Source organism: Nycticebus coucang, chromosome 13 (genome assembly GCF_027406575.1).
Source record: "Nycticebus coucang isolate mNycCou1 chromosome 13, mNycCou1.pri, whole genome shotgun sequence".
NCBI classification, from domain to species: Eukaryota; Metazoa; Chordata; class Mammalia; order Primates; family Lorisidae; genus Nycticebus; species Nycticebus coucang.
Window position 1 is genome coordinate 17,075,001 of NC_069792.1, and position 138,903 is coordinate 17,213,903.

The following is a 138,903-nucleotide window of genomic DNA, read 5'->3' on the forward strand; positions in this document are numbered from 1 at the left end:
TCCTTGAGCCACAGGCACCGCTCTCTTTTTCTTTTTTTCTTTCTTTCTTTTTTTGTTTTTTGAGACAGAGTCTCACTATGTTGCCCTCAGTATAATGCTGTGGCATCACAGCTCACAGCAACCTCAAACTCTTGGGCTTAAGCAGTTCTCTTGCCTCAGCCTCCCGACTACCTGGGACTGTAGGCACCTACCATAATGCCCAGCTATCTTTTTGTTCCAGTTGTCATTGTTGCTTAGCTGGCCCTGAGCCAGGTTTGAACCTACCAGCCTAGGTGCCACAACGCCCGGCTATTTTGTTGTTGTTGTCATAGTTGTCATTGTTGTTTAGCAGGCCCAGGCTGGGTTTGAACCTGCCAACCCCAGTGCATGAGGCTGTCGCTGTAAACACTGAGCTATGGGCACCGAGCCAAGATGGGGTTTCTTAGCTAAGAACCACAAAAGTTGTTCCCCAAATTTTGGATTTTATGTACCTGTAAGAGAAGTGACTGCTTTGGGGTTTGGCGTATTTTCCCAAATAAGAGCTATCCTCATTGTTGTTCTTTTTTTTTTGTAGAGACAGAGTCTCACTGTACCGCCCTCGGTAGAGTGCCGTGGTGTCACACGGCTCACAGCAACCTCTAACTCTTGGGCTTATGCGATTCTCTTGCCTCAGCCTCCCGAGCAGCTAGAACTACAGGCGCCCGCCACAATGCCCGGCTATTTTTTTGTTGTTGTTGCAGTTTGGCCGGGGCTGGGTTTGAACTCGCCAACCTCGGCATATGAGGCCGGCGCCCCACTCACTGAGCCACAGGCACCACCCCATATCCTCATTGTTTTGAAAGAAATATTATTAAACATACCCCAAATAAGAATAAGTGACCATTCTGGAAGTCAATTAAGTTTTGTTTTACTTAAAAACTTATACCCACCCACTTTCCTCGAATAAGAGCATATCCTTACCCAAAATATAGACAGTGAAATTAGAAAAAAAGGATACTAGAAAAATATGTTTGTATTTAGCTATTAAAAATAACATGGAGAGGCTCGGTGCCCATAGCACAGTGGTTACGGCACCAGCCACGTACACCGAAGCTGGCAGGTTCGAACCCAGCCCAGGCCTGCTAAACAACAATGACAACTGCAACAAAAAATAGCCAGGCATTGTGGTAGGCGCCTGTAGTCCCAGCTACTCGGGAGGTTGAGGCAAGAGAATCTCTTAAGCCCAAGAGTTTGAGGTTGCTGTGAGCTGTGACGCCACAGCACTCTACCCAGGGCGACATAGTGAGACTCTGCCATTTGCCCAAGCATGGATGGACCTGGACATTATACTAAGTGAAAGCAGCTGGACACAGAAAGAAAAATATTGCATGATCTCACTTATATGTGGGGTCTTAAAAAGTCGAATATATGGAGGTACAGAACAAAACAGTTGTTATCTGGCACGAAGGAGGGATGGAAAGAGAGAGGAAATGGGGAAATGTGGATACATAGGATGAAAAAGTCTAGAAATCTAATGTACAACGTGAGGTCCAAAGTTAATAAAATTATATCGTATTAGAGATTTTTTTTTTTTTTTTTGTAGAGACAGAGTCTCACTTTATGGCCCTCGGTAGAGTGCCGTGGCCTCACACAGCTCACAGCAACCTCCAACTCCTGGGCTTAAGCGATTCTCTTGCCTCAGCCTCCCGAGTAGCTGGGACTACAGGCACCCGCCACAACGCCCGGCTATTTTTTTGTTGCAGTTTGGCCGGGGCCGGGTTTGAACCCACCACCCTCGGTATATGGGGCCGGCGCCCTACTCACTGAGCCACAGGCGCCGCCCTTGTATTAGAGATTTTTGTTAAATAAATTATTAGTTGCTCTTGTCACACGTAAAACAGTAACTATATGAGATGATGGATATGTTAATTTGCTTTAATATAGCAACCATTTTACTACCTATATGTATCCTATGGCTCGGCATCTGTGGCTCAAACAGCTAAGGCACCAGCCACATACACCTGAGCTGGCAGGTTCGAATCAAGCCCAGGCCGCCAAACAACAAGGATGGCTGCAACCAAATAATAGCTGGGTGTTGTGGCCGGTGCCTGCAGTCCCAGCTACTTGGGAGGCTGAGGCAGGAGAATCGCTTGAACCCAGGAATTGGAGATTGCTGTGAGCTGTGATGCCACGGCACTCTACCCAAGGCAACAGCTTGAGGCTCTGTCTCAAAAAAATAAAAAAATTAAAGATGCCGTATATGTATCCTATAACATCTCATTGTAAACATCTCATTATCAAATATACATGATAAAATTTATTTTAAAAACTAAAAACATTTCTAATTTTTCACCCAGATCAAAAGATTGCTTTTATCTCAAACCAAATTCTAGAATTCAGGCAATGAAATATGTATAATGGTATTACAATGGTCTGATGAATTCCAGTCACTCTATGTTCCCGTCATGCCCATGTCCCACCTTTCTTGGTATTATGGCCCAAGGAAATAATTTCCTCTGTCACTCTTTCTCCACCCACAAACTTGAGAAAACACCTTTAAAACCATATCCTACGGGTTCAAGACCAGCCCAAGCAAGAGCTAAAAAATAGCTGGGCGTTGTGGTGGGCACTTGTACTCCCAGCTACTCGGGAGGCTGAGTTAAAAGAATCGCTTGAGTCCAAGAGTTTGAGGTTGCTGTGAGCTGTGACACCACAGCACTCTACCAGAGACAACAAAGTTAGATTCTGTCTCAAAAATAAATAAAATAAAACCACATTTAAAAAGTTATAGTGACAGAAACAGATTAAGGGAACCAAATCACAAAAGATGCCACCACTAGATCTAAAGTGCTCGGAAACGAGAGTTAATTTAGATGTTATCACATCTATTCCCTAAACTCATTTAGGACTCCCGAGTGCCATCATATAATTTCTCTTCTAGAAAGTGAACAGTAAACCAAATACAAAAGCATAAATTACCTCTTTGAATGGGTTTACCTTTTGGATGGGTTAAATGCATCAGTTTACCAACCATCAGCTACTGCCCTCTCCACGTCTTGGGAGAAGACAGAGAAGAATCTGATGTGGTCTCAAAGAAGTGAGTCAGACACAAAAAGCAGCCTCCAAGGACGAGGAAAGTGGGGCCGGGCACACAAGCACAGAAACAGGCCATGTTAGAACATAACAAGAGATGGCTATTTGCTAGCTAGGAAGAAAGCCCTCACCAGAAACCAAATTTGCCAGCATCTCGATCTTGGATTTCCCAGTCCCTAGAACTGTGAGTAACAAATATGTGTTGGTTAAGCCACCTAGTGCATAGTTTTGATGGTCCTAATATTGTCCTTTGTGGAAATTTTTTTCTGGCCCAGTATCCAATCTTCCCCCAAACTCTTATAGCCCTCTATGTGCCTTCCTTTGGTCCACAGGAGAAATTGCCATGTGTTTTTGTAAACTTTTCACATGTGAGTGTCCACCTTCCCAGAGATTTAACCAATGTGTCTTGCACATCTGTGATTGCCACACGGAGTCCACACAGGCTGTTGCACACGGGAAGTACCTGGGAGTATTTGTTGACTGATGGAATGGGAGTAAGTTGTAAGCACTAGCTGCACTGTGGCTTGGGGCCAACACTAAGTGAACCATTCCTTGTGTCCCATCTTGACTGTTCTTCAGTAGGAATAATATATACTCATTTTCACACCTAAGTTCTATTTTTTAAAGTAATTCTTTGGGTTTGGCGCCTATAGCTCAGCAGCTAGGGCGCCAGCCCACGTAACACTGGAGCTGGTGGGTTCGAATCCAGTCTGGGCCTGCCAAACGACAATGAGAACTGCAACCAAAAAATAGCCGGGCATTGTGGCGGGCGCCTGTAGTCCCAGCTACTTGGGAGGCTGAGGCAAGAGAATCGCTTAAGCCCAAGGGCTTGAGGTTGCTGTGAGCTGTGATGTCACAGCACTCTACCAAGGGTGATATAGTGAGACTCTGTCTCAAAATAAAATAAAATAAAAGTAACTTCTTTAATCATGCTCAAAGACATATAGGCTTCCAAATTCCTTCAGGATAAAAGTTCAACTTCTTAACTGTGACTTTAAAAGCCTTTTAGGTTCTGGTCTCAACATTCATTTTAACCATATTGTTTCATCAAACCAAAGTGAACCACTTGTCATTCCGTAGATATGTCCCTAATATTCCATCCTCTAATTCTTCCATCTCCACTGATCAAAATTACCCTATAACATTGGAGCCCAATACTGGGGTAGGGTAAAAATTCAATTGTTCTTGCCTATGTGCCTGTACAGATTTACTCCACACCAGCTACATACCAAGCACTGTACTACATGCTTGAACTACAGTAGTGAATGAGACAGATTTGGTTCCCTGCCCTCTTAATCATCCTTGCCTCTGCTAATTGGGCAGTCTCTTCTGAGAATTTGAGGGCAAGTTTCTATTTATGATGTCTTGTTTTGCTGATGTAATAACACAATAGTTGGTCATTTGGTCAACAAGAATGTCTCCCTTTTGCAGACAATTCCATAGTTGATAGGCATGTACACACTCATTAGCTTATTTCTTTTCTCTTTTTTGAGACAGTCTCACTATGTTGCCCTCAGTACAGTGCTTGGGCTTAAGCAATTCTCATGCCTCAGGCCCTCAAGCAACTTGGACTACAGGCACCCACCACAACACCTGAGTATTTTTTTTGCAGTTGTCATTGTTGGTTTTTTTTGTTTTTTTTTTTTGTAGAGACAGAGTCTCACTTTATGGCCCTCGGTAGAGTGCCGTGGCCTCACACAGCTCACAGCAACCTCCAACTCCTGGGCTTAAGTGATTCTCTTGCCTCAGCCTCCCGAGTAGCTGGGACTACAGGCGCCCGCCACAACACCCGGCTATTTTTTGGTTGCAGTTTGGCTGGGGCCGGGTTTGAATCCGCCACCCTCGGTATATGGGGCCCGGCACCTTACGGACTGAGCCACAGGTGCCGCCCATCATTGTTGTTTAGCTGGCGCAGAGCCAGGTTCAAACCCACCAGCCTCGGTGTATGTGGCCGGCACCATAACCGCCATGCTACGGGTGCCATCATTAGCTCATATCATCTTAATTCAGAGGTTAGGAAACAGAGATACAACACACCTTTTCCCGATTGATCATAGAGGAGACTAAAGTTTAAAAAGGTTAGGGTGACCAACTTAGGCTACTGTCTGATCTAAGATGATGATCTTGGCCTTCATTCTGATTGCTCATTCAATTTTACCACCTCCTTTAGATACAGATGAAAGTAGATGTGGAGGAGAAATAAGTAATATTAGCTCTACTTTATAAAAGAAAAAACATACTTAAGCACAGTGGATGTCAGGGGGTTACTGCAAAATAAATGCCAGGTAGCAGTATTCAGAAATAAAATTCTATCTTATAATAATTCTTCCACTGAGATAATATAAATCAGATATCAATACCTTGAGAGAAAATAAACTATTTGTCAAAATCGATTTGAATTTACAAGTTCAATTGTTGGTAACTTGGCCTTGCTTTATATACATTTAAAAGTTGAACAACCAATATTAAAAGTGTTAAACCAGTAAAAATTTTAAATGCAAGTCATTCTTCTGTATTTCTAGTGTTATCTTACACTATTGAAGTTCCTCAGCCTTTCAGAATATTCAGGGGGAGAAAGAAAAAAAATAACTAATCTACAAATTCCAACCAATGGCTCTTAGCTTAAAAGTGCTTCCTTTGAGTCTTATATCAGATATAAAGTTCTACATTATTACAGTTATACTTTTAATAGTCTGCCTTTATCTTTTTCACTTGATGTCCTATTGATACTTTGCTGTGTTTTTCTGCATAATCTGAAAATAAATAAGTCCAGGAATCAGAAGAACCAAATTCAAAACCAAGCTCTATAACTCACCCCCCTATAGACAAAGGCAGATGCTTTTACAGCTTTGAGGGCCCCTCTTTAAGAACATAAAATTAGGAACAGAAATATTTCTTCAGAATAAAAAAAAGGGAAATCACAACACATTCCTGGAGATGTGGAGATCTCAATCTTTTCTTCTGAGATCTCTTTAGGCAAATTACCAGAAATGCTGATACAGAAATGCTTTCTGATTGCAATCTGGTTTCCTCTCCCACATCCCACACCGTGTGACTCTCTGCGCTCACAGGGGCCCAAGCAAGCTTCAATTACCGTACATTAAATCCACATCTGCCAGTGTGATCTTGGACACATCAAATAACTTCTCTGGTCTTCAGTTTGCTCATCTAGAGCATGGAATCATTATATCCCCCAGTGGAAGCTTCCATGAAGACCTAACTAAGCAAAAACGTGGTCTGGAAAGCATGGAGCACCACCCAGGCTGGTTGCTATTCCCCTAATGCCAATAATCAGGAGGAGGAAGCTGTGTAAGGCCTCTCTTTAGAGACCAGTTCCTTTATGTTATATCATTGTCATTTTTCTTTTTTCTTTTTTTTTTTTTTGAGACAGTCTCACTTTGTCACCCTTGGTAGAGTGCCATGGCGTCACAGCTCACAGCAACCTCTAACTCTTGGGCTTAAGCAATTCTCTTGCCTCAGCCTCCTAAGTAGGTGGGATTATAGGCAGCTCCCACAATGCCTGGTTATTTTTTGTTGCAGTTGTCATTGTTGGTTAGCTGGCCCAGGCCAGGTTCAAACCTGCCAGCTTCAGTGTATGTGGCTGGCACCACATACCACTGTGCTACGGGCCTCAAGCCTCATTGCCATTTTTCAACAACCTATGTCTTCCTTTCTCATGTCAATTTTAACGGATCTTGCGACTAGTAAATTTTGTTCATTTTTGTAAATCCTTCTTTAGCAATTCATTGCTAAAATAGGAATTAGGTAAAGCAACACCTTATCTGGACCTTTCCCTGGATTATCTCTTCTGAAAAAAAAAAGACCATTAAAATCTGATTTTGGGGGGAATGCACCAAAACAACTAGAAATGAGGTTAGAGGACTCAAGAGATTCAACGGCTCTGGCCTGTGAGCAGACGGGCCATTCATGACATTATAGTTTCTAATTCAGAGCAGTCTCCAGTTAATTTCCTGCCCAAGCTGGTCTGCTATGGAACAAAAGCCTGGCAAAGCATGTGTTTCATGCCCCACTGGAGGTGCACACTGCTTGGGGCTGGCCTCTCTGGTGGCCTGCAGTCATAAGAGGGACTTACCTCTCTTGATGATCTGGCTTTTACAAATCCCTATAGGGAAACTCAGCCCAGCTTAGGCAACACATAAACAGTTCCCTTCATACCATAGGATGCAGCCACAGCTCTTTCATCTTACAAGTAACCCACAAAGGTTTCTATTAACTATTTAATATTTCCTCTTAACTGCTGCCTCACCAAGAGAGGCTCCCTTTCCAAAAGGAACTTGTCCAAAATGCTATGAAAACCCTGAAAGTGATTGCTGCAAGTTGTCCCTGAGTCATTTATTTATTCCACAGTTTTATAATATAGATTTCTTGAGGGATCATTGCATGGGGTTGCATTTTACATGATATTCTACTGGCTCTGCAAAATAACACACCACCTTGGAAAAGGTGCTCGATACCCCAACCGGCAGAAGATGCCAAGTTGCTCCTTCCATTTTATAACAATTTTAGTCTTGACTGTACACCTACCCGTGTGAAGGAAATGCTGCTGCAATTACAACTGCTTCATCCTCAGCCCAGACATACCTCACTTTATAAAAAATAATGGAGGGAGGAGTGGAGAACTGCAACCTGGGCAGAAAGAGATGAACCAAGAAATGGTGGCTTGGTACCATCTCGTAAGTGGACATGGGGCTACAGGACAGGAAAATGGCCCTATACAAACTTGCAGTACTGGACAGCAGCAACAATTTACCACATAACTAATTCTAAAGAGTGAGTGGTGAAGAATAGCTATTGCTTCATAAGATTTCTCTGTCTAAATTTTATTTTTTGGCTGGTTGCAGTGGCTTATGCCTGTAATCCTAGCACTCTGGGAGGCCGAGGCAGGCGGATCTCCTGAGCTCACAAGTTGGACACCAGCCTGAGCTAGAGTGAGACCGTGTCTCTAAAAGTAGCCAGACACACTCTAAAAGTAGCGCCTGTAGTCCCAGCTACTCAGAAGGCTGAGGCAAGAGAATCGCTGAGGCCCAAGAGTTTGAGTTTGCTGTGAGCTGTGGATGCCACCACATTCTACCAAGGGCAACAAAGTGAGACTCTGTCTCAAAAAAAAAAAAAAAAAAAAAGATGGAATTAATGACAGCCACAGGTGAGGGGCAGGTAAATAAAACACATGGGAATCCGAAAGAGGTAAGGTAACCTCCAGTTAAGGGCAGGCTTTATTCCATGGACCACCATTCTTGGTGATATCCCACACTTTCATGCCCCTACCCTCCAACATCCATTTGGCAAGTGGATACACTGTCTATCTGCTGCGGCACTGGGCCATCCTCGCTCTGCTGGAGGACGCCAAGGGCAGGACAGGTGTGCATCACCGCGCACTTATGCAGGGGCTCTGCCTGTGGCGGTCCACCCAAAGGAAGGGGCAAGTGGGGACTGAATCCACACAAAAGTGTCACTGTGGACCTAGCAGAGGGCCTGAGCTCATGCCTGCCAGCCTGAAATGAGTCTTCAGTGCTGCTTGGCAGATCTGTGTTTCTCTAGTCAAACTCTTCCTCATTCTTCTTGAATCTTCAAAAATTCTTCATTCTCCCGAGATCTCTGACCGTGTCTCCCATACTGACAGTACCTCCTTCTCCTCTCAGATGCTTCTGCCTCTTATTCCACAAAGACACTGAATCAAGGAACTGCCTGTGCTTACAGGGGTGTTCTCACCGAAGGGCAGGGCCCCCTTCCTGGGGCAGACTCTTCCAGCCACAGGGCCAGACCTATTCTCCTCCAACTTGAACTGCCCCATGAAATTTCCAAGGGCTTCGTTGAAACTACGCCACAGCCGGGCTTCTCCCTCTGCCAATCCCGCTTCCTTTCCTTCCTCAGGTGTTGGTCACCAGAGCATTCCCAGTGCACTTCCTGCACACTAATCTCCATCTAAGTCGGCCTCCCCAGGCTTCAAGAGCCTCTTCTGCACTTCCCCTCTCCTCCATCAAATCTCAGTTCAGCAGCCCAGGCCTTTGCGCCCTTGCATATGGGTGCCGGATCCCTCCACAGGGCCTTTAGCTGCCGCCCCCTAGCCCTTTTCTATTTACCTCGTGCCTATCCAGCTGTGAGTGCTCATGTCAAATGCAGTTTTCTCCTGAGGAAAACAGATGTTTTATTTGTCACAGCCTTTCTTTGTGTGTGTGTGTGTGTGTGTGTGTGTGAGACAGTCTCAAGCTGTGACCCTGGGTAGTCCTGTAGCTTCACAGCTCACAGCAGCCTCAGACTCTTGCCTCATCCTCCCAAGTAGCTGGGACTACAGGCGCCTGCCACAATGCCCAGCTATTTCTGTTTGTTTGTTTCAGTTTTCTTTGTTGTTTTAGCTGGCCTGGGCCGGGTTCGAACCCACCAGTCCTGGTGTATGTGGCTGGCGCCCTACCGACTGAGCTACAGGCACCGCCTGTCACAGCCTTTCATGGAACCATATTTCTTCCCTTAATAGCACTTGGTTTATATCGATCTCCCCTCCCAGAATTTAAGCATGCCATCAGAGCTGCACGATTTGCTCAGCATCACACCCTCGGTGCTTTGCATAGTTCCAGGTGCTGTGCTAAATGCCGGACATGTAGTGGTGAGCAAAACAAAGCTCCTGCCCTTGAAGAGCTTACAATCCACACAGAGAGATGCCGTAAGGGAGTTGAACTCGTAGATCTCCATTTTACTAGTGAAGAAATGAAGCTAGTGACTTGGACAAGGCCCACAGGCAGTAGGGAAAAAAACTGAGATTAGGCTTGGCACCTGTGGCTCAAGTGACTAAGGCGCCAGCCACATACACCTTAGCTGGCGGGTTCGAATCCAGCCCCGGCCCACCAAACAGCAATGACAAGTGCAACCAAAAAATAGCCAGTTGTTGTGGCAGGCGCCTGTAGTCCCAGCTACTGGGGAGGCGGAGGCAGGAGAATCGCTTGAGCCCCAGGAGTTGGAGGTTGCTGTGAGCTGTGATGTAACTGCACTCTACCCAGGGAGACAGCTTGAGGCTCTATCTCAAAACAACAACAACAAAAAAAAAAAAAACTGAGATTAAGCTGAAACTCCAAAGACTCAGGAAAAAAGCAAGGTAAAAGGGAAGAGAGGAAGGAAGGGAAAAGAGAAGGAAAGAGGGTAAGAAGGGCAGGAGGGAAGGATTACAATGACTATGCCTTACTAAGTTCTACTGTGGCCTGAGACAGGTAGTATTTGTTCTGAATTACAGAATATTTTATGAATCCCCAGTGATTTACAACTGTACTACCCAGTACAGTAGCCACCCACCACATGTGACTATTGAGCCCTTGAAATGTGGCTGGTCTGAATTGAGACGTGCTGTTAAGTGCAAAATGCACATCTAGATTCAAAGACTTAGAATGCAAAAAAAAAAAAAAAAAGATTGTGAAATATTTCATAGATAATATATAGTGATTACATTAAAATTATAATATTTTGGATATATTAGTGTCAATAAAATATATTACATTTAAAAAGTATAGTGGAAGCCTCTTATCTGATACTATTTGCACTCATTAACTGAGCAAAAGTGTTCAATAAACTGGAGAGAGGCCTAAGTAAATTAAGTGAATGTTGGTTGAGAGAATGTCCACTCTAAATAAAAAAGATGTTAACAGATTGTGTTACAAAGAAATGCAGTTGATATGGCAAAAAGTCATTAGTGGACTACATTAGATACATGACAATTTGGTGACAAGTGATTTGGTGAATATGGGTATTCAGTGGGAATGAAAGCAAGAACTCTGAGGTGGAGGGAAGGGGCTGGGTGCCTCTGAGATGCGAAATTGTGAAGATTTACAGAGAACTGAGACTTTTCAGTTTGGCTAAAGAGTTGATGCAGTGGAGTAGAGTGAGGTCTTAAAATGTCCTGTGGCTCAGTGAGTAGGGCATGGGCCCCATATACCGAGGGTGGCAGGTTCAAACCCAGCCCCGGCCGAACTACAACAAAAAAATAGGCGGGCGTTGTGACGGGCGCCTGTTGTCCCAGCTGCTTGGGAGGCAAGAGCTGGAGGTTGCTGTGAGTCCTGTGACGTCATGGCACTCTACTGAGGGTGGCAAAGTGAGACTTTGTCTGTACAAAAAAAAAAAATGTGGTATACATAGCTCACAGAAATAATCATTTATTTCATGTATAAGTTTAGCATAAACTTTACTTTACCAGGAAAAAATGGGCCCAACACAAGCTGGAGAACAATGAAAAGAAGTTCTGAGTGCTAGCTCTGGGAACTCTTACAAGTAAGCATATAAATGAAATAGTCTAAGGAATAATTCATTATATTTTGCTCTGACCTAGCATTTTTATTTTCCTATTATCCAATCTAGGTCTTTTTAAAAACTTATTATCAGGCTTGGTGCCTGTAGCTCAGCGGCTAGGGCGCCAGCCACGTACACCAGAGCTGGCAGGTTCAAATTCAACCCCAGCCCACCAAACAACAGTGACAACTACAACCAAAAAAATAGCCAGGCGTTGTGGCAGGAGCCTGTAGTCCCAGCTACTTGGGAGGCTGAGGCAAAAGAATCGCTTAAGCCTAAGAGTTGGAGGTTGCTGTGAGCTGTGACACCACAGCCCTCTACCGAGGGCAACAAAGTGAGACTCTGTCTCAAAAAAAATAATAATAAAATAAAATAAATCTTATTATCACATAACGTACATACATACAGAGAAGTGTACATCTATTTAATAGTAAGCTTGAATTTTTACAAACTGTGAACACATCTACGACATCAGTACCCAGAAAAGCAGAGAACTGCAGCACCTTCCAACCCTGCTGCTCATGGCGACCAGGACACCGACTTCTAACAGCTTCCTGTTGGCCTTGTGTTTTTGTATTTTTATATAAATGGAATCATATCCTAAGTAATCTTTTGTGCCCTATGCTTAATTGTAAATCTCAGATGATTTGAATCCTAGCTCAGCATTTTATTATGTGTTTGGACAAACCTCTTAACCAAAACCTGTTTTCATGTCCATAAAAGTGGATTTTTGACAATATTTGCCTCATTGGGTTGTTGTGAGGATTAAATTAGGTAAAATATGTAAAGCATCCAGCAGTGTCTGGTACTTGGCTGCAGCTGCTACATTGTATTAAACTTTTTTAAAATTTCTTTTTCTTTTTTTCTTTTTATTGTTTGGGATTCATTGAGGGTACAAAGAATTAGGTTACACTGATGGAGTAGTGTTCAGCTCTTAGTCTGTGAACTCCCTGGATGCTACAAGACTCCAATGAACCACCTACCCAACAAATTCTGCATATTAGAGAGGAAAAAAATCTATGCTGTCTGGGCAGAGTCCAACTGTTTCTGTATTCACAAATGAACATCTACATGTAATAGAGAAACTGGCTATTTGATCTATCTCACTTTTAGCCAAAGATGACATTTCTGTTACCTCCATACTCATCTCTCCTAGAATATCATCTTCCCTAAGGGAAGGGTCAGGTACTGTTCACCACAGTATCCCCAGTACCTAGCACAGACCATAATAAGCACTCAGTTAAGTTGAATAAATAAATAACTACTAAGTGTGTTAGGGCTTAGGAAATTGTCAGAATCTGCTCAAGCCTTTGAGCCAGGGTTGGCAAAATTACAGTAATTAAATCAGAGTACAGGGCGGCACCTGTGGCTCCAGGAGTAGGACGCCAGCCCCATATACCGGAGGTGGTGGGTTCAAACCTGGCAGCAGCAAAAAACTGCAAAAAAATAATAATAAATAAATCAGAGTACAGTGAATCTCCCTCTTTCTCCATGCTGGCCAGGAAAATCAAATCAAACCTAACATATTCTATACCTGGAACTTGAGTAAACACACCAGGTCTTAAAACTTCAAAAATAAGGGCTGTACATGATACTACTTTTAATACTAAGTTTGCTCTAAACTCAACAGCTTTTAATGTACTTTTACCAAAATACTAAAAGATGTGCTCTTCTAGCACATCAGTCAAGTTTTCTCAAAGTATACTTTATCTTGATTTTCTACTGATGTATTTCACATATTCTTGACTACATCTGTACTCATTAAAACAAGCCAGGCACAGTGGCTCATGTCTGTAATCCTAGCACTCTGGGAGGCTGAAGTGGATGGATTGCTTGAGCTCAGGAGTTCAAGACCAACCTAAGCAAGAGTGAGAACCCCCATCTCCTAAAAAAAATAAAATAAAAAATAAAAAGAAGAAGAAGAAAGAAAAAGAAAAGAAAAAAAAGCCAAGGAAAAGTGTACATTCCAAATGAACTTCACTTGATTTAGCTCACCTTCTACTATTTAATTAAAAATAACAAATTTTCATTTCTCAGAGCAGGAAGCACCCCTTCAAATACTATTATGTTTTATATTACAAACTAATGGTCTGATTCACTGGCAAGCAGGAAATTATAAAATGGGGTTATAAAATGAGCTAAAAGATTTTTTTTTCTTTTTTTTTTTAATTTTTTTATTTAATCATAATTGTATACAATGATATGATTATGGGGCATCATACACTCACTAAAAGAGTTTAAGAAAGTAATGCAGTTCCTTGGCTATGAAGCAAAACTAGTTTCATGTAGATAACTAAGAAATCAAAACTATAATCTGTGGTGTAAAATAAATATAGGGAATATTCCCTGACAGTCATTATTAAAATTCAATAATGAAAAAAGGACCAAGAATAGAACATTAAGTATTTAAGAGTTCAATTCCTGATAAAACACAAACCAAAGGGAAATAAGCAATGCCAAGTCAGCTTGTACACAGATGCTTTATTTTGGATGTTAATATATGTCAACAATATATGTAAGATTCTTGTACAATGGAAAGCTTTTCCACATATCAAAAAACTCAATTTAGTTAGGATAATTGTATTAACATGAAAACCTTACAATAAAATGTAGTTACCATATATGTGTAGTCAGTTTCCATGCAAGTATGGCTGCTACATGTATGTCTGGCATTTTTATAACATACTGAAAGAAATTCAAATGAACAAAATAATATAAAGGTGACTTAAGATGCCTGACATGTTTAAGATTAAAAATCTTGCAAAAAGCAATAAAGCAGTTAACTGGAGGGTTCAACCAATACCAACCCAAATATGTACTATGTCAAATAAGCCCAGGCTTATCCATAATATAATACTATCTGGGATAATTTAATGCTCAAGAAAAATTATGCTTTAAAAAATATAGCTCTTCCAAGATATTATACTTTGGTGATTGCAGATTATGTGCATCAAAACTAGCTAAGAGCTATATTTAAAAAAAAACAAAAACAAAAGACCATTATGTGCTATGAGTTTAGGGAACTGAAATGATCCAGTATGATTTTGTACAATCATTGGTTTCACAAAGTGAAATTTCTGTGAGAAGCTCATTAATTAGAAAGCAATCAACATACTCAACAAACATGCTAAGATGCTATTTGTTATCAACAAGGCATAATCTTACTACCATACGGTTTCTTCACTTCTCACTACATACAATACGCAAACTAGCAAGTGGACTTAAATAGCTTAAAACCCTTTTAGGTCTACTGTTCAAGAGCGAGGCATTAAAATACTTAGTATTTCCATCCCTATTATCATAAAAACAGATCAGAAAATCTTAAGCTGGTTTGTTTTTTAAGGCATGGTATTTTGGCATTTGTAAGACTTTGCCTGGTAATGGTTGATTCCATTAAGTTAACTAGAGAACTTGCCATCATTTGCTTTTTATCTTTTCACACAGTGCAAGTGGTGGTCGCTCTTTCCTTCTCTCATAGCAGCAAGCCGATTCTGCTATTTTCTATAGCAGCATACTTCAGGGTGGAGAGGGAGAGAGTGTATCAATCATAAATAATTCAAACTACAGTGTACAATTCTATTTACCTGTCAGTGTTTAAGTTGACAGTACACCATTATATGACTCAAAAAAAAATAACAAAATTTCTACCACAAAAGCAAATAAAGACATTCTTTCAAGAAGAAATAAAGTAAGTGCAAACACCTAAAACAGGCAACTGAAGCAACTGTTGTAACCTGTAGAGAAACACAAAACATTTATAAAAGGACAAAATATTTTTATAAATAGAAGATAATGTTCTGAAACATTGAGTAAATATAACAAACTTCTAAGTGCAGACTGGTTTTAGGGACCAAGGTACCATATTATTTTTTTAAACAAAATGCAAATATTTCAAACACATATACAAATCACCAGATTAATTTATATGACCCCTCAGTATAATTTAAAAAGAAAATATTAAATTATTATTTAGTACGTTTTTAGAACTACTTTATAACCAACATGATTTAAAGGGCATAGTGCAATATTTAGGTAGATGTGATATACAGTATATAGATATATTTTTTACAGCTATAACTTACTACTGTTTCGTGCTTAAAGGTCAAAATTGTTCTTTACTATGTTAACTGTAACAACAGGAAACAACACTGGCTTCTAGACACCCTGAATATATATAAATATCTACATTTAAGCTTTAAAAATGAAAATAAATTATAAAACCATACTTCTTTCCAATTTACAAAGATTTCCTGCTCCTACATACTGTACAATACATTCAACAAAATTCTCAGCTGTTCTGAGATTCATTAAGAAAATACTGACTATTTACTAATATGGAAAAAAAGCATTTTACAATTCTTTTAGTACTATGCTCAAATAAATACATTTAATACTGTAGTTAATTTTACTGTTTCTGAAAAAACGCAAAAAACTAGTAGTGCAACGTTCTATCCTTCCTCTCAATTCTTTTCTACTGTGTTTCTTTGTAAATGGTAGCCTAAGTAAATCAGCACATGGGCAAAGTACTTCATAAAACCATGTGTGCTTCCCATACATAGACTAATTTCAGAAATCATATGTACATATACACCTAACTATAACCAAACTGCAGCATCAAGAGAGTAGCAAAATACATCTTATGAAAAAAAGTGAGAATTTACTTTAAGAATATCTATGAATATTCTATTATTTTCCCATCTTGTTCTTTAAAAACAATTTTTAAAAATCTTATCTCTTAAAAAGTAAACTATGAAAATGCCTACCCCTTACTAAAGTGACTTATTAGCTGTTTGCCTGTTCAATATGAAAAAAAAGATGCTCTATTCAAAAGGCTGTATTAAAACTTTTAAAAAATTAATTGAGAAAAATTTCACTGCAACGTAATTTAGCACAGAATACAGTAAGGGAGAGGGGTATTTCATCAGTTTTAATAACAATTATAGTATTAGAGCTCTTGAAGTACTGCTTGTAGCTGTGTAAGTACTCAGGTATCTTCTTGCTTGTTCAGTCATGATAAGTTGGTCTTCTGTCTTCCCATAAACCACTGTTTCCCATTCACAATTTGACTAGGAAGGAAATATTAATAGCAATATAAAAATTACTAAAATATCTATACTAATTCACAACTAGACTTTTAAAAGTCAATAATTATAATTGATTGGATATTTTATAAGTAATTATAAAAATATTTTGATAATGGCATTGTATTTCTTTTAATAACAGTGTTATATTTTAAAATACTTCCTATTTTCATTACATCTTTAAAAAGTCAATTATTTTAGCTATCTATATTGCTCACAGACTTATGGAACAGGTTAAAAGTTCTGTTTCCAGGCTATGTTAACCCGTTTGATGAAAATATTTCAAATTGTATATAAAACCAGCACATTGTACCCCACAATTGCATTAATGTACACAGCTATGATTTAATTAAAAAAAAAGTTCTGTTTCCAATAATACCCTCCCCCCAAATCAAATGAGTCTTAACATGGAAAGAAATTTTAGTCTTTATTAATAATTTCAAAATTTAGCATAAGGATTAGAGAGAAAATGTAATGTCAAAAAATGAACTAAAAATGCTTTGTCTTACAAATTAGGAAATATATTCATAACACAAATTCAGGTTTGTTTGCTTGATTTTTTCTTCCCTTATGATAAAATTAATATGTTATAGGTATGGTCTGTTACATCATAACAGTCCCCAAAATTACGTTAATTAAACACTGGGAACTCAATCCATTCTAAATGGATTAAGAGAATGTGCTACATGCTTTTAGTGGCCTCAAGACACATGTGAGGTGGCCATATGTGATTGCCAAAGATGTTTTCAAGACATGCTTAACTAGTGCTGTAGTCATTGTGGTATACAGATTAAAAACTTCCTGCTGGATGAACTCTCAAATTCTCTAGGGTAACTCTTAAGATAACAAAGTAAAAAATTTTCCAACCTTCATTTGTAGTACATACTAGCCACAAAGCAACAGAAAAAAAGGATTTTTTTCTAAAATTTCTAAGCAAAAAAGTTCACTGGAAACTGTTATAACAGGGCGGCACCTGTGGCTCAGTGAGTAGGGCATTGGCCCCATATACCAAGGGTGGTGGGTTCGAACCCGGCCCTGGCCAAACTGCAACAAAAAATAACCGGGTGTTGTGGCAGGTGCCTGTAGTCCCAGCTACTTGGGAGCCTGTGGCAAGAGAATCTCATAAGCCCAAGAACTGGTGGTTGCTGTGAGCTGTGATGCCACAGCACTCTACCAACAGCGACAAAATAAGACTCTGTCTCCCCCCAAAAAGGAAAGAAACTGTTATAACAACAAAACCATGCTGAAACTGCTTCCAACCACTTACCCTTTCTCAGGATAACAATTAGGGCTATATATATTTGTTATAGGAAAATAAGTGCCAGAAGTGATCTATCATTAGTTTTAAAAAGACAAGAGCGCTTAAGAAAGCACCAGAAGAGTCTTTGGCTGTAGCTCTAATTGTTTAGTTTATACGTATCCTAAGGAATGAGTATCTCAAACTCAAATCTAATTTGAGTGACAAAATAATGGTGAATGTTTAGTCACTATTATAGTCAATTTCCAATTTAAAAGAAAAAGCAAAATTTGTGATCAGTAAGTCCAAGTGATCATTGATTAAACAACAACAAAAATCACTAAAAAAAAAGTCCATACCTGAAGATTCTTTTCCAATTTGACAACTTTGGAAGTGTTAGGATTTGGTTTCTTAATAAGTGTGTATGTTTTGTTGGTTGGATTTATATCTTGTATTTCAGGAGTCAAGTTGCACCTATTGTCATGTATTTCCAATAATGGTATCATTAATAAAGATGTTGTAAATATATTTTCTGACTAAGAGAGAAAAAACAAAGAGGAAAATAAAATAACTAGTTCAAAAATGAAGACAAATAGAGGGACTACTGAGTAAGTGGTAATGGAAGCCCTGTTCATTTCCCTCCAAGAAAGTGTTTGGTTCCAAAAAATTTCTAAATATTTTGGAAATGAACCAAAGATAAATTTTGGAATTTATAGTTTTGAGAACTACCATTTTTTGACATCATGCAGAAGACAACTAACTCCTCTTGTAACAAAACAAATATGAAAAATGAAGTACATAAAATATTCCCTACAGTTAATAGTTTCTCTCTGAATTAGACTGATACTAAAAAAGAAAAAACAAAAAGCTCTTCATGAATCTCTAAGAACTTGCTATACACATTGAATAAGAAACAAGAACACTAGGACTTAAAAAAAAACATTAAAAAAAATAATTCTTTACAAACCTGCATTTCTGAAATGTCTTCAGTCAATAGTTGAGTGCCTGGTTCTTCTTTTTCCCAGTTATCTAAGACAAGTGATTTTCTGACTTTCTTCACAGAAGTACTATGCTAGAATGAGTAATTAACATATAAGCTTTATGGCAAAGTTACTTGGACATAGTAAGACTTTTCTTAACAATAATATTAAAAGATTACCTCTTGTTTGCAGCTTTTGTAAGCAGGTTCATCTTCCTCTTTGAGGAATATGTCTGTTCCAGTTTCTTCTTTTAAAACTTCCCGAATATCTTCTTCCAAGAAGGCAAGTGGCTGGGACTAAATTGTTTTTAAAAGCGTTTTTTAATGTCATTTATAGAACTTTCTTTTTTCTCCCAATATATATAAAACCTATCTTTTATACTTCTTCATTATTGGTACAATCTTCTAGTCATTATAGATAAATAAATAATCAGTTTTATGGTAAAAATAATATCATGTATTTGTAAGTATTAAATGAAGTATAGCAATTTCATCATTCTAGGCCACTAAACAAAAATAATTCCTTTTGGGGGAAGAAATTTTGTAGCTCTTGCTTCAATCAGAATCTTCAGAATTAAACAGAAAAGAGAGACTACTTCTCAAATATTTTTTATATAACAATTGGAGAAATAGGAAATGTAGAACAACTTGGAAATACATTAGCTCTCCTTATTCTACTTTCATTGTACTTATTACATGTAGTGTTATGACTAGTTACTATGATTGTCTTACCACTAAGATTGTGAGCTACTTGGAAACAGTAATCAGGTCTTTTTTATCTTTGTATGACTAACTCTAAGCATGAAGCTGAGACACAGTATCCAAGAAGGAACTGAGTGAGAGTACAGGTGTGTGTCAGAGTATGGGGGGGTGGGGTGTATTCTATGTGTGTCCTGAAGCTAGGAGGGCAGGTTACAAAAAAACAGAAACTTGAGTGTAAGCTGAGCAACAAAATAGTCTCAAAATATTATTTGCTTATCTAGTTTACTATCAAATATTCAGGGAAAAATTGAAAATTATATCTAATTTATACCTATCATAATCAAGATCTACTTATTAAAAATGTAATCAAACCTCTACTAAATAATATAACAAACTAGCAGCGCTTAATGACTGATAGCTTATATTACTAGCCATCAGAGTTAGGGAGAATAGCATCCTTACATAAATGAGATTTCTCAGTACTTACAAAATCTTTCTTTTCTTTTTTTTTGAGACAGAGTCTCACTATGTCGCCCTTGGCAGAGTGCCATGGTGTCACAGCTCACAGCAACCTCAAACTCTTGGGCTTAAGTGATTCTCTTGCCTCAACCTCCCAAGTAGCTGGGACTACACGTACCCGCCACAATACCTGGCTATTTTTTTGTTGCAGTTGTCATTGTTGTTTAGCTGGCCCTGGCTGGGTTTGAACCCACCAGCCTCAGTGCATGTGGCCAGCACCATAACCATGTGCTATGGGTGCTAAGCCGGTACTTGCAAAATCTTTTAAAACAAAAATAAAATTAAAAAAATAAAATAAAATTTTAAAAGTGCTCTCATTTATAACTTGATACATACAGAAACTGTGTTAGTATTTTTGTATATTTCTTTAAGAGCTCTTGTTTTAAGGATTACACTTCACCAAGAACATAGATTAGGTGTTCTTAAAAAAAAATCTAGGGCAGCGCCTATGGCTCAGTGGGTAGGCTGCCAGCCCCATATACAGAGGGTGGCAGGTTTGAGTCCAGCCCCGGACAAACTGCAATAAAAAAATAGTGGGGCGCTGTGGCGGGTGTCTGTAGTCCCAGCTACTTGGGAGGCTGAGGCAAGAGAATCACCCAGCCCAAGAGCTGGAGGTTGCTATGAGTTGTAATGTCACAGCACTCTACCGAGGGCAATAAAATGAGACTCTGTCTCTAGAAAAAAAGAAAGATTCGGTGCCTAGAGCTCAGCAGCTAGGGTGCCAGCCACATACACCAGAGCTGGCGGGTTCAAACTCAGCCCAGGCCTGCCAAACAACAATGACAACTACAACCAAAAAATAGCCAGGCATTGTGACAGGTGCCTATAGTCCCAGCTACTTGGGAGGCTGAGGCAAGAGAATTGCTTAAGCCCAAGAGTTTGAGGTTGCTGGGAGCTGTGACTCCACAGCACTCTACCAAGGGTGACATAGTGAGACTTGGTCTCAAAAAAAAAAAAGAAATCTGAAATTTTTCTCCTTTAAGAATATTAAGGTCCTAGAGTAGCAGCTAAGAAATAGATGAATTCATTCACTACTAAAGTCTAGTCTCCTAATTGTCCTGATGTGACAAAAGCAAGGAACTGCCACATTTAACACTTTTCAGATATGAGTTCCAAAATTAATAGAAATTTACATTTAAAGAATTTCCTTAGAGTTTTTAGCCTTTTGAGTAGTTTCAGTAAACATTAGAAGAATCAAAGTTTATTAAAAAGGCAACAGATGTTCAAGATGCACCCAATCAAAATCCTAAAGCCAACCTCTAAGAAGTACTTTTGACTCATAGTAACATACATTAGAAAGGTAAGTTACTTGCACATAGTAGGTGCTCAGTAAATAACTGGAGGAGGAGCAGTATAAGTGAAAAGTCAGTTTATTGCAAAGAAATGTATGAGCCTATCGATGTTCTTTAATTGCTAAATCATTATCTTCCTTTTATCTTAAATTGCTAATGACAGCAATCTGTTTCAGCAATGGTAAAATTCTACCCAAAGAACTGTGAGTGCTGCTGGTATTAAATTAAAAATGCCAGAAGGCTGGTAAAACAAACTGACAGGGATTTTAGGTAGTTTGAAACCTAATCTCTCATATACTATTACTCAAATGATGATTTTTATTCAACCTATATGTTTACCAAATAACCCTGACTCACTGTAGTATTTTTTTATTTATTTATTTACTTACTTACTTCTTGAGACAGAGTCTCACTCTGTTGACCAGGCTAGAGTGTCATGGTGTCAGCCCAGCTCACAGTAACTCAAACTCCTGGGCTTAAGTGATACTTCTGTCACAGCCTTCTGAGTAGCTGGGACTACAGGTGCCCACCCACAACACTTGCCTAATTTTTTCTATTTTTAGTAGAGATGAGGTCTTGCTCTTGCTCAGGCTGGTCTCAAACTCCTGAGCTCAAGGATTCCACCCACCTCAGCCTCCTAGTGTTAGGATTACAAGTGTGAGCCACCACACCCAGCCTCACTGTAGAATTTTTAAATGCCTTCAAATCATTGTTTTCCTGTCTAACCCTTAATTAGTCTACATCCCCCTATGCATAAGGTAGGAACAATACCTGACATGTTCATATTACATTCTCAAAGCCTAGTACAGTATCTGGCACCTATTAGGCACTCAATCAATATTTGCTGAAATAATGATGAATTTTCTAAATGAACAGCAAAATACTGAAACATTAGTTAAATCAACTAGGCAGTTCTATACAATGAAATATTATGCAAACATTAAAAATTATGGGACAGATATATATATTTACTAACTTGATTAAATTTGAAAAAAAGTTACCAAATAGTACATAAAGTGGGATCTCATTTTTGTTATATGTACATGTATAAAAAGTATAGAAAACTCTAAAGAAAATATGATTGTTCGTAGCAGTATATACAGCTAAGTGACAAAAAAACTTGATCATCCTTACAAACCTTCTAAAGTGATATTTTTTTAAAAAAGGAAAAGATTAGAAGGTTAAGTGACATGCCTTTTGGGAGAAAATTAAATCCAGTAAACTAGAATTTATTGATGAATTTGCATAAAAAAATGACTAAAAATAGAAGGATATAACTAAAGTACCCTGGAAGTGAACAGTATTTTAAACTTGTTAAAAAATCTGTATCTGCCTACAATACCCATGGCTTTTCCAAGGTATTTCAAAGGTGACAATACACGTGAAAGCACAGATAACTGGAACACTTCCCAGCTCTATTCATTCCTGAACTACTACTGCTACGGTAACAACAGCAGCAACCAAACATGTCCGGCTTAAAACTCAGGACAAGCGCCTTTATTTCTACTATCTCTTTTACCTTCACAATAACAATTTATTCTGCTGCAGGAAACCACTAATAAAACTACCAGAATGCAGATTTTAGCATTAAGGAAAGGGTTCTACTAATACCTGATTTGCTTTTTCTATATGATATAAGGAAAGTGAAGAATTCACAACAAGGCCGGGAGCAGTGGCTCACACCTATAATCCTAGCACTCGGGAGGCTAAGGCAGGTGGATAGCTTGAGCTCATGAGTTTGAGACCAGCCTGAGCAAAAAAGCACAACCCCACCTCTACTAAATTAGAAAAACTGGCTCGGTGCCTGTAGCTCAAGCGGCTAAGGTACCAGCCACGTACACCAGAGCTGGCGGGTTCAAATCCAGCCTGGGCTTGCCAAACAACAATGACAACTACAACCAAAAAATAGCTGGATGTTGTGCTGGGTGCCTGTAGTCCCAGCTACTTGGGAGGCCAAGGCAAGAGAACCATTTAAGCCCAGGAGCTGGAGGTTGCTGTGAGCTGTGATGCCACAGCACTCTACCCAGGGAACTGCTTAAGACTCAGTCTCAAAAAAAAAAAAAAAAAAGAATTCAAAACAAGCCAAACAAAGGTTTATTTACAAGTCCAGGAAAAAGATTAACACAAACTGAAACTTATAAATCAAAAGATAAAACTCTGTACCAGTTTCAGTAAACATCCTTTTTTTTTAAATGTTAAAAACTAAAATGATAGGGCAGCACCTGTGGCTCAGTGGGTAGGGCGCTGGCCCCATATACCGCGGGTGGCGGGTTCAAACCCAGCCCCGGCCAAACTGCAACAAAAAAATAGCCAGGCGTTGTGGCCGGCACTTGTAGTCCCACCTACTCAGGAGGCTGAGGCAAGAGAATCGCCTAAGCCCAAGAGCTGAAGGTTGCTGTGAGCTGTATGATACCATGGCACTCTACCAAGGGTGATAAAGTGAGACTCTGTCTCTACAAAAATTAAAAACTCTAAAATGATAAAAATCACAATTTATGTTTTATTAAAATTAGGAAATTTCTTTAAAATAAAAGGAATATACATACCACAATTTTAAGAGGTCCGTATTTTTTCTCCTGAGCAGCAAGTGCATTCTTAAAAGGAGTAGGAGTTCTCGGTGTTGTGCCCAAGATAGATCTTCTAATGGTAGGTGTTCTAAACCTATCCAATCATTTAGATATTTGTATTAAATCACAATTTGATTTCATACATATTAAGGAAGGCAAAGCCATGACGTATGCATATAAATTTTCTTGCATATACACATGCTTTATTTAAACATTCTAGGGCTATTTTAAAGTATGTCTGATGATACTAATTCTTATTCTAATCAATCATCTTAAAATAAAAAAAGAGTAATGTAGAAAAAAAGTATTGAAAGTATTGTTTTGCCAGAAAGTAGAAGGGAAGAGGAGAGAGAGGGGAGGGGAGGGGGAATATGGGAGGAGGGAGGGTATTTGCGGGACCTCACCTAATGTGCATGATGCAATGGTACATTTCAAAACTATTAAGAAATGAGTATAATTGTGATGGATGTGTTACTTCAATGTAAACATTTCACATTGTGTACTGAAGCACTACCCTGAACCCCATAAATGTATCAATGTACAAAGCTATGAGTTAATAAAAAATAATTTAAAAATAAATAAAAAGTAGAAAAACTAAAAAAAAAAAAAGTATTGTTTTGCTTGAAATCAAAGTTTGACACTGTATTTAGCTGTTTTTCACTGTTCTAGAGATAAAAACATAAAGCTATGATTTCTTAAAAAAATTCTACGTCCTATAAGAATCCCTATGTTGGGATTATGATGCATGTTATTTATATGAACAAAAAGTTAATCTACTCTTAACATTGTGCTTCCCATTTTCTCTAGTACAATTATTTATACCTACTTACCCTACATTTTCCTTTTGATCTTTGGGAGTTGTTTCCTTGTGAAGAGGAGTTGTAATGAGAACTTTCTGCCCACAAATAGGGGTAGATGTATATGAAGGATTTTCTATATTAAGTTGTTCATTTCCAGGACAAGTATTGAAAAACTAAAAAGGAAAGAGAGTTTAAAGACAATTTCTAGTACATAAAAATCCTTACACAAATATTAAACTGAGAAAATTTCAAATTACTTTCTCATTCTTCTTAGGAGACTATCAACAATATTATATTTATACTACACTTCATGGAAATTAAACTCCACGAAGGTAAGAATTTTTATCTGTTTTGTTTATTGCTGTTTCCCCAGCTCTTAGACAGTGTTTAGCATATATAGGCCCATTCAAGAAATAGTTGTTTAACGAATATTCAAAAGTTACAAAATATAAGACAAAAATTTTTATAAATAGTACATTATCAAATAGGGATCTATAGAAATGACAAATAGCTGCTGTGTTAAATGTAACAGCTTTGTAAAACAGTGTAGCTGAAAATAATAAGGGTTTTAGCTGTTATTGATAAATGATCTTAAGTAGCCTTGCCTATGAAAATACTTTGAATCCAGCATATATACCAGAATTTAGCACTCTCACATATACATTTAAACACATTTTCTGTTTTTATGCATTATCAAAGCAACCAACTGCTAGGAAGGATATTAAAGATCTAATATAATCTACCTCATCAACATTGGGAAAATGAATAAACACAACACTATTACCTGTGAAGGAGAAAATGGTAGTGTTTTCACTGGTGTATGTTTTAGTGCTGTATTACCACCATCGTTGAATAAGCCATCACCAAGTTCGCTGCCTAGGGACTGACCCACTCTCATTTTTCTCTTCTTTCTGAGGATGGTTGGTGGAGTGCTAAACTTGGCCACATTTGGGGATGTCAAAGGAGCAGCCTCATTGTCTCCATTATTACAACTGTTTTTTTTCCCTTCAAGTACAAGACTGACATTAAATTGACATTCCATGGCTCCTTCGTTGTGTTGAATTCTCATTAGTTTAACTGGGGTGGACTTGATAGGAGAAGCAGCAGCGTCAGAAAGATCAAAACTGGTAACATCACTCCAAGCTACGGGATCCTGCAAAAATTAAATTCTTAACTAAAGTTAATGCTATAACCTAGTTAAATCTGATCTTGAACAGAGGATGATATTTTTCACAGAATTAATTAACTACTAATTATCAGCATAAACAGGCTTTCTTTGGACATTTTTTTTTTTTTAAGCAAGACTGTTTGAGAGGAACAAACCATTTTCCTACAATGACAACTTGGAACATTCCAAAATATTTAATAGTTCATCTAATTCAGCAGTTAAAGCTTGCTGTCAAAGTATTTTAAATAAAAGAAATAAATTATTTTAGGGCGGCGCCTGTGGCTCAGTCGGTAGGGCACCGGCCCCTATACCGAAGGTGGCGGGTTCAAACCCGGCCCCGGCTGAACTGCAACCAAAAAATAGCCGGGCGTTGTGGCGGGTGCCTGTAGTCCCAGCTACTTGGGAGGCTGAGGCAAGAGAATCGCTTAAGCCCAGGAGTTGGAGGTTGCTGTGAGCTGTGTGATGCCATGGCACTCTACCGAGGGCCATAAAGCGAGACTCTGTCTCCACAAAAAAAAAAAAAAAAAAAAGAAAGAAATTATTTTATTAAGTTATTATTAAAAAGTACAATTTATCATAAAACTTCAAATTCTTTTTTTTTTTTTTTGTAGAGACAGAGTCTCACTTTACCACCTTTAGTAGAGTGCCATGATGTCACAGGACTCACAGCAACCTCTAGCTCCTGGGCTTCCACGATTCTCCTGCCTCAGCCTCCCAAGCAGCTGGGATTACAGGCGCCTGCCACAACGCCCGGCTATTTTTTGGTTGCAGTTCAGCCGGGACTGAGTTTGAACCCGCCACCCTCGGTATACAGGGCCGGCGCCCTACTCACTGAGCCACAGGCGCCACCCAAAAAACTTCAAATTCTATTCCCTGTCAGAAAAATACTATCAAATTCTACATAATCATTTGGCAATATTTATGGAACATGCTAAAAATGGTGACATGCTTTAATCTAGAAATTCAATATAACCTAAGGATATAATCATGATTTTGCACAAAGCTTTATATAATATGTTCTATTATGTTATTTATAATACTGAAAAACTAGACACCATCTAAATGTCCAGTAATAATAGAGCATTGGGTAAATAAATCCTCTGACATTCATTTGATGGAATACTATATACTATATAAAGCCACTAAAATTCAAGTTTAAAAAACAATTTAAAAAACAGACATGCTCATGATATAAATGGAAGACCAAAATAAATGCAAGTAGATAATACCTACAGTAGAACCTCTATGAATTGACCACCCAAGGGACTATAACTAACTGGTTAACATAAAAGACAGTCAACATAAAGAACTAGGCCTCTTGCACTGATACATACACAGACTGGCGCATGTCCAATCTACGAAAATTGGGTCAACTTAAGGAGGTGGTCAATGTAGGGAGGTGGTTGACTGTGGAGGTTCTACTGTATATACTATACATGTACGTATATGTATGTTTTATATGTATAGAATAATACATAGTAATGTACATCAAATTATTGACTCTGGGATTAGGACACATTTTCATTTTCCTCTTTACAGTTTTCTCTAGTTTCTAACTTTCTTTAATGCACTCATACAACTTGTATAATAAAAACTGAATTAATTTTTTAATTTAAAAAAATTCTATACAAGGAACATATTTGAGAAAAATTTTAACTTTTTTTTTTTTTTGCCAGAAACCACTATAAAATATCAGAACAAATTAAATGTGGTATACAAAGTAACGTGTAACATAAAATTGGTCAATGCCCATTACTGAGTTTCTGAGCATGAAACCGTGTAACCAAAACTAAGCTTTTGGTAATCTCACAATTTAAACTTACAGATTCAATAAGTTCTAACGTCTCTGCAAATTCTGGAATGGTCTGCAGAGAGGACAGCACAGCATTTGCCTCCACAGCCAGGAACTTCGTGGGTGAATTCTGCTGAGCAGACACAGGCTGATTTTCATCCATATTGTAAAACTCACTAGCATGTTCATCGAGGCTATTTAGAGTATTAGACATGCTATCATCCACAAGGAAACTACCAGACCAGCTAGAAAAACTTCCAGGCTGCTAAAAGTATAAAAGAAATTTGAATATTATTTGTCATTCACAATGTAGACATAAATTTAGATTTCAAGCTAAAGTTTTTCTAGAACACACTTCATATCATTTCAGCTAAAAATATAGTAACATTATTTTTTTTCAAAATCGGTATAAATTTTTTCATTAAATTTCATACCCTGAATATATTTCCTTTTTTCTAATTCAAAATTTTTACCTATAAAATCATCGTGAGACAAAACAAGCATTTATATACAACCTAAAGTCTGAACTCCTAGAATCTGGCTTCTCTCTTCAATTCAAACATCATCTCCTAACACTTTCACTCACAATCCCTCCTCCCAGGGAATACCTGGCTATAGTAAATGCAATTCCCTGATGAATTATACTCTTTTACCCTGGAATGTCTTTTGCACATATTTTGCACCTTTTATCTGAATGCTCCCTAATCTACTGACCAAGGAAAATCCTATTCTTCATATAAGACACAGTTCAAATATTGAAAAGTACTTCGTCTGTTCCATTTACAATACAGACCTAATTCATCTATCTTGCTAATATATAATCAACTATCTTTTGAAACTGAAGTCAATGAAGACTTCTTCCAGTAACCCTTCCTTGACTATGTTAATCTAAAATGGGTACCTCTCCTATATATTCCCATAAACTTTGTGGCTTACAAATTGTTAAAAGCCAAACCCAAAGAAAGAATTATAAAAACAGCAAGAGAAAAATGTTAAGTCACACATAAAGGAATGCCTATTGCATTAACAGCAGAACCTCACAAACCAAGAGAATAAAGAGGTATGTACAAAGTGCTAAAAGAAAAAAGATTGCCAAGAGTAATATACCCAGCAAAGCTATTCTCTGGAAATGAGGGAGAAATAAAGGCTTTTCCAGGCAAGCAGAAATTGAGGGAATTCATCACTACTAGACAAGGCTATACAAGAAATGTTCAAGGGTGTCCTATATTGGAAGCAAAAAGATGGTAATCACTATCACGAAAACATGCAAAAGTGGCTCGGCACCCATAGCTCAGTGGTTAGGGCACCAGTCACATACACCAGGGCTGGCAGTTTCCCACCCAGTCCGGGCCTGCTAAACAACAATGACAACCACAACCAAAAAATAGCCAGGGGTTGTGGTGGGCGACTGTAGTCCCAGCTACTTGGGAGGCTGAGGCAAGAGAATCACTTAAGCCCAAGAGTTTGAGGTTGCTATGAGCTGTGATACCAGGGCGCTCTACCCAGGGCAACAGCTTGAGACTCTGTCTCAAAAAAAAAAGAAAGAAAGAAAGAAAAGAAATTAAGAAGGAAATTTTAAAACTTCCTTCAAACAAATGAAAACAGAAACAACATACCAAAACGACAGGATATAGCAAAAGCAGTAGCAAGGGGGAAGTTTTAGCAATAAATACCCACATGGAAAAAGTTTAAAAATTTCAAATAAACAACCTAATGATGCATCTCAAAGATTAGATAAGCAAGAATGAACCAAAATTAGTAGAAGGAAAGGAGGTGGGAGGATTCCTTGAACTCAAAGAGTTTGAGACGAGCCTCAGCAGGAGAAAGACCCCATCTCTTTAAAAAGAAAGAAAAGGGAAGAGGAGAGAAAACTAGTAGAAGGAAAAAAATTATAAAGATCAAAGAAGAAATAAATGAAATTGAGACTTAAAAAAATATAAATGATGGCTCAGTGCCCGTAGCACAGTGATTAAGGCTACATACACTGAGGCTGGTGGGTTCGAAACTGGCCCAGGCCTGCTAAACAACAACCGCAATAAAAAATAGCCAGGCTTTGTGGCAGGCGCCTGTAGTCCCAGCTACTTGGGAGACTGAGGCAAGAGAATCGCTTAAGCCCAAGAGTTGGAGGTTGCTGTGAGCTGTGATGCCACAGCACTCTACCCAGGGCGACATGGTGAGACTCTGTCAAAAATAAAATAAATATATATAAAAGATCAACAAAAAATATTTTTTTAAAAAGATAAAATTTATTAACCAAGAGCAAGACTAACCAATACAAAAAGAGAAAAAACCCAAATAAATAAGATCAGAAATGAAAAAGAAAGAAGACATTACAACTGATACTACAGCAATACAAAGAATAATTAGAGACAATTACAAACAACTAGATACCAACAAATTACAAAACCTAGAGGAAAAGGATAAATTCTTGGACATATACAACCTAAAAAAGCTGAAACAAGAAGAAATAGAAAACCTGTACAGACCAATTACAAATATTAAAATTGAATTTATAATAAAAAGTCTCCAACCAAAAAAAAGCCCTGGATCCAATGGCTTTACAGCAGAATTGGATCTAAGCATTTCTTTAAAAACTAATACCAATTCTTTTCAAATTGTTCCAGAAAACTGAAGAGAAAATTCTTCCAAACTGACTCTAGAAGCTCAGTACTATCCTAATACAAACCAGACAACAACAAAAAAGAACAGATCAATATCACTGATGAAAAGGGACTCCTCAACAAAATACTAACAAACAGAATCTAATAGCACATTAAAAAGATAATTCATGATGATCAAGTAGAATTCATACCAGGGATGCAAGGATGGTCCAAAATACACAAATCAATAAATATGATACATCATATCAACAGAATGAAGAATAAAAACTATACGATCATCTCAATAGACACAGAAAAAGCATTTGATAAAATTCAACATCCTTCATGATTAAAAACTCTCAACAAGGGAGATGCCTGTGGCTTAAAGGAGTAGGGCACCAGCCCATATGCCAGAGGTGGCGGGTTCAAACCCAGCCCCAGCCAAAAACTGCAAAAAAAAAAAAAACTCTCAACAAATTAGATATAAAAGGAACATACCTCAACACAGTAAAGGCTATATATAGCAAACACACAGCCAACAACTTACTGAAAAAGTTGAAAGCTTTTCCTTTAAGATCTGGAACAAGACAAAGATGCCCATTTTCACCACTTTTATTCAACATAGTACTGTAAGTCCTAGCCAGAGCAATTAGGCAACAGAAAAAAAAAACAAAAGGCATCCAAATTGGAAAGGAAAAGTCAATTGTCCCTGTAAGCAGACACAATGATCTTATGTATAGAAAGCCCTATAAGCTCCATCAAAAAACTCTTGAAATTGATAAACACATTCAGTAAAGTGGTAGGATACAAAATCAACAAACTAGCAGAGCAATAAATCAAGAAAATAATCTTATTTACAATAGCAAAAAATAAAATAAAATAAAATAAAAACACCTAGAAATAAATTTAACCAAGAAGGTGAAAGATCTCTACAAGGAAAACTAAAAAACACTGATGGAAGAAACTGAAAAGAATACACAAAAAAATGGAAAGACATTTCATGGATTGAAAGAATTAATATTGTGAAAATGATGATAATACCAAAAATGAACTATACATTCAATACAAACCCTATCAAAATACCAATGGCATTTTCCACAAAAATAGAAAAAATAATCCTAAAATTTGTATGGAACCATAAAACAACCCTAAATAGTCAAAACAATTCTGAGTAAAATAACAAAAAATCAAAAACAAAAAGAAACACTGGGGGCATCACACTACTAGGCTTCAAAATATCTACAAAGCTAGTAACCAAAACAGCATGATACTGGCATAAAAACAAACATTTAGACCAATAGAACAGAATAGAGAACCCAGGCTAAGCGCCTGTGGCTCAAGCAGCTAGGGTGCCAGCCACATACACCTGAGCTGGCAGGTTCAAATCCAGCCAGGGCCCGCCAAAAACAATGACGGCTGCAACGAAAAAATAGCCTGGCACTATGGCGGGCGCCTGTAGTCCCAGCTACTTGGGAGGCAGAGGCAGGAGACTCGCTTGAGCCCAGGAGTTGGAGGTTGTTGTGAGCTGTGATGCCATGGCACTCTACCCAGGGCAACAGCTTGAGACTCTGTCTCAAAAAAAAACAATAGAGAACCCAGAAATAAATCCATTATTTACAGTCAATTAATTTTTGACAAAGGCACCATGAACATTTCATTAGAGAAGAGACAGTCTCTGCTATAAATGGTGCTGGGAAAACTGGATATCCAGATACAGAAAAATGAAACTAGACCCCTCTCTGTCACCATATTCAAAAAAATCAACTAAAAATGGATTAAAAACTTAAATTTAATATTGGAAACCAAGAAACTACTAAAAGAAAAACATAGGGAAAACAAGTCAAGAAACTGGTCAGGGCACTAATGTACACAGCTATGATTTAACAATAAAAAAAAAGAAAAGAAACTGGTCAGGGTAGATTTTATAAAGAAAACCTTATAGACACAGGCAACAAAAGGAAAAACAGGCAAATGGGATTATATCAAACTAAAAAGCTTCTGCACAATAAAGGAAAGTCAACAGAGTAAATAGACAACCTACAGAATAGGAGAAAATATATACAAACTACTCATCCAACAAGGGATTACAGGAAAACAATCCAGTTTACAAACGGGTAAATAAACTAGACAGACATCTTCTGAAAGAAGACATACGAATGGCCAACAGGTATATGAAAAATTCCCAACATCACTGGCTCAGCACCTGTGGTTCAGCGGCTAGGGCACCAGCCCCATACACCGGAGCTGGCAGGTTTAGCCCAGGCCTGCCAAACAACAAGGACAACTACAACCAAAAAATAGCCAGGCGTTGTGGTGGGTGCCTGTAGTCCCAGCTACTTGGGAGGCTGAGGCAAGAGAATCACTTAAGCCCAGGAGTTTGAGTTTGCTGTGAGCTGTGATGCCACCACACTCTACCCAGGGCAACAGCTTGAGACTCTGTCTCAAAAAAAAAAAAAAAAAAATTCTCAACTCACTAATCATCAGGGAAATGCAAATAAAATTCACATTGAGATATCATCTTACCCCTGTTAGAAAAACAAGAAGAGGGCTGAGAGCTGAGAAGACTTCGTGACTTGGATCTGAGGCATCATGGACAGATAAAAAGAAAATTACATTTCAGGGCCTGTTAAGGCCACAGTTCCACTTGATGGTCCAAAACGCGTTCCAGTGACCCAGCAGTTTTCCGGTCAGAATCTGTTACCTGCAAGTAGTGGTCAGGCTCAGCAGGTCCTGTGCCCTTCAAATTACTCCCAGCGCATTCCTTCTCAAGCACAAAAGCTTATCTCCAGCCACAAACCAGTTCAGAATCATATGCAGAAGCAATTACAGGCAACCAGTGTACCTCATCCTGTCTCTAAGCCACTGAATGACACCCAGAAGAGCAAACAGCCCCAGCCAGCAGCACCTGGAAATAAACCTGAAGAAGAAGTGACATCAAAACAGAAAAATGAAGAATCAAAAAAAAGGCAATGGGCTTTGGAAGATTTTGAAATTGCTTGCCTGCTGGGTAAAGGAAAGTTTGGTAATGTTTATTTGGCAAGAGAAAAACAAAGCAAGTTTATCCTGGCTCTTACAGTGCTGTTTAAAGCTCAGCTGGAAAAAGCAGGAGTGGAGCATCAGCTCAGAAGAGAAATGGAAATACAGTCCCATCTTTGGCATCCTAATATTCTCAGACTGTATGGTTATTTCCATGATGCCACCAGAGTTTACCTAATTCTAGAATATGCGCCACTTGGAACAGTCTATAGAGAACTCCAGAAACTTTCAAAGTTTGATGAGCAGAGAACTGCTACTTATATCACAGAACTGGCAAATGCCCTGTCTTACTGCCATTCAAAGAGAGTTATTCACAGAGACATTAAGCCAGAGAACCTGCTGCTGGGATCATCTGGAGAGTTTAAGATTGCAGATTTTGGCTGGTCGGTTCATGCTCTGTCCTCCAGGAGAACCACTCTCTGTGGTACCCTGGACTACCTGCCCCCTGAGATGATTGAAGGTCAGGTACATGATGAGAAGGTAGATCTCTGGAGCCTGGGAGTTCTTTTCTATTAATTTTTAGTTGGGAAGCCTCCTTTTGAGGCAAACACTTATCAAGAGACCTACAAAAGAACATCACAGATTGAATTCATGTTTCCTGAGTTAGTAACAGAGGGAGCCGGAGACCTTATTTCAAGACTGTTGAAGCATAATCCAAGTCAGAGGCTGACTCTCACAGAAGTACTTGAACAATCCTGGATCAAAGCAAATTCATCAAAACTATCAAGTAGCCAAAACAAAGAATCAAATAGCAAATAGTCTTAGGAATCATGTAGGGGGAGAAATCCTTGAGCCAGGGCTGCTGTACAATGTCAGGAACATGCTACTGAAATCTATTTTTACTATTGACGGCCTCCTTCAATCTACAGCACTACATGAAATGTTTCTTACTGAGCAGGCAAGGCTTCTGCCTCTCTATTCAGAAAGCTCCATGTTAGTAAACATGACACCGAAGTGAATGTAGCCACGAGAATAATGCTACTTTACTGGTTCATGGCCTGGAGGCAAAGTTCAACTGCAACCTGCGCCAGTCCTGGTGTCCTTGTAGGAGATGCGCTGATTCTGGTTGTTTGGGAAGTGACCATTTGTCCTGACTGGATCAGTTAAGGAGCTGTGCAATAATCTTCCAAGTACCTGGAGTGAGTGTGTTATTTATTGGGTGTCCAAGCTCAGTAAAGCTGTTGGAATTAATGTGATCCTTTTAAATGTTAAAAGTTTTATATAGATTCGTGTCTTCTCCCACGTCCCTTCAGAGTGGCCCCTGTGTCAGGCCTGGTTGGGTTTCAAGTCCTCTTTATCCACTGATCTCCCATGAGATGTTTTAAAATAGGAACACGTGCTACCTCCACTGCAGGACTTGGCTTGGAATAAACAAGACCCATGTGTCTAAGAGCCGTTAAGGGGTTATTTTTTATTATATTGGAGTTCATGGCATGTGTGTAAACTATATATGCAAATAAATAAATATATATATATTTAGAGCACATTAAAAAAGACAAAAAATAAAAAATGCTGGTGAGGATATAGAGACAAGCGAACTTTTATATATTGTTGGAGAGAATGTAAATTAGTACAGCCACTTATGGAAAATAGTAGAGAGGTTCCTCAAAAAACTAATTATAGAATTATCAAATGATCCAGTAATCCCACTAAGGGGTACACATACAAAGGAAAGGAAATAAGCACGTTGAAGAGTTATCTGCACCCCCTTGTTTATTGCAGTACTATTCACAATAGCCAAGATATAGAATCAATCAAAGTATACATCAACAGATAAAAAGGTAACGAGCTATATATACACACAGTGGAATACTATTTAGTCACAAAAAGAATTCTGTCATTCATGGCAACATGAAAGAGCTTGAAGGACATATTAAGTGAAATTAGTCAAGCAGAGAAAGATACATACTGCATACTCTCACTTACATGTGAAAGCTAAAAAAGTTGATCTTACGGAAGTAGAGCACAGAAGAGTGGTTATTAGAGGTGGGAAAGTAGGTAGAGAAGGGGGAAATAGTCAAAAGTTGGCTAATGGATATATAAGTATAGGTAGACAGGACAGGTAAGTTCTAGTGCTCTGTATCACTGTAGAGTGACTATAATTTACAATTTATTGTATATTTTCTTTTTTTTTTTTTTTTTTTGTAGAGACAGAGTCTCACTTTATGGCCCTCGGTAGAGTGCCGTGGCCTCACACAGCTCACAGCAACCTCCAACTCCTGGGCTTAAGCGATTCTCTTGCCTCAGCCTCCCGAGTAGCTGGGACTACAGGCGCCCGCCACAACGCCCGGCTATTAATTTATTGTATATTTTCAAATAGCTATAAGAGCAGACTTCATATGTTTCCAGCATGAAGAAATAATGTTTGAGGTTTGAGCAGGATAATATGCTGATTATCCTGACTTGATCATTAAACATTATATACATATATTGAAATATCACACTGTACCCCATAAATATGTATAATTATTGTGTCAAGTAAATATAATAACAAAAGAAAAAAATCTCTATGACTCATTTTATCATGCTTTATCCTATTTCTTGTCTAGGTCCCCATCACAGAGTAAACCCTTTGAAGTCAGAGACGTATATAATTTTTCTTTATCTCTAGAGATCTATGCTGGGAAATTTACTTATCTTATAAGCTTAGTTTCCTATTATAAGATAAATTAAGAAAAGAGGCCTTCAAGACTCATGAATGAGAAACAACATGTAAAGTGTGTAGTACTATCCAGGACATTTCAGAACTTATTGAGATGATGAAAATATTCCCTATCTGCAGCTGCTTGAATGGAAAACACTAGCCATATAAGCAAATGAAATATGACGATGTGCAAATGAGGAACTGAATTTTAAATTTTATTTAAAATGCTATTTAAAATTAAATGTGGCTAGCAGCTGCCACATCGTAGAGGCACATTGCCCAATCTACCAATAAATGGTAACTATCATTATTAAAAATTATCAGAATGTGCTAGAGATTCACAATAACAAAATATTAAGTTCCAAGTTAAATAACATGAAAAAACATTGTTGCAAAGCAAGTTTCACCTGTTTTAAAGTTTCCCAATAATAAAGAAATTAAAGCAGTCTTATTTCATTAACATCCACCTTCAGAATTAATCACTTTCAAGAGATAGCTTCCAAATCATATATGCCTTTCAATTGCATTTGCAGGTGGAAAAAAGATCCCAAAGACAAAGAGGGAGGTAATTTGATCCAATGGAAAAACCACACAGTTGCAATTATACAAACCTAAATCTGAATCTCTAAGGACCTACTTCACAGAGGTAAAGTGAGGATTACCAAGAACAGATATTATAAGGATATAACATAATGGACACTCATAAAATGGCACTATTATAACATAATTGTTTAAAAAAAACTTTATGTGTATAAAGTCTTTTATCAGCAATTTCTTTCTAGAAATCAGAATATTCTTTTTTTTTATTTTGTTGCTTATTTTTTATTTCTTTACTTTTTTTGTTGTTGTTGTTGAGACAGGGTCCCACCCTATGCCCCTGAGCAGAGTGCAGTGGGCGTGGTAGCTCTCCCCGCTGGGATTACAGGCACTCGCTGCGGCGCCCGGCTGGGTTTTTCCATTTTTTTCATGAGTCGGGGTCTCACTGTCGCTCAGGCTAGTCTCAAACTCCTGAGCTCAAGCGATTCTCCCTCCTCAGCCTCCCACAGTGCTGGGATTACAGGCGTGAGCCACCGCGCCCGGCAGAAATCAGAATATTCTTATTGAACCAGATCTTTAATTTTTTTTTTGAGACAGAGCCTCAACCTGTCACCCTGGGTAGAGTGCCATAGCATCACAGCTCACAGCAACCTCCAACTCCTGGGCTCAAGCAATTCTCCTGTCTCCACCTTCCTAGTAGCTGGGACTACAGGTGACTGCCATAATGCCTGGCTATTTTTTTTTTTTTTTTTTTTTTTGGTTGCAGCTGTCATAGTTGTTTGGTGGGCCGGGCTAGATTCAAACCCGCCAGCTCAGGTGTATGTTGGCTGGCGCCTTAGCCGCTTAAGCCACAGGCACCTGCCACAATGCCCAGCTACTTTTTGGTTGTAGTTGTCATTATTGTTTGGCAGGCCTGGGCTGGATTTGAACCTGCTAGCTCTGGTGTACATGGCTGGCACCCTAGCTGCTGAGCTCTAGGCACCGAGCCTCAACCAGATCTTTATTGAGAGTGTAGGTTAGATAGCAAGTTCTAAGAAGAAATCAGTAATTTTCTCCCTTTTAATGCAAAATGGTAATTTTTTAACTAGTTATATTTTTCCAGTTAAATCTAAAAATAAGATTACTGTCAAAAAATCCAAAATGGTTTAAACATCTACAAATGTTGACTCTCTGCAGATTCTTAACAAAACCAAAATAACTTTAAAATAAGAACATATCAGGTCTTCCTTTTCCCCAGGCTTTTTGCAGTTTTAAAACAGAGGTTGCATTTCCTACAATATATGTCTTACCTATTACAATTAACAAATTCATTTTTATTAATACCTTCTTAAGTATAAAGATATCGCTAACTGTCTTAGGTTTTAAAAAATCTGAGGGTATTCTACCTTAATAATTTCTGTCTGAGTTCCCAGTTACTCTCAAAGTATTATCCTTTCATTCAGCCCCAAACCAAGAAAAACCCTTTTATAAACATAAAAAGGATCAAGGCATTATTTTAAACTTTGAAAATTGTCATTTAAGGGAAAAGTCAAGAGAAGGGAAGAATAGGGAGAGATTTGTTAAAGGATACAAAATTATAGCTAGATAGGAGCAATTAAGTTCTAGTGCTCTACACCACTATAGAATGACTATAGTTAACAATAACATATATTTTCAAATAGCTAGATGGAGGATACTGAATGTTTCCAACACAAAAAAATAATGTTTCAGATTATGGATATGCTAATCATCCTGAGTCTGATTAATATATAGTATATGTATTGATACATCACTATGTACCCCATGAATATGTATAATTATTTGTCAATAAAATTTAAAACCTAAGAAAGTTGTCATATATCGTTGTTCTTTTTTTTTTTTTTGTAGAGACAGAGTTTCACTTTATTGCCCTCGGTAGAGTGTCGTGGCATCACACAGCTCACAGCAACCTCCAACTCCTGGGCTTAGGCAATTCTCCTGCCTCAGCCTCCCGAGTAGCTGGGACTACAGGCGCCCGCCACAACGCCCGGCTATTTTTTTGTTGCAGTTTGGCCGGGGCTGGGTTTGAACCCGCCACCCTCGGCATATGGGGCCGGCGCCCTGCTCACTGAGCCACAGGCGCCGCCCATTGTTTTTCCTTTTAATCCATTTAGCATAGCCTGCTTAATTCCACTAGAATAATTACCATTTACTGTAATTTAATTAATATTCCTGGTTATTCTCATAAACCAAATTTCAGACAAGAGTTTTAAGACCTGGTAACCAAAACCCAACAACCACATAAAATTTCTTCTTTTTGAAGAGTTCTTTAAAGAGTATAAAATGTAAATGTTTCCTTTTCACACATTTTTAATGTTATTACTTTCTCCAATGCAATGAATTTACATTCTAAATATAGGAAAAAATTTTCAAATAAAAGTAATTTTAAAGCTCATAAATCTCTCGACATCTATTAAATTCCTTATTTGTCAAGCTTTCTTTTTCCAACTAAAGCCACAATTACATGGAATGTCTACAATAAAACCAAAGACTAATCTAAATCACACATAATTTTCACAAATGTGTATACTGAAGATTTTACCTTAGTTTGCTTGACATTTACTACTCAAGAAGCATTATAACAAAGAACATTGTAAAATATGCTTAAAGAGATGCATATCAAAATCAGACATCAAAGTTGCAAATTAAAAGCATTATTTTTACTCCATATTAAATCTGAGGTCATACTGAATATGCTTTCTAGCTGATGCAAATTGTAAGAGCATACATATGAAGGAGTCTAACAATAAAACCTAAACACTTGAACTTATTTCTTACAGATGGAATGCGCTTTCTTCTAACTTCATTTTCAGCTGACATAAGAAGTAACTCAAGTTCCTTTATTTTCTTTTCCTTATCAGGATCTTCATCAACAAAGGGTTGCTAAAATAAGTTAAATAAAAGAGAAAAACAAGCTACTTACATAATTGTTTTATTATTTTAGTGTTCTAATTTTTATCTTCTTCTATGTAACATGAAATATATTTTCTATAATAAAGCTTAAGGTAACTAAACCCTAAACACTCAATATCACAATCTCTCTAGTAACTAAAGAAGTGATGGTCAATATGTTCAAGTTAGCAGAAAAGATTTAGGAAAATTTAAATGCAGAAAAAAACATGTTGTATCATCTTTATCAGTTGGGAATATTTTAGATTATTAAATGTTAAATATATTCTATCTAATTTAGCAAAAACATTTGCATTCCTAACTTGAATGCTTTAAGTTGGCATAATGAAAGAATCACCATACCAATGTTGTCAATTATCTTACATTTGTACAGAGTATATTTTTCAAACCCACTCATAAACATTCTCCTTTAATGTTACAATGTTCAAAGTAAATAGGACAGATAAGTATTGTTTTTATCCTAGAGTAACAGATGAAGAAACAGACACTATTGGCTTTTAAAAATATGCTTGAACACATTGCCTTTGTTTTTTGTTAAAAAGTTACCTGAATAAAAGCAGAAGTTGTCTGAACATGTTCTACACAATTGCCTTCAGGTGACACATACTGATAGCCAGGGATCTAAAAAGCAAATAAACTATTACTATCATACACAATACTATAAAAAATGTTTAAAATCTGAGGCAAATACTAAAATTTTTTCACAAAGTATCAACATTAAAAACTTAGTATCTGTATAATGTTCAAAATTCATAACTACAATAGTTTCTTATCTAATAACTACATCCCTGTTCTTAGAGTCTACAGATTATTCACAACTTAGGAAAGGTCTTTAACTTCTCCTAGATGAAATATGAGAATTACTTAACCCAGCATCCAATCAGTCTATTTTCTACATTATCCAAATACTTCTTTGAATCGGTTATTAGGTTGCTTTGTGTCCTAGAAAAGATGAAGTGTTTGTCAGAGGAAGGGACTAATCCATATGAAGCACTCACAAGGACAGAGTAAAGCAAGTTTTTCAAAGTTCATACCTACTCTTACCACCATCCCATGCCAATCTCCAAGTAGAAAGGTAAGAAAACAGGGTAGCGCCTGTGGCTCAAAGGAGTAGGACACCGGCCCCATATGTCGGAGGTGGCAGGTTCAAACCCAGCCCCGGCCAAAAAAAAAAAAAAGAAGAAAGGTAAAACAGAGGCTTCTTGAATGACTTGTCTTGGAAAAATAATCAAAATCACTTATATACTTTTTTTTTTTGAGATAGAGTCTCACTATGTCACCCTTGGTAGAGTGCTTTGGCGTCATAGCTCACAGCAACCTCCAACTCTTGGGCTTAAGCGATTCTCCTGCCTCAGCCTCCCAAGTAGCTGGGACTACAGGCACCCACCACAATGCCCGACTATTTTTTGGTTGTAGTTGTCATTGTTGTTTGGCAGGCCTGGGCTGGATTTTAACCTGCCAGCTCCAATGTATATGGCTGGAGCCCTAGCCGCTGAGCTATAGGCGCTGAGCCCACTTACATACTTTTAATAGATACTCTGACAGTAGTCTAAGTATCATCCTGCTTCTTTTCTAAAACATTAGAAATAAGACTTTTGAAGTTGCATATGAATTTTGTAAGCAGTAGTGGGAAGAAATATGAGAAAAGGCATTTTTTAAAACCTTAAAATTGAATAAATGTAAGAATGACATTGTCTAATTTTCATAATGGCCTACCTAAATCACTCTCTAATGCAGAATCATTATACATAATTTCTAATACAAAATTTAACTTTTATAATACTCTATTAGTATCATTTATTGATCAAATTGATAATTCCAAGGAATTAGAAACTTATCTTCCTCAAAATTTTTTTCGGCCAGAGTCTCACTTTGTCACCCTCAGTAGAGTGCCATGGCGTCGTCACAGCTCACAGCAACCTCAAACTCTTGGGCTTAAGCGATTCTCTTGCCTACAGGCGCCACAATGCCCGGATAATTTTTGGTTATAGTTGCCATTGTTGTTTGGCAGGCCCAGGCTGGGTTCAAACCCGCCAGCTTCGTTGTATGTGGCTGGCACCCTAGCCACTGACCTACAGGCGCTGAGCCTCTCAAATTTTTCATAAAAAACTTGTAACAGCATTTCAAACTATTTTTTCAAGTCACACTTTATAATAAAATTAAGTTAATAAGAAAATTTTAGAAATATTTATATATTCCATAATGGCCTACCTAAATCACTCTCTAATGCAGAATCGTTATACATAATTTCTAATACAAAAATTAACTTTTATAATACTCTAATATGAATATATATTTCTAAAATTAGTAAGGGAAATAATTCTTAAAACATAAGAAATATAAAAAACACCATAAGAAATATCTTTATCCTTCTAACATATTTTGATTGTGACTGTAAAACTCTCTTTTGACCCCAAGTAATGTTTACAATTATCTTTCTATGAGTTAAAAAAATAAATTTAAATGATAACCTTTCTAAGATAGAAGAATGTTTCAGTTTATGCTGCTGAAATCTAGGACTCTAAGGAAAAATGTAAAGAAACAGACAATAAAAACCTTAAGATACTATCAGCAGATAATTATACTATTCTTACGTGTTTTCCTGTTAGTTAAATGTCACTACTTTCTGTAGTTCTTTTAAAATTATGCCTAGAAAACTTAATAATGTCAAAAATCAAATCTGAGGTATAATCAGAACAAATTTTAACACCTTGCCCAATTTTATCTTTCGATGGTTATTAATTCCTGGTTTAATCTTTATATTTTATATGACAAGAAGCAAGAACTTCTCATTGTGAAAATGGCATATAAGACGGACACAGAATGTAAAACAAACCTTATGAAGACTCCTAAACTAATACCTTCAAGGTAGAAAAATGTACTATAAGGAACAACATAGAGCTTGCCCCATTTTGAACTTGGATAATATCTACTTTAATGAATCTGTCTACTCTAGACAAAGACTAACATCATTCAACTAATAAGGGGTGAAAGCCAAGTTGAAAGCCATCAAAGACCAATTACAACACTAACAGAAAGATGGCTTGAATTTTTTTTTATTTTCTCCTTTAAACTATTTTCTACATACCCGCCTGTTAGAGATAAGCAAAAAAAATTTAAATGGAAACTATATGTTAAAGCATAGATAAAGATAAATATTAGCTTTGAATCATAAATGAAGATTCAAAGAATTAGAGTATTAGGAAATGTTCATACTAAGTTTTTTTTGTTTGTTTTTATTTTTTAACAAAGCGTCTCACTTTACTGCAGAGTACAATGGTGTCATCATAGCCCACCACAACCTCAAACTCCTGGGCTCAAACCATCCTCCTGCATCAGCCTCCCAAATAGCTGGACCTACAGACATGTGGCCATCATGCCCATCTAATTTCTTCCATTTTTAGTGGAGATGGGTTCTCACTTTTGCTCAGGCATGACCTCAAGCAATCCTCCTGCCTTGGCCTCCCAGAATGCAGGCATAAGCCACTGCACCAGGCCCATACTAAGTTTCTTAATTAAAAGGAAATATTTTAATCAGTTTGTTTCCAAAATATTTATATAAATTGTAGCATCTTTTTCAGTTTGAAAAATTAAATGTCTATTTCCCCCTTAATATGTATATATTTTACTTTTCCTATTATTAAGAAACCGAACACCTTTACATATAGCAATTAAGAAATTTTTTAAAATAATAAAAGTATTAAAAATATGTGCCTGAACAGGTATGTAAAACTGATTCTGGGTTTGCAAATGGTCCATAGTCGCACAAGGTTTGTGTTGAAGTTTAGATGAAGCTCGTTCTGATTTTATTCCATCTTGTAAATAGCCCTCCTGTTCCACTTTTCTTCGCATAGTAGAATTCCAATGATTTTTGATAGAATTATCAGTCCTAAGAAATGAAAGTGTACAATTTTGTTTTAAAAAAAGGATTCCACAAATTTTAACACTGTATAACTTGTACAAGGTGCTTTAAACGATTGGCAAAATTAGATACTTTTTGAAAAATTCAAAAGGCAAACTGTATGTCTTCAAAGAACTGGAGATATTTCAGTAAATTAGATAAAGAAGGTCCCTGCTCTTAAAGAGCTTACATTCTCATTGCAAGTCTAGCAGTGGGGAAGAAAGGAAGAATATTTAAAAAAAAGAAAGAAAGAAAGAAAAGAAAAGAAAAATATTAGTGCAATGCAGAATAAGAAAAGTGGGTAACCAGAGTAATTTTGGTTAGGTGTTCCAGGAAGGCCTTATGAGGTCAAAGTGAAGCTAAGAGCTATATGAAAAGAAGAACTAACCATACAAGAACAGGAAAAACAAAAGCATTTCAGAAAAAGGGTATAACAAAGGCCAAGACCTTATTTAAGCTAGGAACAAACATGGCCATGAAAAAGCAAACTACAAATTACAGTATTCTTTTTCACTTCTTAGAATAAAATATTTATAGAAGGAGTTTATGGGCGGCACCTGTGGCTCAGTCGGTAAAGCACTGGCCCCATATACCGAGGGTGGCGGGTTCTAGCCCGGCCCCGGCCAAACTGCAACCAAAAAAATAGCTGGGCGTTGTGGTGGGCGCCTGTAGTCCCAGCTACTTGGGAGGCTGAGGCAAGAGAATCGCTTAAGCCCAGGAGTTGGAGGTTGCTGTGAGCTGTGTGAGGCCACAGCATTCTACCGAGGGCCATAAAGTGAGACTCTGTCTCTACCAAAAAAAAAAAAAAAGAAGGAGTTTATTGGCTCCCTTTTTATCTAAGGTTACCTTTATAAAAATATAAATCTTCACTATATAGCTACTTGAAGTGTAACTGCATCCTTCATAAAATATATATACATTTACTGAAAACCTACTTTACATTAAGGTACTAAGCTAAGTTCTATGAAAAACAAAAAGATGAATAGATATTAAAAATACCAAAAATCTCTAGACCAGGCTTAGTAAGTCAGATAAAGAACATAACACACCATGTCTTCAATTCCTTATCTATAAAACAAAGACAGAAATGTTTGCTCTTCATTTTTTCCAAAGTATAGGAAGATTATCTAAGAAAATATGTAAAATCAGTTTATTAACTATAAAGTACTATACAGATTGAGATCCTGGCAATAAAAAACAAATGTATATCTTCTAAGTAAGGCATAAATTTCTCCCAAGTTGTTGGTCTACACTAAAGATTATTAGAAAACAAATCAGTGCAATATAGAACATACTTAAGCACTGTGGTCCTCAACCCCTAGACTGCACACCAGTACTGGTCAGCAGCCTGTTAGGAGCCAGGTACAGAGCCCGGTCCCTCTGCCTCTACTTCCCCATGGTAGGAAAAATTGTCTTCCAAGAAATAGGAAACTGCCCACACAGCAGGGGATGAGCAGCAGGTAATCCAGCAAAGAAGCTTCATCAGCATTTACAGCAGCACCCCATCACTCTCATGAGCGTCCCCTCCCCAATCCTTAGAAAAAGTGTATTCCATGAAACTGGTTCCTGCTACAAAAAAGACTGGGGAACACTGCTTAAGTATAGCACTGTGTCTGAGGGAAATAGTGCATTTTAGCCAAATGGATAAATATACTACTCCCGTGGTTTGAATCACTTCATAATTAAGAATTTAATTTTCCCTAATATACTTTCACAGCAGTTTATTTCAGTCAGCATGTTTGTTATTCTCTGGTTTTATACACAGAATCTGATACAAAAGAAATCTGAGATTAGATTCCATTCCAACAGAGTTTGTACAAAGAGGGTCTACCTGACTGCCACTGATACATAAACATGATTTTAGGAGTGTATTACATGTTTACATAATCTAAAGGTCTATTATTTTATTGCACAAACTATTGCTATAAAATAGCTATAAAATTTCATTAAGAAGTAATCATATCGCTACAGAATTTATTACAAATGGTTCCAAATGGTTGCTTGTATTATGTAAACTTTAATTGTAAATAAAAGTTATGGGATACTTGCGAATATGTTTACTAGTAAAGTAATAAAGACCATGTTTAAGTACAGAAAAATGTATATACATTTATATAAGCACCTTCCTGGAAGTAGTTTGGCAATTTCTGCCCAACGATTTCCCAACCGCTTATGTGCTTCATAGATGATTCTGTCCTCTTCCTCTGTCCATGAAGATTTCTTTACCTCAGGGTTCAGATGATTATGCCATCTTTCTCTACACTGCTTGCCTATTCTTCCTTTTAAATGTTTTGCAATTAAAGACCATCTTTTTGGTCCATATTTCTGTACTAATTCAATAACCTAAAAAACAGAAAAACAAAGTTCAAAAAGGCATTACTTTGAAAGAATTTTAAAACATTACTAAAGAATACCATTTTAAATAAATACATCAAATCTAAGCCACAATTAAAATTTATTAAAAACAATTTTAGTAATAAATACTCCTTCAGCATTTTCCAACTTCAAAAACTGATTCCAGGTTCAGCGCCCATAGCTCAGTGAGTAGGGCGCCAGCCACATACACTGAAGCTGGAGGGTTTGGCCAGCTAAACAATGACAACTGCAACAAAATAGCGGGGCGTTGTGGCAGGCTCTGTGCCTATAGCTCAGTGAGTAGCGCGCCAGCAATATACACTGAGGCTGATAGGTTTGAGCCTGGCCCAGGCCAGCTAAACAACAATGACAACTGCAACAAAAAAATAGCAGGCACCTGTCGTCCCAGCTACTTGGGAGGCCAAGGCAAGAGAATTGTTTAAGCCCAAGAGTTTGAGGTTGCCGTGAGCTATGATGCTACAGCACTCTACCAAGGACAACATAATGAGACTCTGTCTCAAAAAAAATAAAAATTTGATTCCAAACTTATTTAAAATCCACAGGGCTAATTGAAGGGACATGAAATTAAACTGCTTTCATACTAATTTGAAATAACAGTAAAAATATTGAGACTTGTGCATTTTCTACTCTTATATCTTTAAAAAAGAAAAAAGCTTCAGCAGAAAGCCAAAAAATAAAAAAAATCAATTTGTAAAGAGATAGGATCTATTAAGTTACTGGCTTTCATTTCTTCCTTTCTCAAACTGAAAAGATATAGATCATACATTTACTTTTTCCCCCAGATTAAAATTTTTTTTTACTGTCCCTAAAATCGCAAGTTATTCCCAGCCCACTCTACCTCATTGCCCTATGTCAAATATCACCTAGTAAACATTTATATTGATAGAATATTTAAATTTAATATATTGATATTTTTACTATATGCATCTATTAACTTTTTACAAAATTAAATTTCAGGTTTAATTAAATGTACTTTTAAATTTAAATGTACTTTTAAAATGTCATTTTAAAACTTATCATTAGCCATCAATTAAATCAGAACAGTACTGAGCCTACTGAAGAATCCTGTTTTTATTTTGCTTCAAACAAGAGAAATGATACTCTAATTGCCCAAGTACCTTAACAAATTTTATGTCTCTTTAAGGCACGAACTAAAGAGCAATTTTCAGTGTAATGCAGAAATTCTTCTATTTATCTCCAACTTCTATAGCACAAAGAACAACATTTTTTTTTAAATCACAAACTCTTTGGAAAAATGATGCTCTGATATCTAATTCTGGGGATCATTATAGGTCAAGAGGAAAAGTTAAGAATGACTTCCTTTCATATCAAGTTATTAGTATGTAAAAATAAATTAAAATCTATTCTTAAAATGTTAATTCAATTTTTGACAGGAAACTACACCCTGAAACTAAGCTCTTAACAAGGTTACCTAAGCTTACAGTAAGTAGTTTTTCTTCTGCAAATCAAATTCTCAGAAAGAGAGAGCTCTATATTATACTTGGTTTGACTCAACTCAGAAAAAAATCACATTTCAAGATATTCAACATTCACTTCTTAGGCAAGCAAGCTCCAGAGAATAAATGTGAAGTGATTTAAATACATACTATTTAAATGTGTGTCAAAACAACATATTAGGCAGAAAGAACACTAATCCACCTACAAAATGAACATAAAAAACATGAACAAGTTACCCTCTGATCTTCTTCTTTAGTCCAAGGACCCTTTATCAATTCTGGATTTAAAACTTTTTGCCATCGATGCTGGCACTGAAAATCAGAACGATTCTGAAAGAATTTAAATGATTTTGTTATTGAACAACTGCCTTCCTGAAAGCACATCAGCCCAGACTAATGTCTTACACCCTCAGGAACAAAATCTTTAAGAATAATTTACTCAAATAACATTCTTTAAACATGTAATATTTATTTTATATGGCTATGTCCCAATTCTGTTTATTTAATTAGTCAGCAAAGTTCAGACTACAAATAAAAACAATATACAGTAGAACCTCCATAACTGACCACCTCCTTAAATTGACCTAATTTTCATAGACCAGACATGCACCACGTGAATATATCAGTACAGTAAGCCTTGGTCTTTACATTGACCACCTCCCTATACTGACTAGTTTGTTAGAGTCCCTTGGGTGGTTCTACTATATTTGAAATTAGTAGAGTCTCTACACTATGAGAAATTATATTTCTACTATATTTGAAATTAGTAAGTCTCTACACTATCTCTACACTATGCCTTATAACACAGCAAGAAACAAAGACATAACACAGATACTGACAGAAAGAAAAGGACCTAAGGGCTTGGCACCTGTAACTCAAGCAGCTAAGGTGCCAGTCACATACACCGGACCTGGTGGGTTGGAACCCAGCCTGGGTCCGCCAAACAACAATGATAACTACAACCAAAAAATAGCCGGGCGTTGTGGTGGGCACCTGTAGTCCCAGCTACTTGGGAGGCTGAGGCAAGAGAATCGCTTAAGCCCAAGAGTTTGAGGTTACTGTGAGCAGTGACACCACATCACTCTACTGAGGGTGACATAGTGAGACTCTGTCTCAAAAGAAAGAAAGAAAAAGGTCCTAGGAATGAAGACTAAAAAGCCGTAGATAGAAACAGATACAAAACGGATAATAAGAACTCAAACAGCATAACAGTCTGGATTCATACAGGACAACAGCACATAACTTTATATAGTTTAAAAAAACTCTAGAGGTATCATTAGACTACCACACAGTATTAAAGGGATGTTTATAAATGATAACCCCCCAAGTTATCAAGAAAATGTTGGGTGGTGCCTATGGCTCAGTGGGTAGGCACTGGCCCCATATACCAAGGGTGGCAGGTTTGAACCCAGCCCCGCCCAGCTAAAACAGCAGTTGACAACTGCAACAAAAAAATAGCTGGGCATTGGCTTGGCGCCTGTGGCTCAAGTGGCTAAGGCGCCAGCCACATACACCTAAGCTGGCAGGTTCGAATCCAGCCCGGGCCTGCCAAACGACAATGACAGCTGCAACCAAAAAATAGCCAGGCGTTGTGGCAGGTGCCTGTAGTCCCAGCTACTTGGGAGGTGGCAGCAGGAGAATCACTTGAGCCCAGGTGTTGGAGGTTACTGTGAGCTGTGATGCCACTGCACTCTACCTAGGGCGACAGCTTGAGGCTCTGTCTCAAAAAAAAAAAAAAAAATAGCTAGGCTATTAACTTGTGGCAGGCAACTATAGTCCCTACTTGGGAGGAAGAGGTGAGAGAATCACCTAAGCCCAAGAGTTGGAGGTTACTGTGAGCTGTGATGCCACCGCACTCTACTGAGAGTGACAAAGTGAGACTCTGTCTCAAAGAAAAAAAAGAAAGAAAAGAAAATGTTAAATATCTACATAGAAAATGTATATTTCATTTCAATTACGCTGGTTAAATGTTGACACTTGAAAGGAAAATAATTTTACTAGAATAGAAAAATTTTATGTACAACCATTTCAAGCACCAAAAATGATTTCTAAATGAAGCCTTATTCTCATCAGTTCATGCCCTAGCAACTCCTACATCTTACAAGATCAGTAATACCTAAGACTTCATTAGTGATTCACAGTTCATATGCAAGATTACAGTTAATCTAGAAGCATATAAAAGAACAGATACAAACACTTTCTCTACCAATGGCTCTCTTATCCAATTAACTTCAAATTATCTTAATTAAAATTCAGCTTCTTCATTTATGGCTGTATACATAAATGCTGATCCATAAATGCTGATCCATTTAGGACCATTACTTTCTTCAAAGTATGCTTATAGAATTTCTCTGTTAAAGCTAATATAAATAACTTCTGGCCAGGGGCAGTGGCTCTTATCTATAATTCCAACACACTAAGGGAGGCTGAGGTGGGAGGATCATTTGCAGCCTGGAGATAGAAATCAGCCTGAGCAATGTAGCCAGATGCCATCTGGCCAATTTTTTAAATTGTTGGTTTGGTGCCCGTAGCACAGTAGTTACCGTGCCAGCTAGCACTGAGGCTGGCGGGTTTGAACCTAGACTGGGTCAGCTAAGCAACAATGACAACTGCAACCGAAAAAAATAGCCAGGCATTATGGAGGGCGCCTGTAGTCCCAGCTACTAGGGAGGCTGAGGCATGAGAATCTCTTAAGTCCAAGAGTTTGAGGTTGCTGCGAGCTGTGACACCATCGCACTCTACCCAGGATGACACAGTGAGACTCTTTCTCAAAAAAAAAAGTTTGTTGGGCGGCACCTGTGGCTCAGTGAGCAGGGCGCCGGCCCCATATACTGAGAGTGGCGGGTTCAAGCCCAGCCCCGGCCAAACTGCAACAAAAAAATAGCTGGGCGTTGTGGCGGGCGCCTGTAGTCCCAGCTACTCGGGAGGCTGAGGCAAGAGAATCGCCTAGGCCCAGGAGTTGGAGGTTGCTGTGAGCTGTGTGATGCCACGGCACTCTACCAAGGGCAATAAAGTGAAACTCTGTCTCTACCAAAAAAAAAAGTTTGTTTTATTAACACATACACATAGCCCCAGCTCCTTGAAAAGCTGAGGCAGGATTTGCTTGAGCCCAGGAGATCAAGGCTGTAGTGAGCTCTGATCATGATAGTGTACTTCAGACTGGGTGACAGAGCAATAGAGTAATAGAGATCTTATCTCTATTAAAAAACAGCAACAACAACAACAAAAAAAAAACAAATAGGCTGGTTGCAGGGTCTCACGCCTGTAATCCCAACACTCTGGGAGGCCAAGGTGGGCAGATTGCCTAGGGTCAGGAGTTCCACACCAGCCAAAGCTACAGCAAGACTCTGTCTCTAAAAATAGCCGGATGTTATGGTGGGTGCCTATATACCCAGCTACTAGGGATGCTGAGGCAACAGGATCACTTGAGCCCACATCATTGCTGTGACCTAAGATGCCAGGGCTCTCTACCGGGGGTGACAAAGTGAGACTCCTGTGTCCAAACAAAGGTTCGGCGCCTGTAGCTCAGCAACTAGGGTGCCAGACACATACAACAAAGTTGGTGGGTTCAAATCCAGCCCAGGCCTGCCAAACAACAATGACAACTACAACCCAAAAATAGCAAGGCATTGTGGCGCCTGTAGTCCCAGCTACTTGGGAGGCTGAGGCAAGAGAATCACTTGGGCCCAGGAGTTTGAGGTTACTGTGAGCTGTGACACCATAGCACTCTACTGAGGGAAACATAGGGAGACTCTGTCTCAAAAAACAAAAACAGGGTGGCGCCTGTGGCTCAGTGAGCAGGGCGCCGGCCCCATATACCGATGGTGGCGGGTTCAAACCCAACCCCAGGGGCGGTGCCTGTGGCTCAAAGGAGTAGGGCGCCAGCCCCATATGCCGGAGGTGGCGGGTTCAAACCCAGCCCCGGCCAAAAACTGCAAAAAAAAAAAAAACAAACCCAACCCCAGCCAAACTGCAACAACAAAAAAAAATAGCCGGGAGTTGTGGCAGGCGCCTATAGTCCCAGCTACTGGGGAGGCTGAGGCAAGAGAATCGCCTAAACCCAGGAGTTGGAGGTTGCTGTGAGCTGTGATGTTATAGTCTCTCTACCGAGGGTGATAAAGTGAGACTCTGTCTCTTAAAACAAAACAAAATACTTTTCTAATTGAGTTTCCATTTGTTGAACACCTCCTAGATATCAGAAACTGTGCCAAACAGTCTATATGGTATTTTTAATTTTCACAACTATACTAAAGAAACAATTACTATTTATTTTTATTTATTTTATTTTATTGAGACAGAGTCTCACTATGTTTCCCTCGGTAGAGTGCCATGGTGTCACAGCTCACAGCAACCTCAAAATCCTGGGCCCAAGAAATTCTCCTGCCTCAGCCTCCCCAGTAGTTGGGACTACAGGCACTCACCACAACGCCCAGACATTTTTTTGGTTGTAGTTGTCATTGTTGTTTGGCAGGACCGGGCTGTGTTCAAACCTGCCAGCTCTGGTGTATATGGCTGGCGCCCTAGCCTCTGAGCTATAGGCATTGAGCCACAATTACTATTTATTTATCTAAATATTATGGATAAGGAAGCTAAAGATCAAAGAAGTAATTTTTCTAAGCTAATAGAGCTGACATTTGAACACAATCCACACTAACTGCAAAAGTTTCATTCTATTATTTGATCTCAATTTTCAGGTTAAATTGAGATGTATTTATGATAATATAAAAATCACACAGGTAATATGGTTTTTTGAAACCTAACATAATCAACATTGAAATTCAAATATGAATATTTTGATTAACCATCCACAGTGTATTAAGGAACAAATAAGAATTATGTGAAATATGTGAAAATACTCTGTAAATTTTTAAAGTACATACTTATGTACAGCATATGAATAGTAGTATGGTGAACAATAAGTATAATTTCTTTAAAAAATTAGTAACAATTTACTGTGCTCGCTTCGGCAGCACATATACTAAAAAATTAGTAACATTTTACAATGTAAACATTAGATGACAAACTTTTTTCAGTAAAGCTTTTTCAGATTTTATTGGTTGCTATCAAAATGATTCAATACATTTAACTTCTCTCAAAATGTTTTAACATTTATCAGAAAATATTTATAGGGCCCTACCCAAACTAGTATCATTTTTGTTTTAGGTTAATAATCCTTTATGGACCATATTACTAGAAAATTGGACTTTCTAAGCCAACCAATTACATAAGCAACCAATATATGTAGACCAGAAAAACAGAGAAGTTTTTAGGACAGAAACATAATTTCATATATGTAGACACAGTCTTTTAAAAATAGCAAATTTAACCTAATGGCCTATGTCAGCCATGTTAGAAATATAATTTAATGTTTCACTTACTTGAAGATGACTAGCAATTAGAGTCCAATCATCAGTTCCATGTTGTTCAACCAACTTCTTTAATTTATCATCCTATTAAAACGGGTATGAAAATTAGAAATATTTCCCTCATCCTTTTCCTTTACCTCTAATATAAATAACTCTCCAATGCTGTCAATAATATCTGAAAACCATTTTTAGAAGTACTAAAGCCACTATAATATAATTTAGTACACCATTTAGGATACTGTTTCTATCAGCTTTAACGTAAAACCCATTACTCATGTCTCTAGATGAAGATAAAGAATGTGCAGGGTGGTGCCTGTGGCTCAGTCGGTAAGGCGCCGGCCCCATATACCGAGGGTGGCGGGTTCAAACCCGGCCCCGGCTGAACTGCAACCAAAAAATAGCTGGGCGTTGTGGTGGGCGCCTGTAGTTCCAGCTACTCAGGAGGCTGAGGCAAGAGAATCACTTAAGCCCAGGAGTTGGAGGTTGCTGTGAGCTGTGTGATGTCATGGCACTCTAGAGGGCCATAAAGTGAGACTCTGTCTCTACAAAAAAAAAAAAGAAGGGGAAAAAGTCCCCTGTGACAAAAAGAAAAAAAGAATGTGCAAACTAGTTGATGGATAATCTTTCGCACATTTTGTTTTTAAATATTTTTCATAACTGTAATAATATTAATCAAGAAATACAAGTATTAAATTAGTAAACTTTGTCAGATAACTACCTCGTCTCTTGTCCATTTCACTCTGTTCCATAGTTTCTTCAGTCCTTTTTGTTGTGGTACTTCATAATCATGATCAGCATACTGAAGGTCATCATCCTCATCCTCACTACAAAAAAAATTTGTGTAATCAAGAATTATATTTAAATCTATAAATTCAGTCATTAAGCCTGTATATGCAGGTATGACTAAAGAAGTCACTCAGACTAAGAGACAAGTATAAAAATGAAGAGTCATTCAATGGGGAAGATCTATATTTCTTACTGACATTAGAGAAATGAGGCTGGTTATGCCAGGGGTGCCAAATTATAACATTATATGTCATGTTAAGGAGTTTGACCTTTATTCTTTATTTGACCTTTATCCTCAAAAAGGACTTTACCTAAGAAAGCAAAAGACAAATATGTGTGTTTTAGAAAAATCATTGGGAAGAGCATGGTGAAATGGAAAAAAGAAAACAATTTAGTAATCTTCACAATTAACTCAATTAAGAAATTGTTAAGGTTTAACAAATGGTAATGTCAAAATACAAACCACGGCCAGTTTAAAGACACAATGGAAGAAGTGATCCATTAACAATACTAACCACCAAAAAAAGTTAAAATATCTAGATATAATTTTGACATACAAAATAAAAGTACAGCAAATGACAAGACACTATTGTGAGATATGGAAGTCTTTTTTTTTTTTTTTTTAAGACTGGATGTTGCTCTGTCACCCTGGCTGGAGTGCAATGGCACAATCATAACTCACTGTAACCCTGAACTCCTGTGGTCAGTCCAGTCTCAAACTTGTGGCAATTCTCCTCTGTAGCCTCCCAAAGTGCTGGGATTATAGGCCTGACCCACCATGCTCAGCAGAAGTCTTGAACAAATGGAAGAACATTCAAGCCACATTCTTAGATAAGAAAACTATTATAGAGATGTCTATTTTTCCTAAATTCATAGATTTAGATTAAATGAATAAAAATACTAGTTTATTTTGAGACAGACTGGGCAAGCTGATCCTATAGTTCATACAAAAATAAATAAGGAAGCAGGAATAGACCAGGTGAGGTGGGTGTCTGAAATTCCCATACTTTGGGAGGCCAAGGTGGGAAAATCACTTGAGCCCAGGGTACGTAATCAGTCTGGGCAATATAGCAAGACCCCATCACTTAAAAAAAAAAAAAATAGCTGGCAATAGTGATGTGAGCCAGCAGTTCCAGCTGCTCAGGAGACTGATGTAGGAGGATTCCTTTGTCTGGGAGTTAGAGGCTATAGTGAGCTATGATTGCACCACTGCACTCCAGTCTGGGTGAAAAGAGAAAAAAAAAAGAAGAAGAAGAAGAAGGGTGGCGACTGTGGCTCAAGGAGTAGGGCGCCGGTCCCATATGCCGGAGGTGGCGGGTTCAAACCCAGCCCTGGCCAAAAAAAAATCACAAAAAAAAAAAAAAAAGAAGAAGAAATAATAGCCAGAAAAATTCTAAAATATAATAAAGGAGTATTACCATAACCCAATAACAAAATATACTGGCTAGGCTTGGTGCCCGTAGCACAGTGGTTACAGCGCCAGCCACATACACAGAGGCTGGTGGTGGGTTTTAACCCGGCCCAGGCCAGCTAAACAACAATGACAACTGTAACAACAACAAAAAAAATAGCCAGGCATTATGGCAAGCACCTATAGTCCCAGCTACTTGGGAGGCTGTGGCAAGAGAATTGCTTGAACCCAAGAGTTTGAGGTTGCTGTGAGCTGTGACTCCAGGGCACTCTACCAACTCTACCAAGGGTGACATAGTGAGACTCTGTCTCAAAAAAAAAAAAAAAAAAATATATATATATATATATACACACACATATATACTGGCTAGAAACAATAAACACAACACAATGGTATTAGCACATGAACAGACATACAAATAAATAGAACAGAATGTTCAGAAAAAAAACAAAATGCATATGGAATTTGGTAAATTACAATGGTAACATTTCATCAGCGGGATATCTAGACTGTTTTTTTTGAGACAGAGCCTCAAGCTGTCGCCCTGGGTAGAGTGCAGTGGCATCACAGCTCACGGCAACCTCCAACTCCTGGGCATAAGCAATTCTCTTGCCTGCCTCTCCCAAGTAGCTGGGACTACAGGCGCCTGCCACAACGCCCTGCAATTTTTTTTTTTTTATTAAATCATAGCTGTGTACAATAGTGCAATCATGAGGTACAATGTGCTGGTTTTACATACAGCTTGAAATATTTGCATCCAACTAGTTAACATAGCTTTCATGGCATTTTCTTAATTATTGTGCTCAGACTTTCATATTCTACATTTAGTAAATTTCACGTGTACCCTTCTAAGATGCACGGTAGGTGTATTTTTTTTTTGGTTGCAGCCATCATTGTTGTTCGGCGGGCCCCACTGCGAACCCGCCAGCTCAGGTATATGTGGCTGGCACCTTAGCAGCTTGAGACACAGGCACCAAGCTGATATCTAGACTTTTTAATAAATGGTGTTAAGACAATGAGTAGACATTTAAAGGAATTAAGCTGGAGTCCTACTTTATAATAAAATCAATTTGGATGAAACACAGATCTACATTTTAAAAAATGAAACTATAATAGAACCATGAGAAAATGGAATTCTACTTTTCATGTATTTCAGAAGAGAGGTAAATGTGACAAAAATCCCAAAGCTAGGCTGGTGCAGTGGCTCATGCCTATAATTCTAGCACTCTGGGAGGCACAGGTGGTTCACCTAAGCTCAGGAGTTCAAGACCAGCCTGAGCAAAAGTAAGACCCTTCTACTAAAAATAGAAAAATTAGCCAGGCATTGTGGTAGATGCCTTAGTCCCAGCTACATGGGAGGTGAGCCCAAGAGTTTTGAGGTTGCTGTGAGCTATGATAACATAGCCCTCTATCCAGGGCAGCTGAAGGAGTCTCTGTCTCAAAAAATAAATAAAAAAAAAATCCAGAAGCCATAAAAGAATAGACTAATCAAGGTAAGTACATAAAACTAAGAGGTATTTTAAAAATAGGAATATAGGGTGGCGCCTGTGGCTCAGTGAGTAGGTCGCCAGCCCCATATACCGAGGGTGGCGGGTTCAAACCCAGCCCCAGCTGAACTGCAACCAAAAAATAGCTGGGCGTTGTGGCAGGCGCCTGTAATCCCAGTTGCTCGGGAGGCTGAGGCAGGAGAATCACAGAAGCCCAAGAGCTAGAGGTTGCTGTGAGTCCTGTGACATCATGGCACTCTACTGAAGGTGGTAAAGTGAGACTCTGTCTCTACAAAAAAAAAAAAATAGGAATATAAAGATTTTGCAACTGATGGATGAAGGACGTGAAGGTAGAAGAATCTAGGATGACTCCAAAATTTCTGGCTTTCGGAGCATAATTAAAGCTCTTCACTAAGAAAATTCATAGAAGGACAGACAGAACTTTGGGAGGGAAAGGAGAATGAGGAAGCAGTTTGGCACCAGCTTTTTCCAAGGTACTTGAGAAATAATACAGGTAGATATGTCTAGAACAGCATTGCCTAGTAGAAAGATAATGCAAGACACATACGCAATTTTCTTGTAGCCACACTTTTTAAAAAAGAGAAACAGGTGATGGGCGGCACCTGTGGCTCAACGGGTAGGGCGCCGGTCCCATATGCCGGAGGTGGCGGGTTCAAGCCCAGCCCCGGCCAAAAAAAAAAAAAAGAGAAACAGGTGAAATTTGCTTTAATAGTAAATATTATTTAACGCAATATATCAAAAATATAATCATTTTAACAAGTAATCGATATAAAAAATTATGAGTGAAATATTTTACATTCTTTTTTCTTACCAAAATCTTCAAAATCTGGTGTGTATTTTCTAGTTACAGTACATCACAATTCAGACTAGCCACATTTCAAGAGCTCAATAGCTACATGTGGCTAGTGGCTATTATATTGGGTAAGGCCATAGGATGTTCAACCTATGATACAGAAGGCAACTGGGCACATGGATCTTATGCTCAGATACAAAGGTCTAGGGTAGAGACACACTTCTTTGGCAAATGGCAGCATATAAAGAATAGTTGAAGCTATGAAATGACTCAAGAAAAATTAATGAGCTAGGGTGTGGCCAGAGGCAGAACCTGAGGTTTGATGGAATGAAAATAGAGAAAACAAGTTTAAAGAATGAAGCCCCAGAAAAGAGGCAGGCCTATATGATAAATGTAACTAGAGGATTTTGAGTAACTAGAGGACTGAATAAAGCCAAAGTCATAGCATCTGAAAATAAAACACAGTAACATTTATTTAAACCTTTCTCAGTACCAGGCATTGTGATAGTGAAATTTCTTTTTTTTTTTTTTTAATGTGGTTTTTGGCCAGGGCTGGGTTTGAACCCGCCACCTCCGGCATATGGGACCGACGCCCTACTCCTTGAGCCACAGGCGCCACCCGTGATAGTGAATTTCTATCTTGAAACCTCGCAACAATTATCATTATTCCCATTTCACAGAATAGGAAACTTTGACTTAGGAAATTTACTTTTGCCCACAATCACACCAAACATAGGAGGGCTGACTTCTTAAGTCCACTACTTAACCACTGCGCTCCAACATACTGTAAAAATATGGAGAAAATACCAGGAAGATGGAAGATACCAAAGACAAACCTCAAAATACATTCTGAATTCAGAACAAGGTTCTAGTTTTAACATCACCACTCACTTTGTTACCTTGAACATACTAACCTCTCAGGGCTTCGAGTTAACTTGTTTGTACAATGAAGAAACATCACCCACCTTATGGTACTGCTTTAAGAAGAAAATTAAATGGGAAAATATATGTAACACTTCACACAGCATTTGACACAGAAAGACGGCTCAATATTAGTAAGTATAGGCTGATCACCTAATTGGACTCAAAATTATTTGTGCCTTACTAGAATCAATTCTTTCCCCAAAGTTTATTCTAATTTCAAACAGCAAATGTTTAAATATTTGTCCAATCTATCATATATAGTTATGCACATGTAAGTAGTTCCTACTATATATGTATAAATTCTATCTTACAAAATTTAATAATGAAGGCCTACCTTTAATATATACTGTCTACAAATCAGTTTCCCCCGACTTTTCATTTCCATAGGACCAAATTCTTCATATCTAACCAAGGAATATGCCAAGATATCCTATTCCCCTGTCTATAATCTGCATCTTTAGTTCAATGCATTTTGACATTCTCATGTTCTCTCTTCCTAAAGCCAATGTTAATTTGTAACAATAATCTACCAGTCTTACTTCCATATACGATTATTTTGTTAAAATATGACAAAACAAAAACACAGATTTAATTAAAGAAAATATCTGTTATTAGCAGCCATCTTTAGCTATTAGATATATCACCTGATCAGCCAAGATTAATTTGTTAAACTGGAGATGCTTCAGGCTTCAGACTTTATTAATTTCTTTAAAGGCTACTAAATCAGATAAGATACTATACTATAGCTTTCTGTCCTGTTTGTATGTTCTCAGAGCATACCCTTCCTCCTTAATGTTTATCATACTTGCCAACCTTCCCAGCCAAAGAGTAAGCTCAGGAGTGCAGACCACATCAGGTTTGCCTTTCAGGATCAAGCACAGTACTTGCTACTCAAATATTTGTAAAATTAATGAACAACCTTCCTTACCCTTCTACCTCCCCTAAGTGCCCTATAATCCAAAATTATCTCACTCCTTTCCAGCCCAATCAAATCTTCCATCTTTCCCTCAATACAGATGATCTGAAAATGGATATGAGAAAGAAAACTTTGTAACAAATGAAAATTAACCTGTAGTAGGAAGTAAAGGGCATTCCCATCTGTCAAAAAAGGACTTTCAGGCTGGGCACAGTAGCTCACACCTTCTTGGAGGTAAGGCAGGTGGATTGCTTGAGCTCAGGAGTTGAAGACCAGCCTGAGCAGAGAGAAACTCAGTCTCTAAAAATAGCTGGGTGCTTGCTTCAGCAGCCCATGTACTAAAATTGGACTGATACAGAGAAGATTAGCATGGCCCATGCACCAGGATGACACGCAAATTCGTGAAGCGGTCCATATTTTTTTGGCTCATCGCCTGTGGCTCAACCAATTCACCATTGGTTCAAATCCAGCCCAGGCCAGCCAAACAATGATGGCTGCAACCAAAAAATAGCCGGGCGTTGTGGCAGGCACCTGTAGTCCCAGCTACTTGGGAGGCGGAGGCAGAATTACTTAAGCCCAGGAGTTGGAGGTTGCTGTGAGCTGTGATGTCATAGCACTCTACCCAGGGCGACGAGCGCCTGTAATCCCAGCGGCTTCCGGAGGCTGAGGGGTGCCCGCAGCCCAAGTCTGAGGTTGCAGTGAGCTACCACACCCACTGCACTCTGCTCAGGGGCATAGGGTGGGACCCTGTCTCAACAACAACAACAAAATAATAATAATAATAATAAAATTAAAAATAAAAATAGCTGGGTGTTGTGGCCGATGCCTGTAGTCTCAGCTACTCAAGAGGCTGAGGCAAGAGGATCACTAGAGCCCATGAGTTTGAGGTTGCTATGAGCTATGACTCCATAGCACTCTACTGAGGGTGACAAAATGACAAAGTGAGACTCTGTCTCAAAAAAATAAAAAAAAATAAATAAATAAAGGACTTTCAAAATCCAAATGCACCTCCAAGTGGTGGATTTTTAAGAAGCAGAACCTGCTGGAATGAACATTTTAAAATATTCAGTACAGAAGAGATTCTTTGTGGGTATCTAATATAATTGTTTAACCTTTCCTAGAAATGCCTCCAGCAACATTACTGCTTCCTGCCACCCCAAATGGCCCTCGTGCATGCTTTTCACAGGTTCTTCCCCCACCACACTCAAATCCCAGCAGCTTCCATTAACAGTATATTTAAAACTGCTTTATTTAGAAGTCAAAACAATTTTTACCTTGGGAATTTGCCCACATAAATCTTGAGTATTCATAAAAAAACTACATTCCATCTAATCCGTACAAAACCCCCTTAAGGTTATCAAACATTTTAAGTTAAGGATATAGTTCCAAAAACATTAGTAGCCAAGGAGTAATTTTCAAAAAAAACTTGTTCAACTGTAAAATTCTGACCCTTACTTTTTAACCAAATACTTTGTGAGAAATTTGTTTCTACATGAGGTTTCATTCTCTGTTTTGCATTCACCATGGTCATCAGTTTCAGACACTGAATTATACAGCCCATTCAATGTACACTGGGTTTTTTTGAAGGAGTGAGTGTGAGGGGGCCTTAATTAGAATTCTTAGAAACATCTCTCTACCACTGGGACTTTCCTAGAGTCTACCTACATCTTTGTTTTGCCATCAAGTTATTTCTACATATATTTAAATGATTATTGAAAGAATGCTATAACTTTCAAATATGTATGACAGAAAAATTGATCCTAGAAATGTATCAATATCACTATCTACAACAGGAAGATGCCTGAGAATACCTACAATTTGCTTAAAAAAAAAGGGAAAAGATAAAACCCCACAAGTCTCCTCCCCATTATTCTACTTTTGCCATTTAACATTGAAAAAAAAAAATCCCATCACTCAATAATGTTTAGACACCATCAAAATGGATCTGCTTAATTTTTCTACTTTTTATATCATCTTTTAGAATCTCTATATTCTAGCAATCAATGCGGGAATATACGATAATTTAATAAAATCAGCTTCTTACTGTGTGGTTAAATAAATAATCTTTAGCTTAGTGAGATTAACCTACAAGACAGTGAAAAAAGTTGAAATTATTTCTCCAGTCACAAAGTGAAAAAAGAAGAGGAATTTGGTCTTTGACACTCCAGTTCAGGATTTCCTTTCCAAAATGATTCTGCCAATTTCTTTTTTAAGTCAAAGAAAATATTTATTCTACATACGATAAATACTTAATACATAACCAAACTAATATATTCTAATGGAAACAGTTTTGTAGATTATGAATGAACAAAGTGATTAGAGTGATTATGACAGCAAAAGGAAGTACCAGGGGGAAAAAAAAAAGGTCTGTAATTCATTAGGCCAGCAAAATGGTTAAGGTTAACTTTATATTGGGATATAAGCTAACAGGATGTGATAGTCATAACTTTGCCTATAAAATAGACAAACTATTCACACTTGATATTTATATAAAACATTCAGTAAAACTTCAACTTTAAAGGACATTTACACCACCTAAAAACAGTAAAATGAGGCTATCTAAAGAAGAATTTGAAAATGTTTTAAAGTTTATTTTTATTTGAAAAGGAACTACTAGTTTGAAATTAGAAAAGTATCAGTAGCCGTTTAAAATTTGCTCTAGTAAAACTGCTTCACAAACTACCCCAAGCCTGAAATATTTATCATAATCAAAAAATACAACTTCATTATATTAGACTAAAGGTATGAAATTTTATCAGGTTGATTTAATAAAGTGAAATCAGGCCACCCAGTGGTTAATATGAAGTACTGCATAAATGGATATTTTATTTCCAAATCTGGGTTGTGCAAACTAGCATTAGTGTAGTAAGACACATTTGACTTTAAATAATCTTTAACTACTATTAATAACAAATACCGAAAGGAGTTCTAGCTATCCATAAACAAAAAAAAATGAGAACATTTTTTATTCCATTAGTGTGTATATATATTTTTTTAAATGAGAAAAGAAGATACAAATGGTCTTTAAATAGGATACATATTAAAAGTAGAAGTTCCTCATAGACCATAAAATCCAAACCCCTTAAATTAACCCAAATGAAAAACTAGAGCAGAATTTGCCTGCTTTACCAAAATAATATTCCCAGTTAATAATAAATTAAAAAATCATTCTCATATTTTGGTATAATTTCATCCCCATCCATTTTGCTGGAAACAATATAGTAAAACTGTTTCCTACATACACCATTGAAAAAACATCTAATTCAAGAGCTGGCTTTTATCTTTTCAGTTAAGTGTAGCTGTAGGTCATCTCAAGTACAAATACCTTAATTTGTTACTAAACTTTCTATCTTCTAAAAGGCATTTTTCAAAGCTTACTTTAAAGGGCAGAACTGACTTTTAAAAACTAAAATTAATTATTTAGACATAAATATGGTTTAAAACCAAGTACATGCTAATAGCAGATATACCAATTTTAGTATTGTCTGTAAATTATGTCATTAAAACCCCTAGGGGATGTAAAATTATTTAAAGTTGCAATACTAAATTAGCTTTTTCCTTTATGTAAATATAGATGGGAGATATTACAGCTATATTAAACAAAGATCAAAGGAGCCAGCATCCTTCAGCTGCTTCACACTTGAGGTAACACACAGTCTTCTACTTTTAGGTGTTTTTTTCAGATAACACAGAAAAAGGATTTAAGGCCAATACTCTTATGCAAAACTTTCATATAGCAAAGCACATTTTTCACACAAATACTTAAATGGTTGTATGCTAGAGATCTCAAAGTACAGTTTAAAGTGATTGACTTATTTCCTCTCTCTTTAAACTATAAATTGAGTGTGTGTATGTGTATGTATGTGTATGTATGTGTATATATGTATATAAATATAGATATATATTTGTGCAAATTTATGAGTACATGGGTTCATAAACATATATTAAGATGCTTAGCCAAAAAGCAAGAGAGTGGATTTTGCCCAGTAACTATATTATTTTCTCTTAAAACATTTCATATTTCTTCTAGGATACATAAATTGTATTTACATATACAAGAAATACAATGTAAAGCATGAAACACATTCTACTACAAAGACTCTAAGAAACAAATGATAATTCACAAATGATAATTTCTCACATCTTTATCTGTATAGTCCCTGAAGGAATATAACTTCACCCCACCATATTTAATTACTCCAGACTTATGTCCCTTTAACGCATTCTATAGTGTTTCAATTAACTTACACAGCTGACAAGAAATAAAAGTCAACAATACAATTAAGATTTAGATTCCAAGCTCATAGTATTGTCAATAAAAGAAAATAACATATAACCAAACTAATCATCAAATCATTTCTCCTTTCTTAGTCTATTATTATGAAACATACACAATTATGAAATGAACAGAAAGGAAATCAATTAGGGAGGAGAGGATTCTGACATTCAAATATTCATGTATAGCCATAGCTTTTAATAAATGCCAGTGACAGGCCAAGAAACTGAATTAGCCAAGAAACTGTTTCAAATGAGAGTAACATTGATGAAGTAAATAATAATGCCAGGCATTAGCTATAAATAAACTTCTGTTAAGTTGACATATTCACTTACTACCTTGCTTTAATAAGTTATTTTAATTTTTTTTTTTTTTTTTTTTTTTTTTTTGTGGTTTTTGGCCAGGGCTGGGTTTGAACCCACCTCCTCCAGCATATGGGACCGGCACCCTACTCCTTGAGCCACAGGCACCACCCTATTTTAAATTTTTTTATATTTAAAATTTCGAAAGAAAGGCCTAAACTAGTATGTCAGCAATCATAATTACAAGAGTTTTTAATATCTATCTTTTTTGAAGCTCAGTAAGTTAACTAGGTCTTGAAAGTCTAGATGGGAGGTTCTCACCTGAGTGATTTTGTCCCCAGAAAAACATCTGACAATTTGCAGTCATTTTTGCCATCATTACTGAGGGAAGTGGGCTGTTACTGTCATCTACTGGGTAGAGGCCAGAGATGCTGCTGAACATCTCCCCACCAGAATTATCTGATCCAAAATGCCAATATGTCAATGTTGAAAACTCTGCCCTGGGGTGGGGGGGTGGTGTGCACATTTGTTTCACCTCAAGAGTTTACTCTAGCAAGTTGTACTTGCTACAAAATAATAAGCTAACAGCGACTTAATTATATTTTCTGAGTTCTGCGGAAGCATGTTACACACAGTACGTGCTAATAGAAGCAAATAAAGCAAAGAATATTATTGCCAGTTTTTAATAGAAATCTGCAGTGAATGAACCAGTACTAAATTTCAACGTAGGATATACGACTGTTGAATATTTGGAAATTTTGCCAAACATCTTTTCAGGTTTATTTAACAATACTGAATGAAAATCAAAAGACACCCTAGATTTCTGTCATCTAAGTACTCCACACAATTTAGGAGTAGCAACTGCAGTGGCATAAAAATAAAAATAAGGCGCAGAAATTCATCCTAGCATATTTCCCTACCAAAAAAATGTGCCCTACCTCTGTGCAATACTTAGCTAAAGTCAGAGCGAAACAGGGACGCTCAAAATTAAGTGTATCAAACCCACTGTTTTAAGATCAAGCGACTGGTAGTAACAGTGTGACATCATCCCAGTAAAAGATATTACAAATAGACACATAAAGCTGACAACATACGTATGATAATTACAGAAACATCAAAAAGGTCCTCCGTCCTCAGCTCCTCGTCAGAGGTAGCGAAGTCGGCAGAGGGATGCCGTCCCGAGTTCATCACGGAGTTCCTATTTTGACTGCTCCAGTAATTCAGAAAAGAGAGTCCCCCGAACACCATTTTCACGTCATCCCAGGCGGGGCGCAACCCCTTCCATCTGCGTAGCGTGTACCTGAAAGCGCACGACTTACCTGGCAAGAAACCTCTCCCCAAGAAGTGGCCGTGAGAGGTCCGGAGTGTGGACGCGCGCCACAGGGAGAATCAACTCAAAGGAGCAACTTGGGCATTTGTTACTCACTTTCTGTGTCTTAAACACACGGGTCCCCGACTCTCCACACGTCGCGGCGGCGCTCCGGCCAACCAGGCCGAAGCGGCCGTGGGGCAGCGGGGAGGAAAACCTCTGCCCCGGCTGGGGAGGGCCTGACGGGGGGAGGGGACAGCGAGAAAGGGACAAGAACCTGAGCCGACGAAGAGCGGACAGGCCTGGGCGAAAGGGCTGTCACCCACCTGCGCGACCTCTTCGCCATCCTTCAAGTACCGCATAGGCGCGGGCTGGACGGGGACGCAGATCAGCCTCCTCCAGCCTCAGGCGAATGCTCCTTCTCCTCGACCCTCCAGCCGCTTCCCTCGCTCCCTCCCCAAGGCAGCCGAGCGCGGAACGCAAGTCCCAGGCGGGGGCAGGACGGGGGCACAGAGGGGCGGACCGCGACCCGCCCCCGGCCGGCAGCGCCGCTCCTAGCCCCGGCCCGGCCCGGTCAGGGATGCCCCCGACATGTCAGGAGGCGCGCTCCCGCCCTCCCCGGCCTCTCTCGCGTCCCCTCAGCCTCTCAGCTGCTGTCCCAGCGCGGCTCGGCCGCAGGCACTGACCCCCGCCCTCTCCCCGCAGCGAGCAGCTCTGCAGGGCTCGCAGCCTCCTGCAGGGTTTTGTCCCCACCGCTGAATCTCGCGCCCAGCCTCCTTCAAGAGCCGCCGTTTGAATCTGCGCACGCGGCCCCAAACCTCATTGGCTGTGGTGACAGCACGCGGAGGGGCGAGGGCGGGGCGGGGAGAGCGCGCGCGGCCGGGGGCGGGGCTGGGCAGCTGGAAGCAGCGACTGGAACTCGGGGGAGTCGGGGAAGGGGCGCGGAGCCAGGGGGTGGGGTCGCAGGCGGGGCTCGCGGGCCCAGCTGTGACAGGACCCGGAACGCGCGGAGAGGCGCACCGCGAGGAGGCCCGGTGTGAGGGCCGCGCGGGGCCGGCCGGGAAAGCGAGTCCCTGAGCTCGCTGAGCAGCGGGTCCGGAAGCCGCGCCGGGCCGAGCCCGCCGCCCCAACACCCCTGGGTTCGCGGACAGCGCCCCTGGGAGGGGGGTAACCCTGGGGGCCGGCCCGGGGATGTTTCTGCAGCCTTGCCTCGGCCACGGTGCCTCATTCCTTAGGTCTGCACCGCCTCAGTAGTAAGGAGGCGCGGTCTTCGGATTTGAGAAAACTTCGGTCCTAAAATTTGCGCAGCCATTATTTTTTAAGCCGAAATGTGAGTTATTTTTACCCAGACATCGTAGCTACGAGAGTGGCGAAGACTGGCAGGAACCAAGTGTCACCTATTTTCCTACTTCAAGACTGAGCAGAAGTGTGACAAGTGAAAAAAAAAAGCTTTTAGCCTGAGACGTGCTTGGAACAGGAAAGGGAATAATCTATATCTATATTTGGTCCTCAAAGTCCTTAATGTCGTACCCGGCTCTGAGGGAAATAACTGATGTGCGCAGTGGAGGAGCGGTGGTCCTGAGGAACAGCGCAGGAGGACTGGAGTGGGCTGGGAATTTCGCCCAGATGAATGAGCAAGGTAGTTAACAGAGAAGGTGACCTTCCTTCCTCTGGAGAGACTGAAGGAAGGGATAAACTGCAGCGGAGGAGTTTCTAGCAGTTGCAGCTACTCGTGGTTACAAGTTTAAGTAACCACTAACAGCTCATTTCAAGTAGCCTTAACGTAGATTAACTTCAGTAAGACTTAGACATGGTTAAGGATCCAAATTTGCAAGGGAACATGCTCTGCTGCCTAGAGCACTGAATCACATGTTAACATTGTAACAAACTGACATTTGCTATTTTGAAATTTTATACATCATCTTGCAAATCAGAGATGCAGGTGCAGAGTGAATTAAGGAGCTGAATTAAAACGGAGCTTGCATCCATTGTCAGAACTTAAACACACCTGCCTTTCTATAGTTCCCCTTTTTCAAGATATAGATTCTAGAAAGGTAAAGCAGCTTTTCTTTTAAATCATTTCTTACTGGGTTGCTGCTTCACTTTTAAAAGGAAAGAAAAACTAATTCAGATGTTAGTTTCCAGATTTCATTAGATTCTACGTGTTGTTTGGGATCAGTATTATTTTATTTACTCCTGGGTCGTACATTTATGTGCTTACTTTAACAGGAAGCAGAGCTTCTGCTGTAGTTAGGTTATTGTCATTTTTATACAGAATACTTTTCTGGAGTATTGAAGACAGGTGTTTTATATTTTTTTTTTTTTTTTTTTTGTAGAGACAGAGTCTCACTTTATGGCCCTCGGTAGAGTGCCGTGGCATCACACAGCTCACAGCAACCTCCAACTCCTGGGCTTAAGCGATTCTCCTGCCTCAACCTCCCGAGCAGCTGGGACTACAGGCGCCCGCCACAACGCCCGGCTATTTTTTTTTGTTGTTGTTGCAGTTTGGCCGGGGCTGGGTCCGAACCCGCCACCCTCGGCATATGGGGCCGGCGCCCTACTCACTGAGCCACAGGCGCCGCCCAGGTGTTTTATATTTTGACAGTAAAATTAATTTTCTTCATTTTACACATAGAGAAAAACAATACCTTGGAAGGATAACATTGTGAAATCAGTTAATAAAACTTAAGACAGGCCAGGCACAGTGGCTCATCCCTATAATCCCAGCACTTTGGACAGGAGTAAGAGACTAGCCTAGGCAATGTAGCAAGACCCCATCTCTACAAAAAAATAAAAAATCATCTGGGCTTGGTGGCACATTCCTGCAGTCCCAACTATTAAAGGAGTCTGAGGCAGAAGGATTCCTTAAGCCCAAGAGATTCAGTTGCAGTGAGCTATGATGATGCTACTGCACTCTAGCCTGTCTCAAAGATAGATCCTGTCAAAAAAGAACAAAAAAAAACTCAAAATAGGTATATGTATAGCTAGGTCTCATCTTTAAAAAACCCTCAAAATAGGTATACACACACACACACATACATAAACTCACACACATACATATAAAGCTCAAGACAAAGTGTGGAATTAAAGCAGTTTACAGTCGGCTTGGCGCCTGTGGCTCAAACAGCTAGGGCGCCAGCCACATACACCTGAGCTAGCAGGTTCAAATCCAGCCCAGGCCTGCCAAACAACAATGATGGCTGCAACCAAAAAATAGCCAGATGTTGTGGTGGACCCCTGTGGTCCCAGCTACTTGGGAGACAGAGGCAAGAGAACCGCATGAGACCAGGAGTTGGAGGTTGCTGTGAGTTGTGATGCCACAGCACTCTGCCCAGGGCGACAGCTCAAGGCTCTGTCTCAAAAAAAAAAAAAGTGGTTTACAGTCATTTGAATACACATACTCAAATGTATCATAAACTAAAACAAGTGGGGAGGGGGGAGTTAAGCAAAACATATTTAGAGGTTTTAATCAGAATACCTAAAATAACTCTCAAAACTCGATAATGAGAAAAAAGCAATAAAAAATGGTCAAAACATTGGAACAGATACTTTATAAAACAAGATATATATATATAACAAGCATATGAAAAGATTCTCTGCCTCATTAATCATGAGAGAAATCCACATTAAAACCACAATACACCTCTGTTAGAATGAGGTGGGAGAAAAAAACTGATTATACAAGTGTTGGTGAAGACGAAAATGCTGACCAAATACAACTTGCATACATTGCTAGTAGAGATGCAAATAGTTCAGCCACTTTGGAAAATGTTTATAGTAGCTTTACTTGTAATTACCAAAAATTGAAAATGCATAAAGGAACAGTCCTCCTCGTCTTTACTCCTCAACTACCTGTGAGATGGTTTTGAACAGTCTGTAAATGCATATCAAATTTTTGTATCTTAAGAAATTGCCCTCAGGTATAGGGACTGAATACCAAAGGGAAACAGATATTGGGAGCAGATATTGGACATTTATTTAAAAATTATTGTATCTTTAAAAACTTATGTAAAGTTTTCTTTCTACTTCATGATAACTATATTCACATTTTTATTATGAAAACTATAGAAAATGCTTTATCAATTCACTTTCTGGCTCAGCGCCTGTAGCACAGTGGTTACAGCACCAGCCACATACACCGAAGTTGGCCGGTTCAAACCCAGCCAGGGCCAGCTAACCAACAATGACAACTGCAACAAAAAATAGCCGGGTATTGTGGTGGGCACATGTAGTCCCAGCTACTCGGGAGGCTGAGGCAAGAGAATCACCTAAGCCCAGGAGCTGGAGGTTGCTATGAGCTATGATGCCATGGCACTCTCCCGAGAGCAACAAAATGAGACTCTGTCTCTAAAAATAAAAAAAAAAAAAGAAAGGCCAAATACTTCTAAGGTTTGCTTATGCTGGTTTGAAAAGCCTTGGTTAATACGGTACCTAAGAGATTATACTTTAAAGAAAGCTGCATATACAACCATTTCCATGAAGGAATTTTTTTCTTTTATTTACTGGTAGAACCTCAGTCCCTAGACGCTCAATAAATAATAATATCTGTAAAATAAAGGGAGAAAGGTGAATAATAAACAAGCACTTGAATAAATTTGCCCACAAGGAGGCAAAAAAAAGACAAAACAGATTTGAAGGATGGCACCTATGGCTCAGTGGGTAGGGCGCCAGCCCCATATATTGAGGGTGGTAGGCTCAAGCCTGACCCTGGCTAAACTGCAACAAAAAAATAGCCAGGCGTTGTGGCGGGTGCCTGTAGTCCCAGCTACTCCGGAGGCTTAGGCAGGAGAATCACCTGAACCCAGGAGCTGGAGGTTGCTGTGAGCTGTGACACCATGGCACTCTACCAAGGGTGATAAAGTGAGACACTGTCTCTAAAAAAAATTAATTAATTAAAAAAAAAAAACAGATTTGAAAGTTGAGTGTGATGGTGCAGGCCTTCGGTCTCAGCTACTCAGGAGGCTAGGATTGGAGGATGGCTTGATCTCTGGAGTAGTGCAAGTTCCACAAGCCCCATCTCTGAAAGAAAAAAAAGAAGGCTCAGCGCCTGTGGCTCAAGCGACTAAGGCACCAGCCACATACACCTGAGCTGGCGGATTCCAATCTAGCCTGGGCCCTCCAAACGACAATGACAGCTATTACTAAAAATAGCCAGGCGTTGTGGCGGGCGCCTGTAGTCCCAGCTACTTGGGAGGTGGAAGCAGGAGAATTGCTTGAACCCGGGAGTTGGAGGTTGCCGTGAGCTGTGATGCTACAGCACTCTACCCAGGATGAAAGCTTGAGGCTCTGTCTCAAAAAAAAGAAAAAAAAGAAGATTTGAAATACCATTTACCATTTTATGACTACTGAGGTAGCAAAATTTTTCTAAATCCTGCCAATATGTTTTAAATAATTCCTTAATAGTGGTATTGAAAACTGGCATAATCCTTTTGAAAAGCAACACTGAACAATAACCACAAATATATGCATAGCCTTTGACAGATTTTATCTTAAGAAAATAATTCAGGGCGGCGCCTGTGGCTCAGTCGGTAGGGCGCCGGCCCCATATACCGAGGGTGACGGGTTCAAACCTGCCCCCGGCCAAACTGCAACCAAAAAAAAAAAAAATAGCCGGACGTTGTGGCGGGCGCCTGTAGTCCCAGCTACTGGGGAGGCTGAGGCAGGAGAATCGCTTAAGCCCAGGAGTTGGAGGCTGCTGTGAGCCGTGTGAGGCCACGGCACTCTACCGAGGGCCATAAAAGTGAGACCCTGTCTCTACAAAAAAAAAAAAAAAAAGAAAATAATTCAATAGAAACCCAAAAAGTGCTCAAATGCTTTTAGTAGTGTCTTACATTAGAACCTCAGTTTGGGGCGGCGCCTGTGGCTCAGTGAGTAGGGCGCCAGCCCCATGTGCTGAGGGTGGCGGGTTCAAGCCCAGCCCCAGCCAAACTGCAACAAAAAAATTGCCAGGCGTTGTGTCGGGCGCCTGTAGTACCAGCTGCTCGGGAGGCTGAGGCAAGAGAATCGCTTAAGCCCAGGAGTTAGAGGTTGCTGCGAGCTGTGTGACGCCGGCACTCTACCCGAGAGCGGTACAGTGAGACTCTGTCTCTACAAAAAAAAAAAAAAAAAAAGAACCTCAGTTTGGAAACATTCACATTAAATGGTTCATCACCACAAAAAAATAATTACATAGCCAGTTAAAATAATATTAACTTGAGGGGATGACTTCAAATGGCTATGATACTGTTAGGTCCTTCTAGGCTTGGCATGCATTTGTCTTAGATAATATTTACAGCTTTTATAATCATAACAACACTGAGGCAGGTACCATTGTTTTCATCTACTTTATAAATTGGAAAAATTTGGCAAAAATTTAACTTGCCCAAAGACCTACAGTGGCTGAACCAAGATTGGAATAAAAGCCCAAGCTGTCACTCTACTAATTTAATATCTATAGGCACTCAACACTAAATGTAGCATGCATGTAGTATGGCGGTCGTAGGGTATAGTACAAAGAGTGTGGCAGAGCTGTATTATTAGTATGATGTCATTTATATAAATAAACCTTCAGGGTATATGTGGATTTGTGTCTGTCATTCTTAAAAATGGTCTAGAACATACAAACTGTTCACAGTGCTTTACTATGGAGAAAGGAAAGAGATGTGGCCAGGGCAGGTTTTAATCTTTTACCCTGTGCATTTCTGTGTTACTGACTTTTAAAAAGCATTAATTTATGTGTTTATTTTTTTATTTAAAAAAATGAGTTGATGCTAAATTCCCAAAGTAGCTGAAAATCCTTGAAGGAAATAGCTCCGGTATGGTATATATAACTTACTCTTGGCTATAAAAATTCTAAAGAGGGGCTCGACACCTGTGGCTCAAGTGGCTAAGGCGCCAGCCACATACAGCTGAGCTGGTGGGTTCGAATCCAGCCCGGACCCACCAAACAACAATGACAGCTGCAACCAAAAAATAGCTGGGCATTGTGTCAGGCACCTATAGTCCCAGCTACTTGGGAGGCAGAGGCAGGAGAATCGCTTGAGCCCAGGAGTTGGAGGTTGCTGTGAGCTGTGATGCCACTGCACTCTACCCAGGGCAATAGCCTGAGGCTCTGTCTCAAAAAAAAATTCTAAAGAGGAAAAGAAAAAAGAAAGGGAAAAAAAGCCCTAGCATTGATAATGAAGGGGGCAAAAATGTGCCTTGGCAGAAATGATGAAATCACATATATTCAATCTGAAAACAAATTCAGAACTCTACCTTAAACACAGAAATGTTTGCTCCAACTTCTGTCCCCTCACCACCAATATTTTTTCCTAATCTCCACTCTACATTTAGGGTGCTATTTTAAATTTGATGAACACTATAAATAGAAACCACACTGTCTAACATAAGCAGCTATACAATTTTTATTTTGGCTTTTAAAGTTAAAAATAAGAGCAATTGAACTGCATGGGAAAAAAAAATCTAAGAAAATGAAATGTTTTAAAGTGTCCCCATTTCAACCCAATAATCCTTTTCTACCCTTTTGCAGCAGCTAAAATAATGACTTCCCAAAGATATCCATGTCCTAATCCCCAGAATGTGTGAATGTGTTACCTTACATGGTGATAGTAAAGAGGTGATTAAATTAAAGGTCATAACATGGTGAGACTACCCTGAGCTCAGTGTAATCATAAGAGTACTTAGAATAGGAGAGGAAAATGGAAGAGTCAGGGGGATTTGAAGGTGCTATATCACTGGCTCTGAAAATAGAGGAAGGGGATGTGAACCAAGGGATGTAGGTCACCTCTGGGAGCCAGAAAAAGCAAGGGAACAGATTCTCCTGTAAAGCTTTAACTCTTTGATTTTAGCTCCATGAGATCCTTTTTTGCACTTCCAGCCTCCATAACCTTAAGATAATGTCTATATTATTTTAAGCCACTTAATTATTGGTAATTTGTTATATCAGCAATAGGAAACTGCTATATCGTCTCTGAAATTTCCACATTTTTGGCCTGTAATAATGAAAGGAATATTTTCTCTTTAAAGAGTAATTCTTCAGTGTTCAAATTTTAGCCATTATTTACAACAAATGAGCCTACTAAGTGAGAGTTCAAAATGAAGGATAGAAACTCCAAGTTAGGAGAGAGGGTAAGTAGGTCAGCCTAAGTAACAGAGCATCTCTACAAAAAAAATAATGAGCCAAGCGTGGTAGCACATGCCAGTAGTCCTAGCTACAGTGAAGCTACTCAGGAGCTGAGAAAGGAAGATCCCTTGAGCCCAGGAATTTGAGATTACAGTGAGCTATGATGATGCCCCTGTAGTCCAACCTGGGTGACAGAGTAAGATCGAATCTCAAAAAAAAAAAAAAAAAAAAAAAAAAATCACAAAACAAACACAAAAAAACCCCGTAAATCTATTTATCGTTGCCCTATTTTAAAAAGCAACATAAAAAGTCAAGTAGTTGTTGCCTAGAATTAGGGCCTTTGGGAGCAAATGGGGTGTGACTGCTACTAAGGGGTAAAGGTTTCTTTTGGGGGTGATGAAAATGGAATAAAATCGATTGTGATAATGGATGTACAACTCTGTGAATATACTAAAACCTACTGAATTGTACATTTTAAATGGGTGGATCGTATGGATTACTGAATTACTACAGTATGAGAGGGGGTGGAAGAGGAGACGAGATAGCTAATAGATCTGAATTCAGATTCAGACTGGGAGGAAAGAAGACATGTAGATTTATATATTAGAGGAAAGGATTACTTATTTTAATACTGAGAATTAATGTACCTAGTTATAGCTAATCTAAAACATATTTTATAGTTATTATTAAAAGAATTTTATGGCTTGGTGCCTGTAGCACAGTGGTTACAGTGTAGGCCACCTACACCAAGGCTGGCATGTTCGAACCCACTCCGGGCCAGCTAAGTAACAATGACAACTGAACTGCAACTGAAAAAAATAGCTGAGTGTTGTGGCGGGCGCCTGTAGTCCCAGCTATTTGGGAGGCTGAGGCAAGAGGAACACTTGAGCCTAAGACTTTGAGTCCCAGCTACTGCAGAGGCTGAGGCAAGAGAATTGCCTAAGCCTAGGAGTTGGAGGTTGCTGTGAGCTGTGATGCTACAGTACTCTACTAAGGGCGACATAGTGAGACTCTGTCTCAAAAAAAAAAAAAAGAATTTTATGAGTATATCCTTTATGCATATGTATATGATTTTTTTTTTCAAGACAGAGTCTCACTCTATCACCCTGGGTAGAGTGTAGTGGCATCATTATAGTTCACTGCAACCTCAACTCCTGGGCTCAAATGATCCTCTTGCCCAGTCCTCTAAATTAAACTAGAACTACAAAGTGAGCACCATGATGCCCGGCTAATTTTTCTACTTTTAGTAGAGATGGGGTCTTGCTCTTGCTTAGGCTGGTCTCAAAATCCTAGCTTCAAACAATACTCCTGCCTCAGCCTCCTACAGCACTAGGATTATAGACGTGAACCACTGCACTGGCCTATAATATCCTACTTTTTTTTTTTTTTTTTTGAGACAGAGCCTCAAGCTGTTGCCCTGGGTAGAGTGCTGTGGCATCACAGCTCACAGCAACCTTCAACTCCTGGTTCAAGCGTTTCTCCCGCCTCTACCAAGTAGCTGGGACTACAGGCACCCGCCACAATGCCCAGCTATTTTTTGGTTGCAGCCATCATTGTTGTTTGGTGGGCAGACTGGATTCGAACCCACCAGGTCAGGTCTTAGCCACTTAGCCACTTGAGCCACAGGCACTGAGCCAGAATATCCTACTTTTAAGAGCTGCAAAACCGGGCTGGAATGATGAAAAATCAGAGGGGTTCTATTGTTCCTCTCTAGTGAAATACTGATTAATATCATAATAAACAAATTAGCACAAAGTTGGGTTCATTTGTACCAATTTGTGTAAATTACTGTAATAGGCAGGTGGTGGTATAATAATACAAAATTTATACACATGGCACATAGTACCTGGTGCTATAATAAAGATTGGGAATCCCTTTTTCTTACAGAAGAAATACTTATTAGTGTTCATCTTATTTAATTTAATTTAACAGTTATTAAGCGCCTACTCATGCTAAACATTGGTATTACAGACATAAATAAGAACTCATACAAAAAATAAAAGAAATGATCCAGGTGGGGTGGTGCATGCCTATAGTCCCAGGTACTTCAGAGGCTGAGGCAGAAGGATCACTTGAACCCATGAGTTTGAAGTTGCTGTGAGCTAGGCTGATGCCCCAGCACTCTAGCCTGGGCAACAGGATGAGACTTTGTCTTTTTTTTTTTTTTTTTGTAGAGACAGAGTCTCACTTTATGGCCCTCGGTAGAGTGCCGTGGCCTCACACAGCTCACAGCAACCTCCAACTCCTGGGCTTAAGCGATTCTCTTGCCTCAGCCTCCTGAGTACCTGGGACTACAGGCGCCCGCCACAACGCCCAGCTAGAGACTTTGTCTTAAAAAGAAAAAAAAGTAAGTTATTTTCAAACTAAAAATCAGAATGTTCCTCAGATTTTCATATAAATAGATTTTTACCCTTATGCCAAATAAACAAAAAGGAGCCATTTACAAAGTAGGAAGGGGTCAGCGTTAGGTATGAATGTTATTCTCAGGACCTCAGAAGTTCTATACCCAAAACTACAGGCATGAGAGAAGGGTGTTTGCTGGGGCTTACTTTCTACCACAAGACATATACTTTATACAGTCAAAGTTGGGCTTGGGAATTTAGGAACTTTTGAAAAACAAAAATTTTCTTTGTGGAAATTTAAATCTAATAAGGAGAGTGACAGGGGTTCCAGAACTTCTATGAGTGTTCATTCATGACACATTATGCCGTAGCTGTCAGGTCTGGGATGTGATTTTACCCCACGTACAAGTTACAAGAGTCTATTACTGGTTCATGGATGTCAGCAGAAAACCCTAGAATCTTAGGGTGGGGACAAAGGATTGTTATTACTTACACGAGCGTCACCAGGTTTGTCAGTTCCTCCTGCTTTTAGGTCCCATGAGGCAATGTGATGGGCCCAGATGGATGTCATGCACACAATGGGTTTATGCTGTAGTTGATTGAGAAACACTGAACTTAGGGAATCTACCTTTTTTTTTTTTGAGACAGAGCCTCAAGCTGTCACCCTGGGTAGAGTGATGTGGCATCACAGCTCACAGCAACCTCCAAGTCTTGGGCTCAAGCGATTCTCTTGCCTCCGCCTCCCAAGTAGCTGGGACTACAGGTGCCCACCACAACACCTGGCTATTTTCTTTGGTTGCAACTGTCGTTTTTTGGTGGGCTGGGCTGGATTTGAACCCGCCAGCTCAGGTGTATGTGGCTGGCACCTTAGCTGCTTAAGCCACAGGTGCCGAGCCGGGAATCTACCACTTTTTAAGCAGAAAGCAAACCTACCTTTTTTTGTCTGAGGGTGAGGAGATGTTACTTCATTTCTCAAGGTTACTAGCTGCAAACAACCCTTAGAAATAGGCTGTGTGAAAGAAGAGTCAGAGTCTTGCAATTTTGCCACACCCAGCAAGATGTGTGTAGGAGTGCAAGAAGCCCAGGAAAGATTATTTCTCCCAATAGCAGCCACATCAGCATCTCTACATAGCCTTGTAGTCAGTTCTTTGAATATCTTCTGTTTTTCCTTAAATTTGTCCTTTGTTTTCACATGTTAAAAGAATGAATAAAAGATAGTGTTTTTTATTTATATATTTAGTATTGTTCTTGGCAAAAGAGTAGCACCCTCCTTTAGAAGTTAAAATGTCTTTGGTTTACAAAACGCTATAGTCACCCAAAGAAGACCAAAATGAAACAAAATTTGAAACTATCAAATTTGGGTTTTTGAAACAAAAACCGAAACCATCTGCAATTATCTTGTGCACTTTCATTACAAATGTAATACCTGGGCCTTTTGGTCCAATTTAGTGAACTAAACATATGTGATAATCTCGTCTCTATCCCAAACTCATGTTGTTATTAAAGTAAAGCTTAACAGGGAACAAACCCAAGACAGCTAAGAAGAGTTGCAGGAAGAACATCTGGGGACCTCCGTGTTAATGTGTTTCTGTAAGACAGGAAATAGTAACATATTGACATGTAAAACATATTGATGACAACAGCACCTCAGAAACTATACACAGGACAAGACTGCAACACAGGTGAGAGCTGAATTTCCCAATGGGGTCTGAAGGTTCCAAATTAGGAAGTGAATGGAAGACAAGCAAGAGGGAATACTGACAAAAAACAAAATAGTTGAAGCGTCTCTGGGACAGTTGTGCTAATTCTCTTCCATAATCTATTCCTACTTTCTTCCTGAGCAGTAACTGCTGATGAATTTATAACCCAAAACAAGAGGATCATTCTCTAAATAAATTTACAGTATTTGCCTTGGGAAAGTTCCAACATCTAGTTGGTGTATCCTAGAAAAAAGCCCTTTTCATTTTAACATTTGGGATCACCTCAGCTATTTATTAGTTTAATCAAACTGTAGATTTTTTTGAAAGTAATTATAACTTAAGGAACATATACCATAAACCTTGACAATGTAAAGGTAATAAACAGTATAGCTGATTTTAAAAAGTTAGAAAGTATGGCTCGGCGCCTGTAGCTCAGCGGTTTGGGCACCAGTCACATACACCAGGGCTGGCAGGTTTGAACCCAGTCTGGGCCTGCCAAACAACAATGACAACTACAACTAAAAAGTAGCTGGGCATTATGGCGGGTGCCTGTAGTCGTAGCTAGTTGGGAGTCTGAGGCAAGAGAATCACTTAAGCCCAAGAGCTGGAGGTTGCTGTGAGCTGTGATGTCACAGCACTCTACTGAGGGCAACGCAGTTGAGACTTTGTCTCCAAAAAAAAAAGTTAGGAAGTAGAATGGGAAAAAATTAAGAAGTGCAGAAATGTTAATTTCCTTATTTTACATACTGCAGAGCCAAGAGCTGTTATCTGAAATTGATGGCTTAATAAACAGAGATGGATAGGGTGGCACCTGTAGCTCAAGGAGTAGGGCACTGGCCCCATATACTAGAGGTGGCAGGTTCAAACCTGGCTCCAGCCAAAAAGTAAATAAATAAATAGAGATGTAAGTTTATTATTTAAAGTTATAAAGACAATCTAAAAAAAGAGAACTCATTTTTTATATTAGTGGAATAACATACTATCTACAGTTGATAAATCAAAAGATTAGACCTAAAAGCGTCTTTTTTATGGAGGTAACTACCAAAGAGGAATAGCTGATTTAGCTGGGTGCCATTCTATAGCTCAAAACTATAGAATATACATGTATTGCTTTGAAAATAACTTTAAAAGGGAAAAAATTAAGGCCAATTTCAATGAGAACTTTTATGGATACTTCTTTTTCAGATACTGATTTAATTTTTCTATTGAAAATAACTTTATTGTATTGTTTTTATTTTTTATTTATTTTTTGAGACAGAGTCCCACTACATCTTCCTCGGTAGAGTGATGTGTTGTCACAGCTCACAGCAACCTCCAACTCCTGGGCTTAGGCAATTCCCTTGCCTCAGTCTCCCAAGCAGCTGGGACTATAGGCACATGCCACAACGCCCAGCTATTTTTTGTTGCAGTTGTCACTGCTGTTTGAGCTGGCTGGGGCCCTCGAACCCGCCATCCTCCGTATATGCGGCTGGCACCCTACCCACTGAGCCACAGGCGCTGCCCTGATTTAATTTTTCTAATCACTGTACCAAAAATAAATTTAGTAATATTGTAACATTTGCTAAAGAAAGAACAAAATCTTTTGCCTTAAGAAAAATCAAAAAATCAATCTTAAATTAAAAAGGAAGCCACTTAGTACTTCTGCTTAACAGAAAAAAAGATGACAGATACCGGTATAATCTATGAAAAGCTCACGGAAGAAAGTAATGGTAATGTTGAAAGAAATGGGAATAACTGAGAGCTTCTAACCCCTATTTTGAATCTTGCTTTCCTCTTTTGCTTATGTATTGGTCATATTTGGTAGCACAGACAGCTTTTAGTTTCAAAAGAACTCATGTATCTGAAGTCAGTTGTATACACTAAATACAAAATCTCATTCTTTGCTATGCTTTTTCTCTTTTCCTAGCAACTCTTCTTTCACAAGCTTTCTCAAAGCTTCTCATCCTTCTCTATTCTGAGTCACCATGCATTTAAGGAAAGGATCTGGGGTTTAAAGTATGGCAAACATAAGCATCTCACTTAAATTTGCTTGATGGACTGGCCTAGTGAGTAAATATTCTTTTTTTTTTTTTTTTTGTAGAGACAGAGTTTCACTTTATGGCCCTCGGTAGAGTGCCGTGGCCTCACACAGCTCACAGCAACCTCCAACTCCTGGGCTTAAGCGATTCTCTTGCCTCAGCCTCCCGAGTAGCTGGGACTACAGGCGCCCGCCACAACGCCCGGCTATTTAGTAAATATTCTTTATGATGCTGAATCTTGCCAATTTAATTTTTAAGTATACTATTAATTCTTCAGATCTCAGCTAATGCATTGCCTTTCAGGAAGCATTCCCTAACCATAAACAGGTCAGGTTAGTTCTTCCTGCGGTGTAATCCCACACCATCCAGTAATCCTATGTGCACTTAATTGCTTGTTTAAATGTCTCCTTCACTAAAATTGTAAGGGTAATGAAGAGGAAGTATGCCTTCATGACTGGTTTATTATTTCCTATATTTAGCAAAGTATATGGTACATATAGATTCCATAGAGAAATAATTTTTTTTTTTTTTTTGAGACAGAGCCTCAAGTTGTCACCCTGGGTAGAGTGCCATGGCTTTACAGCTTACAGCAACCTCCAACTCCTGGGCTCAAGCAATTCTCCTGCCTCCGCCTCCCAAGTAGCTGGGACTATAGGCGCCTGCCACAACGCCCGGCTATTTTTTGGTTGTAGCCGTCATTGTTTGGTGGGTCCAGGCTGGATTTGAACCCTACCTACTAAATTAGGTAGTTTGGCTTTTATCTAACCAAAGTTTTTCAAATTTACCCAAATTAATCATCTAAGAAATCTGAAAGCCCTTCCTTAAAGTACCTCCAAATTTAGAAGAGGCAGAAAAATCCACAGAAGGAAGAACTTGGGACAGAGGACTAGGGTTCAGGAAGGGAACTAGTAGGAAGTGAAATTAAAGCCAGATACTACACAATTGAAATCAGTTCAAACCAGGTTGTAGTACTGAGAACAAACATTTAACAATACGTGGGTCATTATGAAAGTTTTAAGATTCACAAGCATCATGTAAAGTGCACATTGATGGAAACAGATAAAATCCTCCCAGCAACACTGATGAGCAAGTTGAAATTTGCACAATGTATCAGAAAGGACGCCATCAACTGTGTTTCTTGGAAAAGTAGCAATGGACCATACTGTCCATTACTGGTCTGTCTCATATGTTTGTAAACATGTATGTGACCATCAAATTGTATTTCTTTGGGAAATTACAAATGTAGCACTGAGATTAAGAACACAGGCTATGGAGTCATAAAAATCTGGGTTTAAATCCCAGCTCTGCCACCTACTAACTCCAGGACCTGTGCAAACCACCTAACCCAGCGGTCCCTGACCTTTTTCGCACTAGTGGCCCATTTCATGGAAGACAACTTTTCCATGGTGGGAGGATTAGATTTTCATAAGCACCCAACCTATATCCCTCCCTTGTGCAGTTTACAGTAGGGTTCCCACTCCTATGAGAATCTAATGTCCCCGCTGATCTAACAGGAAGGGAACTCAGGAAGCGATGCAATCGAAGGATGGAGAGCAGCTGTAAATACAGATGAAACTTTACTCACTCACTCTCACACAACTCACTTCCTAACAGGCCACAAACTGGTGGCTGTGCAGTCCAGTTCCTAACAGGCCACAAACTGGTACCAGAACTGGTCCCTGGCCCAGGGTTTGGGAACTGCAAACGTCATCTATACAAGCTTGTTTACTGAAAGATTAAGACAAGATGGTATCCAACCACAGGGTAGTTTTGAGGGTTAAAGTAATTATTACATGTTAAGTGCTTAGTCTACTGCCTGGATATAAGGAAAGGGGTCACTAAATGATAGCAATTACAAATGTCTTTTGCTTGTCTCCATCATTGAGATGTCAGCACTAAGGGCACATAAAGTGTCTCATTCAGAACTATTTTCTAGGTTCCCAGAACAGTAGAAACTTAGCATTTGATCAGTATTTGTCTTGAATGAATGACTCAAGAATGACTGATTCCAAAAAATTAAAAGTAAATTTAAAAATAATATACTAATCCCATAAATCAAACATAAAAACAAGTTGTTTTACAAGTAGACCTCATACTGTGCATGTTTCTTTCTTTACATAGAACAGCAATAATCTCTGCAGATTCTCACACAATTTGTCCACTTTTCAGATAAAGAATTATGTGGTATGACAAATGGACGAAAGGTTGAGTTCCAAGGGAAAAGAGTACAAATTTGAAGAGCCTATAAGTTTTTCACTTCTGTAAAACATAGTTCAGAAAATCAATTAAAGACTTACTTCAGTTGTTCTATATACATTTTTAATGATTAGAAATAATTAATTATCCAGTCAGAATTGCAGTTACTGGGGTCTAAAAGAGCCAGTCGATAACAATAAAATCTATAATGAGCTCTTCTCAGTAGGATATTTATCTCATTTATCAGAGTTTTGAGTCCTATCTTGATGACCAATGCATGCATGTACAAGACCTAAAGTCCAAGTTTGGGACAACTGTAGCCTAAGCTTAAAGCAAAGGTAATTATGTGTCATTTACTTGGAGCTCACATCAATGTCACCTATGCCATCAGCGTTATTCCCTTACCAAGTGAGACCATGATGACGTGGGCACTAGAACAGAAGGATAAACTGTGAAACCACAAGGTTACAGTAGAAATGGAGGCCTTAAAAAATAAATAAATAAATAAATTAAAATAAAAAAAAGAAATGGAGGCCTTGAAAAGCTCCATGATTTGCCTTGGGTCAGAGAGTGCACTGTCATTTCTCCAGATTCTCGATGTTCCATGTGCTCAGAAAGCCCTTGCATAAATATTTGAAAATACAACCATCCAATTTTTAGTATACTAATTATATGCCAAAAGTAAAACAAGTTTTAGATGTTAACAAAATATTTAAATAAATATACCCTGTGAGAATTAAGCCCACTTAAATGGCAAGTGAAATTTACATTACTTTGACATATAACAATAACAAATATTTAAGTGTTTACTATTTGTCAGGCACTGTTCTAATCAACAGTTATATGTTAACTCATTTAGTACAACAACCCTAAGAGTGGATGTTCTTATTCTTTGACAGGAAACTGAAGCGCAGAATAGGCACACAGTAAACAGCACGTCAAGCCTCAGACCTAGAAGTCTGGCATCCCAGTCTACATTCTAACTAGAGTCATATGTACTAAAACTTGAAAGCAAATGTAGATTTTGATTGCTAAACTATACGAATGTAGTTTAATAGTAATATATATCCCTTCATTTTTTTTAACCTATCATAAAATCAAGTTCCTTATTAGAACTTGCCTTGCTTTTAAATATTTATTAAGCATTATGACCCCATTTTGTAATATGTATTATGAAATTGTGCTCATCCTTTTCTAATGGGGTCCATTTCATCTAGCATTGAGAGAAATTACTGTTCATGTATAACTCACTTAAGAAAGTTTATTTTTATTTTAGAGACAGAGTCTCAATCTGTTGCCCTGGGTAGAGTATTGTGGCGTCATCATGGCTCACGGCAAATTCAAAATTCTGGATTCAAGAGAACCTCTTTGCCTCAGCCTCCAAAGTAGTTGGGACTACAGAACCTGCCATGATGCCCTGCTAGTTTTTCTATTTTTAGTACAGATGGGGTCTTCCTCTTTCTTAGGCTGGTCTCCCAACTCCTGAGCTCAAGCAATCCACCCACCTCAGCCTCCCAGAGTGCTAGGATTACAGGCGTGAGCCACCACACCCGGCAAGGAAGTTTAAAAAAAATCTTTATTACACTATCATTTTATAAAACTGAACTATATTTTCATCATTATAATATTAAGGTATAATTCCAGGAAACCTAAAGAATATAAAATTACTTTTAAAAGCTAATGTGGAGTTGAGGAGGAAAATCTGTATATATTAACTTAGTAGTTGTTTTTTTTGAGACAGAGCCTCAAGCTGTCACCCTGGGTAGAGTGCTATGGCATCACAGCTCACAGCAACCTCCAACTCCTGGGCTCAAGCAATTCTCCTGCTTCCGCCTCCCAAGTAGGTGGGACTACAGGCGCCTGCCACAACACCCAGCTATTTTTTGGTTGCAGCCATCATTGTTGTTTGGTGGGTCTGGGCTGGATTCGAACCTGCCAGCTCAGGTGTATGTGGCTGGCACCTCAGCCGCTTGAGCCACAGGCGCCGAGCCTTAACTTAGTAGTTTTATTATTGATATAAAAGAAAACTTCAAATATAGTACAGTAAGGTGTGCTGTAGAACACTATACACCATTATAATACACTATTACCAATTATTCATTACTCAAATGTATACAGCAATCACAAGATCATAAAAGAATGGGCAACAGTCAGTGCCTTAAGGATGATATAACATCTATTCTATTTTATTGAGCAGTGAAAGCATTTGCTATTTAATTTTTCTAAATATTTATACTATTACCACTTGTTTTTACAAATTCTAAATAGCATTTCCCTCTGAAAGTAGATTCTCCCCTTCTTGGCACTAATTCTTAGTCAAGTAAACCTGAAAATGTTGATAACCTTTTCAGTCTTTTATTGCTCTACCACAGGCATAAAGGTTCAGGAAGGGACTTCTCCATTCTAAAAAGTATGCAATACCTTAAAATTTAAAAAGCTAAGTAATTGATACTCACAAGCAAATAACATCAACTAAAACTTTTTTCTTTACTAATTTTTCTTTTCTTTTACAAGAGAATAATCATTGTATTAATATTATACTACAAAAGCATGTAGACTCCATAATTTAAAAATTTAAATGTCAGATATACAAGTAATGGCATTTTCTCCAATAATTCACAATTTTTACAATTTCTGCTATTTTGGAACAAATATTAAAAGCCCCACGATTTAAGTACCATTAAATGTGAACTGAAACACTATCTCGAAGAATTATCAAGAATGGTAGAACTTGCAATTAACTCTAGAACTTAGTGGTGATATAGCTCCCCTTTTATTTCTTAAATATACATTCTACTATGGCGTATATTTTAATGTGAATAGTTCTGGTTTGAAAAATTATCGTGAAGAGTCTTGAAGTGGTATGATCTTGTTAAATTGTATGATAATCTTGAAAGGCAGTCTATGTCTACCCAACTTATTTAGACCAAGTATCTCACTACTACTATTATAAAAGGCCATTTTAAATTCAGATTAAGATGAGTGGATTTTAATACAGTTTGTAAAGCCTTTCCTTTTATGAAAATCTTACAATGGAAACCTTGCTTTGAAAACCATGAAACTCAAAATCTGTGCTGCAGTATTTTAAATATGGACCAATTAAAATTACTGCTGAAAATTGATACACTGAAATTTTTATGATATTGCCATTATATTGATCAGCTAGAGTATAATTAATGACAGTTGTTAAAAGTTTTATTTCATGCCCAATGGTTAGTTCTTAGTGAGCTCTAGATATTTATAGAAATATTCACTGGCAGACAGTATCAGTAGTTAACTACATAAAACATTACTGTTATATAAATTTAGCATTTAGTAGCTAATGTGATATATCAGTATAATTCTCAAAAACTTGTCATTAATAGTATGAGTTGCTAGCAAGTGATCTTCCCTGAGGTAAGAGACCATAATGAAGTTACTTAAAAATAATTGCAATAAGGGTTTGTGGCCAGGAACCACAGATGCATTTCAGGTATCTTAATTGCAAGCAATAGGCTTGACTGTAAAAATCAAACTAAAAATCATCAGAAGACATAAAGCAAATTTCAGTCAACTGCATTTGCTAAATTTCACAGGCCTCTACCCTAACATTTTTCAAGAAAATACCTGCAATGCAGTGAAAAGGGGGGAAATGGGCCTTAGGCTTGCTCTTGAACTAGTTCTTGAGTATTCTCTTGGAGTTAACTATATCTTATCTCATAGTATTTGGCAGTGTCTTATACTCTTCAACTAATTTCTCATTACCAGTACTCACTCATACACCATCTTCGATATTACTTAGCCTTTGGGTTATCAACTAAAACTTGGTATGATTAACTATAGCACAAATTACCGAAGAAAAAAATTTACAACTTTATTTCAATGTTCAGTGAAACACTACAAATAGAATTTAATTATTGGATTGAATTATAGTTATTATAATGTTACATCTAGGGCTAAAAAAATATTTTAACGGATTTGAGATATCTAGCTTGGACTCCAAGTGCAATATTACATATGGTAGTACTAAAAAAATAATCATTTTGTAGTCATGTTTAGTTATAACCATATGGAAGGACAAAGGATAATACTTAAACCCTGTTCTAAAACTTCCTGGTGAGGATGTTACCTGGCCACTTCTCAAAAACCATTAATTACCCAAACCAAATTTTCAACTGATTTAAAATAATTTCAAGAAATCTGATCACTTCTCAGAATAGAGCCTTTTATGTTTTATTAAGGGAGAACCCAAACTGTTATGGTACTATTCATACCTAACTTGGCATTTAAACAGCATTGCTGTGGCTAGAAAAATTAATAGTGTTTTCAGAGATTAAGCCCATCTCCATTGACATGTGTATCTCATTTACACTAAATGTCAGTATTTAATAGGGAGATAAAATTTGTTTCTGATATTTTTACTTTAATGCTCTGAGGTTCTATTTATCAGTTATTAACCAAACATACCAAGCCACAGATAATGAAAATATTTGTTAAAGAAAAGGTGATTATATCATTTACTTGGAAGCAGTGCAATTTTTGCTTATTAAACGGTACTTAATTTTTAAAAACGTTTTACATTTTTTCTGTACTTAAATGTAAAAAAAAAGTTTCAGTGGCCGAAAAAGCCAAAAAAATTATAGTGGTTAGTGAAGTGATATTTGTAATTTCTAGTTTAATACACAGAAGCCACCTTTACTAAGTAGTAAATATTATCTGATAGCTGCAGCTCTTACTTTATGCAAAACTAGTACACAATATATAGTATCTAAATTTTCCTACTATTTTGATACAGAGAAAGATGCTTGAAAGTAAATTTAGTAAGAATGGAGATAGTATAAAGAAAAATTTGTGATAATATGATAAAAACTAACTCAAATATATATATATCTTGCTCAGATACATTTGTAAAATGTCTAGATTTTCCATTCTTTCCTCATTCAAAATGGAGTTCATTTAACAAGCAGATTCAGTTAGAGATACTTTCACAGAAAGAAGACCAAAACATCCCTGATCTGGAAAAACAAGTTAAAGTACTGTCCATATCCCTTACGAATCAACAGGTAGAGATTTTTAAATACCTGATAAAATACTTTTGGATGTACATTTTCTTAGAATTGCAAATACAGTTCTGCATCTGTTACATGTGCAAACAGAGACAGCCAGGCTTTGCTCTAGGTAAGAGATTGTATTAACATACATTTTTGTCTTTCATCCATTCAAATTCAACTTAATTTTAGTGAACAGAGGAAGAAGATGAGTTGAAATGTGCATTTCAGAATACAGAATTGCAAAATAGACTAAAATAGTGCAATACCACCAATATCAGGAAAAACACTATTTGTCTTGAAGAAATAAGCATGAAGGCTGCTTCTCAAGGAAACTGGCACTGAAGATTTGATGAATACACTATTTAAGCAAATGCCCAGTTGATCAGGGTATGATGCAGTTAAAATTTGCATCCAAACCCGAGTGAAGCCAAAAATAAAGAAAATCTTATGGACTCTTAAGAAAAAAAGGAAACATTTCTGGTTCAAAGGGGCTCAAAAACACTTAGCATATACAGGCTTAAATACCATTGATCGAAACTGCAGAACAATGTAACTCATTCATAAAGATAAATTCTTATTTATAAATTCTCTGTGAATCTGACGAACTTTGAAAATTAAAGATTAACTACTGCTACCATTATTTCTTTTTCTACCACACATTGCAATCAACTTTTCTGCAAGATTAAAAAAAAATTAGATAGTACTTGACCAGGCCAGGATTCAAAAAATAATGGTAACATATTATCAACAATAGAGCACACAATTGGCTATGTTGGCTCAGACAGCAACACAACTGAATCACATTGACTTTATTATTCTAGAATAGATATTTTTCCCCAACCTTGCTCAAATCAGCAAAATTTATCGTTACACTCTATTCTCAAGATATTTTTGCCAAGAATACTTATCTCTATGAATGTGTTTGCGTTCACTGAAATGTTTCAACATCCCACTAACCATTTTATGAATTTTAAGATACACTTTCGTTCAGATAATTTACAAATTTACATAAATCTTTGACACTCTAATAAACACGTGGGACTGTTGCCTTGATGACCAGAACATTAGTAAAATCTCATTTCCCCTCATTTCTAGACTTTGCAGAAGTCAAACATATTTAGCAAGGCAATTTTCATGTTTGAAACATTAAGACTTTCATGGAATTAAAATTACAAAGAACTTCCAATGAACCACATATATGGAAGAAACTCATCTCAGCAGATCTAGTAACTAATTTATTGAAATTCAGAGCCAGCCTGGGCAGCAGTATATTAAAAGCTATTGCCAATCACACACTTGCTATCATGCACTGAATAACAAGATATAATCTTTGTATTATATACGTACAAGATTTTTAATGACTAATCAAGTTACGTGGCCCAGCCAACAAATATTACATATTCACAATAAACATTCTGCCTTTATTAGCCTCTAATTAAATCAAGAGTGATCCATTGGCTCAGTTGTATTATTCATGTCAGCATCTTGACTATCCATCTCTTCAGGCTCCTCCACAGAATTTCCCTTTTGTGCTTTTGACCTGGCGGCAAATGCTGCTCCCAGTACATCTGCCACACAGCCTTCAGTTGTTTCTGTATTCAAATTTTCAGTGCCACCAGTTAAAGAAAAAGATTCAGGTAAGCCAGTCTGAAGACTTCCAGACTTTGCAGAAGAACTCACAACTTCTACTTTCTTTTGAGGAAGATCAGATGGAGACTGCTCTGTACTTTGATCCCGCAAATGCTTGTCCATTGAAGCCTGAATAGAAGAAACCATTTCCTGCAATTTTTTTCGCTGGGCCTCAACCAAATCAGGATCAATCTGCCTGCTGTCTCTCATTGTTACTACTCCAGGAGCTATTCGAATAAGCTCATTGTTACTGGAAGTAGTTGTGTATGCTGGAGGCTCTGTTTTAGTGGAACTATTACTAAAGTCTGTCCCTGTATTATGCTTTCTTACAACTGGAGGTTCCCTAGCTCTTGGATCAAGGTGTGAGTTACCAGATGCTGTTCCTAGAGAATGCCCTTTTCCTTGAAAGGCAGTTACATTATGAAGCTGCTCAGATTTCTTTTTCACTACTCCACCACTACCTAGTTTTAATAGCCCATGGGAGGGACTCGATTCCCTACTTCTTGTAGTGGCCTCTGCTCGAACCTGACTTACAGCCTCTTTAACTAAATCTTCAACATCAGGACCAATGGGGAAATGTCCTGCAGCATCCACACACAACTCCAGTCTATCTTCAGAAGCATTATAGACAAAGGTTTTGCCAGGCAGATGTGGGAAAGTACAATGCTTGCCATCAGCCATACCTAAAGAAGAGAAAAAGATATTCAATATAGTAAAATCTGAAGGTATTAACAAAATAAAGACAATTACATGTGAAATAGTGAATTTTCCTAACAATTTACAGATAATAGTTTTCACCAAAACAAACTTTATTAGAAAAGAATTTATTCTAATAAAAAAAAAAAAGAATCATCACTGCAGACCTTAAAGTAGTTCCCCCAGGTGATGTCTTTTATTTTTACTTATTTACTTATTTATTTAGAGACAGAGTCTCACTTGGTCACCCTTTGTAGAGTGCCGTGGCATTTTAGGTCATAGCAACATCAAACTCTTGGGTACAAGTGATCCCCTTGCCTCAGCCTCCCAAGTAACTGGGACTACAGATGCTTACCACAACGCCCGGCTATTTTTTAGAGATGGGGTCTTGCTCTGGCTCAGGCTTGTCTGGCACCTGTAAGCTCAGGACAATCCACCCACCTTGGCCTCCAAAGTGCTCGGATTATAGGCGTGAGCCACCGAGCCCAGCCCTCCAAGTGATGTTTTTTTAAAAAATCAGTATCCTATTAGCAAAGTTAAGAATGAGGTTGGAAACACACAACTGAGTTATAAAAAAAAAAAACAATGTAAACCAGTAAGAAAAAACATTTTTATTTACTAAAATTCCTACTATAAAGTTTGCCAAAACTATAAGCCTTTACAACTATAAAGGCTGAGAGGGGTATATCTAACTTGTTGTTCAGAGTGTTGAACTAAAAAAAAAATCAACCATTGAATTATAGAATACCAGAATAAAAGGTATTTTTACAGTTTACCACAGTATCTATTTTTCACAAATATAAAAAATACGAGCTTTCTGGGCGGCGCCTGTGGCTCAGTCGGTAAGGTGCCGGCCCCATATACCGAGGGTGGCGGGTTCAAACCCGGCCCCGGCCAAACTGCAACCAAAAAATAGCCGGGCGTTGTGGCGGGCGCCTGTAATCCCAGCTACTCGGGAGGCTGAGGCAAGAGAATCGCTTAAGCCCAGGAGTTGGAGGTTGCTGTGAGCTGTGTGAGGCCACCGCACTCTACTGAGGGCCATGAGGTGAGACTCTGTCTCTACAAAAAAAAAAAAAATACGAGCTTTCAAAATTAAGATACTCTATAGTTGTTGTATGGGACGCATGTAGGAAAACTAAGATTAATGCACTGTGACTTCAGTGTGAACTGACACTTGGTCATAAGAAATTTTTTAAAAACTTTATTCAATGAAATTCCTTCAAAATAATTCTCATTCTTCCTGGTAGGCCAGAACTATCAGAGTTAGCCTGGGTTGTGGATACTCTTCATGTGGCCCACTGCTATTTACTTCTCATGGTCCATTAAAGCAAAAGATAAGAACCTTAAAGCAAGCTTCTCTTATTTTCTACTCAAGGAGTTTGGTCTCACTACAGGATTATTCCAAAATTTTACATTTGTTCCAGCCTGAGTATTTTTTTTTTTTAAAATGATGTATGTTTTTTAAAAATCTATTATTCTTGGCTCAGCACTAATAGCACAGTGGTTATGGCGCCAGCCACATACACTGAGGGTGACGGGTTCAAATCCAGCCTGGACCAGCTAAACAACTGCAACAAAAAAATAGGTGGGCATTGTGGCGGGCAGCTGTAGTCCCAGCTACTTGGGAGGCTGAAGCGAGAGAATCACTTAAGCCCAAGAGTTTGAGGTTGCTGTGAGCTGTGACACCACGCCACTCTACCAAGGGCGACACAGTGAGACTCTCAAAACAAACAAATAAACAAAAAAACTACTATTCTTATACTTTAAATGTGTCGCTGTAAGTATACCTTATATGCGTGATGGTAAGACTTTTCAAATTTTATGAATCACATAAAAAAAGATGAAGTAAAGAACTTTTATTAATATACAGCACACAGGGATATGTTTATGGCAAAATATAAAGGCAAAAGCATAGTTAGAAATAAATGAAAGGGTCAGGGGTATAGATAGTCAGAGAGGGTTATAATGAATAAACTCCAGAATGCTTTGTAGGCATTTAAGCAGTCTCAATCTCATATTAAAAGTAGTTTCTCTCTCCTCCCAAAATGCTACAATGGTTCTAATATACTGCTTTGGGAATACTCCAATAACCAGAGAAAAGAACTCAATTGCAAATAGATAAATACCCACATATTAATTTCATTGGTAGGTAAAGTATCAATTAATAAAATATTCAAGTAGAATTTCTTCTTGACATCGTCAGCAGAGATAACTAACAAAAATAGACACTCCAATATTAAAAGTCAGAGATGCCATTTAAATACTACTTTTTGGGCACATCGCACAACCAGTTTATTGTCTACCATTCCCCTTCCTCAGAAATCAGTAAACTATGGATCAGGACAAAGGAAGGTAGCAAAGATAATTTTACAGGGCCAGGACTGCCGCAAAGCCTTTAAATTTAAACATCCATGGCTCGGTGTCCGTAGTTCAGTGGTTAGGGCACGGGCCACAGGAGGCCAGCAATTTTGAATCCGGCCTGGGCCTGCTAAACAACAATGACAACTGCAACAAAAAAAAAAAATAGTCGGGTGTTGTGGCCAGCGCCTGTTGTCCCAACTACTTGGGAGGCTGAGGCAAGAGAATTGCTTAAGCCCAAGAGTTTGAGGTTGCTGTGAACTGTGATACCACAGCACTCTACTGAGGGTAATACAGTGACACTCTGTCTTAAATAAATAAATAATTAATTAAATTTAAACATCCATGTCAATAGACGCAACTTCTGTTGGGACTCATGATGGGCCAGGAACTAAAGTAAAGTACACTGTGAGGATTCAGAAATAAAACATAATAACTGGCCGGCGCCTGTGGCTCAGTGAGTAGGGCGCCAGCCCCATATACCAAGGGTGGTGGATTCAAACCTGGCCCTGGCCAAACTGCAACAAAAAATAGCCAGGCATTGTGGTGGGCGCCTGTAGTCCCAGCTACTCAGGAGGCTGAAGCAAGAGAATCACCTGAGCCCAGGAGTTGGAAGTTGCTGTGAGCGTGTGACGCCATGGCACTCTACCGAGGTCAATAAACTGAGACTGTCTTTACCAAAAAAACAAAACAAAACAAAACATAATAACTCTTAGAGGACAGATATAAACAGATCATTAAAATATAATCATTTAAGTATAATGATGGGTGTATTACACCTCATTTCCCCTGATTATTTAAGGGTTATATGAAAAAATATGCAAAGTACATACAAATTATAGTACCTAATACAAATACAGCAGTCAGTAAGTTGTGACTATCAATTAGATCAAAACTGTTTTGCAATTGTTTCCATACTGCTATTGTTATTTTTTCCCTTGGTTATCCCTGGAAAGAGTAATAGTCCCACACATGCTCATCACAGGATTATTTACAACAAAACCCTAGAAACAATCTAAACTTTCAACAAGCAATAAATGATTAAATTATGTCCTATCTATTCAATGGAAGTAATATGCAGCTATTAAAGTTTATATTAAATAAGAAAGCTATGACGACTGATATAGACAGTAAAATGTGTACGATACAGTAACAGCAGGAAATAAATTTAAGTACTATAATTACACTCTTGCCTAAACTATGTATGTATAAAACAAATATTTTAAAAGTATGGATATTTCCTATTTCTATAGTTTCTACAATTTTATACTGTTATTAAAAACTGCAATTTAGGGCAGCGCCTGTGGCTCAAGGAGTAGGGTGCCAGCCCAATATACCAGAGGTGGTAGATTCAAACCCAGCCCTGGCCAAAAAACTGCAAAAAAAACAAACTGTAATTTAAATTATATATTTAAAAATCAATGCACTTTAAGTACTGTACTTTGGTCAAAATTAAATCCAATTTATGTGAGAATTAGTCACTGTTTTCTTTTCTTGACCTTTTTTTTTTTTCTTCTTTTCCTGTTTAAGCACATTACTTAAACATTAATTTTTATTCTTTTTTTTTTTGGCCGGGGCTGGGTTTGAACCCGCCACCTCCGGCATATGGGGCCGGTGCCGCCCCCACCCCCCCCTTTGAGCCACAGGCACCACTCATTAAACATTAATTTTTAATTCAACTTGTTAATATGTTTTTTGTGATATTGCATCCTCATTTATAAGTGAAATATGTTTGTAATTTCCCCTTCATAATAATATATTCTCTCCAATTTTAGTATCAGGTATACCCAGATCAAGTAGAATGATTTTGAAGTATTTCTTCTTTTTCTATTGTCTATAAGATTTGGCATGATCTGTTTCTTGAAATTATCTTTTACTTTTATTTATAAATATTAGTTGTCTATCTTTTGAGACTTAAAAAAAAAAAGAAGTTAACTGATGACTCCATACTGGATCTCAGAGTCAAAGCATTCTATAATAGACATACTCTGATTTGATAATGTGAATGTTACTTTCTTCACATTATTATTATTATTGCTTAATATTTCGATGCAGCAATTCTCTGATTTCTTTTCTGAATGTATTTATGTTCGTTCATTCTTTATGAGGTTTTTGTTTCTAGTCCTTTTTTTTTTTTTTTTTGTAGAGACAGAGTCTCACTTTATGGCCCTCGGTAGAGTGCCATGGCATCACACAGCTCACAGCAACCTCCAACTCCTGGGCTTAAGCGATTCTCTTGCCTCAGCCTCCCGAGTAGCTGGGACTACAGGCGCCCGCCACAACGCCCAGCTATTTTTTGGTTGCAGTTTGGCCGGGGCCGGGTTTGAACCCGCCACCCTCGGTATATGGGGCCGGCGCCTTACCAACTGAGCCACAGGCGCCGCCCTTTTTTTTTTTTTTTTGACACAGAGCCTCAAGCTGTGGCCCTGGGTAGAGTGCTATGGCATCATAGCTCACAGCAACCTCCTGAGCTCAAGCAATTCTCCTGCCTCCACCTCCCAAGTAGCTGGGACTACAGGTGCCTGCCACAACGCCCAGGTATTTTTTGGTTGCAGCGCCCAGCTGTTTTTTGGTTGCAGCCGTCATTGTTGTTTGGTGGGCCCAGGCTGAATTCAAACCTGCCAGCTCAAGTGTATGTGGCTGGCGCCTTAGCCGCTAGAGCCACAGGCACTGAGCTTCTAGTCCTTATCATAAACATTGTCATTGTGTTACATTTTAAGCCTCTTTAATTTTGTGAAGGCAAAAAATGGAAATCTAATAAACATATGTATATGTAAAAATAAATATATTAAATAAAAATCAATGTAAATACTTTAAATACAGTGTAAACACCATTGTGATACCTTTAAACATAATTGTTTAGATTTTTTTATTATTTTTTTAGAGACAAGTCTCACTTTGTTGCCCTCGGTAGAGTGTCATGTCATCATAGCTCACAGCAACCTCCAGCTCCTGGGCTTAGGCGATTCTCTTGCCTCAGCTTCCCAGGTAGCTGGGACTACAGGCACCCATCACAACGCCCGGCTATTTTCTTTTGTTGTTGCAGTTTGGCCGGGGCTGGGTTCGAACCCACCACCCTCAGTATATGGGGCCGCGCCCTACTCACTGAGCCACAGGTACCGCCCAATTGTTTAGGTTTTATATAACTTTGAATTTTAAGAATCAAGGCACATTAAAATTTCTACATCATATACCAACAATTCTATTACTCGTATATACTAAAATCATGTATACTAGTATTTATAGCTACATTGTTCTTTGTATCAAAAAACTGGAAACTATCCAAAAGTGCATCAGAACAATGTATGAATTGTTTATTTTTATTTATTTATTTATTTTAGACAAGAGTCTCACTATGTTGCCCTTGGTAGAGAGTAGAGGGCCATGGCATCATAGCTCACAACAACCTCAAACTCTTGGGCTTAAGCCTTAAGCAATTCTTTTGTCTCAGCCTCCCAAGTACCTACAGACGCCCACTACAATGCCCAGCTACTTTTTTGTTGCAGTTGTTTAGCTAGCCCAGGCTGGGTTCAAACCTGCCACCCTTAGTGTGTGTGGCTGGCACTGTAACCGCTGTGCTACAGGCACTGAGCCAACAATGTATGAATTGTTTAAATGATATAATACAACAGTGAAAATGAACTATAGTTATACTCATCAACATGTACGAATATAAAAAGTGTTGCGTAAAAGCAGCACCTTACTGAATGTATATACATAGCATTAATCCATTTTTATGTTCAAACACAAGCAAAGCTGAATATTATACAGTTAAAGGATATCTGCGCGTTAAAAAATTTCACCATTTCTCTGTGCATTTACCTTATGTACAAAGACCTGCAAGAAAACTTACATTTTAATTTAAAATATCTTTCCATACATAAAGAACAAGAATAGTTAATAGTCCAGTTTAATTGTACTGAGCAATATTTCTATTCAAATGCAGATATAACCATCTGTCTGTAAGGGTGGATTTGAACAAAGAGAGGGATGTTTCCTTCCTTTTTTGGAGGGTGAGGGGTATATGTCTGGGAGTCAGAAAGGATTGATATGTCTTGATTTTTTGACCACAGAATAATATGTCATATGAATTTGCTGTAAAAATAGAAAAATGGACCACAAGTATTAGAAAAAAACTGTATTTTGGAAGGTAAAATAATTTTCTGAGGATTACCTATTTCAAATGGCTGTTAATAGTAAAAAGAACTTTAATCCTGCAAATAGCTAGGAATCTAATAACAACAACAATAAACATTTGCTATTTACTACATACCAGGCCCTTTGCTAATTCCTGTATGGTGCATGATTGCCTTCCTTTCGCACAAAAACCCTGACATAATCATACTCACTTTATAAATAAAAAACTTTCACAAAGGACGGTGCCTGTGACTCAGTGAGTAGGGTGCCGGCCCCATATGCTGAGGGTGGCGGGTTCAAGCCCAGCCCCGGCCAAACTGCAACAAAAAAAATAGCTGGGCGTTGTGGCGGGCGCCTGTAGTCTCAGCTGCTCAGGAGGCTGAGGCAAGAGAATCACGTAAGCCCAAGAGCTGGAGGTTGTTGTGAGCCGTGTGACGCCACGGCACTACCGAGGGTAGTAAAGTGAGAGTCTGTCTCTACAAAAAAAAAAAAAAAATGCCAAAAAAAAACCTTTCACAAAGTGTTCAGTGACTCAGAATTTGATCTCAGATATTCTGGCTCCAGAGCAATAAACTACCTTTCTAATAAGGATAAATACCATATGTAACATTTTAAAAATAATAGTATAACAACTCCATCGAGATATGTCACATATAAATCACTCATTGTAAGTATATGACTGAATGGTTTTTAGTATATTCACAGAGTTGTGCAATCATTTTTAGAACATTTTATTATCACTCCAAAAAGAAACCTTAGCGTTCGTTCCCCATTTTTTTTCTTAGCTCATTCCCAGCCTAGGATACTACCAATTTATATTCTCTCTCTCTCTCTCTGTACCTATTCGGGACAATTAATTACATGGTCTTTGATGACTGGCTTCTTTCACGTAGCATAATATTTTCAAGGTTCATCCATGATATAACAGTAGTTCATTCCTTTTTATTGCCAAATAATATTCCATTGTATGCATATACCAACTTTATTAATCTAATTATCAGATAATAGACATTTGGTTTGCTTCCATTTTTGGCTATTATGAATAATGCTCCTATGAACATTTGCATAGAAATGTGGACAGAGGGTTTCATTTATCTTGGGTAGATAACTAAGAGTACAATTGCTAGATCATACAGTTTATTCTATATTTAACCTTTTGAGGAACTGCCAACCTGTCTTCCAAATAACTGTGCCATTTCACACTCCCACCAGCAGTATACATGAGGGTTCAATTTCTCTATATTTTTACCAATAGTTCCCATTATCTGACTTTTTGATTATAGCCATGCTAATTGATGTTAAAGTATCTCATTGTGATTTAAATTTGCATTTCCTGGGTAAAACTAATGACTTTGAAAATATTTCAGGTGCTTAATGACCATTTATAATTTTCTTTGGAGAAATGAATGTCTATTCAGATCTTCTGCCCATTTTTAATTGGATTTTCTTTTTACTCTTGACTTCTTTTGATTTTTTTTTTTTTTTTGAGACAGAGCCTCAAGCTGTCACCCTGGATAGAGTGCTATGGCATCACAGCTTACAGCAACCTCCAACTCCTGGGCTCAAGTGATTCTCCTCCCTCCACCTCCCAAGTAGCTGGGACTACAGGTGCCCACCACAATGCCCAGCTATTTTTTGGTTGCAGCTGTCACTGTTGTTTGGCAGGCCTGGCTGGATTGGAACCCACCAGCTCACATGTATATGGCTGGTGCCTTAGCGGCTTGAGCCACAGGTGCCAAGCCTTTACTCTGATGACTTCTAAGAGTTCTTTATATTCTAGATACAAATCCATTGTCAGATACATGGTATGCAAAAATTTCTCCCGTTCTATGGGCTTTTTACTTTCTTTCTTTCTTTTTTTTTTTTTTTGAGACAGAGTCTCATTGTGTTGCCCTCAGTAGAGTGACGTAGCATTACAGCTCACAGCAACCTAAAACTTTTGGGCTTACGCGATTCTCTTGCCTCAGCCTCCCAAGTGGCTGGGACTACAGAAGCCCGCCACAATGCCTGGCTATTTTTTTTGTAGAGACAGAGTCTCACTTTACTGCCCTCGGTAGAGTGCCATGACATGACGTCACATGGCTCACAGCAACCTCCAGCTCTTGGGCTCAAGCAATTCTCTTGCCTCAGCCTCCCAAGCAGCTGGGACTACAGGCACTCGCCACAACGCCTGGCTATTTTTTTGTTGCAGTTTGGCCGGGGCTGGGTTTGAACCCGCCACCCTCAGTATATGGGGCTGGTGCCCTACTCACCAAGCCACAGGCCCCGCCCACTTGGCTATTTTTTTATTGCAGTTGTCATTGTTGTTTTAGCTGGCCTAGGCTGGGTTTGAACCCGCCAACTTTGGTGTTTGTGGCTGAAGCTATAACAACTGTGCTACAGGCGCCAAGCCTCTTTTTACTTTTGTGATGGCATATCCTTTGCAGCACAAAATTTAACTTTTTATTTTTTTTTTCTTTTGTTGTTTGCTCTTTGGCATAGTATCTAAGAAGGCTTTTTTTAACCCAAGGTTAAGAACTTTTATGCCTATGTTTTCTTCTAAGAATGTTCTAGTTTTAACTCTTTAAGTTTTTGATCAATTTTGAATTAATTCTGTATATGGTATGAGGCAGAGGCGAAACTTCATTCTTTTGCATGTGGACATTCAGTTGTCTCAGCACCATATGTTAAAAAGACTATTCTTTCCCTATTGAACTGTTAGCATCACAGTTAACATTTTAAAAATAATTTCAAGGGGGCGGCGCCTGTGGCTCAGTCGGTAAGGCGCTGGCCCCATATACCGAGGGTGGCGGGTTCAAACTCGGCCCCGGCCAAACTGCAACCAAAAATAGCCGGGCGTGGTGGTGGGTGCCTGTAGTCCCAGCTACTCGGGAGGCTGAGGCAAGAGAATCGCTTAAGCCCAGGAGTTGGAGGTTGCTGTGAGCTGTGTGAGGCCACGGCACTCTACTGGGGGCCATAAAGTGAGACTCTGTCTCTACAAAAAAAAAAAAATAATAATAATAATAATAATTTCAAGGGCAGCACCTATAGCTCAGTTGGTAGGGTGCTGGCTACATACACCGAGGCTGACGGGTTCGAACCCAGCCCAGGCCAGCTGAAACAACAATGACAACTGCAACAAAGAAATCGCGGGATGTTGTGGCGGGCAGACACCTGTAGTCCCAGCTACTTGGGAGGCTGAGGCAAGAGAATCACTTAAGCCCAAGAGTTTGAGGTTGCTGTGAGCTGTGACACACTCTACCGAGGGCAACATAATGGACTCTGTCTCAAAAAAAAAAAATAATAATAATAATAATTTCAAACTAGAAACATAAAACTATTTAAAAAATAGTTCAGAAGGGGTGGCGCCTGTGGCTCAGTGAGGAGGGCGCCGGCCCCATATCCCGAGGGTGGCGGGTTCAAACCCAGCCCCAGCCAAACTGCACAAAAAAATAGCTGGGTGTTGTGGCGGGCGCCTGTAGTCCCAGCTGCTCAGGAGGCTGAGGCAAGAGAATCACGTAAGCCCAAGAGTTACAGATTGCTGTGAGCCATGTGACGTCATGGCACTCTACCAGAGGGTGGTACAGTGAGACTCTGTCTCTACAAAAAAAAAATTAGTTCAGAAGACAGCCTTTCCCATACCACCTCAACCCCAAACCCTTCCTACACATAAAAAACAAGTGAAAGAAGTTATTTCAGTTACATAAAAGACAGTGCATACTAGCCCAAATTATAGGCATCACCATGATTAATCGTAATTAAATATTAACGTTTAAAAAATACTAATTAGTATGATATATTTCAAAGTAAAATGAAATAAAACATGAAAAGTTAAAAAGGTATGCAAAAGAAGGGAAAAAGACGTTCAGAGAGAAATTTACAGTTTTACACACTTATACATGTATTTAAAAAGTAAAATTTATGGACAACATGGTGGCTCACGCCTGTAATCCCAGCACTCAGGAGGCTGAGGCGGGTGGATTGCCAAGCTCACAGGTTTTCATAGGTTTGAGACCAGCCAGAGCCACATTGAGACCTTGTCTCTAAAAATACAGCTGGGCATGTGTTAGGTGCCTGTAGTACCAGCTACTCGGGAAGGCTAAGAGAAGAGAATTGCCTGAGCCCAAGAGTTTGAAGTTGTTGTGAGCTATGATGCCATGGTGCCCCCTACCAAGGGTGACAAAGTGAGACTCTGTCTCAAAAAAAAAAAAAAAAAGTCAAATTTACAATCAATAATCTAATATTCTATTTAAAGAAAATCGAAGGAGGGCAGCGCCTTTGGCTCAAAGGAGTAGGGTACTGGCCCCATATGCCAGAGGTGGCGGGTTCAAGCCCAGCTCCTGCCAAAAAAAAAAAAAAACTGCAAAAAAAAAAAAATCGAAGGAAAAGAGCAAATTAAACTCAAAGCAAGCATAAGCAATGAAAAAATAAAGATAAAAGCAGAAATCAAGGAAACTGAAACCATAAAAACAGAGAAAAAGTCCAAAGTTTTTCTTTGAAAAGATCTGTTAACATTGATAAGCCATTAGCCAGATCAGTCAGCAGCAGTAGCAAAAGGCACAAATTGCCAATATCAGAAATGAAAGAACTATAGATTCTACAAACCTTAAAACGGGGGTCCTCAAACTGCGGCCTGCGGGCCACATGAGGCAGTGATTGTATTTCCTGTTTTGCTTTTTTACTTCAAAATAAGATATGTGCAATGTGAATAGGAATTTGTTCATAGTTTTTTTTTTTTTTTTTAAACACTAGTCCGGCCCTGCAACCATCTGAGGGACAGCGAACTGGCTCCCTGTTTGAAAAGTTTGAGGACACCTGCCCTAAAAGAACAGAAAATGTTATAAACAACTTTATGCCAATGATTTGATAACTTGGATGAAACAGACAGATTTCTTTCTTTTTTTTTCTTTTTTCTTTTTTTTTGTAGAGACAGTCTCACTTTATGGCCCTCGGTAGAGTGCCGTGGCATCACAGCTCACAGCAACCTCCAACTCCTGGGCTTAAGCGATTCTCTTGCCTCAGCCTCCCAAGTAGCTGGGACCACAGGTGCCTGCCACAACGCCCAGCTATTTTTTGGTTGCAGTTCAGCCGGGGCTGGGTTTGAACCCGCCACCCTCGGTATATGGGGCCGGCGCCTTACTGACTGAGCCACAGGCGCCACCCTTTTTTTTTTTTTTTTTTTTTTTTTAAGAGACGGAGTTTTACTTTATCACCCTTGGTAGAGTGCGGTGGTATCACAGTTCACAGCAACCTCCAACTCCTGGGCTTAGGAGATTCTCTTGCCTCAGTCTCCCAAGTAGCTGGGACTACAGGCACCCAGCACAATGCCTGGCTATTTTTTTGTTGCAGTTTGGCTGGGGCGGGTTCGAACCCACCATCCTTGGTATATGGGGCCGGCACCCTCCCACTGAACCACAGGCACCGCCTAACAAACAGATTTCTTGAAACACAAAACTAACAAAGCTTACTCAAGAAGAAACAAGTAACTGCTAAAGAAAATAAATTTATAGTTAAAAACTGCCCAATCAATTGCAAAATCTACCAGAAAACAGTAAAGGAATACTTCCCCAATTCTATTTATGAAGCCAACATTAAACTGATTAAGGAGCAGCGCCTGTGGCTCCAAGCAGTAGGGCGCTGGCCCCATATGCCAGAGGTGGCGGGTTCAAACTCAGCCCTGGCCAAAAACTGCAAATAAATAAATAAATAAATAAATAAAACTGATTAAATACTCATTACTCCCTCAAGAACACAGTCATAAAAACTTAACTAAATATTAGTAAATTACATCCAGCATGCAGTTTTTCAACATTCAAAAATCAATGTAGGGCGGCACCTGTGGCTCAGTGAGTAGGGCGCTGGCCTCATATATCAAGGGTGGCAGGTTTGAACCCAGCCCTAGCCAAACCTCAACAAAAAAATAGCTGGGCATTGTGGTGGGCACCTGTAGTCCCAGCTACTCAGGAAGCTGAGGCAAGAGAATTGCTAAGCTCAAGAGCTGGAGGTTGCTGTGAGCTGTGATGCTATAGTGCACTACTGAGGGTGACAAAGTGAGACTCGGTCTCAAAAAAACAAAGCCTCAATGTTGTCAAGATATATATAATCTGATCTTCACAGATGCTACTGAAAATAAACTCATCATACGGCTCGGTGCCTGTGGCTCAAACTGCTAAGGCTCCAGCCACATACACCTGAGCTGGCGGGTTCGAATCCAGCCCAGGCTTGCCAAACAACAGGCCTGGGCTGTTGTTGGTTGATGGCTGCAACCAAAAAATAGCCAGGTGTTGTGGCGGGCACCTGTAGTCCCAGCTACTTGGAAGGCAGAGGCAGGAGAATTGCTTGAGCCCAGGAGTTGGAGGTTGCTGTGAGCTGTGATGCCACAACCACAAAATAAATAAACTCATCATATGTCAAAAACTCATTTAAACCCATTCTAAAGTCAAAAACCCTAAGTCAAACTAGCATAAGTTAGGGACCATCCCAGCAGACACTTCTGTAAAAATTGACAAGTGATTATAAAATTTATTGGATAAACAAAGAATTCAGAATACCAGAACATCTTTTAAGAAAGATGAAGGAGTCCCACTGAATTCAAGAATTACTATAAAGATCTAATAATCAACATGTGGTACTGGCTAAAGAAGAGACATATTAATCAACAAAATAAAAAAAGAAGAGTTTTCAGAATTAGACCTACACATACATGTGTCAAATGATATTTTAAAAAATAACTTGACTGATTTTCTTTCTTTTTCCTCTTCCAGGGACACTCTAAATGGTGCAGTGTTTGACGTACCATTGTAGGCTTTCCTACGATACAGCCTCTAACAAAACCAGGCTGTCCCAAACCCCTGGTAACAGAATTGTTTTACCTTTATACCAAGAAGGTTGGGAATAGCATCCAAATCTGCATGTGGCGTGTGCCCAGGCAGACTTCAAGGGGTTCGCACTTTGAGACCTAAAGTTCTTATGAGGTTGTCTAAAACAGAAAAACATGTCAGCAGGACCTATGGTGGTTCCATGTGTGCTAAATGTGTTCGTGACAGGATCAAGCATGCTTTCCTTATTGAGGAGCAGAAAATCGTTGTGAAAGTGTTGAAGGCACAAGCACAGAGTCAGAAAGCGAAATAAGAAAACGAAGCTTTTTTTGAGTAATAAAAATTAAGACTAAAAAAATAAACTTGACTGAGCTATATTCATCATTTTTAAGTGTATAATTCTTGGCCAATTGATTTTTGACAAAGGTATCAGAGTAATTCAAGGGATAGAGTATACAGTCTTTTCAACAAGGGTATGTGAAACAAGAGGACATCCTTCTACTTGAAAGAATAAACCTTGACTCATAACCTGCAGCATTATTGAAAAATCAACTCAAAATAGATCACAAACCTAATATAAATATATATAAAACCTAAAACTATAAAACCCCAAAACAAGAGTACATTTTTGGGGGGACCTTGGATTAGGCAAGTTTCTTAGAACACAAAAAGAATAAACCATAAAAGAAAAAATCGTTAAATTACACTTGAGGAATGAAAACATGTATGTTCACACAAAAATCTGTACACAAATGTTTTTAGTAGCTTTATTCACAGCCCAAGTGTCCTTTAACTGGCAATAGATTTTTTAAAAATGTGCTATACCCATGCAACGGAATACTACTCAGCAATAAAAAGGGATAAACCTCTACTATTACATGCAATAAGACAGATCTCAAAAGTATGCCTAGGCTGGCCACTCGCAACAGAATAGTTATGGTGCCAGCCACATACACCCAGGTTGGAGGGTTTGAACCCAGCCGGGACCAGCTAAAACAATGACAACTGCAACAACAACAAAAATAGCCAGGTGTCGTGGCAGGCGCCTGTAGTCTCAGCTACTTGGGAGGCTGAGGTAAAAGAATCGTTTAAACTCAAGAATTGGTGGTAGCTGTGAGATATGATGCCGCGGCCGAGGGCGACAGAGTGAGACTTTGTCTCAAAAAAAAAAGGTATGTATAAACATAATTTTGTTACTTGATATTCTATGCTAAGAAAAAAAATCAGGTACATTTTTTCTATAAAGGGCAGCATTTGTGGACCATATGGTTTCTTTTCAATACTGCCACTATAGTGCAAACATAGCCATAGACAATATGTAAACATGGTGGCTGTGTTCCAATAAAACTTTCAATACAAGGTGGCACCTGTGGTTTAGTGAGTAGGGCGCCAGCCCCATATACCAAGAATAGTGGGTTCTAACCCGGCCCCAGCCAAACTGCAACAACAAAAATAGCCGGGTGTTGTGGTGGGTGCCTGTAGTTCCAGCTACTAGGGAGGCTGAGGCAAGAGAATTGCCTAAGCCCAGGAATTAGAGGTTGCTGTGAGCGCTGATGCTACAGCACTCTACTGAGGGTGATAAAGTGAGACTCTGTCTCTTTAAAAAAAAAAAAAAAACTTTCTATACAATAGGTAGCATACCTGATGGCCCATAGGCCACAGTTTGCCAATTCTTATGCTAAACCAAATTAGGACACAAAAGGACACACTCTATGATTCTATATCTATGGTAATATGGAAAAAACAAACATGTACAGTGGTTGTCAGGGCCTGCAGGTAGAGGACAGTTTGACTACAAAAGGGTACAAGGGAACTTCTTGGAGTGATGGAAACATTATCTTGATGGTGGTGGTGGTTATATGACTGCATGTGTTTTTCAAAGGTTATATATCTGTATAACTAAAAAGGGTGAATTTTACTGTATATAAATTATCCCTCAATAATCCTGTCTATATTTTTTTAAAATGGCATTTTTTTGATGGGCATAGTGACTCATGCCTGTAATACTAACACCTAGGAAGCAGAAGCAGGAGGATTACTTGAGCTTACAAATTTGAGACCAGCCTGAGGAAGAGTGAGACCTCGTTTCTATTCAAAATAGAAATAGCCAGGTGTCATGGTGTGTGCCTGTAGTCCCAGCTACTTGGGAGTGATATAGGTTCCCCCCATTTTCCAGGCCTCAAACAAACAGATCTTTTCTCTCCAAACTGCACTCTCTGAATACAACCAAGACAGGAGAAAAGCAGTTTTTCCAGTATTTCACGTAAGTGGGGCCTCTTCTGGAGTGGACTCTCTGCTACTAACTTTGCCCTTTTGCCCTAGAGCTGGAAGGACTACATTCATTAGTTCTTTTTTTTTTTTGAGACAGAGTCTTAACCTCAAATTCCTGGGCTCAAGTAATTCTCTTGTCTCAGCCTCCTGAGTAGCTGGGACTACAAGGCACTCACCAGGATCTCAGACAATCCACCCGCCTGGGCCTCCCACAGTGCTAGGATTACAGGGGTGAGCCACCACACCCGGCCAATTCATTTGTTAATATACTCATTCATTCACTAATCATCACTGAGGTCTGCCAAGTCAACATCTTCCAATTTACAAAACAGTATATAACCTCTAAACAAAAGAAAGCCTCAGGACTTACCACTTGGGTCTCCTGGGCTCTGCCAGAGACTTCAAGGGCCTTTCATTCCTTCTATTCCTTTCTATCTAATAAATCCTATCTTATCACTGATCTGTGTGGCCTCTGGGTTCATTCTTTGAATCTCTAAGACCAAGGACCAACTCAGATCTATCAACAAGAGGCTGTGGAAGGAGGATCTTTGGAACCTAGCAGTTCAAGGCTGAAGTGAGGTATTGATCTTGCTACTGTACTCCAGCCTGGGTGGTAGAGCAAGATCCCATCTCAAAAAAAAAAAAAAGAAAAACAAGAAAAGAGAATCCTTAACTTTAGAAATACATAGTGAAGTTCAAAAGAGAAAGGAAAAAGGAAAAAAAATTAAAAATAAAGGAAATACATACTGACATACTTAGAAATGATGAGATTATATCTGAGATTTACTTTAACACTATGCAATTGAGAAAGGGGTAGAGGCTCAACACTTGTAGCTCAAGCAGCTAAGGAGCCAGCCACATACACCAGAGCTGGAGGGTTCGAATCCAGCCCAGGCCTGCCAAACAACAATGACAGCTACAACCAAAAAATAGACGGACTTTGAGGGCGGCACCTGTGGCTCAAAGGAGTAGGGCACTGGCCCCATATGCCGGAGATGATGGGTTCAAACCCAGCCCTGGAAAACTGCAAAAAAAAAAAAAAAAAAAAAAAATAGCCAGACTTTGTCACAGGCGCCTGTAGTCCCAGCTACTTGGGAGGCTGAGGCAAGAGAATCACTTAAGCCCAGGAGTTGGAAATTGCTGTGAGCTATGATGCCACAGCACTCTACCCAGGGCAACAGCTTGAGGCTCTGTCTCAAAATAAATAAATAAATAAAAAGAGAAAGGGGTAGAGATGTACTGATAATTGCTGAAGCTAAATGTTGGGTAAATGGGGTTCATTATGTTATTCTTGCTACTTTTGCATATGTTTAAATATTCCTACAACAAAGTAGGAGGGGAATTTTTAAAAGAAGAAAAAAGCAAGACATGAAAACGACAAAACAAAGATTATGAACTTAACTACGGAAGTCAGGAAGGTGAAACAGTGAAATAATCCAGAGTGATAAGGGGACCAAAAGCATTTACATCATATCTTTGACAAAAAATGTGTCTAGTCTAAATGCACACCCTGGCAACCTCTCTCTTAAGACTGTAAAACTCTGCTGAGATACACATTTGCACACAAGTGTTTGTCTTTACAAACAATGCAGACATAATATAAAAGAAGCTAAATGTAAAAATGAGCAGTTTCTTAAAACCTAGAAGACAATTAGCTATGTACTAATTATAGCCAAAATACAACAACAATAATATATGATCTGGCTCTGGGACAGCAAATAGCATTAAAACCAAATCTGCTTTTAATTTCACAATTTGTCTCTAGTTGCTAAGAATCATACCAATTTAAATAAGAAAAGAGACGTAAGAAAAGTGACAGGAGGCTCAGCCCCTGGTGCCTGTAGCTCAAGTGGCTAAGGCGCCAGTCACACACACTGGAGCTGGAGCGTTCGAATCCAGCCCAGGCCTGCCAAACAACAATGACAACTACAACCAAAAAGTACCCGAGCGTCATGGCGGGTACCTGTAATCCCAGCTATTCTTGGGAAGCTAAGGCAAGAGAATCGCGTAAGCCCAGGAGTTTGAGGTTGCTGTGAGCTGTGATGCTACGGCACTCTACCCAGGGCAACAGCTTGAGACTCTGTCTCAAAAAAAAAAAAAAAAAAGTGATAGGAGATCTTCAGTAATACTATAGCAGAAAACATAGCTGACCACATCAGGATAATAATATATTTTAACTAGGTAAACTGCTAAAGAAGAATATAAACCCAAATTTAACTTTGGAAATATTTTTAGTAGAATACTATTTGAACTTTATTAATTTTACAATAACTGGGTAGAGATATTAAGAATAAAATCAGAAATTAACTATACCCATGGTTTTCTTCATGATATTGTAGAATACACCACCTTGCTGAAACATATGAGGAAGTCCCTTTGCGTAAGACCATACATCTTCTCCTGCAAGACAAAAACAGATATGGTATTAATAACAAACAAGAGTTACACTCATGGTAATACGGATTAGTCTAGAACAGAGATCGCAAGGCACAGCTCCTAAATTACTGAAACATCTGATCCATAGAGGGATGACATGGAGTGACAGGACCAGACACATTAGAAAATGCATGACCTATAGAAAGGTGGCAGCCACTGCCTAGGGCTGCCATGGAAGAGTGTGGGCCTACTGTTTCAAGGCTATGTGGCTTGATTTCAAAAGAAGACAGAAATTCAAGGTTTTTTTTGTAGAGACAGAGTTTCACTTTACGGCCCTCGGTAGAGTGCCATGGCATCACACAGCTCACAGCAACCTCCAACTCCTGGGCTTAAGCGATTCTCTTGCCTCAACCTCCTGAGTAGCTGGGACTACAGGCGCCCGCCACAACACCCGGCTATTTTTTTGTTGCGGTTCGGCTGGGGCTGGGATTGAACCCACCACCCTCGGTATATGGGGCCGGCGCCTTACCGAGTGAGCCACAGGCCGCCCAGAAATTCAAGTTTTTAATATGAGTTCTCTCAATTTTTAAGTGTAGGAACTAAATTAAAAATGAACTTAAAATTATATGAGTCAATACTGAGCAAAATACAATAGAACTTCTAAGTTGACCACCCAAGGGACTGTAACAAACTGGTCAAAATACAGAGGTGGTCAACATAAGAACCAGGTCCACTGTACTGACACATACATGTGGTGCATATCCAGTCTATGAACATTAGGTCAACTGACGGAGGTAATCAATGTAGAGAGGTGGTCAACTATGGAGGTTCAACTATGCAGCTGAAGACTCAATCCAGCTTAGAAGAAACAAGTTTGTGGCTCGGCGCCTGTAGCACAGTGATTACGGCACCAGCCACATACACCAAAGCTGGCAGGTTTAAACTCAACCAGGGCCAGCTAAACAATGACAACTGCAACAAAAAATAGGCATTGTGGCGGGTGCCTATAGTTCCAGCTACTTGGGAGGGGGAGGCAAGAGAATCGCCTGAGCCCAAGATTTTGAGCTTGCTGTGAGCTGTGATGCCATAGCATTCTACCGAGGGCAAAACAGTGAGACTCTGTCTCAAAAAAAAAAAAGAAATGAGTTTGTGAACTCTGGACTAGAAAAGATATTTACTTTTTAAAAGTAAAACTTAAAATTATGTATTTTATATTTATGTTTAACCAAGTAAAAATAAATAGAAGGAGCTAGGAAAAAAAAATAGGCATAAGTAATTAATGCTGTACTTTTTTTTTTTTTTGCAGTTTTTTGGCTGGGTCTGGGTTTGAACCCACCACCCTTGACATATGGAGCCGGCGCCCTACTCCTTGAGCCACAAGCGCCACCCAATGCTGTACTTTGTTGTTCTAAAGTTGACTTTTTTTTTTTTTTTTTGTAGAGACAGAGTCTCACTTTATGGCCCTCAGTAGAGTGCCGTGGCCTCACACAGCTCACAGCAACCTCCAGCTCCTGGGCTTAAGCGATTCTCTTGCCTCAGCCTCCCGAGCAGCTGGGACTACAGGCGCCCGCCACAACGCCCGGCTATTTTTTTGTTGCAGTTCGGCCGGGGCCGGGTTTGAACCCGCCACCCTCGGCATATGGGGCCGGCGCCTTACCGACTGAGCCACAGGCGCCGCCCTAAAGTTGACTTTTTAAAAACAGAAATTTAGGGGGTTCAGGAGCCAAGGCGGTGTATTGCTTGCGCTTAGGAGTTCAAGACCAGCCTGAGCAAGAACAAGACCCCGTCTTTAAAAATAGGAGAGCATTATGGCACATACCTGTAATCCTAGCTACTTGGGAGGCTGAAGCAAGAGGACCTCTGGAGTAGTTTGAGGTTGGGCCAGGCATGGTAGCTCGTGCCTATAATTAGCACTCTGGGAGAGGCCAAGAGGGATAGACTGCTTGAGCTCACAAGTTTGAGACTACCCTGAGCAAGAGTGAGACTCCATCTCTAAAAAAATAGCTGGGCGTTGTGGCAGGCTCCTGTAGGCCCAGCTACTCAGGAGGCTGAGGCAAGAGGATCATTTGAGCCCAAGAGTTTGAGGTTGCTGTGAGCTATGATGCCATGCCATTCTACCCAGAGCAACAAAGTGAGACTGTCTCAAAAAAAAAAGGGTTTGAGGTTGCTCTATTAAGGGTGAGAGTAAGACTCTGTCTCAAAATTAAAAAAGAAATTTAGGGGGGAAATGACACTTGAAGAGATTCAGAATAACCTTCAGCAGACCACAAAATATCCATAAGTAAATCATTGTTTCTCAAAACCATTTTTTCAGAAACATCTATTGAGGCTCGGTGCCCGTAGTACAGTGGTTACAGCACTGGCCACGTACACCAAGGCTGGGGGGTTCAAACCCAGCCCGGGTCAGCTAAACAACAAAAACTGATAAAAATAGTCGGGCATTGTGGTGGGCGCCTATACTCCCAGTTACTTGGGAGGCGGAGGCAAGAGAATCACTTAAGCCCAAAATTTGGAGGTTGCTGTGAGCTATGATACCACAGCACTCTACTGAGGGTGATACCATGAGACTCTGTCTCCAAAAAAAAGGAAAAGAAAACAGCTATTGAAGACCAAGCATGATTGCTCATGCCTATAATCCTAGCACTCTGGGAGGCCGAGGAGGGTGGACTGCCTGAGCTCAGGGGTTCGAGACCAGCCAGACCAAAAGCGAGACCTCATCTCTAAAAATAGCCAGGTGTTGTGGTGGGCACCAGTAGTCCCAGCTACTTGGGAGGCTGAGGTAAGAGGATCGCTTGAGTACAAGAGTTTGAGGTTGCTATGAGCTATGATGCCACAGTGCTCTAAGGATGACAAAGTGAGATTTTGTCTCAAAAAAAAAAAAATCTTTTGACAATTCATATTTCAATAAGAAGTTTCAAATAAAAAGTTAAGAATGACAATCATCATTGAAGAATTCAATAAAGAATGGATGAAACATAAACATTACTTTTGGTCTGTGGAGTATTTTTATTTGCTGCTTTATATTTTATTTTCTAACCTGCTAATGTATATGTACTACTTTTATAATCAGGAAGTTCTTTAATTAAAAAAAAAAAAAGAAAGAAAAATCTTAACTTTTGTCTTTCCTACTAGAAGATTGTATTGTTGGATCTAAGCTCTAAATAGTAGTCACTGATGATGCTAATTAATTACTATGTACCTATAATCTCTCAGAGTTCTAATCCCTTCCCACATTCATAAACAGAAACATGAATTTGTGTGGCAGTTGACTATGCTTATCCTTAATATAAAAAGCATTGACGGTTAAAAGTTTTAGTTAACCAGAGCATATACTTACCTATAGACACTTTATTTACTAATGATGCAACACTACTAGAATGGCTATATTTAAGAGTGGGCACACACAAGTTTAACATTGTGAATATTAGTGAGTCCTCAAATACAGAAACCTTAATCTCTGATTGCTGAACTTATCATTAAACTTCATATGGTGATAACCTTTCATTTAGTTATTGTCAGTATTATCCTAAATGTGCTTAGTATTTTCTTTTTTGTTGTTGTTGCAGTTTGGCTGGGGCCAGGTTCGAACCCGCCACCCTCAGTATATGGGGCTGGCACCCTACTCACTGAGCCACCGCCCCTGTTCTTAGTATTTTCTAAAATATTTTAGGATAAAACCAGTGTATGGTGCCCCATGATTGCATTAATGTACACAACTATGATTTAATAATAAATAAATAAAATACATAAAAAAATAAAATATTTTAGGATAGCATTTATTTGGAAGACATATCAAAAAAGTATAGAGTAGCACTTGATTGTTTTGCTTAGAATCTAAATAAAGCTGGTCCAAAGATCTCAACTGACCAGAGTCAGTTACAGATGGATGGAACTCCTGTTCTACTCTGCTCCCACTCTTCTTCCTGTTATACTTAACTAGTCTTTTTTTTTTTTTTTTTTTGTAGAGACAGAGTCTCACTTTATGGTAGAGTGCCGTGGCATCACACAGCTCACAGCAACCTCCAACTCCTGGGCTTAAGCGATTCTCTTGCCTCAGCCTCCCGAGTAGCTGGGCTACAGGCGCCTGCCACAACGCCCGGCTATTTTTTGGTTGCAGTTCAGCCGGGGCCGGGTTTGAACCCGCCACCCTCGGTATATGGGGCCAGCGCCTTACCAACTGAGCCACAGGCGCCGCCCATACTTAACTAGTCTTAAAAAACAAAAAAAATAAAACAAAACTGATCAGGTGCTAAAATGATGAACTTCTTAGAACTGACCATTTGAATATGAATAACAGAGGTCACATTTCTTTGTACTTTACATACCTATTCCCAGTTAAGTAGGCAGATCACTTACTCTACCTTGTTGTCATTATCTCCCCATTAAGAGCCATTTTAGACATTTTCCTAAACTTACCCAGCCCCTTATAACATTTGAATAACACAGATACACTATATTTAATCTGTTTATATACTGCATGTATATCTTAGTTTTATACATTAACTAGAGGCAAAAAAATTTCTTCCCTCAAGAATCAATTTTCACCCCCTTCAGAGCAATATGGTCCCAAAGTGCTATTGTTTAGGGAAAAGATAAACACCTTATAAGTCTCTACTATCTACCAAGCTCTGAGTGGGCCCTTTACACATTTTCATTTTCTCATCATAAATAAGGAAACAAGATCAGAGAGCTTATTAAATAACTCTCTCATCACACGGCTAGTTAAGTTGCAGAAACAGGGTTTGAATTCTGTGTATTATTCCAAAGCATACATACCCTTTCCACTGATATTAAACCTCTATTAAAGGTCAAATTGTGCTACAACAAATTTGACAGAACTATCTAGTCTTTTCTCACAGAAATTCATAGTTGGAGAAAAAAAATAAGCGAATTATTTCCTAGGGTATACAAATACCCCGCAATCTTTGCTGGTAAAAGAAATAAAGGAAAGGATATCAGGAAGCAGGAATTGTGAGACGAGACTTTGCAAAAGTCTCCCACCAGTCTCATATGGCTCTCCACTGCAGTTCTCTCTACCCCCACCCCATACTGGTCTTGTCTCCTGCCTGGATTACTGCCACTGCCTCACAACTGGTGTCCTCCCCTCTTCCATACAGCTTTTAGAGTAAAACTTACAATAGTTTCCCAAAACCATAAGGCAAAGCCCAAGTGCCTTTTTCATGGCATACAATGCACGCTAAGAGTTGATCCTTGTGGGCCTCTCTTATCTCACATCATATCTCTTCTTTATTTTTACAGACCTACACCACCAACCTACCCCAGATCCCTAAAGGCCAATAATTTAGGTGCTACTTCCTCCAGGAATCTTCAGAATGGTGGCTAAGTAGGTATATTCCTTGACCCGCCAATGTATATGAATGCCACAGCCCTTATCAAGCTGTAGGTTAATTTAGTTTTCTGTTTCCCTTTCTAGACTAGCTTTTCAGATTTAAGGAAAGGTCAGTGGCTTATCTGACTTCCTATTACCAGGGCTTGGCACAGTGCTGCACGGACAGTAGCACGTTTTTATTTTTTGCAGCTTTTTTTTTGGCCGGGGCGGGCTTGAACTCTGGTATAGGCCACAGGCGCCACCCAGTAGCACTCTTATTATTAGTTGAATGAATGTATAAATAAATGTTATAAATAAAGTTTTCCTTTTTAAACAATGTCCCAAAATAGTCCAGAAAACACTTAATAGAATGGCTATGATGATAACTGTTCATCAATGTTATATCTTATTCAAGAATTTAACAAAAAAAATTACAAAAAAGGAAAGAATAATTTTTCTACCATTTCCTTAGAAAGCAAACTCAGAGAATAGGAATAGTCTGCCACTAGCTAATATTATATTAATTCATATTTTTTTAGTCTCCAATTAATTTTACCTGACAGATAATTCAACTCTTTCTTTACAGAACAGTAAAATACTTTTATTCAATGTACTGTGTATATAAAGGTAGAAAAAAGTCTATTCTACCATCATAGATAACCTCTGTTCACTATCTGTCTTCCACAAATCCTTCCTCCTCATAGCCTTCGATTCTTCTACCTGAACAGTGATATATATGGCAGTGATAAATGGAAGGTTTTTCTTGATTTATCCTATCTTTTTCTACTTCATATGAAGAAACTTTTAATTTTTTAATATATATTAAAATGAATTATTTTTTTAAATACACTGTTCTTTTCTTTCTTTTCTTTTTTTTTTTTTTTTGAGACAGAGTCTTACTTTATTGCCCTCAGTAGAGTGCTACAGCATCACAGCTCACAGCAACCTCAAACTCCTGGGCTTAGGCAATTCTCTTGCCTCAGCCTCCTGAGTGGCTGGAACTACAGGCGCCCACCGTAACACCCGGCTATTCATTTGTCGCAGTTTAGCCAGGGTTGGGTTTGAACCCACCACCCTCGGTATTTGGGGCCAGTGCCCTACTCACTGAGCCACAGGTGCCACCCCAAATATATTTTTTCTAACAATAAAATCATGCGTTAAACACGAATTTAAAAAATCATCATTCCTATTTTCTAAACTTTAAATATTTAAAAGGCAATCTGGGCAGGGCACAGTGCTAACTTTAGGAGGCCAAGGCAGGATGATTGAGACCAGGAGTTTGAGAGTCAATTGATCACCACAGGGAGTCACCAATTCTCTACAAAAAAATAGAAAAAATTAGTCAGGCATGGTGGCACATGCCTATAGTCCCAGCTATTTGAGAAGCTGAGGCAAGAGGATCCCTTGCACATAAAAGTTTGAAGTTGCAGGGACGTATGACTGCCCCAGCAACAGAGCAACAAGAGCCAACAGAGAGACCCTGTCTCAACAAAAACAGAAAAGCTGTGGGTAAGTAGCATGTGCCTGCAGTCCTAGTTAGTCAGCAGGATGAGGCCAAAGGGAATCTCGAGTCAAGTTTGAGGTTCCAATGAGATACAATCGTGCCACTACATTCCAGCCTGGGCGACAGAGAATTTGTCTCAAAAAATAAACAAATAAGGCTGGATGCAGTGGCTCATTCCTGTAATCCTAGCATTTTGGGAGGCCGAGGCAGTTAGATGGCTTGAGCTCAGGAGTTTAAGACCAGCCTGAGCAAGAGTGTTGTGGCAGGCGCCTGTAGTCTGAGCTACTCAAGAGGCTGAAGCAAGAGAATCCTTTGAGCACAGGAGTCTGAGGATGCTCTGAGTGATGATGCCATTGCATTTTACTGAAGGAAACTAAGACTTTGTCTCAAAAACAAATAAATAAATAAAATAAAAAATAAATAAATAAAGGCGGGGCAGCACCTGTGGCTCAGTGAATAGGACACGGGCCCCATATACCAAGGGTGGTGGGTTTGAACCCAGCCCCGGCCAAACTGCAACAAAAAAATAGCCGGGTGTTGTGGCGGGAGTCTGTAGTCCCAGCTACTCAGGAGGCTGAGGCAAAAGAATCACCTAAGCGCAAGAGCTGGAGATTGCTGTGAGTCGTGACACCACAGCACTCTACCAAGGGCAACAAAGGGAAACTCTTGTCTCTTTTTTTTTTTTTTTTTTTTTGTAGAGACAGAGTCTCACTTTATGGCCCTCAGTAGAGTGCCGTGGCCTCACACAGCTCACAGCAACCTCCAACTCCTGGGCTTAAGCGATTCTCTTGCTCAGTCTCCCGAGCAGCTGGGACTACAGGCGCCCGCCACAACGCCCGGCTATTTTTTTGTTGCAGTTTGGCCGGGGCCGGGTTTGAACCCGTCACCCTCAGTATATGGGGCTGGCGCCTTACCGACTGAGCCACAGGTGCCACCCGGAAACTCTTGTCTCTAAAAAAATAAAATAAAATGAAAAGGCAATTTCAAGTTTCTACTTTGTAATTTACAAAGCAAGGGACAAATGTAAGTATTTTTTATTTTTTTTTGAGATAGTCTCACTATGTTGCCCTGGATAGAGTGCCGTGGCGTCACAGTTCACAGCAACCTCAAGCTTATGGGCTTAAGCAATTAATTCTCTTGTCTCAGCCTCCTGAGTAGCTAGGTCTACAGGCACCTGCCACAATGCCTGGTTAATTTTTGGTTGGAGTGGTCACTGTCGTTTAGCAGGCCCAGGTTGGGTTCAAACCCGCCACCTCTGGTGTATATGGCTGGTGCCCTAGCTGCTGAGCTATAAGCGCCAAGCCAAATTTAAGTCTTAAAATCTATATGAAATACATTTGTAAAGCCTCAAAAGAAATATCTAAAACTGACTTTGAACTCAAATGTCTATGACTGTAAAATCAACTTAAAATATTTAAGTTTAATCTAAATTTAAAATTTAAATAAATAATTCCAAACTTAAATAACTTAAATAGTTCCAAATTTAATATAGGAATACAGGAAAGTTTCTGTTAGAGAGAATCCCACAAGTATTTGTTTGCTGAAAGAATTGTTGCCATCTCTCCACCATCTGTAGATGCTCCCATCTAAAAATTTATCTACCCTATTAGTAGCCAAAATGGTTTCTAAGAAAGGCATACCTCTCTCTCTTATTATACTCAGTTTCCTTAAGTGTTTCCAGCCATGCAACTTTTGGTGTCATCATCAGTATTAAAGAATATTTTTATCATACATATACGTGCACACAAACCCAACTACATACACATGTACACATACAGTCTGGAAGGTTACAACCCAATTTACTAATAATGACATTCTCTGGGAATTGCAAATGTTAAAGAGAACTGTATTTTACTTTATGCATACAAGAATTCCTTGAATTTTAAAATAAATTTTGTAATTAAAAAAATATTAAAGAAAAATAAAAGTAGTTGTGCACAGAAAGAAATAGCATCAATATTTAATTCAGGCAGGACAAGATGGCTCATGCCTGTAATCCTAGCACTCTGGTAGGCTGAGGCAAGTAGATTGCTTGAGCTCACAGGTTTAAGACCAGCCTGAGCAAGAGCGAGACCTCGTCTCTAAAAAAAATAGCTGGACACTGTGGCGGGCGCCTGTAGTCCCAGCTACTTGGAAGGCTGAGGCAAAAGACTCGCTTGAAGCCAAGAGTTACAGGCTGCTGTGAGCTATAACACCACAGGACTCTACCAAGGGTGACAAAGTGAGACTCTGTCTCAAAAAAAATTTTTAACTTAATCTTCAAAGTATGATTATATAAAATCACCATTTACAGCATACACATTTATCTTAAGATACATCTACATGCATTATTTTTTATCAACTTTCTAACTGCTCTCACATTATAAATATGCTATATATAAATCAATAGAAGGGCCATCAGGAAGCATATAAAATATGCATAAGTACTAGCTAGTCTTTCATTCAACATTTGAAGAAAAAGCAAAATGTAGGGCAGTACCTGTGGCTCAGAGGAGTAGGCCAACGGCCCCATATGTCTGAGGTGACAGGTTCAAACCCAGCCCTGGCCAAAAAAACAAAAACAAAAAAGAGGCTCAGCACCTGTGGCTCAAACGGCTAATGCGCCAGCCACATACACCTGAGCTGGCGGGTTTGAATCCATCCCTGGCCCGCCAAATAACAATGACAGCTGCAACCAAAAAAAGCTGGGCATTGTGGCAAGCACCTGTAGTCCCAGCTACTTGGGAGGCGGAGGCAGGAGAATCGCTTGAGCCCAGGAGTTGGAGGTTGCTGTGAGCTGTGATGCCACAGACAGCACTCTACCCAGGGCGACAGCTTGAGGTTCTGTCTCAAAAAAAAAAAAAAAAAAAGAAGAAAGAAAGAAAAAGCAAGATGCAATAATAATGTTCAGATCCAATGTCATTTAAAAAATAATCCTAAGTGTGATTATGGAAAATTCTAAGGCATTTATAATATTAACAGGTATTATGAAAATGTTGTATATTTTTAAAATACATACTAAAAAGTCATACAGTTCTTTCAGAAAGAGAGAAAATATATCAAAATCAAACAAGTTTCTCAACTCTTAAAAGGTCGATAACCTATGCAGTAAAGCAAGGTAAACATCAAGCAACCTAATTCCACTTAAGTAACTCCACACTGACAAATTTTGTCCTTCACCTAAATCTGTCTTTACCTCTAGAGCAGCAGTTCTCAAACTGGGGGTCGAATGACCCTTTCACAGGCATTGCCTAAGACCATCCCGCATATCAGTTATTTATATGATGATTCATAACAATAGCAAAATTATGAAGTCACAACAAAAATAATTTTATGTTTAGGGCTCACCACAACATGAGGAACCCGTATTAAAGGGTCATGGCATTAGGAAGGTTGAGAACCACTGTTCTAGAGAAAGAAAAAAAGAAAAAAAAAACTAGAAACCTAATAAACTACAATACTAAAAAAAAGAAATCAGCTTAATATTTATGGTGGATGATGTACCATCTATTCTATCTACCACAAAAGAAAACCCACAAGTAACTGGTCTACAAGAAATTTTAACATACTTTGCAAAGTCAGTTAGAATCTTTCAAGTATTATATAAATAATGAAGATGATTAAAAAAAATCAAGTTCGGTTACCTCTAGTGGTCTGTATAAAAGAAATTAAAACATTTGAAATGTTATAGGTAGAATATTGTTATTTCACTTTACACCATCATAAGACTCAAAGTGACTAGGTTCTACAAATGGTTGCTACTAAGCAAGACTAATGTACCTGCTTAATTGTTTTGTAATAATAGACAAATTCCACTTAATGACTACTCTGTTGAAAAACAAAAGAAAGGAAAAACACGTATCTCTGGCTATCATACAGTCAGCCTATTTAGTGAAGATATACAATCCCCACAAATATATATGATTCTTAATCAAATGAGTTTTCCAAATTGCTATGTTGGTCATACTTGGGAGTTTTGTAATTTTTATATATGTAGAAAAGCAAGCTGGACATATGTTGAAGAAAACTATAAAAGCATGGAACTCCCTCAGTTGAGATCTAGCAGGTAAGTTTATAGAGGGAAAGGAATGAATTTCTGCCATCTTTGTATCCTCAGCATAGTCTCAAATTGATAGCATACGATGATTTTGCTGAAATAATGTGCATTTTATTCAACAAGCATTTACTTGATACCTACTATGTGCTAGGCCCTGTACTACATGACAAGGTATTCATTATTGAATAAAATAGACTAATCTCTGTCTTTGTGGACTTCATAATATAGTGGGGGAGGCAAACAAATAATTAAACCAACAAATAGGGCGGTGCCTGTGGCTCAGTGAGTAGGGCGCCGGCCCCATATGCCAAGGGTGGCGGGTTCAAACCCAGCCCCGGCCAAACTGCAACAAAAAATAGCCGGGCGTTGTGGCGGGCGCCTGTAGTCCCAGCTGCTTGGGAGGCTGAGGCAAGAGAATCGCGTAAGCCCAAGAGTTAAGAGGTTGCTGTGAGCCGTGTGACGCCACGGCACTCTACCCGAGGGCGGTACAGTGAGACTCTGTCTCTACAAAAAAAAAACCAACAAATAAGACCATTAAAAGCTGTGAGGGAAACAAAGAGGGTACCAGGATAGAGGGAGACCTACTTAGAATGGTCAGCAAAGATCTCTCATAAATGAGAAAGAGCCAGCTATTTTAACAGCATAAAGCTTGATGAGCTATTTTCTAACCTAACATAGTAGTAGGTTAGCTTACATTTGGTAATTCACACAGTAAATTTCTATACTTTGAAATCTGCAGTTTTCTTTTTTTTTTTTGTAGAGACAGAGTTTCACTTTATGGCCCTTGGTAGAGTGCCATGGCATCACACAGCTCACAGCAACCTCCAACTCCTGGGCTTAAGCGATTCTCTTGCCTCAGCCTAAATCTGCAGTTTTCTAAATAAGCTCTTTCATTTCCCAGCCTTCTCCAATATAAACATCAATACTTCGCTAGCACTCTTTACATATGGTTATGCATATATAACAATTTTTACCAACATTTTACTTTTTATTCAAATACCTTCTACACATTATTCAAATACAGTTATAAGAGAACTAGAGGGAGAAAACTAATCTAATAGCAGCCATGTACCCTCACAACACTTCAATTTAAAGTAGAAAGTCTCACAAATGCTACTATTATAAAATTGGCAATTTTTTTTTTCTTTTTTTTTTGTAGAGACAGAGTCTCACTGTACTGCCCTCGGGTAGAGTGCCATGGCATCACACGGCTCACAGCAACCTCTAACTCTTGGGCTTACGTGATTCTCTTGCCTTAGCCTCCCAAGCAGCTGGGACTACAGGCACCCGCCACAACGCCCGGCTATTTTTTTTGTTGTTGCAGTTTGGCCGGGACTGGGTTTGAACCCGCCACCCTTGGCATATGGGGCCAGCGCCCTACTCACTGAGCCACAGGCGCCACCTAGCAATTTTTTTTTTTTTTTTTACACTACAATTCTGTGTTGGCAGTGGAAGTAGAAGATTTAAAGAAATTTGTGAGGCTCAGCACCTGTGGCTCAAGTGGCTAAGGCGCCATCCACATACACCTGAGCTGGTGGGTTCGAATCCAGCCCCGGCCCGCCAAAACAACAATGATGGCTGCAACCAAAAAATAGCCAGGCGTTGTGGCAGGCACCTGTAATCCCAGCTACTTGGGAGGCGGAGGCAGGAGAATCACTTGAGCCCAGGAGTTGGATGTTGCTGTGAGCTGTGATGCCACATCACTCTACCCAGGGTGACAGCTGGAGGCTCTGTCTCAAAAACAAAAACAAACAAACAAAAAAAACAATTTTGGCTCGGCGCCTGTGGCTCAAGCAGCTAAGGCACCAGCCACATACACCTGAGCTGATGGGTTCGAATCCAGCCTGGGCCTGCCAAACAACAATGACAGCTGCAACCAAAAAATAGTTGGGCATTGTGGCGGGCGCCTGTAATCCCAGCAACTTGGGAAGTGGAGGCAGGAGAATAGCTTGAGCCCAGGAGTTGGAGGTTGCTGTGAGCTGTGATGCCACAGCACTCTACCCAGGGCGAGAGCTTGAGGCTCTGTCTCAAAAAAAAAAAGAAAGAAATTTGTGGGTTTGCAGGGGCAGAAATATAACTGTTGATGTGAAGAAGGAAGGGACCAGAATAGAGAGATAACTATTATCTTGGTGAACTCACTGTAGTCTGTAGTCTAGTTCTCAGATATTCATGTCTGAGAACCTCAAACCAAACTCAAAAAGTAACTAATTATAAACCAGAATTACATTTTACTAATTTTCATTGTGAAATATGTTATCATGCCAATCAGGTGATTTTTTTTTTGTTTTTTTTGTTTTGCCAATCAGGTTTTTAAGATTACTACCCATGTCAATTTATTAATCTACAGTGGAGGACACACCCTTCCACATGAACATAATCTTTACCTGTACTCTCACCTGTACATCAAAACTTACTATCAGGATGCTAAATGAGGAATAAGAATAGAGGCTTGGTGAACATGGAGTCAGGTAAAGGGATAGAGATGTTTCAGCCAGGCCATGGTCAGTACTAATCAAATATTTACACCCCCTCAACAGAGATTACCTTTCTAGTTACCAGAATTTTCATGAACCCCAGATGATGTATTTTTTTCCTTTAGATAGCAGTGTATAAACATTGTCAAATTCTGCTTTTCAGACTTTTTCAATGTTCCATGCTGACTGACTATCCATTTCATTTCTGCAGATACAGCCTTTCTTTAGATATGTTAATGTTGTCTATTTAATTCAATCAAAAAACATTTCAAAGTGCCTACTACCTGCTGGGCACTATACCACGTACCCAGTATACAATGTCAGAGAAGATATGAGCCACATCCTCAAGAGTTCTTATATTGAGGAAGATCTTCTCTTTCCTATTTTTGACCTGTGAGACTGCTGGTCTTTTCAAGAGCCTACTGCATGTCTATCTATTCTGTGAAAATGTTATTTAAGTTTTGGAGTTTTAGGAATACTTTACTGTTTGTTGCCCTTACATACCACTACTAGGAGTATTTTGCACAGAGGAGGCAGACCCAAGTACTGGGGAGTTAAGTAGCTTGCCTAAAATCTCTAAGTTAGTAAGTAGTAGAGCCAAGATTCAAATTGTTAAATCTGATTCCAAAAATCACACAATCTTTCCTATATCCCATTCATTATTTAAGAAATCTGTTTAAGAAATCAAAAACTCTGCTAGAAATATTAGTACTTGCAGTTCCTGACATACCCCTCAATTCAATTACTAGATCTGCCCAACTAAAATCAGTAATATCATGTAATTCTGTCACCATGCTGTAAATGGCTCCTTTCCAATCCTGCCAAATTTGTGCAGGGTTTTTAGATCTATTAACTGCTAGGCCCTCAAATAAGTCAAGAATAAATAATATTCATTTCAGTAAGTCTGGGCCCAATTCACGGCTATTTAATACTATCAGAAAACATAATCAAAATCCACATCAATTTTCAAGTTAAAAGGTCTTAATCTCAATAAAAATAAGCCCTTCCAGTATCTAACATATTTAAATTTTACTTCATACTTTAAGACTCAGTAAAGCATATTAACAGTAATTTAAAAATAAAGATTAAGCAAATAAAGATACCATAAAAAGTGCATCACTGGACTGTATGCCAAATCATCTAAAGCTTTAAATTACGTATTTGTTTATATTTTCCTTTAATTTGTCCTGAATTATTATAAAGAAATACTTCTTAACTCCATTACCATCTACCTCTCATGTTTTTCATGAGCTACATAATAGTTCATTACAAATGATGACAAAGATTCACTGAGCAGTGAAATTCCTTAAACCCAAAACTTAGTATACAAATAATAAAAATGTGATGAAATGGGGGAGGGATAACACGAAATGGAAGAGGGTGCAGTGAGAATATAAACACCAGAAACTGCAATTCATCAAACAGGAAGTCCAGAAATCACATGACATACAGGAAAACAAAATTTAAAAATAAATGAAAAAGGGACAAGGTGAGCAGGCTCAATAAAGCCTAGGAAAAAAAATAAAATAAAAAGGCTTTAAATAAATATAGTACAAGTCAGTTTTAAAAATGAAAATGGCAAGAATAGATCTATTTAAATAATCTGGTTACAGCCAAGGTACTACTTCCTAGTTCAGTTTTCCTAATAGTTACTCAATAATCCTATTAACATCTATTTACTGCCAAAACAGTAAAAGAAAATTCCCCCAAAATATACAATCAAATACTTACAATGACCACAGATTTCCCTCCAAAGACAACTGAAAAAAACTCAGTGTATTATATTCGCAATTAAGATATACCATCAAGAGTTAAATTGACCTTACCCATTAACGTTGCCAGAAGACACAAGGAGTACATTTCTTTGTCGGCTTGCTCTTGAAGTTCTTTAGATGACAATTTACCAGTAGCAGCAATATCTTCTTGTTTCACAGTGTGAGCTGAGTGTGCTGCAGCAGACTGACCACCTTCAGCTTTACTTTTTAGAATCTCAATTGTAATTCTGTCACCATGCTGTAAAGGAACTGGCTCCTTTTCCATTCCTGCCTGTGGTGGCATTAACTCTTTAGGAGGAAAGCCATATCGAATACACTGTAAATACGGAGGAATGTTGAATTCTCTGGCTATACTTTCCTGAAGTTCAAAAAAGGTTGTTGAAGACTTAAGTGTAACCATGGACTGTCGTCCATCATTAGTTGTTATACGGATCTTCTTCTCTTTAGAAGTTGTAGGTGAATAGGGAGCTTTGGTAGGGGTAGCAGGTGCAGAGGATGGACCATCACGAATGGTACTAGGAGAAACAGTCCTGGGCTGCCCTTTTTGTTCTTGCTTTAACTTCTCTGTTTTGCGTTTCTGCATTACAGAAGCCTGTTCTGTAATGTTCTGTTGAATAGTTCTTTCCGTTTTACTCATGTTTAACTCCTCCTTGTGCAAAGTTTTTGTTTTCTGCCCAGTAAGAATAATTTTAGTTGGGAGCTGAGACTCTGATTCTTGTCCTTGTATATCTCCAACTCTTTGGGCATGAGCACCATCTATATTTACAGGAGTATAATCATCAGGATTCTTTTTGGCAGTCTGATGTAATATAGTGTGGACAACTTTCTGAACCAGGATCTCGCTCCCAAATTCACCTGGAAAGTGCTTGGTAACAAGTTTCATTGCTACATCATAAACATTACTATTCAAAGATGAATCACTTTCATACTGGAACCAATACACTGTTTCTCTGACCACTCTTCCACCCCATTCCAAAGTAATAGGGAAAGCTTCTGGTAGATTGTCATATTCTTTACCATCCCAAAAGTGTTTGAATCCACAACCACATTTGCCACCTGTGGACTTAGAATTAGTTCTGTCTCCATCCAAATAAACAATAGAACCATCTCCTCTGACCCTTCGCACAGATGTGCCATGGCACCAATTACAAGCTGTTAGATTACTCAGTCCATAGTCTGGTACTAAAACATCTTTAATTGAATCATATGAGCAAACCAAATTGTTCAAGGGAAAGCTATAATTTTTGTCAGGCCTCAGCTGTCCATGAGTACTTTTTGCCAGGTTATACAGTTTCCCTCCTGGAGCCAACCACTCTGGAGGAACATGAAGTTCAGAAAGGGCACCACAGAGCAAACATTTGTGAAGGCGATTATCCATTACTGCTTTTTTAGCGGCTGCTGTGACTTCTTCAGGCTGAACTCCTATCACCCCAGTCCTTCTATAGAAATACTGATGAACATCAGCAACCAAACTAGGATGAATACCATGTTTGTCCATAAAGACTTCTTCCATAGCAGCAACAAGCCTAAGCAAGTATTTATCTTGCAAACTTCTGTCTCCTCCAATAACACAACCACCATCCTCCTCAAGTTTGATGTACTTTTTAATAAGGTCCTGAGGCACACCCCATGCTTTAGGAAGCAAATTCATAGGCAGTTTGGGCAAAGCAGCCCCTTTTATGCCTACCAAGGGGATATAATGGTTTCTACCAGAGCTACTCCATGCAATACAGATGGGTTTGTTCAAATGACCATCTCTCCCAGTGCACTTCTCTGCAGGGATGAGTCCAGGCAGAAAGGTGGCTGAATAATCACCTGAACTTCTCATGCCACTGAGAGAATCTAATAGAATAATAGGGCGATGTAACACATTGGCAAGGCCAAATATATGGATATTCCTCAGGCCCAAGGGAACACCCTCAGGTGGTACAAAAAGAGGATCACATTCGTTGATAATGTCCTCCCATTCAGCAGCATCAATGAAATCATGGAACAGGGCTTGATATCGGGCCAGGTGCTGCTGAAAGTGCTGTTTAAGATTCTCTCTCAAGGCATGCCAGAAAAGCTCACGGCCTACAAGAGCTCGAGACACTGCATGCACCAGGCAGTGTCCATCCCCATCCACATGCACTGGAATAAGGCATTCCTGACTTTTATTGGCCCGCTTGATGTCCTCCAGAGTGTCATGCAAATACAGGAGGCTTCCAGAGCGATCCTTGCCATAACCCACCGTGTTAACGTGCTCTGGTTCTATGAGGAAGGCGCGGTCACCCAGTAAAGAGCAATCGAACAGTTCTCCCTGGTTCATGTCCCGGAGAAGCTTAGCCCGGCCTGTCTGTTTGTCCATTCCATAGCGAGCTAATATGGGCGACAACAATTTACAGTGGTAGTTAGAAAGGCCCATCACCTTTACCAGTTCCGTGTTCTTCTTGGGTGCCCCCGTCACCCCGAGCAGCGCGTTCCGCAGCAGGTTGTGTAGCACTACGTCGGGGTCGGTCACCTCCTCCACCCCCAGCAGCTGTTGCTGCTCGTGCCGCTGTCCGCACTCGGTACACTCGATGCTGACAGAACCGGAGGCCGGGAAGAACAAACGCGCCTGGCACTTCGGATCCGGGCAGCTCCCGGAAAGGATTCTCCGGTCTCGCCGCTTCGCGAGGCCCCCCGGAGCAGCCGCCGCCGCCAGGGACGGCGGAGTCTGCGGAGCCTCAGGGGGAGGAGGTGGCGGCGGCAACGGAGGCGGCGGCGGCGGCTGAGACATAGCTCTCGGCTCTAGTGTCTCGCTCCGCGTCCCAGCCGACCCTCAAAGGCTCATAGCCCAGACCCCCACCGACCCGACTCGGTCTACTCGCGGCCCAGGGCGAATCACTTTCCTTTCCCTACCAGCTCCTCCTACTAAGCGAAGGCGGAAGCGCCGGACGTTGTTTCTCTTCTTACTTCTCCACTGCCGTAGCCGTTACCCCGAACGTAACGGCCACCACCCCACTCCGCACTCACACTCACTCACTCTCGCTCTCTCTCCCTCAGACAGACATACACGCCCTCACTGGGAGTGCGCAGGCGCAACCTCCGCTCCGCCCTCTGGGAGTTGGAGTCCTTCAGCCTCTCTACTGGTTATCCAGGGCTAGGAGCCTGGGTCAGAGAGGAACTCCAAATACCGTGAGGCCAAGCGGCTCAGCGTCTTGAGGAGAGGAGGAGGAGAACGGCAAAAGGAAGGGGTGCAGAAAGGAAGATGGTGCCTCGCGCTGCCCGCCGGGAGTTGTAGTTTCAACTAGATGGCTTTTGTCGTCTTCCCTACTCTACGTCCGGCAAAAGAGTCTGAAGAGACCACATTTCCTAGGATGCCCTGCGGTGCGTCTCGTGCATTTCCCCTTTGGTGGAGGGGAGGATATAGGGAAACTCGGTAAAAACAGTTTGAGGGAGTAGGCGTCGAATCCCAGAGTCTGAAGTTCGCGACTTCTAGAAAGGGAGGGGAGTGGAAAGGCTCTCAAAGAAGAAGGTACAGTAAATAAATCTCTAGGGACATGGTGGGCTGGGAAGTTAAATGAAATGGTCTAGGGCTTCAAATCATACAAGAAAAGGGAGGAAATAGTGAATTGATTGTCGGGTGTCTTGTGAGGTCTTTTTATTTCTCTGCCTCGTCTCTCTGTTCTCATTCCTACCGCTATTCCAAATCATCCAGGCTCCTGAGTCCTCCTCTCTGCATTTTCTCTCTCTCTAGTGGGAGGGAGCCTTTGAGGCGCCATTTGGTTCTCGTACCTTGTACGTCTTGGCAGTTTACGGTACAAATAACGCATTGGCTGTATATAGAGGTTTATATACACATACAGAGCCTTTTGTTCAGATACAATTTTGTCTGCTCCTGACAACTCTCTCCCCAGAGAGTGAAAACGGTGAAACTCTAATTTGTTAAGTCATAAATTTGTGTCTGGCACAGCATTTCTCTCTTAGGAAACAGGCTCGGAAGGAAATGAGGACATGACTTGTTCAAGTTCACGCAGCTGGTAAGCATACTTCGATCTGTATGCTTTTTTACAGGGAGAGACATAGTCAAGAAAGATAAGACATGAAATAGTATTACATAAAAATAGTAACTAGCATTTGCTTACTATTGCTTTATAGTTTACATAATATTTTTCACATACATAATCTCATTCTCACACCGATCCTGTAATTTACCTGGTGTTGCCGAGTGACTTGTCCAAGGTAAAGTCACCAGTGTATGCTGGAGCCCAATCTCAAACCCAGAGGGTGCTTTTTTACGCTACTTCCTCCCAAAGAACAAAGCGTTCGGCTTGGATCTTTTGCTGGACCTCATAGAGTAACCCAGGGATGTTTACCCTAAAGGAGGCAACAAACTTTATTCTTTCAGACTTTTTTCTGTAGGAAATTGCCTCTTCATGTAAAACATACGTTATGGACAGGTAATATTACTTTCAGTATTTGTATTATACACTCCGCGCCTTTCACTTACCATTCTGGATATTCTTGCGTTCTGTAACCTGAGGATTAACTTAGATAAGTGGACTACCTCAAAATTTCTGAAGCATTTGGCACAAAATAGAGACATTAGTGCAGTCCATGAGATCATGTGAGCTTGCTGTAGCTGCCAGTGAAACTCTCTTATTAGGTTTTTTTTTAATAAATAGAACCTGATGCTTTGAAATGAACATTCTGTAAGATAGACACTCCTAAAGGATGTTAGTACCGATTTGCACCTAAAAATTGTTTGCACTTCTATTCCTAAAAAAATTGCATGTTTGAAACAAAATTTTCAGCCATTGTTTTCTTGCCAATTTTACCCTGCCTATTCATAAATGTTACCTCCATAATGGATCTCTCTTAGAAGATAGGTAATTTTGAGAGGATATTTTTCAGTAGAGTTTTTCTCAAAGGATTAATACATGCAGGAAATGTTTATTTTTATTCTGACAGTTTTTAGGACTACATAGGTTGGTCTTGGAACGGATTTTTACTTGAATGCTCTGAAGTGGAGAGATTGGATATGCTCTTTTAATTGGTAATTATTTTCTGCTGTGACTGAGAAGATGTACCTGCAGTAAAACTTTATTTTTCTCATATGGAATCCAAATCATTGAATTTTTAAAGCCTTGGAGCACATGAGATGACAGCAGTTTGCAATCTAACACTGTCATGCATTTTTATGTCAAATTTAAGCCAGATTTTCCTTATTGATAATACATGTGAATAGTAGATTTTTTCTTTTCTTTTTTTTGGCCGGGGCTGGGTTTGAACCCGCCACCTCCGGCATATGGGACCAGCGCCCTAGTCCTTGAGCCACAGGCACCGCCCAATAGTAGATTTTTTCATTTAACCGTATCTGAATTTGTCATTCTGAATCGAACTTTGACAAAATAACCACTTCCACCCCCCTCAAGAAATAAGAACCCTTTCTGTGGCTTGTCAGAGAAATCTACTTGACTAATTCATTATTCCTTTCCCTATTTAGAACCTTAATTACTTAGAAATGTTCTTTTCCAAACTAAATTTGATATTTAAACTAAATGATAAATACAAATATAATAAAGAATTACTTAACCAAAATAGTATTGGAGACTCGGCGCTCATAGCACAGCGGTTACAGCGCCAGCCGCGTACACCAAGGCTGGTGGGTTTGAACCCAGTCCGGGCCAACTAAACAACAATGACAACTGCAACAAAAAATAGCCGGGTGTTGTGATGGGCACCTGTAGTCTAGCTACTTGGAAGGCTGAGGCAAGAGAATTGCTTAAGCCCAAGAGTTTGAGGTTGCTGTGAGCTGTGATGCCACGGCAGTCTACCGAGGGTGACACAGTGAGACTGTCTCAAAAAAAATCAATCAGTCAATAAACCAAAATAGTATAGCAGACAAACACCACAGATTTGTGATATGAAAAATTAATTGGGGGACTATTATGGGGCAGGTGTCTTTATATTATCTTAATCTTTAAAATACTACTGTGAGGCAGGTAGTAGTGTCCTTATTATTAACTCTAAAAGGTTAAGGTTATTATCATTTTTATTAACACCAGTGAGCTAGCAAGTAGCAGTGCTGAGCTTCAAATCAAGGTTTTTCTTGTTCACACACTCTTTCTAGTACATCATAGCTCCTTACTGATTTGAGAGATAATTAGCCAAAAAGTGAGTACAAACTGGTGGCTAGTGGCCAAACTTGGCTTAAATGTGCAATGTGTTTTTGCTGGGCCAGAAGAAATTTAATTTTTTTTTTAATGTGAGCATCTTTGAGCAGTGGCCAGCACTTCACTTTTTAAAGTCTTACACCAGATTCTCTGAGACATATTACCTTTCTGGCCCCTGAAAGCGTTTATGATTTCTATGTCAGGCAGTAACTGGGGACAGGAGGCACTATTCTTAAAAGACTCGTCCAACAGGTATGTCCAAGGATGGAAAAACAAGACTGAACAAGAGTTGTACAGAGTATTTGGGGAAGAAAGATTGGCAGTGTTTATCAGTATATAAAGGTGAGAGCAGTCGGGTACAGAGCTACAAGTTGAGCCCCTTCTTGAAATAGTTCTCAAACTTTAGTGAGATCAGAATCAAATGGAATCCTTGCTAAAACACAGATTTCTAGGCCCCAACCCAGAATGAGTGCATCTAGGGTGGAGCCTGAGTATTTACATTTCCAGCAAGTCCTCCAGTTCCTATGCTGCTGGGCCAACCAAGTGTCATACTTTGAGCATCGCTGCTTGCTTGCCAGATTCTAGGGAGAAGGTCTTACTGTGTTTGTCATTGTAAGTAAAAGGAACTGCTTATTATAGAATGTTTAGAAATAACTAAAAAAGAAAAAAATGATCTATCAATTACATGTTAACATTTTTGATGGACCATTCGTATTCTTTTTTTCTATGTTTATATAGCATGCACTTTTTAAAGGAACCAAAATTGTATCATAATAGTAGCTGTTGATGTCTACTAAGCATCTGCTGTGCACAGGGGTCTTTACACGTATTTACTTAATCCTTACAATAAGCTTATGAAGCAGGCAGTCCCTGAGTTACAAACATCCAACTGATGTACAACTCACACTTAGGAACAGAAGCTGTTATAGGTAATAAGTAAATGATAAATTTGTACCTGTTCCATGTACAAATTCAACTTAAGAACAAACCTATAGAACCTATCTCATTCATAACCCCGGGACTGCGTGTATTATCATTCCTGTTTTTCAGATGAAGAAGCTGAGGCACAGAGAAATTAAGTGACTTGCTTAGGGTCTCATTGCTAGTAAGTGGTATAATTAGGATTAAAATTGTGAAACAGTCTGGTGCCAGAATCTGTGTACTTTACCACTATGTTATATTGACCTTTCTACTGTGCATATTGCTTTTAACTTATATTGTTTAAATACATCATAAACAATCATATTATCATTTAATACTACTTGTTCAACATTCTAAATGAAAGCCTACTTTTTCCTCTTAAACTATTTCAAATAGTCAAAAGTATACAGAAAAATAATATAAAAAATACCCATGTGCCCACTATTAGATTTAACAAATGTTAATTTTGAGGTTTAATTTTACATAAAACATAATTGTGCCTTATGAATTGTGGTGGTTTTGTTTTTTGGAGACAGGGTCTTGCTCTGCCACAGACTGAAGTACAGTAGTGTGATCATAGCTTACTATAACCTTGAATTCCTGGGCTCAAGTAATCCTCTTGCCTCACCCTTCTGTGTAACTGGGATTACAGGCCTTTGCTACTACACACAGTTAATTTTTTATTTGTATATGGGCAGAATCTCACTATGTTGCCCAGGCTAGTCTCAAACTTCTGGCCTCCTAAAATTCTATGATTACATGCATGAGCTGCTACACCCAGCTGGGGGGCTTTAAAGGAAATCATGATTTCCCTTAATAAAAATAGGTCTTTTGAACTTAGTAATGGAGGAAGAATTTCTAGGTAGTGCACATCTCGCTAATTGCCTTTCCCCTTTATTGTTCCAGGGGATACTCCTTCCTTTTCAACTCCCTGGTCCAAACATGGAACAAAACTCTTTCCTCACAGGACTTTATTAGTTACTTGGTAATAAAAGTAATAGAGATAGTACCATATTGCTAGGTAATGTGACTTGTAGGGCTTACTCAGCTATAGGCTGCTGGGCTAAAGGTTAAGTTTCACCTTGGTAACATCTCAGAACTACATAATAGATTGTCTGTAGTGATGTAAGTGTTCTATGCCTGTGTTGTTCATTATGGTAGCTACTAGTCACATGTGGCCATTAGGCACTTGAATGTGGCTAGTGCAACTGCGAATTAAGTTTATTTCCTTTTTATTAAATTTAAGTATAGTGTCAGTATTGGACAGCACAGGTCTAGGTCTTCAGTGTCCACATTAAAAACAATTTGTCCCAAAATCTCAGTTGAGTTCCTACCTCTGTTGTGGGTCATAGGGTGGAAACTGACTGTGAAACTTAACAGGAAACTTTTAAGGATCATGGAAATATTATTTATATTGATTATGATGATAACATGGATGTATAGTATTTGCCAAATCAGACGACTCTTAAAATGGGTACATTTTACATGTAAATTATACTTTAATAAAATTGATTTTTAAAAGTAGGACTTTACTAGAGCTAGGAGTTCTATCTTCAGTCTGCCTAGAGCAGTGGTTCCCAACCTTCCTAATGCTGCGACCCTTTAATACAGTTCCTCATGTTGTGGTGACCCCCAACCATAAAATTATTTTCGTTGCTACTTAAGTATTGCTCAAGGAATGAATGGCTGTCGCACCTTAAAGCATGAAATTTTGAATGCCCAAGTTTACACTGAGTTGAGAATTTCATTTGTTGAAAGCCAAAGATACCGTGACAAAACATAAAAGATTTCATGATCATTTGGATAGAAGAGGTGGGAGAGTTGAGTCATCACATGTCACACAGTAGCCTAGACATGGCAAACTCAGCACTGTAACTATTAATGTCCCATTCTTGTTAAAAACAAATGGCATGAAACACACTTATGAATATACTTAATTGTATTCACAACTTAGTCATAGTAAGTGAAGTAGTAAATAATGAGGAATTGTTTTCTGCCTCCTACCTATAACTAGATTAGATGGTATTTAGTTTGGATTTCAAATACTTACAAATGCTAACCTTAAAGTAAATAAGACTGTTTAACAGAGGTATCAAGTGAAATTACCGTTCCAGGGTTTTTTTAGCATCAGCCTTTTTACTAAAATATAATTATCTTGAACTAGCAGCAAAAGACCTGTAAGTTAATAATACAGTGTATTTGTGCAAATGAGTATTATGACATATGACATTTAATACGGAAGTAGATCAAAAGTTTCTTTTTCTTTCTTTTTTTTTTTTTTTGAAACAGACTTGATCATTCGCCCTGGGTAGAGTATAGTAGCATCATCATAGCTCACAGAAACCTGAAACTCCTGGGCCCAAGCCATCCTTCTGCCTCAGCCTTCTGAATAGCTGGGACTATAAATGGGCACCACTGTGCCTGGCTATTTTTTTCTATTTTTAGTAGAGACAGGATCTCACTCTTATTCAGGCTGGTCTCTAAACACCAAGATCAAGCAATTCTCTCACCTCAGCCTCCCAGAGTGTTAGGAAGATAGGCGTGAGCCACCATGCCCAGCCAGAACTTGAATTGTTAACCTTCATAAACCTGACATTTTACAACTCTAATTAACATTAATTTTATTTTTATTCATTTATTTATTTTTGTGACAGAGTCTCATTATATCACCCTCAGTTGAGTACCCTGGCGTCACAGCTCACAGCAACTTCAACTCTTTTTTTGAGACAGATCCTCAAGCTGTCACCCTGGGTAGAGTGCTGTGACATCACAGCTCACAGCAACCTCCAACTCCTGGGCCCAGCTAGTCTCCTGCCTCCGCCTCCCAAGTAGCTGGGACTACAGGCGCCTGCCACAACACCCAGCTATTTTTTGGTTGCAGCTGTCGTTGTTTGGTGGGCCTGGGTTGGATTCGAACCGGCCGGCTCAAGTGTATGTGGCTAACGCCTTAGCCGCTTGAGCCATAGGCGCCAAGCCGTAACTTCAATGCTTGGACTTAGGCGATTCTCTTGCCTCATCCTCCCAAGTAGCTGGGACTACAGGTGCCTGCCAATGCCCAGCTATTTTTTTGTTGCAGTTCAGCCGGAGCCAAGTTCAAACCCGCCAGCCTCAACGTATGTGGCTGGTGCCATAACCACTGTGCTGCGGGCGCGGAGCCTAACATAATTTTTTTTTTTTTTTGCAGTTTTTGGCTGGGGCTGGGTTTGAACCCACCACCTCTGGCATATGGGGCCAGTGCCCTACTCCTGTGAGCCACAGGTGCCAACTAATTTTTTTTTTTTTTTTAAGAGACAGAGTCTCACTTTGTCGCCCTTGGCAGAGTGCCATGATGTCACAGCTCACAGCAACCTCCAGCTCTTGGGCTTATGTGATTCTCTTGCCTCAGCCTCCTGAGTAGCTGGGATTACAGGCACCCACCACAATGCCCCGCTATTTTATTGTTGCAGTTTATGGTTGTGGTGGGGTTTGAACACTCCACCTTCGGTATAGGGCCGGTGCCCTACTCACTGAGCCACAGGCACCACCCCCTAACATTAATTTTAAATGGCAAGATCATGTAACCAATGTTGGAGCAGGAGAATGTTTATCACTGCAGTTGTATTATCTTTGCCTTTTCCTTCACTTTCTTTAGAACCTAAAGATATTTTTAGGGTAAAAGAAAATAATGTATAAGAGTTTACTTAAATAAAACACATATTGCATGTCTTCATTCTCTTATGGTAACAATCTTGGGTTTTTGTAGAAGGATCTGATCTCTGTGAATCATTTAACTCCGTCCCTTAAATAGTCTAACTCAGTTTCTTTCATGAGTATGCCATAAAAATTAGAACAAGAAATACCGGCTCAGTGCCTGTGGCTCAAGCAGCTAAGGCATCCGCCTTATACACCTGAGCTGGCGGGTTCAAATCTAGCCCGGGCCCGCCAAACAGCAACGATGGCTGCAACCCAAAAATATCCGGGCCTTGTGGCAGGCGCCTGTAGTCCCAGCTACTTGGGAGGCCGAGACAGAATCACTTGAGCCCAGGAGATGGAAGTTGCTGTGAGCTGTGATGCCACAGTACTCTACTCAGGGTGACAGCTTGAGGCTCTGTCTTCAAAAAAAAAATAGAAATATCTAACACATTTTCTGTATCTATAACTGCAGAAGACGTATTTTAATAGATGAGAGAAGAGCAAAAATATAAACCTACATCTTTTTTTTTAACCCTGTGGATCACTTACATAAATTCTTTCATATTATTCCAAGATATAAATAACTTCATAATGATGATATATAAGAATTTAAATTCACGGTGGCATCTGTGGCTCAGTGAATAGCCGGCCACATATACCAAGGGTGGCAGGTTCAAACCCAGCCCCAGCCAAACTGCAACAAAAAAACAGCCAAGCGTTGTGGTGGGCACCTGTAGTCCTAGCTACTCGGGAGGCTGAGGAAAGAGAATCACCTAAGCCCAGGAGTTGAAGGTTGGTGTTGAGCTGTGTGATGCCACAGCACTCTACCAAGGGCAATAAAGTGAGACTCTATCTCTACCAAAAAAAAAACAAAGGAATTTAAATTCAAGGCCATTTGGAAGCAGGGTTTTCATTGAGGTGGGCACCAGTTATTGCAGGAAGTTCTGTGTGTGTTCTAAATTAAGGTATCAGCCCTAGGTGTCAGCAGATCCCATCAGAGAGTCCCTGAAATTGAGCATTGATAAAATAGCAATCAGTGGACAGTACATTCTTCACAAGGACACTCTCACATGACACTGTCCTGTTCAAATACTAATTTCTACATAGACTGCCATGTGGCCAGGTATGCTCTGTGAATTCTATGGATGTTCAGAGGTATCATGTTGAGGGAAGTATTCTGTAGTCAAAGGGCTAAATTAGTTTTATGCTTCTTCCACTGTATGGTGACTTGCAGCCTTTTCTATGCTAATGACATTGTGACTTTCCTTAGAGCAGCAGTGATGGCTCCAGAATGTCTAGGGAGAAGGCTTAGTATCAAGAGTCTGTTTGGGGCATAGGACACTAGGAAATGGCCTCCTGCACATTGTTTGATCTAGAATGTGTGTTTTGTGGTGATCGGGGAATGCTGATAGAGGTATTGGGGATGTTAGTGCCCTCAAACACCTCTGCACTATTTTTGATAATGTAGCATTTCCACACTTTTTTGGCTACGAAAACATTTTGAACCTAAGTCAGAGTCCCACACTTTCAGAAAAACCAGTACAGACAAAATGGTTTTTGCTTTTATAAGTGTGTTTTAAAAGGTCCTCTTCAGGCTCGGTGCCTGTAGCACCGTGGTTACGGTGCCAGCCACAACCAAAGCTGGGGTTCAAACCCAGCCCAGGCCAGCTAAACAACTGCAACAAAAAATAGTTGGGCGTTGTGCTGGGCGCCTATAGTCCCAGCTACTTGGGAGGCTAAAGCAAGAGAATTGCTTAAGCCCAAGAGTTTGAGGTTGCTGTGAGCTGTGGCGTAACGGCACTCTACCAAGGGTGACAAAGTGAGACTCTGTCTCAAAAAAAAAAAGGTCCTCTTCATTCATTTCCAAGATCAGTTAATGCTTATGTTTTCTTGTAATTTATGTGAGTTTTTCCCATTTAATATTTTAATCCAGTTGAAGTATATTTCTGTGTATCATATAAGAGATAGATTTAACTTATTTATTTATTTTTTGTAAAATGCCATTTGTTCCCAAACCTTGCATTAAATGTGTTTTTGTTTTTGTTTTCAGGTACAGAACTCTTCAGATCACAACTTATCAGTAAATCCAGTATCTTAAAACAAATAAATGTTGCAGGAGTGGGGAAGAATCAGAACTATCCCAACCAGCCAGCACATCCTCCATTCCCACCCCCCACCCCAGAGGGTGATGCAGGGGGCACTTTGAAAACCATTAGAAAGATGTATCTTCTCGTAAATGACTTGAAATGCCACATCTGTAATATACTACCTTAAAAAAGTTACCTATTCCCAAAAAACAATTTACCTATTCCAATTTTTTCTATTTTGTGCCAATCTTATACTTTAAGGAGCCTAAGACTTCATAGTAAAAAGAAATTGAAATGTCTAATGTGTAAAATAAATAATGTCAGGGGGTTTTATTTAGCCTGTGAAATTGATAGGTTTTTAAAAATAACATGCCATATTGCTAAGAATGAATAAGTATGTTTAATACAGTATAGAGGTTTAACTTGGTAAAATTGTATATTGATGGGACGGCGCCTGTGGCTCAGTTGGTAGGGCGCCGGCCCCATATACCGAGGGTGGCGGGTTCAAGCCCGGCCCCGGCCAAACTGCAGCCAAAAAATAGCCGGGCGTTGTGGCGGGCGCCTGTAGTCCCAGCTACTTGGGAGGCTGAGGCAAGAGAATCGCTTAAGCCCAGGAGTTGGAGGTTGCTGTGAACCGTGTGATGCCACGGCACTCTACCAAGGGCCATAAAAAGTGAGACTCTGTCTCTACAAAACAAAGAAAAAAAAAAAATTTGTATATTGATGGATAATTTGATAATGTGTTAAGAGTTTACTCTGCTTATATCCTTTGATCCAATGGATCACTTGCAGGATTTAACCCTAACAAAATACACAAACGTGCGGAAAATTTTTGCTATTGTTAATATTATTGATAATACTGAAAGTGATCCACATATTCAACAGTGTGGAACTGGTTAAATGGATCTTGCTACATCCCTCTGACATGGGATACTCTTCAGCCATTAAAGTGGGGCAGCCCCATATACCAAGAGTGGCGGGTTCGAACCTGGCCCTGGCCAAACTGCAACAACAACAAAAAAAATGCTGGGCATTGTGGTGGGCACCTGTAGTCTCAGCTACTCAGGAGGCTGAGGCAAGAGAATCGCTTAAGCCCAAGAGTTGGAGGTTGCTGTGAGCTGTGACACTACGGCACTCTACAGAGGGCAATAAAGTCAGACTCTGTCTCAAATAAATAAATAAAATGATAATTGTAGAAAGAAAAATACTGAGTGCTTGTCATCAATGTGGCACTGTACCAAGAACCTTAATGTTGTGTTAGACCTAACAGTATCCCTATGTGATAGGTATTATTATTCTCATTTATAGCTGAGAAAATACCAAGAGAACCTAGGTAGGGCATCGCCTGTGGCTCAAAGGAGTAGGGCACTGGCCCCATATGCTGGAGGTGGCGGGTTCAAACCCAGCCCCAGCCAAAAACTGCAAAAAAAAGAGAACCTAGGTAAAAGTTCAAACAGCTGGTAAAGTAAATGTTGCTGGAATTCAACCTGTATTTTATTTTATTTTATTTTTTGAGATAGAGTCTCAATCTGTTGCCCTGGGTAGAGTGCTGTGGCGTCACATCTCACAGCAACCTCAAATTCTTGGGCTTAAGTGATTCTCTTGCCTCAGCCTCCCAGTACCTGGGACTACAGGCACCAGCCACAACACCCGGCTATTTTTGGTTGCAGTTGTTTAGCAGGTCTGGGCCGGGTTTGAACCCTCGGCCCTTTGTGTATATGGCTGACACCGTGCCAACTGAGCTATGGGTGCCACCCAACCTGTATCTATTCTTAATTCTCATTCTTAACCAGCCATAATGATAGAGAAAAATATTCACTATTTGCTGGTAAGTTGTTTTAATTCAGTTTAACTGACTTTAAACAAATTTCCTCCTATATGCAGTTCTTTCTTCCAAAGTTACTAAGCTTGGTAATTTTTCTCTGTGGCTCAAAGGAGTAGGGGCTTTGGCCCCATATGCCGGCGGTGGTGGGTTCAAACGCAGCCCCAGCCAGAAACTGCAAAAAAAAAAAAAATTTAAAATCCCCGAAATCAATCTACATGTTTTGTCATTGATTTTGGAAGTATTATATGCCTCTATAAGGATTCAAACATTACAGAATATTATAAAGGGGCTTCATCTTATAAATAGCTCTGTATTTGTTTTTTTTTAGAGTGCCGTGGCCTCACACAGCTCACGGCAACCTCCAACTCATGGGCTTAAGCGATTCTCTTGCCTCAGCCTCCTAAGTAGCTGGGGCTACAGGCGCCCGCCATAACGCCCCGCTATTTTTTGGTTGCAGTTTGGCCGGGGCTGGGTTTGAACCCGCCACCCTCGGTATATGGGGCCGGCGCCTTACCCACTGAGCCACAGGCGCCGCCCAATAGCTCTGTATTTGATAGGATACATCTGTGGCTCTTTTTCTGTTTCCTCAGTTGTGTCCTAGTATTAGCTTGTAGGTCCTGGTTGGGGATGGGGCAGACTAGAAAGGCAAGCTTAGTGAAGTGCAGTTGTAAATGGTTGACTTCTTTTTTTTTTTTTCCACTACAAACTTATGTTTTAATCCTTTATTAGAAACCATGCAGGGTGGCGCCTGTGGCTCAAGGAGTAGGGTGCCGATCCCATATGCCAGAGGTGGTGGGTTCAAACCCAGCCCCGGCCAAAAAAAAATAAAAAGAAAACTTACAGAAACCATGCAAACTTTAATACAAAAAAATACAAGTGCAATAAGAATCTTTGTGTCAATACAATTCCCAGGATTTCTCATTATTGCAGAAGAGAGGGTCTTTTTTTTAACTTTTTTTTTTTTTTTTTGGCCAGTGCCGGGTTTGAAGTAAATGGTTGACTTTTGATGTAGGGTTGATGGGGTGGTGATTAGAAACAGCTGGTTCTGGAGCCCACCAGGCTACATAGGCACCCACAAAGGCAACTTGTTTGCCCTGTGTCTTGGTGTCTTCATCTATGGTGAAGGTGGTCATTGTACCTGAGAGAGCCTGACCACGGCCATCTTAGGCCGGATCGCCGCCATTTTAAAAGTTAAGTTTCACTTTCACCACCATTTTGCTGTGTAAGTTTCACTTTCCTGTAAGAGCAGGCAATTCCCTAAAATCATGCGAGTGCGACCTCCCAATCAGAGACCACCCTCTGCATCAGACCATTTGGCAGCCAATCCCTAGAGGCCCCCTGTCCTGAAGCCCAGCACACCCCTCCCACTACCCTATATTATAAAAACCCTATTCACCAGAGCTCAGGGTTCCTGGCTTGGATCCGTTGCAGCAGGAGCCCAGGCTCCAGCTTGTTAGAATAAAGGCTCTTGCTTTTGCATCGTAATCTGCTCTGCTCTATGTGATCTGGGCATAACAGTACCTATCTCATAAGGTGGTAAGGATTAAGTTGGTTAATGCCTGGGACATAGTAACTGCTCAGCCATTAGTATAGTTATTTGTGTAGCGATGGGGAAGAGAAGAAAACTTAGTGCTTACTGTGTGTTGTATGCCTCTGCCTACAGGATTTTCCCATTTGATCTTCATGGGTTAGATACTTTCCATTTTTATACAGATAAAGAAACTAAAATATGGGAGGAGTAGAATGAATCATGTAAATCCATTTCTAGGACTAAGGACAAGATAAATACTGAAAGTTGCCAGACCAAGAGGTAGCAAAATGCTGAAAAATGAGGTGGGAAACAGACCTGCAAGGTCTTTTTTTTTTTTTTTTTTTTGTAGAGACAGAGTCTCACTTTATGGCCCTCGGTAGAATGCTGTGGTGTCACACAGCCTCACAGCAACCTCCAACTCCTGGGCTTAGGTGATCCTCTTGCCTCAGCCTCCCAAGTAGCTAGGACTACAGGTGCCTGCCACAACGTCCAGCTATTTTTTTGTTGCAGTTTGGCCCAGGGCCGGGTTTGAACCCACCACCCTGGGTATATGGGGCCAGTGCCCTACCCACTGCAAGATCTTGAACACCCTCTAGGACAGTAGTTCTCAACCTTCCTAATGCCGCGGCCCTTTAATACAGTTCCTGTGGGTTGCGACCCACTGGGTGAGAACTGTTGCTCTAGGACCAAGGGGCACCCAGTCTAATAACAGAAAACTATGTTTTGAAAACTCAACTATTTTAAATTCTGGCAGTATTTCTCTATTTCCTGTTTTCCTCTCCTTTTTTATGTAGTAAAATTATTATTATTTTTTTTTTTTTTTGAGATAGAGCCTCAAGCTGTCCCTCTGGGTAGAGTGCTATGGCATCACAGCTCACAGCAACCTCCAACTCCTGGGCTTAAGCGATTCTCCTGCCTCCACCTCCCAAGTAGCTGGGACTACAGGCGCCCGCCACAACACCCAGCTATTTTTTGGTTGCAGCCATCATTGTTGGCGGCCCTGGCTGGATTCAAACCCGCAGCTCAGGTGTATGTGGGTGGCGCCTTAGCCGCTTGAGCCACAAGCGCCGAGCCTATGTAGTAAAATTATTTCTGAATCAGTCTGTCTCATCTGTGCTTTTGGAACAAAAAGGAAAAGAGGGATCTTTAGCCATCTTCGGCTGGAGCTTTCCGGGACATTGTGTCAGCTATAGACCAGATATGCCAGGATTCAAATCCCAGAAGCCTAAGTAGGAAAGAAACACAGGAAAAGACCCTAGAAGCTTCTGGAGTCTTCTCTGCTCTAAACTTGGAAAGTTTTGAACAATGTTTCCTGGAAGATGGCCTTTCACTTACTCATCACTTCAGCATTACTCATCCCCAAGAGTGTTGAGTAAGTGAAATTTTGCTGTACTCATGTTTTTTGTGACTT

The 138,903-nt window shown here is 39.3% G+C and overlaps 2 protein-coding genes, 1 long non-coding RNA gene, 1 other non-coding gene and 2 pseudogenes across 5 annotated transcripts; 4 read left to right on the top strand and 2 right to left on the bottom strand.

The window, feature by feature from the left end:
* Positions 1-13,801: 13,801 nt before the first annotated feature.
* MYBL1 (MYB proto-oncogene like 1) lies at positions 13,802-65,292 on the bottom strand. Of its 2 annotated transcripts, XM_053559446.1 has the most exons (16): positions 64,874-65,292; positions 53,041-53,146; positions 52,335-52,406; positions 47,194-47,286; positions 45,246-45,466; positions 42,937-43,111; positions 39,769-39,843; positions 39,091-39,195; positions 27,509-27,742; positions 25,302-25,670; positions 24,548-24,690; positions 23,697-23,811; positions 18,818-18,934; positions 18,626-18,730; positions 18,018-18,194; positions 13,802-16,406 (listed from the first exon to the last, which is right to left on the bottom strand). In XM_053559446.1, the coding sequence occupies exons 1-16, from the start codon at positions 64,891-64,893 to the stop codon at positions 16,278-16,280; spliced, it is 2,256 nt and encodes a 751-aa protein (XP_053415421.1). In that variant the 5' UTR covers positions 64,894-65,292; the 3' UTR covers positions 13,802-16,277. The 2 variants fall into 2 exon arrangements, with proteins under 2 accessions (XP_053415421.1, XP_053415422.1); XM_053559447.1 differs by lacking the exon at positions 18,018-18,194 and having other exon boundaries at positions 64,874-65,274.
* On the top strand, positions 32,667-33,872 carry LOC128563907 (aurora kinase A-like; annotated as a pseudogene).
* Positions 58,975-59,081, top strand: LOC128564095 (U6 spliceosomal RNA). Its single transcript, XR_008373982.1, has one exon. It is a non-coding gene; the product is annotated as a U6 spliceosomal RNA (small nuclear RNA).
* A 15,716-nt stretch (positions 65,293-81,008) lies between the features above and the next one.
* Positions 81,009-124,326, bottom strand: VCPIP1 (valosin containing protein interacting protein 1). Its single transcript, XM_053559080.1, has 3 exons — positions 121,371-124,326; positions 106,139-106,225; positions 81,009-88,249 (listed from the first exon to the last, which is right to left on the bottom strand). Exons 1-3 carry the CDS (start codon positions 124,075-124,077, stop codon positions 87,378-87,380), a joined length of 3,666 nt encoding a protein of 1,221 aa, XP_053415055.1. The 5' UTR covers positions 124,078-124,326; the 3' UTR covers positions 81,009-87,377.
* On the top strand, positions 101,322-101,890 carry LOC128563666 (60S ribosomal protein L34-like; annotated as a pseudogene).
* Positions 124,327-124,658: 332 nt separating the features above from the next.
* LOC128563891 (uncharacterized) lies at positions 124,659-136,298 on the top strand. The gene is made up of 3 exons (XR_008373917.1): positions 124,659-124,815; positions 125,268-125,320; positions 134,100-136,298. It is a non-coding gene; the product is annotated as an uncharacterized LOC128563891 (long non-coding RNA).
* Positions 136,299-138,903: the final 2,605 nt, after the last annotated feature.

What these genes read in the sequence shown, in the direction of transcription:
- MYBL1 (XM_053559446.1), bottom strand. Translation starts at nt 64,893, where the DNA reads ATGGCGAAGAGGTCGCGCAG. An exon ending in ACGGACCTCTTAAAATTGTG is followed by an intron (nt 18,935 to 23,696) that starts GTATGTATATTC and finishes AAAACAATTTAG; the next exon opens with TCCCAGCCACTTGCCTTCTT. An exon ending in ACAAAAGCTGCAAACAAGAG is followed by an intron (nt 18,731 to 18,817) that starts GTAATCTTTTAA and finishes TACTCATTCTAG; the next exon opens with CATAGTACTTCTGTGAAGAA.
- VCPIP1 (XM_053559080.1), bottom strand. Translation starts at nt 124,077, where the DNA reads ATGTCTCAGCCGCCGCCGCCGCCTCCGTTGCCGCCGCCACCTCCTCCC. An exon ending in TCTTCTGGCAACGTTAATGG is followed by an intron (nt 106,226 to 121,370) that starts GTAAGGTCAATT and finishes TTTGTCTTGCAG; the next exon opens with GAGAAGATGTATGGTCTTAC. An exon ending in TATCATGAAGAAAACCATGG is followed by an intron (nt 88,250 to 106,138) that starts GTATAGTTAATT and finishes TCTCTTCTTTAG; the next exon opens with GTATGGCTGATGGCAAGCAT.